Raw genomic sequence first — 102,574 nt, forward strand, 5'->3', positions numbered from 1 at the left:
TTCCACCTGACTGGAGCCATGAATATTTTAATAGGGGGCATTATTATTTCCAGCCAGCTCCACTAGCTTGGCAATAACAAGCAGTTTAGGTAGTGCTATCAGCGTTGCCGGTTAAGTGATTGAACATGGAGAGAGGATGTTATTTTACCTTGCTGGCATCTTATACTTTTGTGGGTTTGTAAGTATCTGGTTGAATGAGTGCTGAAGCGTTATTTTTCATCGATACACTCGGTTCACATGTTGCATGGTTGTCTGCAGGTCTTGGACTGTAAGTTAACACACCTGTGTAAAACATCTGGGTGACGAGAATAACACAATATTATACAAATCAGGTCATATTATGTGACATGCAGAGATTAACAAGAAAATCCCATGAGGACTTTTTTTTTTTAATATATATATAAAGCACATTATAAAAACATTCTTCTTATATTTTTATTGTGTGATTTTGTTTTGTTTTGTTTGGTTTCACCTCACACCAGTGCCTCTATTTTCCCTGTGACGAAACTTTAGTCAAGTGGAGTGTTCAAAGTATGCTGAAAGCAGCAGGTGGGCAGGTAGTTGCTTTATTCTCTGTATTGTCAAAGTGAATCTGTGAAGATCAATGAACGCAGAACACATTCTGCTTGCACTGTGTGAGCGTAGCTGTTATCTGTTTTCCCACTCAGACCTCCCGCTGGCTCTGAGCGGCCACTCACCTACACTTGCAGATAGACTGCGGACAGATTTCATCACCAGTGGGACGCAGCAGCAATGGGGAAGGGTTATTTGAAATACAGTGAGATAGCCAGAAACTGCACAATCAAGTTGTAAAACTTCCATTGCTATTGTGAAAACTCATCATTGTGTAAAGATTTTCTTCCTTAAGGAAAGGCACTTTTTATTAATTTATATTGTTGACTGCAGCCTTGTGTTCTCTTCTGCCCCCTGCCACCCCTACAGCTGAGAAATGAAGTTTTACCCCTCCAGCGTTTGGACAGCGTTTGTCTTCTAGAGGACAACAGCAGAGCTCTGCCACTCAGCCCAGACACCCTGAGCCACCAGAGGCTGCAGCAGAAGTTACTGGTGAGTTCTCTGTGTGAAAGGGAGATAAAGGCTTGTTGATGCTGGGCTTGGCACGGCCCATTAAGGGCAGTTGAAGACTGCAGCGGAGGCATTTGCTGTCAGCAGTTTCAGGCTTCCATGTTCGTCTCCCTGCTATGGATTGTGAACTTGTGAACCATGAGTAATATTTCCTCCAGTTGTTGGTTTAATTTTGAAATGAGCTCTGCTGACTTGTGCTTGTGTTCGTTTAGAATTGTTATTGAAGCTAATTGGGGTCAAAGTGGCTCCTTTCTTGGTGTTTCATGACCACTGACCACCCGTGTTGGGGAAGAGTCAGGAGACAATGCTTCTTTACTTAGACCTGTGCATTCACCTCCTCCCTGTCCAAAGAAAAGATCAAGCCTGCAGGATGCTGTTGGCATATTGGCCTGTTGAATTCTTCTCATGAATAATTAGCTTGAGAGGTCATTTCTATCTGTTTTATTTATTGTCAGTGATAATGAGCATTTGAACATCAGTTATGTGTTGGAGATTGCAGGAAAGATGTTTCTAGAGGAAGTGAGGATAGTAATAAGAGCTATACTGTAATTACAGTGAAATCACGGCAAGGCAAATAGATTGTCCTACATTAGTACTCATCAAGGTCTCAGGTTCACTGTGTTTCAGCGGTGGTAGTTTTAATGATTACACATTTGTTTACTGATATTCACCACTAAGATACAATGTAAAGTAAAATGATAAGGATCCTGTAGGTGCTGCTTTTCACTACAGTGTATTGACACCTTGTCTTGTTTTACTTCTTTTATAATATTAGCAAATGCCATTTTTGCATGAATCATATTCGAAATCAGACAATGACAAATGAGGCGAGAACGTGAGGTTTATCCCACGGCTGATTTTTGCCCCAAGGCCCACTTCTGATTTAATTTGGCCCTGCTGCTTATCTGATAAAGCATATCAGTTGTTCTCAGTTAATAATTTATTGTTTATTCAAAAACATTTGAATACAATAAAATGTGAATTTCAGAGAATTGATATCAAAGTTCTGGTTTGGTGCCTTCTGTCATCACAGTGTATACTGGTGCTACTACAGAGTATCAGAAACATCTACTGGGATTTACAATCTTTAAATGACAATGTTTAAATGGCATATCGTTATGTAACCATCTGGTTTAAGTACTGTCGTACCTGTTGACTGATTTCTCCTGTATCGAAGAGACCCAGCAACCATGTTGTTGAAAATGCTGTGGACAGTAAACAGCAGGTTTTCCAGAGCGAAGCTGGCTTCATCTTCCTCAAGCTTCCTTCAGGCTGCGATCTCACAGCGGAGGCTGCTTGTAATTCCCCCGGCTTCCCCTGACAACTGTGGTTCAATATGAATGAGCTCCATCGATTAGACCTCAGTGTGGTGCTTGCGCAAAGGGAATGAGTCGTGTGTGTGTGTGTGTGTGTGTGTGTGTGTGTGTGTGTGTGTGTGTGTGTGTGTGTGTGTGTGTGTGTGTGTGTGTGTGTGTGTGTGTGTGTGTGTGTGCGTGCGTGTGCGTGTGCATGCATGGGGCTGCTGGCTTCCTCTACTGTGTCTCCTCAGCACTTACCAGACTGTTTTCGCGGAGGGCGATGTTATGGGTGACATCTTTTGGCTGAACTGAAGCTTTGTTATTAACAGCTTCTTCCTGCGTGTTGATGAACAATGTCACTGATATTTCCTTGTGATATGACGGGGTTCAGGAATCATACTGACAGTAATAGTAACATAAGAAACTAACGAATGTGTTGTCTATATCAAATTTCTCCTGCCATTTTTCCTGATTTTGGTTTGGTGGGTACAAACACAAATAAACACAGATATATTCTCAGACAGCTTTCACAACCCTCAAACCGTCCTGTCTCACACACGGAGAGTGTGGCCTTCTTGTGTTTAAGTCCGCCAGCTGTAATCTATAGAGGTGCGAGGTTAGCACTATGGACTGATTGTTTACATAATGAGGGTGGTGTGAACTTTATTTTTAAACTCTCTGCCTGCTTGTGACAGGGCTACTTGATAATTAGCTTGTCAACATTTCTTAAGGGCTCGCCTGCCATTTCAGTCATGTGCATCATAATGTTTAAAGCAACCAAATGTGAACAATGACATTTAAAATGGTTTTTTTTTATATAAAATATATTTGTAAAAATCATTAAAGATATTCCAACACTTATGTGTAAAGGACATCTATTGTGCATTTCCCTGCATGCATGTACATACCAGACAGATTGTTTAATGTGAAATATGGAGGTTTCTTTTGGAATTACTTGGCTTTCTTCTGAACCCGAATTCATTCTATCTTGTGATAATTATCTATGAGCAAGGTCTGGTGACACAAAAGTCCTTCCCTTGTTCCTGCGGTGGTTGCTTTTGAAGTCAACATGAATCCTATCATGTCATTAGTTGGTGTTTTGCACCGCTCAGTCAACAGAGAAATGGACTGGGAGGGACAGGGGTATTGGTGAAGGGGTGGGTGGGTTGGAGGCGGTGTTGTTAGTTCCCTCAAGTGGAAAAAGAGCCGATTATGAGTCCTGAAAGATTTCCGTAGCATCAGTAATTACCAATACTGCATGGTCCTGTGTAAGACTGAGTGTAGTGATAATGAAAAACTGACAGAGCATGAGGCACTTCTTCAACAAGCTCCATTAGCCTGCAGCTCTGTTATCTTATGATGGAGATGCAATCAACAAACCGCAGATGCATCCTGGTAAAGGTATCTTCCTGGGAAACACAGCTGTCTGCAGTCATTACATCTTTCTGTCTTACATCTTTCAGTCTTACAGCATGTGTGTTTTCTTCAGAGAAAACTTGATGAAAGTGTCATTTTTTTCCCATTGCCCTAGAGATTTTTCTACCCTTTTTTTGTGGCTTTGTTGCTAGTCCTCTTTTAGGCTTGCAGATTTGTGCTGAAGAGGGAATTTCACAGACACTGAGTTATCGTTATTATTCTGCAAGTGTTGACAATAATAAAACGTTTTCCTCTGTTATAGCACTTTATAGTGTGCAGAAGTTTTTGAGATCAATGTAAGTGGCAGAAGAAATAAGCCATTCTCTGTCTTTACTCACTTTCCTTCCTATAAAATATGCATCTACAGTTTTGGAAATTGCAGTCATAGAAATATAATGCAGTTGAGGTGTTGTCTACTGTTTCAATTACATGTAGATAAGATACAGCACAGTACTTCATATTTTGAGTAGGAGCCTTCTCAAACTGTGTGGATTTGTTAATACAGAACAGTCATTTTCAACCAGTGAGCTAGTTTTGTACCCTTTTTAAAATGAACTATTGTGAAATTTTCTGACAGCTGTTGTCAAGAATGCAAAAGCAGCAGGCAACAAAGCATAGATGTAGCCCAGCCATAATACTGCACCTATTTTCCTCCAAACCCTGTCTTTGAAAAACACAGTTTCATATAATCTTGACTGAACAGTGGCGTCTGGGGCTAAAAGTGACGGTTATCTAATAATGTAAAATTTTGTCTCAGTGTAGAACATGCACAGAAGAGTCATTACATGAGTTATATGACACAGTAATGTCTTTTATACAGCTATATCTGGCTAAATTAACCATAAAAAGTGACCGGTCATACCAGACCAAGCAATGTTTTATCTGCCAAACCTCTGACTGTAATAAACTGAGCTAAGATGCTTTTTATTGCACAAATAGTCACCTTTTTGTTTGGTAGAAGAAGAGCGTGTTATTTGTTTTTTTTCTAAGTAACAGAGTGTTGCTTGAAATTGTCTTTAGAAACCAGTGGGAATGGCCTCAGAGGTCAGATGCCTGTCTACTTGATAAGTCAGTCCTCACCCATGCTTTCCTCCTGCTCTGTTGCAGGGTAAACTTGTGAGATAATTGACAGGCTTTGCAGGGTGTTAGAAAACAAACATGTGCATACATCAAAAGCTGATCGAAGCGAGCATTTAACGCTGTTTAAAGTGGAGAAAATTCACAGATTTACTGCCTGATGCAGCAGTGTGATGTTTTGGAAAGCACTAAGGCAAAATGTGCCACTTGCATATTGATAAGTGATCTGCCTCTGGGAGTATCTCATTGTCTGAGCTGAGATGAAAAGGGGCAAGATTTATTGGAATGTGAACAGTTTCCTCTTGTTTAACTCCTGCCCTCATAACCATTGTTGAGTGTGAAGAGGCCTGCAGTCAGACCTGCGGGTTTATTTGAGCTGTGCTTTGTTTGATGGTCAAGTGAATCATAAGGCCAGGGCACATTAAGATGATGATCAAAATCATGTGCCACATAGACTGGAAATAAACAATGACTTTGCAGTATAGATGTAATCTAAAAAACAAAACAAAAACAAAAATATTCTGTCGTGCCAACTTAATGCCTCGTGTAGTCTCTTCGCACCAACGTTAATGCCAGATTTATCATTTATTCATACATATTGATATTCAGAGAACATAAACATCTCACAGAAAGTGCTGAGAATCAATTCTCCTCTTGCTATGAGATGACAATACTTACCACTGAGACACTGTGCTGCACCAAATTTAATGAATACTATACCATGAAAAGCTGATGCTGCTCAAACTCCATGCTTCTGTATTTCTTTATTTCTTGTGCCACACAATCTGCATTTATTACCTCACAACTCTCACAAACACAGGCTGAGGTTCCTGTAGGAGAGGATGTTACATGGAACAAACAGGTGTATGTGGTTTTGTCATTTATTTTCATATGTGAGCATCATAGATGTTTGTGAATGTATGGTTGTGTATGTATTGATGTGGGAGGCCCCTGCGCTGGGGGCCAACCTCATGTTTACATCACTTGTAATGAAATTAGAGCCGCGTGGCGCCCACACTACAGGCCTCCACTGATCCTCTAATTCAATTACTCCCCTTATTAACGCTCAGATGCTGCTGGCTGACCCAGGACCGCACGCTGCTTTTGCTACACACCATTTACTCAGCAGCCCTTTCTGCTTCTCCAGTGGACTGACTAGTTATCATTGTCTTACTGATGCACAGGGGTCATCCAGATTTCTCCCTCATATACCAGTTTGTTTATTCATGAAGTCTCTTCTTCAGTGATAGCAAATACAGCAAAAGAGGGAGTAGTTTGCAATCTGCAACATTTATAGGAAACTACAGTAGGATTAGAGCATCAGGATCTTTTTTTTCTGTTGCTTCTACGTTGCCATGTTTCTTTCACATCTATTCTTGTTACATCTGCAAAGATTATTTATATTATCAACAACTATAATTTAGTGATTGTTTATTTCTGATATGTCAATAAGAAAGAGATAGCTAATGCTGAGAAGTGCAGGACTAGGATATGGGCTAAATTTGATCTTTAATACCGTTTTACAAGTCTTCACCTGATTTGTTGGGTGGTGCAGGATATCGTTTGACTAATGTTACACTGGTGTGATTTTTGCCTCATGATCCAATACTGAGGTCTGGCAAATGATAACTTGAAAATGATGGTCATTATTTAATGAATACAAAAAAATAGTTCTTTATTTTTACCCCTCCAAGGAATCAATAACTAAACAATTCTATTTATCTCAAATTCAAAAGTAAATTCAAAAGTGTTGATGAATGTGTCGTGCTTCTTTTGCTTTAGAAATGATTTCAAACTGTTATTAATACATTTTTGTTTGATAATCAAATATATTTTTAGCTCTAATCAGTGCAGAGAAATTTACTGTCATTTATAAGCAGTAAACATGGCTCTTAATCCTGTGTTATTTCTTGATTGAGATACAAGCCTCGAATGTAAGACAGTGTTGCTATTGGAACAGGGCCCATTGCTTCTCTGCTGTAACAGGTCTGTGAGGAGCTGACGGCATGACTTAACACACAGGGTGTCGGGTGCCAGCGTGACAAGTGCACACACACACACAAACATACATACGCAGCACTGCATGTAGTCAGTGGTTTTTACCCTATCAGATAACAGTACACTTATGATGCTGAGATAATGTTTATCACGGCCTGATCAGCAATAGTAGAAAGTCCTTCCCAGTCTCCTCCAGGGTCAGCTGTTTCTGAGCCTGCTGACACCAGCCACCTTCATCTACTGCCTGGCCTGTCATGATAGCCCTGAGCATTACCATCCCACTACTCTTTTTATTCATTCAGCAGCGGTGTATTACCACGAAGGAAAAAAAACAAACAACCATACAGATTTGTGATAACATGCCGGTACAGCAATGTTAAATAAAGCCTGTGGAATAAAAATACATGTAGATCTGATAGTATGTCATTACGCTGAACTAAAAGGGTGTATGTTAAAAATAGCAGCAGAAACATTGCTTCATATCACAGATTAAACGTTGGGGGAAGTATCTGAAGTTAAGCCAGTTAATGGGTTTATCACAGGTTTGCAGAATCCCCTGTCTTTTGACCCGCTTGAGTGCATGCATGATACAATGAGGGTAAATCATCTCGTGGCCATATTCAGGATTTCAAAGCTAAATCTCTGCCAAGTTTCTCAATCTCCAGCCACTGCATTGAGCTTATTAAATTTTCAATCTCCTACAGGCTATCTTTCTCGCCTCGCAGGATGAATGTGCCCTTTTAATAATGTAACCGGTTTTAACAAGATAGTAAAATGTTCATCTAACTTTCATAAACTCTGTTAGCAAAGTGACAAATTCATATGATGGCAGGAATCACTTTGGCAGTCCCTCAGTTTTAGCACTGAGAACACAGTCATTTTGATGGAGTTCTGTGTAGGCTGGAGTGTTGTTCCAAAGTCTACAGCCGCCTGCGGGGAAAGGCTGAGGTTCTTGCTGTGTCACCCCTGTGGCTCTGAAGTAGAGGTTAGTCATGATATAGGAGATTTAGATTGGCCTTCTGGTAACTGATAGTGCTCCATTGAACACTCCCCTTCTCCTCTGCCTCATCTATAATGTACAAGACTTACACAGGGCTAAACCCTGGAAACGCAGACTTTCAGACGCAGCATTTGCCACATGATGGCTTTTGTAAATCTATTTAATGCTGATGAGCTCTGTTTGTTTTTACACTCTTCAGTACAGTATGTGGTTCAGTGACATCAGTTGTACTGGGATAGGGTCGGGCGGCGTGAATGCAAAATCTGCTAGCTCCTTTAGTTTAGTGTCTGTGTGTGCTTCACCCTCTCAGGCGTTGTTGAAGTAATTTGACCTTCATAGGGAGATTAAAATATGTAACAGGCGAGCATTGATTTTTGGATTGGCCGCTGGTATTTATGGACTCAGTCAGTGCATAAATATTGATACTTGCTCTCCTAAAGAAAGATTTGACTTTGTGTATTGGTGTGTTTGTTCACTCATGCGCCAATTGAGATAAAGGAAAAGGTATGAAAAGATAGTGCTTGATTAAAAAAAAAATACTTAATTGGTAGCACATGTGTTTTGGTAACCTAAATCTGCTTGTGACCCAGCAGCAGCTTAATAAGGTCATTCCTATTATGTGGTGGCTAATTACAATGCCTGTTATTGAAATCCCCAAGCTGCACTGTCAAGTAACAGAGCAGTTTAAAGGGACAGTTCATACCTAAACACAATGACAACTTGTATTTTCCTTTAACCCACAGTACTTAATTTAGATGCTTTTGGGCATCCTTTGTCATGTTAATCGTCTGGCTCCATGTCCCTTAGTTGGTCCATTCTTTATATAAATATCTCCACAACTGTTGGATGTAGATGGCATTTGGTAGAGCTATTCTCGGTCTGCAGATGGCGAATTCTCATGACTTTGAAGACATCCTGACTTATTCTTGAGCACCACCATAATGTGTCTTTAGGAGAGTGTCTAAATAAGTATTGGATGGATAATCATGGAATCTGCACAGACATTCAGGCTTCCCTTAGTTTGCAGGGTAATAACTTGGGTGATCGGTCATCTAGACCATTAACAGGACAAGCTACAGAAAACTTTAAAGCCAGTAAACCTCAGCGTGTTAGCATTGCCTTTAAGATCATATTAACAGTTTAAGATTGTTATGCTTAAAGCAGTACTGTTGTTTTGTACAGCTTCATATCGTTGCCTAGGGAGATACAAATGCTTAAATCCAATATTTCTCACAGATTGTTTGTTGTTTTTTCAGCAACAGCACAACAAACATGACCTCGTTGTTCTCTTCTTTGCTGCGCAAGCTGTATGCTGAGTCCATTTGACCCAAACTGTTTTCATTTATCCATTCTGGTCTTTATTTGATTTCTTTGACATTTTCTGCCATTATTAGAGAGTTGACAGTAGTGACTGTAAATTATAACTTGAGAGAAGAGATACGACAGGATTCCCCCTCCAGAATTAAACAGAGCTGGTCATATATGTTATATATAGATTAAGTATACATAATGGTAGAAACTCAAAAAATATAAGTATAGTACGTGCTGTTGCATTTGTCTTGTCCTCAGTGCTTTTATTATTCTATTCTCTTTAATTATTTGACTCTTTTTTTTTTCTTTTTTTTTCAAAGGTATGCCTATTGGTTGACCATGTTAGGTCCTTTGTTTTGAAATCTTTGTAAGTCATCAGTAAGTGGGTGACTGTGCTCAGTCTAGTGCCCCTTAATTAGATTGGTGCTGGGGTGAAATTAAAGGCCAACGATGGCCACCAGCATTTCTCGTATGATAAGCCGGCCAGTCACAGTGTCAGAGGAGTTGCGATGAGCTGTGTCTGGAGTGTTGTTATTGTATCCCTCTATAACCCTCCCCTGCTCCCTCGAATTGCTCCATTGTCTCAGTCGGGAGTGCTTGTTCATCAGAGCATTCAGTGGTCAGGCGTCTTTTTCTCTGAGCTGGTTGTTGACTGTAAAGTTCAGACTCCTGCCTCTTGCTGCATTTGAGATACTGTCCCTTTTGAGGTTTCATTGTTAGTAGGTACTTTGGGATAAATGTGAGGGGCAAGTGGTCCTGACAGGCCAACTTGGGCTGACTCATATTACTGACATGACTTTTTGTCCAATGAGTTCAAATGAAAAAGGTTGTTTTCTGGGTCTTTTACTTAGATTGCATCTCTCTCCTTCTTCTTCTCCTTCTCTTTTTTTTTTCTTCCACTTGATGTCTTGGATATCACACAGCTTTCCAGTGAAATGAGAACCAGCTTGGGAAAGCCCTGTCAGATTGGCGATTAGAGCAAAATCAGAGTGAATAAACAGCCTGTATTTTCTATTTTATTGGCATCCAAAAAGATAGCAAGGAGCCATTTTCACACCCCTAAAACTGCATATAACCGTATTCTGCAAGCTTAGAGTCTGACTGAGGTTTCACAGGGCAAAATATGGGATTGAGCCAATTACTAGGGACTAAATATTCAACTATTTGCACTCTCTTAGAGAAGAAGAGCTAACCAAAGTGTCAGGGAGCTAAACACTTTTTCTTTACCACATGTAAAAAAATTTCCCCTCGGGGATTAATAAAGTATATAAAGTATATACCTACCTACCTACCTAGTTGTTATGCTGGCCTTGAGTTCATATTAATTTACCGTTAAACTCTTTGCTTATCAGTTAGAGTCTGTGATGGTGTGTTATTGGGCGGCTGTATCTCTGGCAGGCAGTAATTTAATCAGCAGGGTTGGATAGCAGCATGGACTTCAGCTGAACTTCAGGATCGGGTTGCAGACTTATGCTGCGGTTTCAGAAGTCTGTGAAGAGAGGTCCGTCTACCTCGGCAGCTACGCGACTGTCCAGAGAGACTTGTGGAGCCCAAAAGCTATCGCTGATTACCTGCTCGTGGTTTGGATATGAGGGAACTAGTCTTTAAGGCTTGTACCGTCTCTGTGTGGGAGAAGGTAAGGCCAGGCTACAGAGATCGAATCATCTTTTTACAGAATGGGTGAGAACATTTAGGAGGTAAGGTGACGGTTCAGGCAGCTGTCTGTTTGATATGTTTACATTGGAACAAGGAGCCTGTCTGTGTCAGTCATCTGACATGTTCAAGTGCCGCTTTACCTAATTTCCTCTTTTCAGATCTGGATTTGGTAATCAAGTTGGTTTTATCTGTTTGCTGTGAAAAATAGTCAATTCGTATTCAGTTGTAATCTTTACACAGAGCCTTCGAGAAATGGTGTAAGATAGCTCCAACTCCTTCCAGTCCGTTAGGAATTTTCTTAACATCTCTGGAAGTGTGTTTAAACAAGCATCATCAGTTTATTACATTATGAAACAAGTCACAATGGGGCAGATTTTTCCAGCAGACACTGGATTTATTGTTGAACTTTCAGGGGGCATGATGATGTCACTTTGCTGGCTTTGAGGATAAATGTTTTGTATTTTATTCACTTTGGTTTCAATCATTATATTATCTATTTTGTATGACCGTTAAATGTAAAGAAATCGATATTAGACAAAGAATAACATCAAATCCTTACATTAGAGATGCTAGGACCAGACTAAATTTACGTGTTTGCTTAATTGACTTGAACAATTTTGTTGAAATTGTTTGCAATTATTCTCTGTCAATCAACTGCTCCGCTAATCGTTTTGGCTCTAAGTATGAACATTTAAGATTTTTTTTTTTTACTGAATTTGTATTGAAGAATATTCTTTGTTTACCCAACACTCTACACCATTTTAAAACCGAGTGAGCCGCAGCAGTGTGTCTTCATTACAGTAACATGATCACAATGGAAAGTCACTCATTGTTATTCAAACATTTAGGCTTTGGCCCAACCCAACAGTGTCTGATGCTCTGATCATTCAGTGGGCTACATTTGGGCTGCTGTGCTGACCTGGTGTTGTGTAACACAGTGTTCCTATGCTGGGATGACTATGCTATCATGGGAGTCCTTTACCGGTGTTTGTTTATTTTCTGTGGTGGATTTTTATCCCTGGTATAGTGCTGGGTGTCTGGTGTTTCCTTGCTGCATTGCTGCCATAAGCACTGTCTTCGACTTAAAGAATGCCTCTCCCCTCTTTCTCTCTCTGCAATGATGATGACTCACACTCCAACACGCCCTGCAGAAATCTTCTCTCATGCACCCGACAGAGAGAGAGAGAGACACACACACAGAGAAAGAGAGACACAGAGAGAGAGAGAGAGAGACACACACACAGTTAAGTGTGGCTCTAACACACACAATACCTGTTCTTCTTTTCATGTGTCCAGATCTACCTGCTCCATCTGTGTGTTTACAAAGATACCTGGACTCATCAGTATTCCCTTTGGTTTCCTGCAGGGTGGAAATGCAGCTGGAGTTTTTGCCCTGCTAAACCCTTGAATGCATTTATTTGGGCAACTTATTCTGCAACCAATGTGCTTCAGTAGTGCATTTACATTCATCAGATGCATTTAGTAGCTTTAAAAGGGGGAAGTAAAACCTTTAAATAAAGCAGCCTTTATTTTAGCAGTTGAGTGTCCAGTCAAAGCATTAGCAAACTTTGCATTCATAAAGAGATGGGTGAAAAGGTGCCATTTATAGGTTGTCCTCGTGATCCTCTCACCGTAGGCTGCCCTCCAGTGTGCGAGTTAACATTGTGTGACATTTGCAGTGATGCTGAAGTCCAGCCTGCACGTGCTGCAGTGCCGTAGGTCCGCTGCCCTCAGGCTTCTGCTACTCTGGAAATAGAAAAAGAGCAAAGAGACCGAGCGTGATTAATGACCATATATGTGCAGCAGAAAACACAACAGGCCCGTCTGCCGCCATTTCCTATCACATGGCCCCACAGGCTGAGAATTACATAACAGATCTGCAAAGTTGCTCATGCTGATTCTTAATTGCTTCAGTTCATTTATTGTATGTGAATGTGGCTGCATGGCCTTGTGCGATGCCCGCGTGTCAGGTGGGATCACAGTCATAGTGAGATGTGAGTGGTTTACCCGACAACGGGTCGCTCTCCTCTTATTTACCATGCCCTCTAGTTCAGCTCTCAGGACTGTCTTTGAAAGAAATGTTTTATCTCCCCACCCCCCCCTCATGCCAGTCTGGATTTGCATGGCACTCTGTTTTTTCTATTAAGAATGCGCTATTTTTAGCGCACTGTGTCAAAACACGGCTGTCTCATCCTGTGTATGTATGTGTTCACTGAAATAACTTCCCTTCCCCAGAAGGCTTGAGTGGTCTCTTCAGCTACATGTGCTGAAGTCCCGTTTGCTGTGCTTCACATTGCATGCAGAACCATTACGCAACTGTGTGCATCAGCCGCGGGGCCACCGGGCCAGAATGGCAGCCAGCTACCAATCACTCTGCCTCTCATCTTACCTTTCTCTAATGTTTTCATCTCTTTCTCTGTCGCTCTGTTTTTGGTCCTTTCTCAGTCCATATTTTTCAAGGTAAAGAATGCACGGTGCACTGATTTGTTTGCACGTACAATATTGCAGCAGTGTATGTTTTAGGGAGTTGGTTAAAGCTGTGTATTGCAACTGGCACACAGCATTTTTCTCTCTCTTGGTGTATGGGAGTGTGAAGGCGGGTCAGTCGGGGCCAGTGAAAGGAGAAAGGATGATCTGTCCTTTGTTGTCAGTGGGGTTCCTGTGTGCTCTGGCTCATCTTAATGCAAAGTAGAAGCTTGTATTTTAAGACCCCTGAACGGACATAGTTGGCAATACTGCACAAATTGTTTGATCTGCCGTATTGCACAGTGCTCTTGGCAGGTTTAACAGGGCCTTGAATGTGCCTTGAATTCCTAATTTGGCAAACTACTGATATTCATATAGTGTAACATGCTGATCATTATACTTATCAAAGACACACTGTGACCGGAAATTCCCAGTTAGATTGCATTTGTATGTCTTTTGTGTGACTAAGGAATTAGGAGAGTTGTGTTTAAGAAGTCTGTTCTCTAGGCTCATAGTTGTACATTATTGTAGTAAGATTCTTGAATTGGTTTGAATAATACAAATACTGAAAAAGCAAATCCATTGTGGAAGAAGTGAAAGTACACAAATGTTAGCCGTATAACGTTGTGTCAGAAGTATGGAGATATCATAAGAATATTTGCTTTCAAAAATTATTAAATGATTGCTTAAAGGAGCTGTGTGTAGGATTTAGCCAGTGTTTAGTTTGTCCATTCTGGGCTATTATAAAAAAAAATGTAGCTTGTGAACATGTAAGGCTACACTAGGCAGCAGTTTAAGAGCAAGTTCTGGTTTTCTGGGTACAGCCAGACTAGATATTTGCCCCTGTTTCCGGTCGTTGTGCTAATCGAAGCTAATGGGTTGTAACTTTATATTTAATGGACAGATATGATTGTGGTGTCCATCTTCTCATCTCAATGTCAGCAAGAAAGCAAAAAGGCGTATTTTCTGATGATGTTGAGAAATTCCTGTAAGTTGTAAGAGCAGTAATTTAGTGAAAGTAGTAAATATCAACTTACACCATGTTCTATGCAATTTCCTGCAAATTGACCAACACGCATTGAAGTTGCAGAAAATAATCTTCCACAAATTAAAATCACATTATGTTACGTTCAAATCCTCTCAGTGTATTGAGAGTGTCTAATGTGACATCTGAACCGCAGATATCATCATTTAGCTGAAGACTATTAAGGTGGTAAATGAGCCTTTTAAAGACATTTGAAGTGGTTCAGAGTATTAATTGAATGAATAGGGATATCAGAGAAGTTGTGTTGACCTTCTCGCTCTCTGTCACACAAAAACGCACACACACACACACACACACACACACACACACACACACACACACACACACACACACACACACGCACGCAGAAAGTCTTATGCTATTCCGTCTGTGGCTTTATTTTCAAAGAAAGATTTTTTTTTTTTAAAGGAGACATTCTTTAAGACACTTTTGATGTGACATAATATTCCCTGTGGAGAGACGAGAATCACATTGAAGTTTTGCACCAACTTGTAGCTCTAAAACCTTTTGCAAAGCAGCGTTACATCAGTTTCAGATAAAAACTCTTGCCTTGCCAGCACAAATGTCATGGTGACTGTCGAAAGCAGTGCGACATTTACTCAAGTGTTCTCCGTGGTCCTGCGTCACAGAAATGATACAACATGGCTTATTTTGCAGTGTGTAATTACCACCTGTACTGGACTTTACTGAAATAGAAGTGACCATCAAACGCTGTACATTGGGATATTTGTTACTGTATCCTATCAAACCAGTAAATACACGCGGTAGTGAGTAGTGAGTTCCAGTGAGCCTTCAACTCTTGGATGAGTTCTAATGTTGGCTCTGATCCCTCCAAACAGCCATCACACATCCCCCTGCTGATTGGAGGCAGCAAACATTGATGGCTTTATAGTGGTGTCCTTTCCAATAACCGCATACACAGACACACACAGCTACTGGTGCAAACACACACACACACACACACACACACACACACACACACACACACACACACACACACACACACACACACACACACACACACACACACACACACACACACACACACACACACACACACACACACACACACACACACACACACACACACACACACACGCGATGCCCGCAGTCATGTTCACTCTGTCCAGCGATCTGGAGGTGTGTGGTGTCACATGTTGTGGCTATTGGTACAGTTTCACATTGAACTGAGATGACCTGGATTTTTTTCTTATGCTGTTTGTTGAACAGAACAATAACTTCTCATATTAACTTCCCGTCATATGAAAAATAATTGCAGTGGAGTGAATTAGACTTGGGAAAACAGAAACACTTGTTAGGGCCATTATTATGGCAGTAAAACTATTCGAGACTCTCTCTGTCTTCTACCCACCGGTCTGTTTTGAACCCATCTGAGTCCAATTTTCCAACACAAAAAGCCAAATTAGAGTTTTATTTTGTCTCGCCGTATTCTTAAATTGGAGTTTACAGTGAACGAAATGGAGAGTCCAGTGATTGACATGTTGGAGTGTTGTTTTTCTGATGTTTATCCACTCCCCTGTGTGAAGGAATCAAAGCCCTGACAGCCCCGCTCTGATTCCTGGATGAGGACCAGCGAACGTATTGACAATTGAGCTTCGTGCAGCAGCAACCATCTACTCCAAGCTCTTGTTTATATGCTAATGCTGGACTCACTCCTGCATAACAGACGTGTTTTCTGTTATCCTGTTGGTCGTGCACAGCAAGCTTTATATAAATCTGACCTCCTAGTCAGTTTGACAAAAATGTCCCCTGTGATGATCTTTTTTGTCGAGAGCCTGTGTGAGATCAGGATACCTTGTACAATTTAGTTTAGCAGCAAAGGTCTGCTGATTACAAAATGTATCCTCTCTGTGGGGCCACAGGCCGAAACAAAATTAGTTTCAGATTTGCAGTCCTCATTTACCCCAGAGTTTCAGGGCTCTCTGCTGTAGAAATTAATAATTTGTTTTCAATTGAGCCTCAGCAGGGCCACCAACTAATTTGTTCCAGGCTACTTGGCTGTGTGACCACAGTGTCTGTGCATGTAAATTTGTGTGTATTTTTTCTGATATACTTCCATGTATGTTTCGCTCGATTCATTAAATTCCTAGAGCTTTAATGTTGCTGTCAAATAAATTCAAGGTATGAACGTTCACATCACCTCAGAATGAATTGCAATAACCTGGCTGTAGTGTGTGGGGGTATAGATTTTCTTTTAAGGTGCAGTTTTTGTCACCAACTATAAATTAGACTATAAATTTAACTTTACTCTGCATAGCTCACCAGTTACATTGATGTTGTTAAAAAAAAAAAAAATTATTTGACATATTTTGGAAAACAATATTGTCCTGTAATTTGGACAGTTTGACAATTAGAATAAAAATAATTAAGAATCAATAAAAAAATAAATAAAAAAAAAAAAAAACTGGAACCGGGCTGATATATCCGCTGGTGGATGTTAGTGGGCAACATTGGCCTATCACAAAAAAAAAATCCGTATCAGCGTTTACGTTGTCTGATATGAAAATCTTTTTTACAGAGGATAATACAGAAAAAAAATGCTTGGGGTATTTTATTTTATTTATTTTTTTTATGTGTGATTATGTATAAAGTTTATACACAATTAGATATACAGTTTATTAAAAAATAATATTTGTGTCGATATCAGAAGATTTTTACCCCTAATATCTGCATCAGCCCCAAAAATGCAGTATCAGTCGGGCTCTAAAGAAACATAACAAAAACTATGTTTGTTTATTTGGCACCAAATCCAAATATACCACCCTTCTATGTAAACAAATTTGAAATAATAGGGGAACTCTCTCCCTAACCCCGAAAAAGAGAAAACTGGTAAACAGTAATCCAAAAGAGTAAATTGTCAAAATTGGAACCAGACACCTCATTCTATCAAACACAAGACAGTTCTCATTTCAGAATGTAATTTATTTTAAACAGTGTGATAAAAAACGTTTGTGACCACTAGTGAAGATACTTCTATGATGCATTTGTTTCAATTTAATACCCTTTTTTAAAATTTATTTACAAATGATAATATCGGCCTAAATTAGAATAAAAGGTTTCATCTTTGAAAAATGTACTTGAACTTCTTCTGTTTGTTGTTTGCCTCCCTTTTGCTTTAATAATAGCAGAACTCGAGCTGCATGCAAGTTTGTGCAAAACCTATAATCTCAGCGTGATCTGCCTCTATTCCAAATAGCTTCTTGTGATTTGAGGAATGTTTGTTTGGCTTTTTCAGTCTTGAAGTGCCCCTTAAATGTTCAGTAGGGTTGAGTTCATGTGACTGTGACGGAAAATCCATGACAGTCAGCACGCCTTAGTCTTCTTTGGTCTCCTTCTGGTGTGTTTGGGATCATTATCGTGTTTCAGTATAAAACCAAAGACGCAAACAGCATGCTAGTATGATGTCTCTGAAAAATACACGGCTTCTTGGTCAGGGTGGGGCCGACTCATTACAGATGTCCAACTCCAGAGGAGCAAAACAACCCCAGACTTCAATATTCTCATCAATATGAGTTTCATACACTGCATTATCATCCTCTCTCCCATCTGTCTCCTGACATACACACTTCTGTTACTCATCATCAGATCACATTTTTGTTTGTACTTAGTTCGTGATCACACATCTGCAGAAGTAATGACATTCATGACATTCCCAGCCTCACCTGTACTTGCCAATCAGTGTCAATTAGAAAATGCTTGCAGGCTAGCACACAAAAATGAGATGAAGAGTTCAAAGTGTTTGGCACCACTCAAGGCTGTGGGCTCTTCTTCCCAGATCTACAGTTAACCTACAAATTGTACTGCAAACATGAAGGTAATAATAGAGCTGAATTGAATTAGTGCCTATCCATTGCTGACATTATTTTGTTTTTCCATCTGACCACTTGTATGATTTGGCATTTGAATCCAGTGGGCAGCAGGTCCTCTGTTCACTGCTCAGGTTTGACCAGTAATTGGCAGTGATGGTTAGAGATTGTCTGTCTCTGCTGCGATTGTGCCAGACTCCTGTGGGGTGAGAAGCTCACTCTTTATTTCCTCCTGGGCACCACCTGTCTCCCATTACTGGACACAGGAGCTCCTCATCCGCAACCTAATGTGAAAACTCTGCACATCACAGTCTGTCTGGTTCTGCTAAGGCCAAAAGCCAAGTCTGACATCTCCCAATAATCGATTCATAGACAGGCAGTCTTTCTAACTTGCATGTTTACAAGCAAATGATCCTCTCGACTCTTAACACGTACGACTTTATTCCTCTCTTTTCTCCCCTTTCCCCTTGCATTAAAGACCCATTCATGGACATCATGGTGGGTCCAGACTCACAGCAGCTTTTGGCAGACATTGACGATTGTGGTGAGGGCAGGGAGGTTAGAGCCTGGTGCTGTTAGTAAGAGCAAGGATCTGCTCAGCCAAGTGAATTTAATAGAAACCAGTGTCAAAGCGTGTATGCCAGCTCTTGGCTGTTTAATGGCAGCATTGTACAAACTACATTTTGCCAACATGAAGTTTGTCTCCCTTTGACAAAGCATATAAAAGTTAAGTTGTACTCATTATATTGTTTTCACAACTCGGAGAGCAAACTAATTGGTCACCAGCTGCTGCGATGTAGTTAATGAATAGAAAGGCAATGGAGAGCTTTTCCCTGCATCCAGTATAGCTCCTCCCTGCAGGATGGAGCAGCATATGTCTGTGGCTCTGGCACAGGATCAAAGCGGGAGACGAGCCACCTCAGCTGGTGACATCACCTTTGCCCATAACAGCCATAGCGTTCACTGTATGGGGCAGGAAGATGGTTAAATTAGCAGAAGCCGGTGTAGAATTAACATTTAATAGCTTATCATTACATTCTGTTGAACTGAGCTTTAAAGAAAGGGGATGTACCGTCCAAGGCTGTGCTGGTCAGTGCAGACTGTCGTTCAACGTCTGCTGCACTAATGCTATGAATCACAACATCAACACTGAAGTGTTATTGCTGTCTGATACAGCAGAGCAGAGGTGGTAATGGTAGTGGGTGGAAGAGGGAGTCCCTTTGGTCCTGTGGCTCCTCAATCATTTCACACATTTCAGGTGTAGATGAAATTATTGGCCATAATTGTCAGAGCTGATGATAAACAGTCCTATTTGTTCCAAAAGCAGCAGCAGTTTGGATCTGAAGGATCATTGTACATACCTTGTAATTATCCATCTTAGTCTACCTTGACATTTCATAGGTCAGTGATTTTGTATTAGCAGGGACATCGGGATAACAGTGGATCAGAACAAATAGGACAGCATGTAATATTTTGTGTTGTAATCAGCTTATCTGGTTGGGGCCCAAGTGTGCAGACAAACAGGCAGCCTGGTTCGATGTGAATTAATTTGATCATGGCAGGTTCGCGAGAATCTCGTTCTCTGTTGGCTTCTGTCTGAGAGGGGCGCAGATGTGAGAGCACAACTCCCCGTAGAAAGGCTGTGAGTGAATCTGACATAGCCACGAGAGCATGAAGAGAAAGATGCTTGCCTCTTTTTGCTTCTTTTATTTAGAGACAAATCAGTTTTCTGAAATGTTTGGTTGATATTGTCTGATTGTTTGTTTGTGTGTTAACTCTCAAGTAATTTGTTGTGCTTTTATAATGACATTGAAAAATGTATACTGCAGAATTACAGAATATGTAGACCAGACACATCTGGCCAGATCAGCTGTATGGCAAAGCAAATTTCTTTTGTGCTTTATTTATATGACATTTTTAGCCAGCGGCTTTCATCTTTTCAGATGAGGACTGCAAATTATAACCCAGAAATACTGAAGAGCAATGTATTTTTTTTAATTTTTTTTTAAAGCTTTTAAGCATGAGGTTTGTATTATTTTTTCACTGATTTGATTATTTGTTAGCATTACAGACAATGGGAGGGTCGGAAAGTTATTTTAATTTTGACAGAAAGGAGCCGGAACTTCACATTTATAGAAGTATACAGTAGATGCTAAAATTTACACATTCTTGTCATTTCCCCTTATACAATCTGTTACTGACAATTTATGCTCTCCATTACTATTTCTGTGTCTCACTGACTGGTAAAAAGAATAAACAGAGGCCTCTGCTGTTGTTAATGTGTTAGCTGTGCCCCACAAATACTTTGATTTTCTGTGTTTATATTTACATTGTATTAGTGTGTCTTGATTGGTGGTTCCTTTGTAGCCCAGTGTTTGCTCCTCTGTTCAGTTTCCAGTGTTGCCACTGCCTCCTGAGGGTTGAACACTCTGTCTGGACCACTCAGAGAACAGTCCATCATCTCAGCAGCTAATCCACCTGCATGTCTACTGGCTACTCTAATGTAAAGCCAGCCGTGACCCTGTTCAGGTCTCAGTGTTTGTATTCACACATACTGGACACTTCATCTTTTCTTGTATTGGTTTTTCGGGATGCTAATTCAGGTTTATGTATATTTTAGTGAATGTTTCATCTTCTAACAGTAAAATGTTGCAACAAACATTTGACCCTGAATTAAGGCTGACAGCAGCAGTGGCAACACTGAAGAACTAACGTAAAAGCAAGATGAGTCGAGGTTTATAAGTATCCAGAAGCACTATGTATATTTTACAGGGAAAGCTGGCCTTCCATCCTTTGGCCATCACACAGGATTCATTTCTGTAAATGTCTTGCTGGGTCATTTATATTTTGAAGTATTAGTCTCAACAGGAAATCACAGCATGTACTGTGAATCTGTCCAAAAATGATCAGAAAAAATGTGATGCAATTTGGAGCTTTTTGGTCAGAAAGAAATTGCAAATCCTGGGAGTAAACACTGTCTGAAAAGGCATGTTGTACCCACACAGGCAAGTTTGACCGTTGAGTTTTGACTTTGGTTCACCTGAAATCATTATCCTGGCTGTACAGTAGATTTTTATTATATAGAAATTGAAAGTGGTTGCAAAAATTTGGGAAATTGGAAAAAAAAATCATTCAGTCAGGGATAAGCCAAATTTGTGTGCAAAACTAGAAAAATGATGTTTGGTTGTGGAGTCAAAAGGTACAGGAGCATGTCATCGAGGCATTATTTGGTTCTTGTTTCAGAGCATTTAGCTTGTGTGTATTTATGTGACTAAGCCAGCTGTGAGCTTTTGCATGTCCACGGACCTCTGCAGTGTGTAGTGGAGTCTTATAAAAAAAAATTAAAAAAAAATAGAACAATAACACGCTACCCTGTTTTTGTGGTACAGGGAGTCAATCTCCGAAGTTTACAGTCCATATAAATAAAATAACTTCTTGCCCACACACATATTACTCTGTATTTTGTGCTGATGTGTTGGTCTATAGTCTTCCCTAGACAATAGTCACAATAAAAGATGCATGTTTACGAGAACTGTCGCTTGTTACAAGGTGCTTACCGCTTTGCCGTTGGATATGAAGGTTACCATGTGAACTGAATGACAGTCTGCAGAATCTTGGCCAGCAAATCCAGCTGGGGATGAGTAAGCCTCTGTGTCTGAGTGGGCAACAGCTATGGGCTTGTAGCATTTGCTTGGTTGCAGCAGTAATCATCAGATGTTCTCAGTGGCCCTTTAGTCAGCGAAATGGTTTCAGCTGCCAAAACAAGAAAATAAAACCTGTTCATTTTCTGAGAATACTCTTTCTCTATATAACACTGCATTATTTATTCCTGCATTGTCATAATGAAATGAATAGATATCACAGCACTACAACGCTCCCTCCTTTATCTCCGTAGGAATCTGTTGTGGATGCATGAGTCATTGTTTAGTTTCCATTAAGGTAAAAGTCTCCTCTGACATCTTTTGGTTCATGCAGTGGGATTATCAGATTTACAGTCCTCTCTCGGGAGCCTCTCATACACAATGAGCCTGCTACTTCAAATTAGCCTTTTGTTCCAGTTACCTTACATTTGATTATAGATCTTAGTTCATTTTTTTTGTTCTGCACACATCACTCCCCTTATATCAATCCTTCGATTATAGAACCCTGTGATGTAGTTCCCCCTGTTTTTTTTAATTTATTATCATTCCTTCTCTGCTCCTTGGCCTTAGTTACATTATTTCACTTTCTTTTCTCCTCTTTCTCCCTTTGTGCCCTTCAGTAGTAGTGTGTTAGACATCAGCAGGCAGGTAGTATAGTGCTCGGTGGCTCAGAGAGGTCAGACCTCGGCGAGAGTGGCAGCTTCATTTCTGATTCTGCAGGACGCTGAGAGTTGTGTTTCATGATGGGGAGACAGAGAGAGTATGAGGAAAAAAGAGAGCGAAGGAAGAGGAAAAAGTAGAATCCAGACTACTCCTTTTGCCACTGCTGCATGGTGTTTAATATGCCTCACAGTAGATTCCTCGCTGAGGTGTTATACCAGGAACAGTGAATGCTGCATACCTGAGGAGCTTAGACGGTGAATCCTGCCTCCATCCCATTTTTAGTTTTACCCACCTTCCCTTCTTTTTCATTTGCATTCACATGTAGGCCTTTATATATCTCGTCCATGATCACATGTTAATTCAGTGTCACTTTTTTTTTCTCTCTCACTTAACTTTTCCCTCCTCCCTGTTCTGGGTGTCATTTAATTTGTCGTGTGTGTGTGTGTGTGTGTGTGTGTGTGTGTGTGTGTGTGTGTGTGTGTGTGTGTGTGTGTGTGTGTGTGTGTGTGTGTGTGTGTGTGTGTGTGTGTGTGTGTGTGTGTGTGTGTGTGAGTGAAGGGATATGCTTGTTGACCTCTGGCAGTTACACGTTTGTCCAGAAAATCTGTGATTGAGCAGTCAGTCTGCATTTTCCTGTGCATACATACGCATGCACACACACAAACATGCACGCTGATACAGATTTGCAGGCGGCAGACAAGTACAGTATTAGTGGAGCGCAAGCATCTGTGCCTGCGCACACAGACTTAAGCTGTGGGGGTTATGTAACTTACTCTGCCATTTCAAATGATTTGAAATCACGAGCTCTTCCTGTGCTGCACTAGATTACTGTGTGTCTGGGCCAGCAGTACGTGCAGTATAGTCATACACTATATGATGCTAAGTGGAACTGCTGCTTAGGTTCAGGGTAAAAGATGGGAATCCTCTTTTATCAAGGCAATGAGACTCTGCTTTGCTAGTCTTTCTGACTGCTTCTTTAATAGCCTTTTTTTTGACTGCGGCTTGCCAGAGAAAAGAAACAAACATAATAACAAGAAAGTGTCTTTGGACAATATATATATATATATATATATAGGGAGTACCACTAACATTTTTGAGAGGTAACAAATTAGCTATTAAGCTACACTATGTGCCTCAGTTTGAGGTGATGTACTGTTTGTCTGAGCGTAACTACTCCCAGTAAAAAGTCAAGTGCCTTTTGTCTTCTGTGGCCATCAGTTTTATTATAATGTGCCTTAGTTGAGTTGTAGCATGCTGTATGCCTGCAATTTTCTGAGGATTAGCATTCATTCTTGTTCCTAATTAGATGTGAAGTTAACCTAAAAGATTTTGAAAGAAGAGCAGGGTCGGCTTTAAACACATCCTGGAGCAAGTTTTGCTCCTGTGCATGCCTGTCAGAATTCGATATCTCCATAAGATAACTGCTTTTTGCATAAAATTACCCCATGGTAGAAAAGTTCAGCAGTTTTTTTTTGTTCAGCCATAAGCAGGATTATTACTGTATCCATTATTACCCATCATGCATATTCAACACAACAAAAAATGAAAGAGAGTGAGGGAGAGAGAAAGAGAGAGAGAGTAATGAGGTTACCCCTGTTCACTGGAGATTAAACACAGCTTTCTCAACTCCAAAGGATCAGAAGACTGAACACTGAGAATAGGTTGGGGAAAGCCTCCTGTGTTAATTAGTCATTGCAGAAATAATACTGTAGTATGTAAACCTCATTTCATCAAGATGTTGCTGTGCAGTTAACTCACAGTAGGGACAGGAGCAACAGACATACTGTATGCTGCTCTGAACACACCACATGCTACTGTTATGGTGTCCCAGGGGAGCTCTCCATGGTGCTGAACACCCAGACAGCTGTGTACAGGGCTCACAGTGGAAGCTCGGCAGCTTTCAGGTCACGCTTTATTTTGCGGAACATATGATAATCTCCACAGCTTGAGTATGTGTTGGTGTAGTAAATGATAATTAGTAGTCAAGCCAGATTTGAGGTGTTTTGTGAATTTGTTTTTAAAAGAAAAACGAGTGATGCGTAAAAAGTAACTACTATAGTTATGAATAGCCGCTGTAAAGCAACATGTTGGTAGTTTATCAGCCATATATACTTTTTCTTTGTCAAAGTTAACATCAGCATGGCAAACATCGATATTTACCGACAGAAACTAACAAGTCTACAGTCAAGCTTGCAGCTTTGTGAGGCTGTACTTAGTCATGTAGTGTTTGGAGCTAAATGCTGACAAAAGCATGCTAAGATGCTCCCAATATGCTGTGCTAATGTTAACATTGTCATGTTCACCATGATCACCATCCTAATTTCGCATGTTAGCATTATATCATAAGCTAATTCGCGAAAAGCACAAAGTACGGCAGACACTGATGTAACGTCATTAGTTTGGCAGGTCCAACTAATGACTAGGTATTTGGTAATAATATTATTATACTTTGCCTTATAACAAAGACTGACCTGAGGGAATTAGTAAACCTAATATGAATAATTTGAGGGAAACATCAATATCTTTACCAAATGTTATGGCAACCCATCCAATATAAGCCCTTATTATTTATTGTCTGTGAACATTGAGTGCTGTACAGATTTTCGTGAGGGTCATTCAGTACTGTAGATGTTAAACAATTTAATAGGAAAAGAGAAAAGTTGGTGAAGAAGTAACCAGTTCATCCTTTGGTGACCACCATCCAGCTAGCATGGCTGAAAACCCTGTAAATTAATACATGATCGAAAATGCAATGGTTTTGGTGAGGTGGTGAAAGTTAGATTGTTGGGCTGCAAGCAGTGATTATTTTCAATATTGATTATTGTATCAGTGATTTCTTTTAGACTTTACAAAAAAATGTGCACTACATGTTCCCTCAGCCTTGTTTTTTGTGATTTTAACCAACATGCTGACTGAAAAAAGTCTGAGAAAAGCAGTTAATTATTATACTTGAGAAGCTGGAAACTGAGATGAATTTTTAAAACTGAGGCTCATTCATTTTCTGTGGATCGGCTCATCAATTGATTACTAAATCTTTTCGAGTAAGGTAAAAAGTCTAAGTCGACAGCATTTACACAAACTTCGAATAGATTGATTTTTATATCGCAGTAAATTTGCACTTAAGCTCTCTGAAGTGTAACCTAAAACCAAACCAGAACCTTTTTTTGGAGACCCTTTCTTGACCTGCAAAAATATAGTGATTTTTAATTTATTTGAGCATAAAACCAAATGTGAAATCTCTGCTGCATATAGTACATGAGAGACATAAATGTAGAGCAGTATAGATCGCTGTGGAAGCACCTCTCTCATGCATACGTTTGCATTAGTGCCACTGAGGCACAAATGCTAGACACAGCCTAAGGGTACGGTCTTTCTCATCTATCTTCATCTGCTGTGCAGTAAACGCCTCTTCACTTATACAGGAGCTCATTACTCACAATGGCAGCCATTTGAATCTTTTATCAGAGGGATTTTTAATTGAACATGGGCAAATGTGCTCCAAACAAATGGGCCTCAGCAAGCTGTGTGTTTGTATGTGTGCACGAGAGAGCGCGCGTATGTGTGTGTCTGTGAGTGTGTGAGTGAAATATTCATCGTGGAAGTTAGCGCAGTGTTGTAGCTGTCTGGTTCTGAAAACTGTACACATTAGATACCAGCCCACATGGGAGATGGCAAGCTGTCTGCGGAGGCTCTGCGTGATTCACTCACAGGAAATCGTTGAGAGTCAACATGGTAGTGTATATAGTGTATACTTTACAGTTCATCTCCAATCTTTTACACTCCTCTCATTTCAAAAAAATATTTCATTCATATTTGCATGTATTTGTTTTGGGTGTAAGGAAGAACTGTGGAGTTGTATGGGTTAGAAATCCTAGCACAAACATCCCTCTTTTTTTTTGCAGCTTTTGATTTAATTAAATTTTATATCCAATGTAAAGTTATCACAGCTTAACTTCCCTATTATCACTTTCAGGCTCAACCCCTGTTACCCAAACTTTAAACACATCCCAAACTAAAAACAACAACATTTAAATAATCAATTTTAGATCATAACCCCAACTGCACCCTAATCTTAACTCACCATCCTAATTTAATTCACTTCAGATGACATTTATTTTCCTCGTCATCTCACATGTGACAGTTTAATCCTTAAAGGGACAGTAATACAAGAGCACACGCATGTAAAGTACATCCGGTTGAGCTGGATCACTAGTGGACCAGCTACCCCAGATAAGGGGTCTAAGATTTAATCATGCCAACTGTCACTTGCCTGGGGTGAGAAGCCACAAGGTTATAGATCACAATCGGGTCAAAGCTTGTTCCTCCTCGTTCCGCTTATCCTGCTCTCTGACCTTATAGCTCACTGTCTTATTCAATATTGTCAGCACTTACAGGTCAAAAGGGAAAACAGCAGATGTAGCAAAGTAAAATATCTTCCATTTGAGTGGGTTTCAATATATATATATTCAAAGTCAAAGCAAGCTGTTAGCATTGCTGTGATGAAGTGCACATTCATGCATTCTCACATGCTGCATGTATTGTGCGCTGTGGGGTTCTGGTGGCTCCGCTGGTATTTATTTTAGTCTAGCTCAGGGACATGTGCTGCTGCTGCCAGTGTGTGTGTGTGTGTGTGCGTGCGTGCGTGTGTGTGTGTGTGTGTGTGTGTGTGTGTGTGTGTGTGTGTGTGTGTGTGTGTGTGTGTGTGTGTGTGTGTGTGTGTGTGTGTGTGTGTGTGTGTGTGTGTGTGTGTGTGTGTGTGTGTGTGTGAGAGAGAGCACACACTGACACAGATTATATCCTGTTCAATTCTATACACTGATCTTGGGACATCCAGCCACACTTTCACCCCCCCATCCATAGCAAGCATGTTCCTCACACGCTGATAGAAAGCTCAGTCTGCTGATGAACAGAGGATCTGGATGGTTATGTAACACCTTCATAATGTTTTTGCTGTAAAAGCATGGCAATCTTTGGCTATGCAATGAATGAATATCCATCGGGAAGCTGTGTATTCTCTGTGTAAATGGGTATACCCTCAGCTACCAAATGCATCCAAGCTTGTCAGAAATTTGACCTCCATATTAGAGTGGAGTCCCAAAAAAATGAAACAAGAACAGGACTGAATACACTGGTTGTGTTCATGGGGATATCCTGTTTCTCTTTCTGCCCCTACCGAGATAGAATGAGCAAGACATCCCCAGACGTGGTGACTGTGGCAGACTTTAGTCATGTTTTGGCTCTAATCACATGTTGTGAAGAGAGCTGAACTTCCTTTCTTTGTAATTCCAGCTACTGCAGCATTCAGCTGTCAGATCAGTTAAATGACTGATATGGCAGAAACATTTGAGGCATTCAGAAACCTCGAGGAAATGTTAGGTGTCCATATTTATTTAGATGGGACACATGTTACACCTTCTGCCATATTTCAGCAGAGAATGCACAGGTGGAATTAATAACATAATGAAGGCTGCATTTAGAAGCATCAGTGCCTGCTGACTCACAGAGGCTCTTAAATAGAACACAGCCATCATTAGTTATTAGATGCACCTGTGATTTTCCTGCCATGGTAAGTTAACACCTCTGCTGTCAAAATGCTCTCAAAAAATATGTGAAAAATGTAGAAAAAGATAGACAAAAGGCTTGTTAAAGATTGTGGGAGACAAATCATTACAGTCAAAGATGTCCTGTGAGCATTTCTTGTAAAGAAACAAAATGATGTTCACTTTGAGTGTTACTTACCAAAACAGATGTATCACACACGCAAGTGTACATCCTCAATGTCTAACTAAAGTACTGAATACAATTCCTTCCTTATGAAACATTTCCAAAACCAATTTTTTTAAAGATTAAATTTTAAATCCTGCCTTGTTTTCATCAATGTTTACTAGCTTTGTATTTTTGCTTTCCTTTGCTTTGCAGGGGCATTGCTCTTTCTGGGCACTGCATGCCTGCATACGTGTCCTTGTTCACGTGACACAAATGTGAAACATATTTCAGACTCATCTGTATGTAAAAAATGGTGAAATGAAACGCTGCCTTGAAATGTAACTTATTTTTTGTAACCTTGTGGTTGAAATATGTGCAGTCATGTGCACGGTATGTTTGGATATGACAACATGGACGGTATCAAGTAGACATAGAGGCTAACAAATAGCAAGCTAGCAGGCGGGAAACATAAAGAGGGAAAAGAAGAGGCTGTTTGGGACATCAACATTTTCCTCAGACATATTGTTAACTCTACGGATAAAATTACAATATATTACCTTAGCTAAAAATTTTAACTTTCATATAGACTCTTTAATATTGATTCACTTCGTTAACACAGTAAACACGACCTGATTTGAAGGTAGCACAAGTTACTTTTGAACAGATTTCTGCTTGATCTTTCTCAGAACATTATTTTACATCCTCAACATCTGACCCTTTCAGTTTGAAGCGTTCCTGTCTGTTTTCCCAACAAGAGGAACATTTTGTAATATCTAGTGGATAATATCTGAAAGTCTCTCTGTTGCGCACATGCATTCATATACAGTACACACAAACCCACACACATACCCTCACATACCTAAATACAGAAATCCTCCAGCTCCCTTTCTCCCTGCCTAGTTTCACTGAGTTCTCTCAGGAAGCTTCTGTTTCTGACAAACCACAGCAGCTGTCCTCTGCTTTTTTTTTTTCTCTCCCCAGGAGACTGAGATCAGCACCAGAAGGAAGGAGTGTGAAGCACTTGAAACAGAGGTGAAGAAAAAGAATCAAACATGTCAGACTTTGGTAAGTGCTCTAAAAATATACTCTGGCCTCTAAATGAAAGGATGGAGGCTAAAATTGATTTGTACCTGAGAGCCTTGCCTGCTATCATCACACACAAACATCCCTTGAGAAAATGAGTGGCAGTGATAGCTTGGTCTCAGGCAATGACTGAAATTAGGAAAGCAGAGTAGATACGGTCATGTCAGGGTGCAGTTTCTGTGGGCTGGATTTTGTTACATTTAAAAATGAGATTATTTTTTTGCTGTACTAATTATTTGTTGTGTGTACCTGTGCACAAACAAAGGAAACACAGTATATAGTGCTATGCTGTTTATAAACATGTTGTATATTGCAGGTATGACCCTTTAGGCAGCGGCTATATTGGTTTCCTTTGTACACACGAAAGCTCATGAAGCTCTGTGCAACACTGCTGTGATTTAAACACACAGAAGTACACAACACTATTTGTGCTTGATCACCACTGTAAAAGGTCAGACATGTTACACAACCCCAGCGTTTTCACTTGGTGTTTCTTGAAGGACATTTTCTCACAATGCCCCAGAAATGTCATTCTGCCTGCTGGTGTGGCCTTGACTCAGGGCAAAAGGTAAAGAAATAGAAAAAAATAAAATAAACAGAGGGATCCTGCTAAGAGGAAGAAAACTCTGCTGTAGGTCTCGTCTTGGCATTTTAGCTTTGAGTTATTTAAATAAAGGCTTTATATCCGTTAATCGTTTTTGCTCATCATACGACAACATAATCCAAATCAGTGCTTAGTTTATGTTGTATGTACAGTTGTTTCTGTTGAAACAAATACACTGCCATGGGAATGACTCAGTGATCAGCAATGTCACCATGTAGATGTGATAAAGTGAAGAGCTGAAGACGAAATATTTACTCTGGTGTGGCTACCAGTATCAGTCCTCTGTTGTGGGCCACAGTGGCTGTGGAGAGTGAATTTGATATGCCTGATAGGATGAGGCAGTTCGTGTAAAAAAACAACAACTTCATTTTATGGTTATACTGTACTGGGAAGTGCAGGATTTACAGTTGAAGCCAGGTTTAATACCACGGACATTGAAGTAACCGGTGAACAGCAGTGACATATTACCCTGCTATGTTGTCTTTATTTGAGCAAGGACCTGAGACAAGAGGAGTCATCTGTCAGTCTTTCAGAAAGAGGACGTGGACAGTTCTGTTCAAAGGGGCTTTTGTCCCACTAAGCAGAATGACGAGTCACTTTAAATCACAGTGTACTGAGCTGTTCTGCTTAACTTCTGTTAAAACTTTAGTCTGAGAGACAACAACATCTTGCTGCTATGATGTTCCAGTCGTCTGTGTTAAATGGGATCCCCACGTGCTCTGCAGCAAAATCCTTATTTTTTTTGTTTGTTCACTAGAATGTTAGAGAATACATAAATGTAGATATTTATACTACACTTATAGTCTGTGGTTTGGGAGCTGAAAAAAAAAAATCTATTCGGGGTGTTGTATGACTGACATAAAAGCCTCCTCATGAAAGTTGACGTTTAACACTACATAAAAATTATTCATGTTTGAAACAGAAGTGGGCACAGAGTAGTGCAGATGGCTCGAAATGAGATTTTTTCCTATGAAAAGGAGGAGCTGGAGGGATTCAGCAGTAATTTAAATGGCACTGTTTGGTCCTAGACCATTTGAATTCATTTCCTCGTGCCCCCAAGCCCTCCTCTTTAGATGAGCTGTGTGTGGCTCTGTGCCCCAAATAAACACTCCATTAGGACTGTTTTCCTTGCTGCCCTCCTCTCACGTTCCCTGCCCACAGCAGCACTTCCCTCCTTACCCATTGTCAGCCCGCTCAGTCCAGGAGAAGCTACCCAAAGGACAAACTGTCCCCAAATGACGAGCAGAAATGGCAGGCTGGTCTCCACAGACTGCAGCACGGCTCTGAGCTCCTCCCGCACCAAGCTTCGAGAACAGAGACGCGAACACAGACAAGACCAATGAACGCTGTTGTGAGGGGATGGCAAGTTGACAGTAATGTCACTCCCTGTTTGGTCTAAGCTGACTTACCTCTCTCCCACTCCCTGTCTCTCCTCGGATTTTTCCTTCTCTGTCCTCTCCTTGTCAGGTTAAAATACAGAATTAGCTGCAGCTGTTAGCGACTCTGCACCTGCTCTGCTGGTGGATGTAGGTCTGTTTAGCAAACTCTGACCGTCTATACAGGAATGTACATTGATTTTTCTTTCAGCGTTGAAATTCCAGGTTTCATTAACGTCTCCTAATAGTGAGTTCAGCTGCCGTGTATATAAACACATCGTCTGACTGAGTGTGTGAGTGACAGTAAACACTGTCACAGCCATCTGGCACCTCCACCTTCCTGGGTATCGGGTATATAACTACAGACCATCAGCACAGAATGCCTCTGCTAGCATTTAAAGCCTGTTACCATGGTGACAAGCATTAGCTGTGCCAGGCATCGCTCGAATATGTATCAGTGCTAATCGAAGATCAATAGTGAGGCAGACAGCAGGCAGATGCAACAGGTTGAAGAACTGGTCTGAGGAGCTTTGCCCTCAGATTCATCTCAGTAGCAGCTGGAGTGAAATGCTGCCTTCGCTGTCATTATCAGCTGTTTGTAAACATAAACACCTTCTGTCAAAGGTGTGATTGGCATCTGTCATTGCTTGGGACACATGGCATGCATTGTATGTGCAAAAAGCAAAAATGAATTTCTCATTGTTTTGTTTTTTTCCATTATTTTTCTGCAAATTACTCAGATATGCATTAGCCATTGAAATGTTTTGCATCCAGGCATCACACTTAATGCCAGTGATTTGTTTGTATTAGTGGTACACCACAGTGCAATGCTGAAGAGGAGTTCTGATATGTGGTGTTAAAGCGGAGTGCCAAGAGAAAGGGGTAAAGGGGAAGTGTGTCAAGGGAATTGCAGTATGTGCAAATGGACTACACAGTGAAGCCAAAGTCAGCTGCACAGTTGAATAACTTTGAATCATATTTTAGGCATCTTTCTGGCTCCAAGAGTTTCTAAAATGTGTACAACTGTGTACCCACTGTCACATTTTAGTGATATTTATTTATAAAAGATCACCATTTTCATGCAAAACCAGTTTTCAGGAGCAAATACATGTTTACATCTTTGATGCAGATAGTTTGGTTAAAAAACAACAAGGGAAAGAACCAGGCAGGCGGCTGTCATCTGTACTGAGAACCAATTCTGCTTTCACCCACACTGAACAGTCTTCTGAACAGAGATTAAGTGGGTGAATTGTTTGCATTCCTCACGAGTTAAATGGCAGAGTTGATTCATCTGTCTGGCGTGTCAAAATTAAACACGCTGCTGTGGCACACCAAGCTGAGTCAGACCATGTCTGGATGAAATGCACTTTAGGAGTGGGAGTAGCCAGCAACTCGCCCACTGAGGCATCAGGCCTAATTACTTTGTTCAATAGTTCATCATTCCTGGAACTGTTCTGGCTATCCTGCCCAAAAAAAAAATAGAATACACTTAAAGCGACCCTCCTGTTTGTGCCTTTGTCTACTTTTTTGTAATACTTTTTTCCTGTCAAATTTTTTGTGTACTATACACTTTATGTGTAGACTGTAGTATTCAAGCAAATCTCACTTCAGCAAAAAATTACAGCTGAGTAATTCTGGAGGCAGCTTGGGATAGGCCACACAGTTTTTTCTGCATGGGATTCTTTCCATCACTGGGCTCACAAGCTTTCCGTAAAAAAATGTGTCTTGCCAAGGGATTATGACGTATACTGATCTGTTTAAAGCGTTAACACGTCAACAATACGGGACAAAGACACAGCTGATTCTCTGTGTTCAAGACAATTTGGTTTGCATCATTATGTGTGTGCTATCACATCCCAATTCCAAAAAGGATTTCAAATGAGGATGGCATTCATGTTGAAATGCTTAAATCAACAACAAGCTTGAATTTCTAAAGTACTCGGGTCTATTGTTCTGTCAGTGTATGCACAGTAAAATGTGAGACTTTTTCTTTTTGCAGTCGCTGTTTGTCCTTCACAACGAACACCCGGAGGCTTAAGCCAGCCCATATTAGCTCCGAATTGAAGGATCAATGGATATGAATAGGAATGCCAATGCAATCTACTGCTTGTACGGGAAGCATTAAAATTGACTGGACACAATTGATGCAGGTTGAAATGCCAATAATTGTATTTCTTTTGTGACAGAAATGAAATTAATGGAAAAGCAGCAGATCTCAGATGTGACTTTAGTACTGTCTTCAGGCTGTTGTTTACTTGGCAGTGCTTGTCCTTGACATCATGTGCACTGTGTTTATACAGTTAATGCGCACATCAAAACCTATCACTATCATTAGTAACTGTAGTAAGCAGCTGTAGGGTTAGTTGTATTAGCACTGGTATTTGATCTAGTATGGATATATGATGTGCATTATAATTAGATGATAATACACATTATTAAGCATGTTTTGGGGCATTTCCCAGTCAGGGTATGTTGTATTATATGAGTAGTTAATCATTTTTTTACTATTCCTGGCTTGCATGTAGCAGAAAAGCTCTGCAGATTTTTAACGCTTTATAAGCATCACTCCCAAAACACCACAGCAAAGGAAATTGCTACACATTTTTTTTAGTCCTTTAACATATGTATCCTTGCATGAATGTTAGTGTCTTTATCTCCAGTTGTCCTCTGAAACATCCTTCATAAGTAAACCATAAGGGAGCATGAGCAGGCGCACTATCACGGGCCATTAAGAAGCACTGCATTTACTGTAAATGTATCCTGCATGAGCCCAGTAGGTTTCTCAGCTCTTGACAACCTTTGGCCTACTTGCTGCTGGAGTGGCAATCAATTGCACATCTCAGAGAACTCTCCAGTTGACACTGCAAATTGCATCCACGGCACGCCTCACGACTGTTGCTTGAATGTAATTACGTTTTCCTCCTCTGCAATGAAGATTTAATTTTTTTTTACTCCCAGCTCGACATACAGTACTCAATAGGAATAAGTGTTGTCTGCATGTGTGTGGTATTTGAATACATGTTTCGTTTACGTCCACACACAACAATGAAGTTGAAAGTTTTCAGGGGTTCTTATTACATCTGCACGTTTAAAGCACACTATTATGACATTATTATTGTTCCGCTGTAGAGGCTGAAATGGCAGCTTCTTTTAGTCATGCTTTCTAGAGCATACCAGAGAACCTCGAGCAGTCTCCTCAGATGAATAATGCATAGGCTATTGCTAACAACACACTGGGTTTGAGTGCTGTGCTCCGGTCTAATCATGGTGACTTCTTGGGTTCTAAACACTGTTTTCTTTCTGCCTCTTTTGCTTAGGAGAATGAGCTCCAAGATTTCCTCCAGGAGAACAAGCACTTGAATCTCCAGTTGTTCAACAACAGCCACAAGGCATCGGAGTATGAGAAGGTAAGAGGCGAAGAAGCCTTGTACAAAGCTTTGCTGTGTGTAAGTGCAGCCTAACGGCGGCTAACCTGGCACTTAACTCTCAGTATTGTTGTTTCTCTGTCACTACTTTAACACAGTCTGAAGACTTTGGGGGTCACGCTGTAACTTAACCTGAACTGACCTTTATGCTGGATATTTGGAGCATATCAATGAAAGCAACAAGGCCTCCGATTCTATTAAAACACCCTCACCTTACCATTAGCCCCAAGACCTCGAAGGTCTTTGGAAGTGATAACATGAAGTCAAAGTAGATCAACAAACAAAGAGCCGCAGGCCTCTGTATGAATGGGGAGGCAATTTCCTGAAGCGGCTGACTGGCAGGTATTTGCTGTTGGGGTTGAAGAAGGGCGAGATGCTGGTTTTTGATGTCTTATCAGGACATGGGTGGCTCTCGGAGCAGCAATCTCGGACTGTTATCAGACCGGCGGATATGAGAGCAGCACTCTGCAGGGCAGTGCGGATATTAGCCCTCGCTTAAAACCCCTGTGTTCGGATACCTGTCGTCTCTGACTGAACTAAGAGGGGCTACAGAGGGCACCTCCCTCTACCCATAATAGACTATTGAGCTGCTTCTGCTGAATCCAATACAGTGTTGTTCGATCTGTCTACATTAGGTTTGACGGTCGCTCCTATCCATGCGGACAGTTTTTACAGTGTGGAGGCGGGTGGTTCAGAGGCAGACTCGCTGATCTCTGTTTGTGTTTTGCTTTGCTGGTGTTTGCTGAAACGCCCTCCTTGAGGAATCATTAGTCATTCATGGCTGCTCCGAGGAAGGGGTTTTACCACATTACGGCTGCAGGAACCAGTCATCTCACTGTCGATTAGGGGACCTTTAAAAAGCTGATTGAAAAATACTGCTTCTTTAGTAACAATGCAACTGATTTGTGGGAGACCGATTATGAAAAATATGCAGAAATAGAAATTGTCACATTTTCCAGATGTTGTTCTTAATGGCCATAGAGACCTCACTGCTGTTGAATTGGTGTAAAGTGTAAATATAATGTGCAATTGCTTGGTTCAATTGAATGCTTAGTGCTTGGTTAACAATGACGCATGAATAATGTATTAATGTTTTGGTCCATAGCAATGGGAGTGAGTGAATTATGTTACTCCAGCATTATAATAATAATTATGGGTTCTATCACTGAAACCAGGCAGCTCCCACGCCTCAGTTTCTGCCTATTTTAAATGCTTGTAATACTTTGTGCTTAACATTAACACTGAACATAAGAAGTATAACAACAGCAAAGCCTCTGCCTTTATGAGCACATTATGCGCAGTTTTAGTTGTAATTGTAGCAATGAGGCAATGATTTAGGGCGAAGGCAGGTTACACACTGGATAGATCACTTGACTTATCCCGGTTTCACACGGTTTCATCTAAATGCTCAATTGAGATGATGTTGTGTTATTGGAATATATTACTGAATAATATTTCTGACATTTTGACCACCCTGGAATAAAAGAAGCAAGCAAATGCCAACTGTTAATTGGGCTATTGCTGCAAATGCCTGGCTACCGTTGTGCCAAACAGAACCTGGATTATTTTATTTAAAATCACACAGCGAGTTTTGTGGCAATGATAACTTGTGAAACGTTCTTCTACATTGACTTTTGTGTGTGATTATGCACATAATGTAAAGTTTTTGAAATATGGCAGGTTTATTATTGCCAAAATGGTATGGTGGCACGGATTGTTACCACCGTGACACCAGGGTGTCCTGTGGTATTCTTCTCCAATTAGTAGCAATGTTTAGATTTGTTTGTATCTCATGCAAACGTATTGATTTTCAGGAGGCAGTAATACACCAATAAATAGCACAAAAAAAAAAAAATGCATGAAAGAAGCACTTTGCAAGTTAACATGGATGTAAACAATGCAGATTTCCATTTTGTCTTATAAGCCTACCTTTGCAAGTGTTTTAAGATGAAGGAAATTCATTTGAAGAGTTGTATGGCCTTGAGGATGCATGCCATGAGTTTTAATGAGAAACACTGAATTTAGTCCACAGAGTCCCTTTAATTTCTTTGTGCAGCAAAAACCTGGGCAGGAAACCTGCATTAAAGCAAAAACAACAGCAAAAAGTAAGAGCTTGTTATCGTGAAAAAAAGAGGGCCACAAATGTGTCTAATATAGATGCATTTATCTATTTTCTATGTCTACAATTCTTATCCCTGTGAAAAACTAAAGCTATCTATCCACTGAACAAAGAGGGTGGAGTTTTTGGCCAGTTTTGGTTCATTAAACTTTAGAGAGACATAAGAAGATGGGCAGACCAGAAATTTAAGGGTGACCTGTTGTATTGGGGAGCTAGACCTAACCACATATCTTCAGCAAAAGACATGAACCTGACAGTATCACAGAAAAGGCTCGAAATTAGTAAATAAGATCGCAACTTGTTTGAGCTTTAACTGCCTAGTTTGACTTTAGGAAAAAGAAACTGTGGCACAGTTGGACTTTCAAACTCTCAGTCTCTTTGCTCCTTGCTTGTCCTGTCTGCATAGGTGAAGTCTGAGTATGCCCAGCTCAAAGAGACCGTTGGTGCTGTGACACTGGAGAGAGATTTAGCCCTGTGGGAGAGGAACCAGCTCCAAGGCAAACTGGAGAACCTAGAGCAGGTGCTCAAGGTGAGGAAGCTGGCTCCTAGGGCGGACGCTATCTGTCAACCCTCTGTGCATTTTTTAGTTCCAGTAGTCCATCTATCCTGGGGTTATAATTCAGGTATTTTAATGGAGCCTAACCCTTTACCAGTACCCTTTCTCCTACCTGTGCTACACTGCCTCCATCTGGTTATGTTCCGCTATACTGTCTAATGTCCTCGACATGTCTGTTGCCTTCCAGTGTCGTGTTGGGAGGTCTGACCAGGAGCTGTGAAAGAGTAGAAGCTTGGAGCAGTCTGCCCTCTTCCCTTTCCTATTTCACCATTTCATGTTGTCCTACTCTACCCGATCTGTCCCCTCCTTCCTTCCTTCCTTCTTACCTTCCTTCCTTCCCCCCCTGTCCCCTCTCCCCCAGCTAGATTTATAAGGTATCACTGCTATGTCCATCTGTTGGGGAGCAGTCCTTATTCAGTCCCATTCTGAATGCTTCCTGTCCACTTCAGTGGCTGTGCTTATCTCTCCCTTTATCTGTGGGCTGCTTACCAGACATACAAATGGTCACGTGGCTATACGACCACAGCACTGTGGAATGTGATTTATGCATGAGGCAGGACAAAGAGTTTGGCTTAATGATGACAGGATGGGGAGAAAGAGGAGATGGGGACACTGGGTCACCCTTCATGATGATAATGTCACCCACAAGCTTGATGGCATTACCTATCTTAGACCTTAATTTTTACTGGCATGAAAATGTCATTTGCTTCTTTCACCTTACAGTGTTGCAAATTTTCACACATAGTGGGAGCAGTGATGTGACTGGATGACACAGGCATACTGTATTATGAAGAGTCTAGCATTCAGTCCCTTGTATTGTATGGCTTCTTTTGTTGTTATGGATGACCACAGACAAGTGAGCACGCTACGGAGTTTGCTCACCCTTTTCATGTAACATAAAACCTTGTATTGATCATGCAATGACAACATCGCTGAGGGCAGCTTTTCAAACAGTCCTAGTAATCAGACTTCGAACAGGTATTGTGTTACCTAAAGGGGGCAGCAAACGTGACTGTTTATTGAAGTTTTTTTGTTCACACAGCAAAGCATCTCTGGTCCTCATCCATTAAGCACCTTTTGTGCTAATTTTGATCAGATCTTTCCCTGCGGATCATTCGACATAAACATGTTCTCACATGGCAGTTTTGCTGTGGCATAGTTTATGTCATTCTTGTATTTTAAGGGGTTAAAGGTCAGTACACTGTTACTCAGCCTCTGTACGTGGGATGTGTGCACATGTAACACCTGTGTTGTTTCTGAGTGTGGGATTGAAGACTGGAGATGCATTTTGTGTTGGCTCAGTGCCGTTGGATTTTAGTTCCACTAACAGCAGCCCTCTCTATGCCTCCCCTCCACAATCTTCCCCTCCGGCTCTCCATCCCTACACCCCTTGCGGACAGCATATGCGCGAGGCTGCGGAGCGGAGGCAGCAACTAGAGTTGGAGCATGAGCAGGCCTTGGCTGTACTCAATGCAAAGCAGCAGGAGATTGACCTTCTTCAGAAGGTAAGAAAACTCACCAGAGAGCTGGGCTTTCTTGTTTGGCCAGCCTTTGGCCGGTGTCATGGGTCAAAGAGCAATTTGTCGAACACCATTGCGATACATACAGTACAACAAAGGTGAAAGTCAACTGAAAGACTATTATTATAGAGAGCATAGTGTTATCCACTGACTACAGAACTCACCTCTCAATATTTTCATCACTGGCACTACTCTAAGCTCTCTCATTTCATCCTCCAAACCCCATCCTTCAGTTGTCTATCACTCTCCAAACCCTGAGTGTTCAACATTTCAGGAGCACTTCTCTTGTTTGTTACAAGCGAGCAAATCAGACATTCAAAACCCAAAGTAGATATGACACTTTTTAGAGGCTTGGTTTAAAAAAAAAAAAAAAAAAAAAATGCTGGGCCAGGCCATTTGATGGTCGGGCTTCCTTTTCTGTACACTGGAGCTGACTGTAATGTCAAAGCAAACCCAGCAATGGCTGAGATTGCTGATAGTGTGAACGTGATAGGAATTGTCACCAGTGTCTTCTCTAGAAACTGTGTGTGTACCCCAGTGTTGCTGTTGCTGCAGTGTTCTGACTTCACAGTCAGCCTTTCACAGGCAGTGGTTCTCAGCTTTTTTCTCTCATTAACAGAAGCTCATTACTGCCTTATCTTCCCTCAGACACTGGCTGCTCTCTGTATTCTTCTAAATTAATTGCCTGCAAAGTAGATTTATGAAACTGTAAAGTCCACAGATGCTGTCATATTCATGTGGAACACTTGTTTTTCTCTACAGATGTTTGTAGTTCCCAGAAGAAAAATGATGTGTATTATGCTTTTTCTAAACAGTCCCATTCTTCTGTAATATGTAAACCTCATTCCTCTTGAATGTACCAGCTGCCCTTAGTTTCTTATTGAAACATAATTTTAAATGTTTGCTTGCGTAGAGCCTTCGTCTAGGCTACTCTTCTTAGAACCTAAACCGCATAACATGTCAACAAAACACAACATGTCATATGTAAATCAAGCACCACTTTGTAGCTGGTGTGGCAGCTGGTGAAAGAGCCTCTTTAGAAAAATTTTTTATTTCTCTATTGGGGAAAACCAAAATGGTAAAAATAAAGAAATTCTTCTCTGTCTGCAACTGACCTCAGGCTTGTAGTTTAACACCCAGGATTTAGAGAGTCTCAGGCAATTGTTTTTAAACCTATAAATGCCTCCTTCATTTTATGAATTTTCTTGCATGCTCGTAATTGTTTCATGTTGCCGACACTGTTATGACAACTAGTTTAAAAACACATAAAATATAAAAGGTGAAAATCGTAAAAGAAAAGCTACAATGTGTTGAGCTGCTTTTGGTTAAAAAAAAACTATTGATTTCTGTCAGTAAAAATAAAATGTGAGTAAATAAACTGCTGATAAGTGTCAGGTTTTAGTGTAGTCTCACGTCGTGCACAGAGATGGGCGATTTTCTTTTTAACCATTTTCACCATTGGCACCACTGACACAAAAGGTCTCTCCATTTTGCTTGTTACGGCCTTTCAGTGGTGCTTCAAACTGAAACTAAACTGCACTATAAACTGCAATATAAGTGAACTGCACCCTGTGTTTCCCAGGCTCAGGTTGAGGCTAAAAAGGAACATGAAGGCGCTGTCCATCTGTTAGAGGTGAGCGTCTGGACTGTGGGAGGGGTTGGGGGTGTTGAATGTGTGTTTTGGTGGTTGCTGCTCGATAAAGGACCAATCAGCCCTGATTTAGGCATGTGTATACCTCACTTCCTCGAATCTTTATGCTTTTTTTTCTTCTTTTTTTTTATCCTCTTATTTTTAAATCTGAATCTTGGTTGAGAATGTAGATTTTTTTTTTCTTCTTGAATTTGTTTTGAAATGCACATTTAAACTTCAGAGCTCTGTAAATAGCTTTTTTCAGGTGAATACATCCTTAACAAAATGTCACAATGTGTTATTTCATCTTTAGATTAGCATGGTAATGAGGTGTGTGTGTGTGTGTGTGTGTGTGTGTGTGTGTGTGTGTGTGTGTGTGTGTGTGTGTGTGTGTGTGTGTGTGTGTGTGTGTGTGTGTGTGTGTGTGTGTGTGTGTGTGTGTGTGTAAAAGATTGTAATTTCAAGAGTGCTGTACTTTCAAGATGTGTATGAGTGATCACGTGTAATTGTGCTTTATTTCTTTCCTACATCTCTTGTCATTGAATGGATGTGTGTTTATGCTTATACAGAACCACTTGGACAGCATGCAGGTATTTCAGAATTGCTTTTATTTATTTACTTGATATTTGTTACGCTGCTGCCAGTAGAGTCAATCGCATACACACACCCCCATATTTACTTTTGGCCCAGGAGGTGATATAACGCTCTGCAAACCAATAATTCCGCATGATATCATCCTTGAATTGACGCTAAACATGATGATATATCTGGCCAAATGGAAACACAAAGCATACATCAGTTATGAGCTAATTTAATGTGTGGTCATCGCTTTTTAGTTTTCAGAACAATTCAGACCTGCTTCAGAGCCCTGTCTTTGTCTGGCTCTACTACCAACTAAGCTCAGTTTCACAATTCCCATCAAAGCAGGCTCACAAGCAGAGGACTTTTTGAAAGGCTGGAACATGACTGACAGCATAAGCTAGAGGTCTTTCAGACTTGATCATAAAGAAAAATTCAGCAACTCTCACTTAACAATTGATGAAAGGACTCATCAAGTTACAGAATATGGATCCACTTTAATTAAATATGAATTCCTGGGGCCTCACGCGGCAACCTCAATTCAACAAAATCAAAGCCCATCAACACTTTTGAGGTGTGCAAATTTCACTTTACGAGACCAAACATGGGTTAAAAGCATGTTCGAACAAAAACATCAGACTGCAATAAATGAAAGCAGAAGATATATTGAATTAGTAAAATATTACAATAAAAAGTCTTTGGAAAGCTTCATGTATTTGAGATCTTTTTCAGTTTTTTAGTACGTAAATATTAGAAATTACATTGAAACATACAGTAAGTATTAGCTTTCTGAGTGTTAAGGACTGCATTGTTATCGAAGGATACATTACCACTCAGTGATGAATGTGATCCTTTTACTTTGCAGCATTGCATGTATGTTATCCAGCATGTGTTTTAAAAACTTGCCATGCAGCTGAGACCTGTGTGACGCCATTCAAACTAATATGTTTTAATTTACCAATTCTAATGCAGGAATTCCTTTGTCGTCAGTTTGCTAGCAGCATGTTATATTCAGCAGCAACCTGTCTGCATGAAATGGACTCGGTGTTTAAACAAAACAGCACACAAAGTAGTGAAGCGGCAGGCGTTGCTGCGTGTTGGGCAGTGCTATAAAATTCCACGGGAGCTTCAGTGTCTTTCAGAACATCTCTGCTTCAGATTGTTCCCACTGAGTGGTGATTGCTGAGGCATTGCATCATTCAACTTGCGAAATCATGCTCTAGCACCTGGAATTTCCATTATACCTGCCCAAACAATTATGTTCAGTTTGTAAGTGTGAGTTTGTGCAATGACGTTACCTGCTCTTAAAGTGTGTGGATGCCGTTATTTGTTAATATTTTTGTTATTGTTAACATCCCATGAAAAGACCCGTGCCAGCAATGTAACACACCTTGTCTGTGGCTCTCAGCCCCAAGTCCATTCATTCACAGTGATGTTTCAAAACAACTGTGAAGTCACGCATTTACATTTGCATTTGCAGCAAACATGTCTCAAACAGAAGAAAATCAGTGACTTGCTGGGGACTATTTTCAGCTGCAGGTTTATACAGAATTGGGGCTCCAGTGAGTATTTTCAGCAGCAGGATGGTGTACAGTGTGTGGGATTGACTTAAAATAAACTACACTGCACATGTTGTAAGAAACATGTTACCCTCTGCAGAAATGTGCTTATACTATTTTTTTTAGTTTAATATTTTAGGATCTATGTCAGGCTTTCACTACACAGACAGGACTCATTTGTAGCGTTAAATTATTGTTGGTTTTGGTTTTTTCAAGGTATTACTTGACAATAAGGAAAAATATAGAGTGTCAGCTACCTACATTTTATAAAATTTCACTATCAGTTTTAACTGTACTGTATTTGTGCATGTGATTTGTTCAGTAGAAGTTTAAAAAAAGTCATTTTAAGGGAGTTTTTCTCCGTAATGACTGATCCATGTTATTAGTCTCCCTGTTAATGTCATTCTATTTTTTATTTGTGTCGACGTATAGCGTCATATACGTACCTACTGTACATGTGTGGACTCTACTGTTTCTGTAAGTTTATCCTGTGGTGTCTTTATTTTTCTTCTGTTGCTTCTCTCTTTGTCCCGCCCTGTCCCTCCCTTTCCCATTCTGCCCATCTGTTTATCTTTCTGTTTGTCCTTCTCTTTCTCTCTCTCACTCCTCTCTCGATGACTCTCCTCCCGCACCGTTATCAGGCCAAAGTGCGTGAGCTGGAGGAAAAATGCCGGAGTCAGAGTGAGCAGTTCAACCTCCTGTCAAAAGAGCTGGAGAAGTTCCGGCTCCAGGCTGGGAAGTTTGACATCCTCAGCACTGAACCTCTAACTGTATGTGAATCTCCGGGGTCTCCCAACAAATCCCTGTCACAGCTCCTTAATGGACTGGCTGCCCCCATAGGGAAAGGTATGTATTTACTCATGTCTTGCAGGTCACATATTAGCATTTAGGCACAAAATAATTTTAGCAAAGGAAATAGCTATGATGATACGTCCCAAGTGTTTAAAAGACTGAGCTTTCACTTACGCCTAAAAGTAATGAATAAGAAGCCACCACATTAATTTGGCTTGATGCAGCTTCCTGTTACTGAAGCGCTGTACACTTGATCATTTCGTTCATGTGAGAGCTGCTGGTAGGAACTTCACATTGTACATATTCAGAGAGGACTCAGTCTCTCACGATGAGGTTGAAAGAATTACATCTGAAACATGAAGTCCGAGAGGCTTCTGACTTAATCGGCTGTAAACGCTGTTAATTATGTATTCAATAACAGTGAGAAATATCCTTCAGCTTGCAAACCTTGTTCGGTTTGTATTTGACTTATGTTGATGAATACGCGAACAACTCACTAATTACAGTACTACGTATTGTTCAACTCTTGCTATTTAACTATATTAAAGTGACTGGAAAAAGAAAAATATATTACAGTGAAATATCCATGTAAATTATATCTGATTAACAAAAAGATAGTAAAATCATATTTTTTCAAATAGTACAATCTTTTAAATGACAGTAAGCTGATAAAAAAAAAACTACCATATTTGCAGTATTGTGCAGCATGTGGTTAGGCATGAAAATATGAATGCAATATGAGGATATGAATACTATTTATGGTTTGCACTTTGATAATAGTTCTACTGTTTTGTGATGTGAGGATCTAATGAGAGACATTATTTTTGCTCCACAGGCAATGAGGCTCCGACAAGCAGATCTTTGATATCCGAGTTCATTCGACCTCTCCAGATCAGTGGAGACAAGCCCGAGCTTCTCTCCGTCAAGCCAACATTCCTCACTCGCAGTCGAGCCAGCAGCCCAGCACGGGGTTTCCTCTCTGAGGTATCTGAGTGTTTGTGTCTCATGTAGCTCCTGGATCGGATCAAAATCTGATCCATCTCGTACATCTCAAACAAATGGCATCTAATCAACTTCATGCTGCACAAGGCAAAACTTTCAAAACATCTTAAATGACAGCCTAGGAATATCAACAGAGACGAATCCTCAGTAATTTAGATGCCTTGTTCCACCCTGTTTACGCAGATGAATTTCTCTTTGGCAGGTGTGTGGACTTCCACCAACAGCAAGTGACAAAACCAAACTTAAAGCAACAATATTTACTTTTGTTGAGCTACAGAAACAGTGGCTTCTGAGGGCACAAGGGGCTGTCACACGAAATCATAATTTCAGTACAAACCAGAAATCGTCCTGGTTATCACTGTACACTCATATCAAGTCAGAATTAATATCAAGTCAGAATACAGAGGATGCTAACGGACAAAGAACAGCTAGTAAACTGAATTCATCTTAGAAAAGTTGGCTTTCCACACCTGAAGCAATGCAAACGTGGCAAGCTAACCAACGCAGCTGGACAGCAACTGATGCAAGAGCACTTATTACCTGTACCTACGTCTGGGTTGGGTTATCTAACAAGTTTGCCAGCGTCACCTCGAGATGTCTAGGTAGCTCTGTCGAAATGGGCTGACCTGGCTTATGATCAAAAACTTGAGTCAACAACTTTGCTAACAAAGACAAACACCAAGCAAGTGCAACAACAGAAGAAATAGCAAGCCAGATGATATTATTTACTAGAACAGCAAGAAGGCCAGCTCGGCATCTGTCTTGCAGCCTTTTATTTGGCAAAAGCACTCACCAACTACCAAACGCCCGTCTGGGATTTACCCTCTGGTTTCTCCATCTCTGCCACGATGTCCGTATGAAGAACAGCCAGCACCATGTAGACATGGCTCTCAGTGCCACGCTAACGTGTGACGTAGCTTTTTACATAGTGCCAGAACAGGCGTTTGGGGCATTGAGATGGAATGAAAGAGGTGCCGTTCTCAATAAGTTACATATTGTTGCTTTAAGAGTGTTTGTGAAACATCATTAGATGAGCTGAACTCATTAACATTAAACCCATTGCATCACTGTTATCCTTTACTATAGACAGCATGTTGTAACAATTTTGGGAAAATGCTGTCTCATTTTAATCTGAATAATGTGTTTGGGCTGAACAAGAGAAAAGCCACACAGCAGGGATCCGGGAGGCTCCCAGTTTACTCAGGCAACCAGACAAAAATATATTTGGGGCACACGAGGTTAAACATTTAACCAAAAAGAATATCATGTTTATTCCTTTGAGAAATATAATTATTTGGCGGATAACAGATTCAAAGAAACGGATTCAAAGAAATTACGGAGCACAGGCAACGGGATAGAAAGAGCCAGTAGTTTTGTCACTGAACCTCCTGGTATTTTCATGTGAAATGTTCAAATGGGTTTGCTTGTTTCTTCTAATGTGAAATGATTTCAACTTTAAAAGCTTGCCACTCTGGTTTTCTCAATATGAGATGAAAAAGGAGCATTTGACGTTAAAAACAGGATTACTTGTGTGTTTTCCCTCTGCAGATGGACAAAGAGCTCAGATCAACTACCAGGTCCAAACCACGGTTCACAGGGAAGGTTCGTCTGTGTATTGCTCGTTATAGGTATGTATACACAACACACACTTACTTATTCACCTGCTATTTAGAATTGTTATTGTTTTAGTGCCAAATTAAACTGTTAAGTTCTTCCGAGTCCAAATAGCATTTTAACTTTGGTAACATTTTTCTTGGTTTCAGTGCTTTTGCAGTGTTCAGTCAGCGGTAACAGCTTTGTGCTTTTTATTAGAGAAACCTTCAAACCCAAAGTGAAATACTTGGAAAGCGTGATAATTATAAAAAGAGGTGGTCAAAAATCCTTTACAGTGAACCGAACTGTTTGCTCAGTGTAGACAAGTGGTGGACAAATATCACTGAGATTATTTGCTGAGAAAATTTGCTTTCTCTTGCAGAGCTTTAGGCTGTGGTCCTAAAGATGATTCAGTGTTTCTATCGCTACAGAAAATTACCTGTCAGCACAAAAAATAATTGGAATCCTCAGCACACAGATGTGTGAAAAAGGGCCGGAGCCTCCAACCAACACTGCCCACTGCTCTTTCATATTTGTAAAAAGCAAAATAAAAAATAGAATAAAAACAAACTTCATATTTTCAAAGCAGCAAATTGTTTTTCCTTGAAATACATTAGATTTGCAGCAGAGTTTGACAGAACAGGTGCAGAGTTATTGTAAAAAAAAAAAAAAAAACTATGTGTACTGCAATACTTTGGCAGTTAACTGTTCATTTGTTTTTCACTGTAGTTACAATCCTTATGATGGGCCCAATGAGCATCCTGAGGCAGAGCTCCCCCTGGTGTCAGGGAAGTACCTCTATGTTTACGGAACAATGGATGAGGATGGCTTTTACGAAGGTCCGGCCTATTTTTATTTACATTGTTTAATCTTTTGTATTTCATGACATCATCACAGTACCAGCTATCTCCTTTTTGTCTCTCAGGAGAGCTGCTGGATGGACAGCGGGGACTCGTCCCTTCCAATTTTGTGGATTTTGTTCAAGATGAGGAGACACCCTCTGTCCAGCACAGGGACACAGTGGCTAAAGAACCTGGCTACCTCAACCACAGTAGCCTGGGGCCTAAGAGACTGGGGGTCGGCACAGGAACGGGAACGGGCATAAGCAGCCTGCTGTCTGACAGCAAACTAGACTGTTTAAGCACCAGCAGCTTGGGCATGGACCTTCTGGGCTCCTCCAGCAACGGGACAGGAACCTTGGATGTCAACATTGACGAAGTCGGTGAAGACATTGTGCCTTATCCCCGCCGCATCAACCTGATTAAACAACTGGCCAAGAGTGTGATTATCGGCTGGGATCCTCCTGTAGTCCCACCGGGCTGGGGCTCCATCAGTGGCTACAATGTCTTGGTGGATAAGGAGGTTCGCATGAGTGTCCCCTACGGGGGCAGGACAAAGTCTCTTATTGAAAAGCTCAATCTAGCCACAAACACCTACCGTATCTCTGTGCAGAGCATCACTGAACGGGGCCCGTCGGACGAACTCCGCTGCACTCTTCTGGTGGGGAAGGATGTGGTGGTGGCACCTTACTACCTGCGGGTGGACGGCATCACGCAGGTCTCTGCTGAGCTCTCTTGGATGCCCAGTAACAGCAACTATAGTCACACCATCTTCCTCAACGGTGCAGAGTATGACATGGTCAAGGCTGGGGGCTACAAGTACAAGTTTTTCAACTTGAAGCCGATGACAGTTTACAAGGTGAAGGTTGTCGCGCAGCCACATCAGGTGCCTTGGCAGCTTCCGATGGATCAAAGGGACAAGAGGGAAATCTCTGTGGAGTTCTGCACTCAGCATGCAGGTTAGCCTCTAAACCATTACTCGCATTAGCACATTCATCGGATCTGTAAACCACAGTTAATGCAGGGACTCTCTTCTCCATGTGTATGGTTGTTTGGCCATGGTTGTACCTACTGGGATGTTTTAAGTAATTCTAGCATGGCTCGAGGGATGGCAGCGTTGGTTGGTTGGTAAGTCCGCCCTACTGAAAAAAAACAAAAAACAGCCTCACAAAGTCCTTGGTGGTGTGACTTTGAACCTAAAGTCCTGTTCCTGCTGTAGTAAAGTTCAGCTGTGCTAAATATACAAGTTTTGGCCACTTGGGCACGGTTGAGAGTTGTTGAGGTGGATGTTGACTATTTCCACACCCAGCAGACACACAGCAACATTAGCTTTCATTTGGCAGCGTGTTTGCCCACCTGGCAAATGAAAGTCTGATATTCACTCCCTTTTAAGCTCCTGTTTACTGTTTTTAATGCCCTGAGAAAAGCATCCAGCTTTTTTTAGCAGCAAAATGCTTCAATTTCTGTTTACTGTCTAGTCGCTACTTTTTTCTGCTGATAGGTGCTGGGCAGTTATAGTGTATAGTAGGTTTATAAGAGCTTTATACAACTGCCTGCCTTGTCTGGAAACAAAGTTGAAAAGGAAACACTCAGACTGAACCTGAGTCTTAGTTCTATTAGTGTTTGCAATCGCAATCATTTTTGTGAGTTTTGTTTGAAACATGTATTTAGGATAAATGGGAAATTTCGCTTTCCTTTCCCTCCCCAATGGAATTTTCAGTTGTTGTCGTCTCTGTGCTGCTTCAAAGTCATCTATTTCACAATGAAAGCTGATGATTTACATCCAACACAGCAGTCTATATTTATTTACTCAGCCACACGCTTTAAGCCCATTACATTTACCAACTTGACAAACATCTTAGCCCTTTTCATTTCTCCCCAGCCACTTTTAGATTGCCCTCAAGGATCTGTGTGTGTGCTACTGCGATAAGACACATGCTTGGTAGAAAAAAAAAAAAAACATTCAAGAAGCATTCTGTGAAAAAAGCTGCCAAACACTGGAAACAAGAGTTTCTCGCAGCCAAATTAGTGTAAATAGTGAGCACAGATCTCTGGGATTTCTGCTCCCAGGAGGCTCGCTGTTGCTTCGCTGTTGCCAGCACTAACTTGGGTCTCGCAGCCTGACTGTCTGGCCACGGGAAGTCTTTTAAAGTGAGAACGCAATAAGAGGGATTTTTCTCCAAGGTTAACTACATTTATGCCACTGTTTTGTGAGAGTAAATGTAGAGGCACAGTGTGGTTAGCCAATTGTAGGCACAGATTAAATGTGGCTCAGACATGTTGCCATGTATTTCACGAAGCACTCAGGAGATGGGATTGTGATTATTTAACATGGAAAAGAAGAAGAGCACCCTCATTATATAGATAGTAGTTCAGAAGTTAGTGGCAAACAAGAAATAATAAAGAAATTAGGAAGTCAGGAAAAAGAAAGAGGGGAGGACAGAGAGAGAATGAGACTAAAGTTTGGATTGACATTTCCTGTTGGCAGCTGAAGAGCCCGCATGCTGAGAGTTCATTAAATGATCTATATATTGGACATGTTAATGAGAGGCGTCTGAAATAGTCTCAGTACTGGTGGCAGACAGCTGTTGTCAATATGGAGGACAGTGTCTGGAAGCACTATATTAGGCTTTCGCACTCAGCACGTGGTCCTCAAACAAGTGACTTCATTAGTCCTCAGCGATACAACATTTTTATTAATATTAGTCACACAGAGCAGCCACCAATTCACTGCCTGGAAATCAGTCTCTGCTGTTTTTGTCCAGTATTAATGAAAGTGGCTCAACTAAATTATTAATTTAAACTCTCATTTCAGCTCTCAGAGGAGCTTGTTGTTTATGTCAGATGTAGTTTAAAAATGACAAGAGGAAATGAAATCTCTGAACAGCCACTGCTGCTGTTCCACGACTGCGTGTTGTCTGCTGACAGTCAGCGTAGAAATGTGATTTAGATTGCACTGATGTGGATTCTCTGACGGTCACACCGCTTCGCGTCGTGACTCGGACATATTGCTGACCGCATCTGCACACTCGCTCACCATGTGACCACAGGTGAGCAGCAGCACTGGACAGATGGTCATGTTGTTTAGTATGCAGGCGTAGCCGACAGATTGTGGCAATAGCAAACTGTGTTTTTCTGATGCTCCATAGAAAATTGTCAGCAAGAATCTGGCAACAGGATATTGCTGCACACACGCTGATGGGTGTATTTTGGCAAACTTCAGATTTTTCAACCGACGTAGCACCTGACCCTCGATGTGCATATGAATGAACCATGGGATACATATCATGAACCTACACAGGGATGAACATAAATATAACATCATCCTACAAACTACTACATTGAGGTGTAATAGATGCTAATATTAGGCTGTCTATAATTCTAGCACATACCAGCTGTTCAGTTTGGTCAATTTAAAAATGCTTTCAGAATAATTTGAATTTACATTATTTTTAATACAGTTCTTGTTAGGCAATCTTTAGAGTTGACACATATTCTACAGTTCCCCTAGAATGAATATATCCTTATTTCATACCTCAGTGAAATGGATATTGAATGCAAGAAGTCCACCGTACTGAGGTCAGCACATTCATTGTTGATGGAATAGGTAGGAGTGGTTCAGCCGCTGCTGAGGTGTCTCTGTTTTCTCTCCTTATCCAGTGTGTGTGTTATGCTCCCCAGGGCCCCCTCTCCCTCCCCAGGAGGTGCAGGTCCAGTGTAGTCAGACTCCCGGGGTCCTGCAGATCAAATGGAAGCCGCCGCCCCTGACACCTTCAGGAACCTCCAACGGGGCCAGTGTGATTGGTTATGCCGTGTGCACAAAGGGACAAAAGGTACCAAACGTGACAAACTTCTTTTTTTTTCTTTTTTTTTTTGTCTTACGTGCAGATCTTAGAGGAGGTAGCCTTTGCCTTCTTCAACACAGGTTACCTCTGTGAGTGGTGCTCTATTGCCATCTCCTGGAGAAATGATTAAATGCTGGTATCCTGCGCCTAGGGACAAGAAATAAGACACAAAATTTACCCCAACAAATTCTGTCTCATAAGCATGAAATTAGAAACAAAAGCAAATGTGCTGGCAAGAGCTACAAACAAGTATTGTAGTGCAGGTGTGAAGTATGTGCTATAGTTAAGAATGGTCAGCCATCAGAGCCAGAGCTACAAGAATACAAGTCTGTCTGCCCTGACGGGTATAAAGTGACTTTAAATGTTGAATAAAACAGGTATTTTCCTGCAGCCAGGGTATCGGAGACATGTATGTTTGTATGAATGCAGAGTGAGTGCTTGTGTATGCTGACATTTTGCCCTTTGTTAAGAACTCTGTGGTTCCTTTCTGAATGCAGATAGCAGAGGTCTTGTACCCCACAGCAGACTATGTGACCGTGGAGTTAAACAGGATTCAGTGTCTGGAGGCCCGGGAAGTCATTGTAAGGACGTTATCAACACAAGGCGAGTCACAGGACTCACCTGTGGCCGTCATCCCACACAACCTCTTGGGCTCTCCACACCTCTCCCACAGAACCACGGCACCTCCCCACTCTATGCCACACCCGCAGTCCCATCCGGTGCATTCACAAACCCACCCTCCTTACCCATCAACATACCCCCCGAATCACCCTCAGCCCCAGGTGCAGCCTCTGTCTCAAGCCCAGCCCCACACGCTGCCCCACGCACAGCCGCACTCGCAGCCCATCCACCCCCCTCCTCCTCATTCTCAGACTCATTTTCAGCGCCACTCCATGCCCAAGTCCAAACCATTAGTAAGTGCCAGAGAGCCAGAAACCAAAGAGCATGAGGTGGGCATTCGGCCAGCCCAGCCATGGGAGCGCTCCCCCTCTCCGCTGCCTCCCATGCGCGGACCCAACCTGGAGCCGCCGCACTTCCAGCCACGCCGATCGCCCTCTCCTCAGAGGATCCTGCCGCAGCCTCAGGGAGTCCCCATCACCAACACTATCGCCAAGGCCATGGCCAGGGAAGCTGCCCAGAGAGTGTTTGCTGAGGGCAACCGGGTGAGTGAGGATTTAAATACGAAGCATTATCTGAGCATGTAATAGAATTTAGGACTGAGTCAAGGAATTTGATTTTTTTTTTTATTGGGAATATCTGATGTCGTAACATGAGTTGTTTCTGAAAATCAGGTTGCAAGATAGCACTGTTTAAAATTGGCTCTTAAAACTACAGAATTAAAATCATGTAGGACTATATTATGACAAAAGTAAAAAAGTAAATATCTCACCCATTGTGATCACTTTGTTTCATTCTTCTTGGTTGTTCGTGTCTATTTTTTCCAGGTTGAGAAGAGGAATATCTTCAGTGAGCGAGGTAATGCCTTGCATCCACTCAACTCTGATGAAGAGGAGGATGGCTACGACTCTCCTCATGCGAGGAGGAGAGGAGCCTCGGTAGATGAATTCCTCAGGGGCTCAGAGTTGGGCAGACAGGTACGTTACAGGGAACCCGAGCTGTGCTCAGCCTGTCAGTGCGTGTGCATTAGTTACCTACATGTAGGCAAATCAAATCACGTTGTCAAACTATTAAAAATGAAGCCCTTCTTTATCTTTGTCTCTATTGTTTTTATTTAGTAGAATCTTGTATACCTCATTTTCGAAAACAACCAGTTGTAAAATGAATTTTAGCTAAACGTACATGATTTTAGTGATGATGTAGCTACAGAGGAGTTTTCACCAATGTGCTCAACATTGTGAGCACCACATTTCGGCTTTGATTGGATTCAGCCAATAGCGGGACCTCGTGGCCAGTAGACTTGTTAAATATCATGTTGATAACTAAAGGAGATTCTGCGTGCTAGGCAGTTAACTGGAGGTTATAGCTGCTTCTGGACTTGTCTTTAGGTGACATCATTGTCTGCAGTCAGACAGGGCTGTCGTATTCTCTCTGTAGAGCGTAGAAACACTTTCCTTTGTCTATTTCCACATAATCATACCAAAATGTCACCAAAATCAAAATATCTAAATATAAAACTTTATGAGCTTTCTGATCTCTTGGTAATAATTTTTTTCATCGTTCTGTCCCTTGTTTCCTTTAGCACCATCATCACCACTACAGCCACAGCGAGGAGTACCACACAGAGAGCAGCCGGGGGTCCGACCTGTCCGACATCATGGAGGAGGACGAGGAAGATCTTTACTCCGAGATGCAGCTGGAGGAGGGTCGCAGGCGCAGCATCAACTCTCACAACACTCTTAAGGTAAACACTTCACTGCGCACCTTCAGTCTGTGGTGAATAGGGGGGAGGACGCGGGACGGTGGGGAGAGACAGGGGGTTTAGGGAGGGAGGGTCCCGACACCTCTCTGGAGCTGTACAACCAGGCCTTTCATGGCTTTGCCCGGCTGAACTCCCGTGCCTCTCGTTAGCTGAGCCAGCCTCCCCACCCCAGCCTGCTCCTCCAACCCGCCCCACCAGCGCTGCTTTACTCATTCTAGGCTGAGCTCTCGGGTACGGCTGCGTGTACAAGATGCATGAGAGACTGGAAGGCTGTGAAATGTTTTTTTTAATGGTGTGCATTGCATTTTAACTGCACCGGAGTAGTTTTACAAAGTGTTACAGTTAAATGTTGAAATTGAAGTGTAAATATTAATATACTGTACTGTATCAAAGGGTCATGGCATATCAAGTGCATATGGGAATCTCATTTAAGTGAGTACTTAAATGGACATATTCACTTTTGTTTATGTCCGTCATGTCTTGTATGTAAGTAATGTTGTTGGTACATGATCCTGTCTTCATGTGGTCCATCAGTGGGGGAGTGTGGATGTAAAGCCATCATGATAAAAGAAAGTATGAGAGTAAGAGCTACTGTAGTGGTTGATTTGTCCTCTTATTATAGCAGACTTGCTCTCAGAAGTCAGTAGAAAATCCCTGCAGGTTTGGTGAGGTTCTTCCTGTGTTTGTCCAGTTTAAACTTGTATAGTAATGCGTTGCTCATGAGGGGTACATTGGTGTATGTACTCTTTATATGCACCAATACTGCGTCTCCTTTTGGTCATCACCATCTATTTGTAAATCACTGTTGCACATTTTCCATCCTCCTTATATGTCTGTAAAAACATTATTATTATTATTCAAATATGTACAGTCATGATAGAGAATTAATTAGACCAGTTAGATATTGCTAATTAAAGATGAACTGTCAACTTTGCTTCTGCTACTGATTTCTGTGAACAGACAGCATGTTCTTAGTGGCTGATTTTTCTTCTCACTCGGCTTCACATTGTTGATTTTTGTCTTTTAAAAAAAATATTTATCTGTTCATTTCATCCACATTGATGTTTTCATTTCTCCTCACCTGTGACACTAACTCAGCCTCTCACCTACTTTTTGTTTGGATATTTCCACGTATAACCTCTGTGCCCAGTTTAAAAGATATCGCTCCATCTTTGAGCCTTGACAGATTCCTGTTCAGAGCATGCCATTTCCTCCTCACGGAATGACACTGCATGTCTTACTACATTGCCACAAATAACTAATTCTGTCTTTATTTTGTCTTTCCCCCCCATTTGTTCTATTCACATACTGTGTTGTTTCCTGCCTGTTCTAAAACCTTCGAAAAAACTTTTCAAACCCCCTCACAAAAATCTAAACTGAACCTTTTGACTTGAACTGACTCTGAATGAACTGTAAAAACTGTGTCCACCTGCTCATGACTGAAGGCTTATTACAAGCGTCAGGACTTAGCTGAGGAAAGAGACTGCTGGGATCTCCAGAGGGAGGTGGTGAAGCAGAAGTCGCTCCGCAGCAAGCGTCTCCACAGCATCCCCGAGGTGGCCGAGGAAGAGTCGGACTGCGTGGACGGCATGGGCCAGCGCCTGTGCTTTGAAGACGGCGGCCGGCCGGGAACGCCGCACACTCAGCGGAGGATGTACCCCCAGGACTCTCACATGCGCAACCATTTTAACCCCGGCAAGAACTCGCGCCTGCAGCGCCAGCGCTCCTCCCCTCGCTTCACCGACAGCCGCTACGGCTACAACGCAGACGACCGCAGCTTTGGACGACCCAACCGCCAGAACACCAAGAGTCCTGACAGCGGCCTGGACTGCGGCAGTGAGGAAGAAGGCTCTTTAGGACGGGGTCATCGAGGGTACTATGCTCACGGGAGCCCCATGCGGGGTCCTGTGCGCATCATCCACTGTGAAGGCCCGGTAGAAAGGCGGGCGCTGGCCATGGGTCGTAAAAGAACTCTGACCCGCCAGTGCAGCGTGGAGGAGGAGTTCTCTGACGTCCAACTGACAGCAGCCAAGTCGATACACTCGGGTGACTTTAGGAACAGGGAACACTTTGGGCCGGGTCGGGAGGCCGGGCCACGAAACTACACCCGGGAAGGGGCCCTGAGCGAGGGCAGGCTGAACGAGCTGGACAGGGTCTATTACAGCCCCCACAGGGAGGCTAGGGCCCAGTCTTTGTCCAGGCTCAACCGGGACCAGGTGCTGGTGTGTGATTCAGACTTTCTGCTGTACTTTCCATCAGCAAGCTGCCGCCATTCTGTTTTCTTAATGTTGTCTGTTTTTTTTTCTTTCGGTTTATGATGAACCTCCCCCCCACCCCCTTCCCTTTCATCTGGCATTTGTTTCCCATTCTTGACATGTTCATAGTTGGTCTGAGTTTTATTTTGTGTGAATTACTTTGCTTGTACTGAGAGTGTTAGGTGGATTTTTACAGTAAAGCTTTCAATTACCTAAAGGCCATTTAACTCCGTTTTGACTTCTCATGTCTTGAGGGGAAAGGCTCCATTTAGAGGACAGTGTCCGTGCAGTGCATGGAGACGTGCTGCCCCCGTCTTCTCTTCCTCTGCCTGTTGCCTCCTCTCTGCCCAGCTGCCGGCCTCATATGTTGCTCTCCATGTGTCGCCCTGTAGAGCTGCAGCTGTAGTGCTCCACCTTGTGCTTGGAGCTTTTATTTCTGCTGCCTCTCATTGCTTTACATACGATCAAGACTTTCGCTGCCTGCAGGGATTCATTTAGCCTTCAACCCATACGCATCATCTCTTGCTCGTCTCTTTCAATCTTTTGTTCATCATATCTTTACATATCAAATGTTTTGATTGGTATAATCCAAAGCCTCAGGCTGAAGCTCAAATGGCTTTGCTCATCCAAACACATCTTTTAACCATTTTGGACCACACTCGCCCTCCACCTCTGCTCTTCTTCTCATCCTTTCATTCTCTCTGATCTTCATTCATCATGTTTCGTATGCCGTCATCTGCTTCCTTTTCTCACCAAGGAGCTGACATGCACAGAACAAAACAAACCAAACAAATGGTCTTTAGCGAAACATCTGACCCTTCCTGTACCCCAGTCCATGTTGTTGTGTTGGGGTTGATTTGATTTACTTGTTTTGATGGTTTGTTGGGTTTCCTTATTCTATTTTTTTTTTTACTATTATTTTGCCTCCCTAAGGACAAATGGAAGCTACATCATTTGCTCTTACGGTTTTTCAGTTGTTTTAACAGGATTGTGGGATTCTTTTAAATGATTTTAAGTGTGTACTTGTCATCCACATTGCAGGTGGTTTGTCGTCCTAACCTCGTCTCTGTTCTTTTTTACCCTAAAGATCATTGGGAACTCATCGTCACATGGCAGCGGCAATCGTCTGGACCACTCAGGGAGGAGGCCGGTTCACATCGGCACCCCCCCTCAGCGACGAGCCATCCCATCCATTGGTTAGTGAGGTCACCACATGAGGATCTCCACCTGCAGGGCCACTGATGTTTGTGCTGTTTATACCATGTGTTTCCCTTCCCCATATGAGCCGAGCTGTACATCTCTCACATAGAGCTTTAACAACCACGTAGACCCTCTTTGTGGGGTGTTTGCTCACCCTGTAGCTGTCCATCCTCATGAACTGGGTTGCCCAAATGTTCACACGCAGTTTTTGCAGGAAATTTACCTCAGACACCCCCCCTCCCACACCCCTCGACCATGCCTGTGTTCACTGTGGGTTTACATGTTTACCTGACCACCCAATCTGACCCGCCCGCAACAGTGCAAGCATTGCTGTTTTACACCCAGTGACTCCAGAGTGAAACCTGTTGCCTTGTACACCTCCCCCCCCACACACACTTCAGGGCAACCTCATCATCCTACTGTCTCGGCATGAGTGAATGGGCCATGGGGTAGAGCAGAGTGTGTGTGCGGGGGATCTCTGACTGTAACGCTGTGATTGGTGTCTTCTGTAGAGATCACCATGGACAGTAACAGTGAGGGGAGTGAGGGGAACCTCTCACCCGACAAGGCGGATGTTTACTATGGCAGGGTAGCTCGGCGCAGGAAATGGCGATCTATGTCCTCAGAGGATCAATATGGTATGTGGTGCAGCTTCTCTCCAAGATGACAATTCACCTTGACAATGCCAGAAAAGGCCAAGAACCGTTCTTGAACACATGCAGTGATATGATGGTGGTCTGTGTTCTGTGCTGGACAGCTAGCTGCTTTGTTTAGTTTAGCCCAGCTTAGCTGAATAAAGCTGACGGGGGAAGACAAGACTGGCCACTTTTTTCCGTTGCTGGAGAATGAAAAATCCCTTTCCTGTATGTACTCCTACACCTTCAACCCCAAGAAACCCCAACCCACCCACTCTTCCCATTCACCATCCATGTCCAGACCACTCCTCACCCCACCACCCACCACCCTCCTCCTCCTCCTCCTCCCCTCCTCTTTTCCTTCTCCTCCTTGCCTTTATGAGACAGTAGCCAGTCTCCTTTGTTGATTTTGCATGACCCGTGTGCAGTGCAGTGAGAAGGAAAGATACATTATTGGATGAATTAGTGCATTCTTGCCTTGTTGGTATCACTCAGTTGCACATTCATTAACTCTGCTGCCATCCAAAACAAACATGTTTTACACCGTTGACGCACATTTTACATCTTCCAGAAGGCACATTCCTCAGTTCGCAGCTGTTGTAACTTCTCCGAGCCATTATTCAGACTTACAATCTGCCATTTAAACATTTAACATGGTGATCCATGAGAAGCATGGGGAGTTGATATCAGGTTCATCCCTTCCCCCTCACTGTCCCTGATATCTGCGTTGCCAGGAGCTGTCGGGGTATTCGATGTGTTGCCTCCCATGGGAACGCGCCTCCTTTGCCCCTTTTTTTTTTCTTCTGCACATTGTTTCCAGATGTGGCCGTAAAAGCATGACATTACACCTGCATTCGATGTAGGAATGATCTCTTTTGTCATGTTTAATCCTGGGAAAAGCATGCATGTTAATCAGCCTCTGTGAGATAAGGCAGTGAAACAGCAATGAACAGTAGTGCAGTGTTATTTGTGTCCTCCTGGTGTGCACAGTCATTCAGTTTCCCTTTGCACCCCAAACGCTGCTTGACTTGTGTTTCCCGTGTGTGCTGTTGTACTGTGTTCTGTGATATTTGGTAACTGACACGCCAGCCAGGCGAGATGTGTGAACAAAGAACCCTGCTGTGCTACGATTCGATTGTAAAAACGTATTTTTGCTTTTCGTGGAGCATAATTTTGAAACGGATTAAAACTATAATTTATGGCATTCGACCCCTGGCTCTTTTTTCACACATGCATCTCATCGCCCTCTCCCCTGTCAGCTCTAACAGAGAGACATCTTCTGCTCTCATTGCCTCTACAGCCAGCGTGGCTGTATAAGGCTGGTAGTAGCAGCAGAGGCCTCCTCTATGTTTCAGACGGCTATGGCGGGCGCAGACAAGGGCGTGGGCGGCGCTCCCCGGAGTACTATGAGGAGTCGGAGCTGGAGGAGCTGACCCGAGTGTTTGTGGCTCTGTTCGACTACGACCCGCTGTCCATGTCCCCCAATCCTGATGCCGCTGACGAGGAGCTGCCATTCAAGGAGGGCCAGATCATCAAGGTGGTGGACTCATTCTCGACAATACCAAGTCCTACAGATCGATGTGTTTCATAGCTAACTTAAAAAGGCAAATACAAGGTGTTAATAAAAGCTCATGCTTTGCAGGTTCGATGGCATCTGTCCTTTTGTTTCTGGCCGAGCGCCCTCCTCTGACAATTTGTCGTCCTTTTAGGTGTTCGGGAATAAAGACACGGATGGTTTCTACAGGGCGCAGATCCGAGACAGAGTGGGTCTGATTCCCTGTAACATGGTCTCCGAGATCCAAACGGAGGACGACGACATGATGGACCAGCTCCTGAAACAGGGCTTCCTCCCCCTCAACACTCCTGTGGAGAAGTTAGGTGAGACACGATTTTCCCTAAAGGACGCCTCACTGTTTCTTTTCTTTTGCCCTTTTAACCTCCGTGTCTTTGCGGCCAGCTTAATGCTGCTCTGAACTGCCTGGTACTGACTCGCTTCTCCTTACCTCTACTCTCCCCACTTAATTATGTTTTTCTGCTTTCCTGTGAAGTGAACTGCGACCGTTTCAAAGATGGCCGCTCAATAAACCGCAGGTCCAGAAAGTCCAAGAGAGGTCTGTGTCCGCTGAGAAGTTCTTCTGCTCTCTGCTTTTTTCACTCCCCATCATCCCTCATCTGTGTCTGTAGCTAATTCCTTCTGTACTTGCTGTCGCTAAGATTTCCCCTAATCTGTTAATCATATTTCTAGTTAAGTTATTTTACATTATCATCACAGATTAATCTTCTGTTTCTGTGGTTTTTTTTGCTTCTACTCTTCGCAGAAAGAAACCGGCGGAGCGGGCGTCAGCATCCGATGTCAACACGGAGGATGGTGGCTCTGTACGACTACGACCCCCGAGAGAGCTCCCCTAACGTTGACGTTGAGGTACTGTCCCCTTACAGTTGCAGCTCTCCACCTCGTCTTGACCATTCTCTGTCACAACCATCATGTTAGCAAAAGCATTGACGCTGTAAAAGCACAGAAGCATTTTGAGCTGCACGGGTGCTGAGATTTTTTTTTTTCCAGGTTCAGAAGTTAAAGGAATAGTTTGACATTTTGGGAAATGCGCCCAGTCGCACTGTTGCCGAGAACCACGAGAGGATTGATACCGCTGTCATCTTTGTGTGTTGAAAATCAACAGATACAAGAATCCAGGGGAGGAGAGCTTCTCTGTTAACAACCTCCCCCGGCTCATTGCTTCGTTGCTGAAGATTTTCTGAAACATTTCAAGGGTCTCCGTTACAGATTTTCTGGAGTGTGACACAAAATTGAATGGAATGCTCTCTGCTTAAGTCCAGGGTGAAATCCCAGATGCACACGTACCAGTGGTCACAAAAACACGTGCAACAGTTGCTGATGTTGATCAGTCACCATAACTTCAAATATTCAGACACAAAAGTTACAGCGTCGCCCTGCCTCATGCATATTACTGTCCTGCGCTCCGTTCGTGCACAACAGGAAAAGTCTCAGAACTTTTTGATCGCACTTACGAGAGTGGTATCAATCCTCTTGTCGGACTCTTGACAAAATAATGTCCATGTATTCCTTTAAATCCGATTAAGGGCAGCAGGTGATGCTGAATGAGGAGTTACAGTTAGCGTTGTGTTAGCTGGAGGATTGAAAGTACTTTCCAGTGCTGTTTATTTTTTTTGTTGGCCCGTCCCCCCCGCCCGGTTTCACTTACTCTCACCTTTCTATTGGCACTGCCACCGACACAGTATGAAGGCAACAGACTGAATGAGGAGGTGAGTGAGGGCGAGGAGGGTAACTCTACTGTCTGCTCTGTGTGTGTTTCCTCCCCCGTTTGTTGGAGTGCAGAGGAGGAGGTGGGCTTCGGACGACAGGCCTCTGTCCTCAGTGGTCATGAATATAGCCCCCCCCCCCCCCGCCCCGCCTTCCCTCCCATGCATTGCCTGAGTCAGCATCCCCCCCTCCTCGGTTTGGTCTTTTGTGTTGACCTCTCTCCTACGTACTGTACATACGCTGTGTTTGGTTTGTGTGTTCTCGAGAACCCCATCGGAGAGATGTGCCCGGTGTGTTGCAATCCTATCTTCAAAGCTACAACATTTGATGCATTTACAGTTGCAACAGTCCGTCTGCCGAGACTGAATTGACACTCGTGTTTAAGATGCATCACATTGATTTGGAGAAGGAAGCACAACATTTCAAACTCATCAAATCCCACTATATTTGATGTTTTGGAAGGTTTTCGGCAAAATGCTGTAAACAAGAGTCAAAGTCCAGCAGAGCAAACGCATCTCAAAGCTGTTTTTTGTTCAACAGGCCGAACTGACTTTCTGCGCCGGTGATGTCATCAATGTTTTTGGTGAAATAGATGAAGACGGCTTTTACTATGTAAGTACACAACGTTTGTGTTTTCCTGTTGCAGGACGAAGCAGCTTTTAAAACTCTTCAGAAGTTTCAGACACTCACAGTAAAGTAAGGATGCTTTCAGAAATCTCTCCACGTATGTTTTTTTATTTATCAGCGAACTCGGCAGTAAACCAGTTGACCCACTTTTGCCTTTGACACAGAACCAGTTGGCACCTCCACAGTTTTAGGTCTGGATTTAGGTCTCCGTCAGTTCTGGCTCCTCATGTGATCCCAGACTGACTCCATGATGTTGAGATCAGAGATCTGTGGGAGTCACACCGCCTGTAGCAGGACTCCTTCTTCTTGTAGCTCAACGCAACTCTTAATGAGTCTGCTCGCATGTTTGTCCTGTTGCAAAATGAATTTTGGAGTGATCTGATCAATCAGGCAATATACAGTAGGATGGATACAAATGAAAAGTTCTTTTGCGCTCTGCTGGATATTTTAGAACCAAAGCAGAAGCAATTAAAACTAGTGGCAATCTCTTAAACAGGTATAAATAATGAATATAAACCTATTTAAAATGTCTTGTTAAATTATCCACCAGTTTTCTATGTGGATGACTTTCATTTAGAGAAAATGCTCTGCAGGATAGTGTCATATTTCAGTTCTGTTGTAAAGTTAGAAACATTCTGTTTAGAGTACTAATAACAGTCTGATCTGATCTTTTCTAATAATATAAGTTTGACCCGACGCTGTAACACTATAACAACACTGCATCTTTATTGAAACATCTCCTACATGCTGTGAGGACGGTGAGTTATCAAGTGCAGTATGCAGCTTTAGCTTCAGTCTTTTAGCTCAATATTATTTAATTCACACGCCTTTAAAAAGTTTATTACAGGAAAACATAGTTTGAGTGTTCCCGCTGCGGTTACATACAGAGTGATGGGCAAATATTTGAACCCCCTCGGCGGCCTGCAGGTGATGCTGGGACTGAAAGAAGCGACAGCAGAGTTGCTGACAGGCAAAGGGAAAAGATGGAAACGTTTTACCGCTCAAAAAGACCAACTGACTGGTTGGATGTGTATGTGTTGCATGTGGAAGTCACATAAGCAGAACAGGGCAGCTGGAGTTCACTGCCTGAATAAGTTGGCAAGCATCGCTACATGCATGTAGCATCAAGTGCACATTGAAGATAGAAAATAGGTAACCAGCACAGGACGAAACGGTTGAGAGAAATCATGGGCCCAAAAAAAGCTGTTCTGTTTTTATTTGACAGTGACAGACGGGAAACGTGGGGAAAGTTACTGAATGGCTTGCGGTAGAGGCGCGGCAGGCCAGGAATCAAACCGGAGACTCGCTGCTCAGAGCATATGCAGCCTCGTCACTCTGCTATCAGCTCGACCGGTTCAATAGTTTGTAAAAACGATGAGTTTGAATAAGCCGCCTGATCCTCCGTGAGAATGGAAACCTTAACAGTCATGGAAACACCATCAAAGACGGGGCGGGGCTTAGCAACTGGCCAATCAGCAGAGGAGAAATATAACTGTGGTATCAGTTGTTTCATTTCTCAGCTCTGCTGCAGCCTTATTTTAAATTCCTGTGAAGAAGCGTTTAAAGTGAAACGGAGCAGAGGGAGTCTCACTGTGTTTGTGTGCTCCGCAGGGCGAGCTCAACGGACACAAGGGTCTCGTTCCCTCCAACTTTCTAGAAGAAGTGCCTGATGATGTAGAGGTTTTTCTCACTGACTCACCATCTCGATACCCCCAGGACACTCCAGCACGGATAAAGACCAAAAGGGTACATGCTCCTTCGCAGTACTAGCCCTCTGTCATCCATTTACTCTTTTCAGTTCCCTCTATCTCCTTCAGTTTTGTGTCTGTGCGTGTGTGTCTCATTGATCCAATGGGATTTTTCTGACTTTTAGAGCATTACACTGTAAATAAATAGATGTCTATGGAAAAAAAAAGAAAAGAAAAGAAAAGAAACTTTAAGACTAATACTTGACAGAGGAACTTTTATTTTTCATGTTTACTGCTGTGAAGGGTGGGGGAGGGGGGGGGGGGGGTTCTGCATTGTATAATACATGGATCTATTGTATTCATAAAGCATTCTCAATGAGAGTAACATGGAAGAGGCGAAGTTCCTGTGACTTTTTACCCGTCATGTCCTGAACAGCAGCAGTTAACTCTTTTTTGCACATGCATATTTAGCATTGGAACAGATGCTTTATGAATATATTCTGTGTTTGATTAATTTCTAATAGAGTAAATAGTTTTGTTGTACTGAAAGATGAACTATGTAGTCTGTAGCTCAGCATGGTATATAGTCCAGATGCATGACTTCTTGACCATTTTATATAAAGATAAGTCTAGTGTAACTTTTGTATCTGCTCCTCAACGCCTTGTTTTGTAAATTGCTTTCTTGTAAAGTAGCACGCAGAGGTCACTTAGCCTATGTTGCCATCAGAGAAGAGTAATTTCAGAAGTAATCATTTACTAAATGTAAATATGTGATGTTATTTTTGTTGTTAAACAAATAATGCAACTGTTGAACTATTACTAGGTGTCATCAGATATTGATTTCCTTGTGTTCTGATTTACCATTGTCATAGTGCAAACTATTGAAATGCCATCACCATATTTTTTTTTTATTTCTTTTCCTCACCCGCTTGGCAAAACAGAAGAAGAGTGTTCATTTCACACCTTAAAGGCTCTGTTTCCGTCACGTAAGTGAGCAACTGAGGATACCAAGATTACGCTCCCCTCGTCTAATGCAGATGTCACGGGTACCTTAGTTTCTGGTATGCAACATGTATACTCTGTATGACATTTCCTTTAGCTCTGCCTCTAGTTAGCTTCAGGAATCAACACTCAGTGCTGTCTGTTGGTAGGACGTAGTGACCCTAGCCAATGCATTAGACAAGAAGTATGGTATCTTCAGTTGTTTCTCTGAGTGTTGTACATGACAATGTCCGTCTCCTGCAATAAGTCTCCTGCTGTAACTCATGGGAAGCTAAAAGGCCACTGTTGCACAACCACGCTCGATGATTAAAAAGTAAACAGAACTGCTAACGACATCAGTGCAGTGTGACGCGCTGCATCCAGGAAAGAAATGTGGAAGACTTTCTAAATCTATGCAAAAGACCCCAAGAATGCAATTCAGTTTTGTTTTTTCTGAAGCCAAATTTAAAACCACTTCTCTTGTAGAATCAGTAAATAGAACAATTCATGGATGGAATATATATATATTTTTAATTCATTTTAGTTAGCAAATGTCTTGGTTTTCAAATCAGTGCTACTTCTTTGAACCAAGATTAATTGTCTGATTATTGATTTAAAGTGAGACTACGCAACTTGAAATGGTGAAGAATCAGTGAGTGTCTGTTATACAGCAATATTTAACCACCGTGTTCCTGCTCACACCAGCACAAGTGAGGCTGCAGCTACAAACCCTGAAGCTGCGCTGCATTTAGTTTTTTTAAGATGAAGAATTATTTTGCTCTCTCACAAGTTACCTAGTCTTGCTTTAAAGTCACATGTTCTGGTGTGTAGATGACACTAAAACGAGCCGTAGACAATATTCAAATTGAATCTTTACTCCTCTGTCTTCCCAAAGTGCAATTTAAAGCAGCCTTTTAGCTCATGATTACAGAAAAGGACTAGTGACTAGTAGTTTCTCTGTAACCCAGAAAGTGAATGTGATATCAATATGTCCCCAAAATGCAAAATGTATGTTAATGTGAGAGGAACTGCCCTACCTTTGTTAGTCAATGTTGGGAAATACCTTCACCTTTACACTGGTGTGGAAGTTAGTCGATGTCATGATGTGTTGTTGTAGCTTATTCATAGCGTCTTCATAAAAAAAGAGGGAAAAAAGACATTTGTTTGTATGTGGCAGGAGAGAGGTGGGGGTGGGGGTGAGAGAGGGGGTGGGGGGGGTGTATCTATGTCTGAGTGCACAGGACAACATCCAGGGAGGTAGACTTCAGAGCCCTGCAGAGACAGAAAGGACTTACAGAGAAGGAGGGGAGTAGTGGCTGAGGTGTGAGACAGACAGACGGCTGGCTTTTTAACACCCTCAACTGTCCCTTACGGGTCTCCCATTAGGTTCCATCGGACAAATCGGGTGCGCCCAGAAGAGCAGCCTCTCCCACAGTGCGTCCACACATCCTTGGCTCTGGCCCCGCCACCGTGGGGCCCGGCAGTCCCATCAGGGCCCCAATGGACATGTACTCCTCCAAAAAGAAAAAGGGACTGCTCTCCAAAGGGAAGAAACTATTGCAAAGACTCGGCTCTGTAAAATAATCTCATCCACGTCCTTGAAGTGTTTTAAAAATATGATACAGTGGACAGGTGGCATTTGTGAGCTTAGCAGATGCTTTATTCTTGTACATCTGTTGTATACTAGAACATTTGTATTTTGTTAACAGTATCAACGACATATTTTCAATAACACATTTCATATTTTGGTCCCAGGACCTCGTGGTGTTGGACGATGTAGTATTGAGTATTTTACCTCCAAGTCTGCGGCTGGTGAAGTTTTGCTGAGACATGAAGTGTGACTCGTGTCTCTGGATACGGACACCAGAATGTCATTCATAAACCGAAGGCTCAGATAAACCTTGGAGTCCATTTAGAATCGGACTTTGGAGTGTCCCGACTCGAGCTTGGTCAAAAAACAGAGGTTTGCATGCTTTACTTCAGCACATCCCCCCCACACACACACCACCACCACAACCCCCTCCCCTCCTCCCCTCTTAAGAGCACGTGCAATGTGACGGGCTCGGTGTAAAGCCTGGAGCATGCAGTACTGTAATACTGTGCCGTGTACTGGGACGACTGTTCTGCCCAGCTGTGATAGAGGCATGTGTCCCCCTCCCACCCGCCCACACACACACACACACACACTTACAAAACAAGCACATACTGTATCTACTACAGGGTCTCTGCAGTAAAATCAGCCTGAGTGGAAATGCCTAGTAGATCAAACCTCCATGTATTTGCCTTATAATCGCACAATGGTTCGTACTCTGTCCGGTAAGAGCATACAGTTTCATGCCGACTATTCGTTTCTGTCTGCAGACGTTAATCCTGACTTGTGACGTGCAGGGTGTTGTTGTGTGACCGCGGTGTTTTCCTCTGGACCAGAGTGACCCATGTTGACGACGTCTGTCGTCCATTGAGCCCCGGAAAATCAGAAAACGTCGTTAGAGTGCAGAAAAGGTCCAAAGTTCTCCCTCAATGCCAAATTTTGGAGCAACGGAGGAAAAGGGCGGGACTTTATTTTTGTGTTTGATGCCACTGATGCTCGTCTGATTTAGACCTGAATGCTCTACCAACATTACAGATGGTGTAGACCCGAGTCAATAGAAGTTGTTGATCTGTGTGATATAGCGTCAGCAAATTGAAGTCCTGTTTATGTACAGACACTTTAGAGCTTCACTAAAAGACTACAGGTTGGAGGATTTCACAGTAGTGAACAGAGAGACACAAGGCTACCTCTACGCTGCCGCCCCCCCGTCCGCCCATCATTCCCCCCCCCCAAAAAAAAAAAAAAAAAAATCGACCAGATCTGAAGTATATTTATTCAAGCCAATCTGTCATAGATGCCTGTTCAGTGTCCCACGTTATGTTGGTGCAGGATACAAGTACTGTATATCAATATATATATCTACACCTTAATGTAGAGTAGTGAATGTACAATGAATTGAAAGCCAATGTATTTTTAAAGCTGCCCAAAAGGATTGTGCAGATGTCCGTGTTTGTGCGTGAAATGAAAAACAGTCCACCTCTTCCTCCTCTTCCTCGCACCACTCTGTTCTCCACATCATCCTCCTCCCATCTATTTTAAAATCTATTTTTTCTATAATGCAAGAGTTAAACTGAAACTGCCAAAAAAACAACAACAAAAAAAGGAATGTATGCAAAACATTCTGTGAAACTTTGTGTACAATTGTCGGCCGGACAGCCATGTTTAACCTCCAGTAAACTGACGACCATCTTTTCCTATTTCCGGACCACGTCCTCAGACATTGCTTCTGTTCATTTTGAGTGACTGTTGCTCTTTTTGTACTTTGTCCATTTGTAAAATTGTTTTTAAATGTTTATACTTGATTTTCAAACTGCCTTTTTTGTACATTTTAAATTTATAATCAAACAGTGCAAGCTTTCCCCATGGTGTCTTGAAGACCATATTGTTTAAAAAAAAAAAGAAAAAAAAGTCTGCAATTGTGTGCTAGCTTTATGATAACAATTATCAGCCTATATTGATGGTTACAAATTATTGTGTGGGTGTGCATGTGCAATCTATATATATATAAAAAAAAATCTAAATAAATTTGATATTTTGTAATGTTTGTACGTCTGATTTACCTTGGAATGACCACGAGTGGCGTACAACACAAAGAAAAGTTTATTAGAACCATTTGTGACGTAACTTAAATGTTTGATTCACGAGCCTTAATAACGACAAAAAAAACTTTTCAGCAGGTTTTTAACGCTGCTTCTGCAGTATGGAGGACAAACCATCTCCGACCACCAGGCTGTTGGATAACAAAAAAAACAGGTAAAATATTTTGACTTGCATTGTGGGGAAAAAAAAAACAACCTCATTTGAGAAGCGTACGCTGAGCGTCCGTTTAAAGGTAGAAGAGGTAGTCGTCCAGCCCGACGTTGGGCTCTCGGTGGATGCTCTGACCCACCAGGAAAGCCAGCTTGTGGGCGTACTGGCAGGGAGCCGGTACTCGGATGATCCCCTGAAGCAGATGGGAAAATAATATGAACAATATTTAACACTGGTCCAAAACCACGTTGACCTTTTCAATTTCCCCGGGGGGGAAATGATATCGGTCAACAATAGTTCAGTTACCAACACTTCTGTGTGACAACGGGAAAAACATCTTCAAGACCTGTGGAGGAACTTCATTGTCAGAAAATGAAATCAACTATTTTGATAATCCATTATTTGTTTTTGATCTTTATTCAATGAAAGAAATACTAAAAAAGTATCTTCAGCTTCTGAAATCAAACACTGGTCGACATTTTTTTTTTTTTTTTTACAATTTTCTAAATTTGAAAGACTTTACAGTTTATCGATTAATGGAGAACATAATCAACAGCAGAGGTGAACGCATTATTTTTCTATGCGGGGACAAAACTTAATCTGGACTGAGGGCAGCAGGTCAAATATTAATGTTATCGTTTTGTGGAATTACAAATCATTCCAATATATTTGACATAAGATCAACATTCTAAATCTGAAATTAAATTCCATAATAATTACAACTTTTTCAATTTGTTTAATAATCATTTATTATTTTTGCAGAAATGATTGTAAAAAAAACAGCCGTCTTTCCAATTTTTTCTAGATGTTCTCCACTGCCTCGATTTCTCAGTGTTGAAGGACACTGACAGCACACGGGCATCAGCAGGAGACAGACAATACTAATAATTCTTTGTAGATAAAATAAAGGCCAATGCAATTTATTAGGGAATCTTAACAGCACTATGCTAAACTCATTATGTACTTTTAGCCTGAACAAACGTTATTGTTTGCAGTCATTCTGTTTTAGGTTTTTACAGCACTTCAGAATAAACTAAAAGCACCACCCGGTCCAATTGTGTGGTGGGCCAAAACAAAGACGCTGCGGGCCACACTTTGCCCACGGGCCCTAAATTGGGCTTCTTTGATCTACAGACTAATTGATGATGAAAGTCCCTAACATGATAAATCTATGGTGAATCCTCAGTGCTGCCTCTCTAAGGTTCCAGATGCTAAATATTTTACGACACAATCACACGAGCAAAGTGAATGAAAAAGTGAATTTGCTTAAAGTGTGTTTAAACATTTATGAAAATAATTATTCAAGATTTTCTCAAAACTTTTTCAGGCCCCCACAAAAAAAACAACAACAAAAAAAAAATCGTCACATTAAAACAACTTTTCCAGTGGTTTCAAACGGTTACCTGCCAGTTGTAGTACATGTGGCACAGCTTGTAGGTGAGCCGCTGCATGTGATCCGGCTTCAGGCCGCTGGTGTCGTACACCACGTTGTAGTGAGTTGGCGAGACGCTTCCGGAGCGAACAGCCTGGCTCACGATGTAGAAGTCGTACCTGGCAAACAAACGTTGCAACGGTTAACCAACTCCGACTGAATGAACGGAGGAACCACACGAAGACCAAAAACAAAAACAAAAACAAAAACAAAAACAAAAACAAACCACTCTGGGCGGGTGACCTCGGAGTCGACGACGGTTCCCGGGGGAGCGTTGATCACCTTGCCGGCGTATTGGCCGAAAAACCTGCTGCCGACGCGCTTCTTCACCACCACCACACTCAGCTTGGGCCTACGCCGATCAGATTGAGACGCCATTAGAAAAACGTTTTCAAAGGTGACCCTTTATTCTCGTCAGGGTTCCCACCATAAAGTCAAATTCCCTCATTCACTCACCAAAAAGTTGAATTTCAATGACTAAAAAACTAAAAACACCCCATCTAAGTGCTGATCAGACAAAATCCAGCCACATTATTGTATTTCCAGCAATCTGTGAGTTTTTTTTAGTTACTAGTTCACAGGCATTTGATTTTTTTTTTTAACTGCTTCAAAAAAAATTGACAAAATATTCATTCATAATCAGGAACAAAATGAATGAATTAACTCGGGCTGCTCCTGAATTAAGATTCTCCTCCACTGGGCTGCAGCAGAGCGCTGATGATCTCCCCCTTCCTCCTTTCCATGTCTGAACACCTGTTTTATAATTCCGATATTCCAGAAATTCCATAACCGGTGGGACTCGTGTCTCCTTATTTTGATGTACGAGTTCCACAAGTCAGAAATGAATATGAAAGAAGTTCAAAGAGGATCACACTCAAACCAGAGTCTGGTTCGAGTTGATCAGTTTTTGTCATTACTTTTCAATGTAATTCACAAGTCGGAAGCACACAGGATTTTTAATTCGGGTCACGATTGTATGTTGAGGAGACACGGCGTGCAGACGCTTTATAAAAGGTTGGACTTGGCTCACGTGTAGTCGTGTCCCATGGACTTGATGGAGTCGAGGATCTGTGCAACCTCGTAGTTGACCACGCTGTGCAGCTGGCCGTCCCCCACTCCATCTCGGTACACGATGATGCGTGACGGCAGGGAGCTGTTGAACTTCACGTAGTCTTTCAATGCACCTGGAAAATAAAGTTATGACAGTTAAGCGGTATGTTGTTAATGGGTATAATCAAATTATATTTGTTGAACTGAGGAAATCAACTTGCCATTCAAGGCCATCTTCAGCCCGTCCATGATTTCCTGCCCTTTGTGCTGAAATACACACTTGGAGTACCACCTTGAAAAGAAATTGCAGGTACGATGCAACTTATTTATTAAAACGTATTCAAAAGACAGAGGCCGACTTGTGCGCGCGTGAAAAACAATCAAATTCTGATTGGAGACAAAAGGCAAATGCCGGTGGAGCGACGTTCGGTTGCCCGTCTGCTGTAGCTCCTCACCTGCTCATGGTCGGGTTGAGGCTGGCCACCAGAGCTCCGATGGACCTTTTCCCAGCAGTGATGTCGTGGTAGCAGTCGATGCCCACAATCATCAGCTGTTTGAGCTGCACGAACAGGTGAGCAGTGCGGTACAGTACGGTTAATATCCACAATATACATGAAAGATAAAAACAGGGAATCTCTTTTATTTATTTTTTTTGGTCTCAAATATTTGATATGACCAAGCACAAACATCATTAGAGTAAAAAAAAAAAGTCCATACCCATTATGGGCACAGATGGGGCTTTGAGTGTTTAATAAAGCTCTTGGGAAACCTGCCCCAAATCTTCCAATAAACAAAATGATCAGGGTTTAAATGTTACACTGTGATACAAATGTGGGAGACGGTTTCACATCTGATACGGTTTTGACCATTTGACTTAATTCTTACTTTCCTATTAGGAATGGGACATAAGATTTGAATATTTATCAAAATATATACACACATATATATATATATATATATTTTTTAATTGATTAGTAAATGCGACTATTGTTATTTCCCATTTTTACCAGTGCCTGGATGTAATATTTAGCTCCCGTCAGTAGGTGGCTGTAAAGTACCCAACAGCTGTTTGTCAGCCACCATTAATCAACATAAAAAGGAGAACATGTTGCTATCAGACTCCGGAGCTTTGCCAAGTAACACCGTGTCTCCGAGATCAGGTTCTGCAGTACGAATAGTTCAGAGCAATTTTCGAATCGTATTTTTTGCTTGAAATGCCCATTCCTGTTTACTGAAAGACAAATTAAGGTTTCATTTCTTCAATGTATGAATCAGTTAGAAAGCACGGGACTTGCAGGGATCTCCACGCTCCACAGCTCCCCTCCCATCTTGCAGGCCATCTGCAGGGCAAGCTTGGTAGCCACAGTCATGAGAGTCTGAGGTCTGCTGAGCGTGCGTGACACAACACACTGGCTGGGAACGGGACAGTCCACACAGAGGTACTTCTTCACACTGTCGTACTTGTCCTTCCTGTTGCTGGGGAGGACTACCACCACCTAACACATGGAAAACACTCGGGTCTCATTCGGCTTTGTAAATCACCGTAACATCTCTCGATGCCTTAAAGCACAACACAGCTCACCCAGCTGTTTATTGACATGACGATGTACTCCATCTCAAGTTATTGTTGATGTTGCAAACTAAGCTACAATTCATCTATGGTTAACGTCACAGAACTGACTAGTCAAATGTTATGAATGTGAACTGGTCTTCTGTCTCTCAGACTGATTATTTCATCACTGACCATCTGTGTTTGGGGTCCAACATTTTGCTGCAGGGTTCTGAGGAGAGACTCTTGATGATCCTGATACTCAATCCTGCAAAAAAAAAAGGAGAGCATTGATTATGAAATGACAACAGAAAAGAAAAAAAAATTAGGTTGGGCAACAATAATACAAAAAAAAATATAAAAAAATCTAACCTTTAATATGACATAAAAGAAAAAGCTGATTCAAAGTGTGAACGTGAAACTTCCATACGTATTCCATAAAGAATAGCCCAGCGACTACAGTGAACTCACATGACAGCTCTCTGCATGCGGATGCCCAGAGGACCTGAGACTCTGCCGAGGGTCTGCAGGAGGCTCTGAGCTTCGTTGGTGTTGCGACGGGTGTAACACATAATCCAGGTGTTCAGCGGAGGAGCGTTCATCAGAGGCACTCCACGCATCTCTCTGGACCAGTCACCTGCCGACGGGTTGTACGTGTACTAGGTGGCACAAATGATTTTAATTTCTCAATTAAGATCACAAAAACCCAATAAATTTAGTCAGAAGAACACATTTATGTAGCTACAAGCATATCACACCGATCGTTGTCCCTGTAACATCCTCTCCCCTGGGAGCACTCTGCCACTCAGATGTAGAAGCTTCTTATCAAAGCAGATTCCCCATTTATCCAACTCTGCCTGTGCGTCAGCATCCCTGAGAAATAATTTTCAGAATTTAAATCAAAACCAGGGATTATACTGCCAGGAGATATTGAAGGGACAATTGCCATTTTAACATCTGTGCATATGAACAGACTGATTACACAAGCTGTTGCGATGAGAACAACTAGTAGCGGAGAACCTGAATCTTCACGGTTGATTAAATGATGAATATCAATATTACAATAAGTTTAATTTCTAGTAGGCAAAGTTAACATCTGACAATTTGCCTTTTGTAATGTTTGTAACTTCTCACTTCTGTTTTTTTTTTTTTAGAAGTAAAAGACAAAAGACACAACTTGAATGTTTTATGTTCAGTGTATGATTCATGGAGCTGCTAAATTTAAGCTAAAAACAAAAGAATTCCCATTCTGCTTTCCAGAGTGCAAGTGCTGGTTTTAACCTACTTCTGTATGTTGGCCACAAATCTGTTGAGGCGTCCCTCCCTCTCCTCTGGCTCCAGTCTGGTGTGGCAGTTCAAGTCCTTCATTATTATGTAGTCAGCTCGCATCTTAGCAGTCAAGCCTGTCAAACACAACCAGTTTCACTTTTGAATTTGAACAGATTTCACTGAATGGTTTCTCCATGGATGAAACCTTACAGACTGTAACCACACAACGATGTCAGAGTCAGTCAACACTGAACAGATGAGTGTTCCTGTCAAAAGTCTCAAACAACAGATTCTTATATTTTTCTAATAACTTTCTTTGTTTATATTACAATGGTTTCCTTAGAATATACTAAAATGATAACTTTGCTATAGTATAGCTGATGCTGTAAATGCACAAAATGATCATATGCTTAGTTTAAATTAGGAGTTAAACACTGCAGAATAAAGGTGAACCTGTGAGGTAGCACAGCTCTGGGACGAGCATGGCTGGACCGGGAGGAGGACCACCAGTAGGACCCATCCTCTTCACATGGCTGACCAGCAGCACTTGGTTCCCATCAGTGATCGTCAGCCCGTATTGCTGAGAACAGAAAGTATAAGCAGGACAGAGGCATGAGTGACGCTATTTAACACTCGTATGTAATCACTTGCCTGTAAAATTTCAGTAGTGGACTCTGCACTTAAAAAGCTCAACAGCTTTAGTACAATTTGAGTCCTTTAAATGTAGCATCTGCTTTGTTTCTTATATCCATGTGTTGTCATCGTTGATGTGGTAAGGCAGGAAGGTTTGTGTCAAATATTTCTCAGTTATAGCAATACTTGTGTTAACACTTACAGACTTGTAGTAGTCCTTGAAGGAAATTTCTTTGTCTCCCTTCGTGAACGTGTTGTTGGGAGTGTGATCCCATGCAATATCATCAATCCTGTAGGTTTTATTGTTGTACCTAAAAATGAAAAAGTGAAGAGTTCAGTTCAGCACAAATATTAGGCAGGGGTGGGGCAATATGGCCCTAAAGTTATATGATATTTCAGGACAACAATATTCTTGAAGAGGACATACAATTGCAAAAAAAAAAAAAGTATCATTGGTTTTATGTCAGTTTTATGAATATAACCCTCTGCCTTCAAATATTGAGGACAAACACAAAAATCATCTCTAACTTGTTTAGTTTGTAAACAACAATAACTAAGAATGAGATTCCCATTCTGTGTAAAATAGCTATGTTTATAGTTGCTGTGTACAAGTTACACTCATAATGACATCTTACAAACACCTCTACGAGTCGGAATAAAGCCATAAACCACCATATTCTTTTTTTGTAAACCGTATTAGAAATTAGTATAATATTGAGAACGATACAATATGGCACACCCCTGATGTAGGGTCATATAGGTACGGTCAAGTTAAACAGTAGCACTTTACAAATGACGTTCAGTATTTGTTGGGATGATGCAACTTCCCCTCCAGGTCCACTGTAAGTAGTTCAGTGTGAAACGTGGATCTTACTTGGTGAGGACTATCAGACCGATGAGCTCCTTGGTGCAGATGTCAGTGAAGCGCTGACTTCCAACCTGCTGCCTCAGGTTGACCATAAAGTCGAGGACTGTCTCGCTTCGCAGCACTTTGTGGCTCACATCAGTGCACATCATGACAGATGACTCGTACTGCAGGATGGTGGTGGTGTAGCCCGGCCAGATGGTTAGCCTAAAATCAAAAAAAATTAAAAAGAAAAAAAAAAAGGGACAGGATCACTCTTTTACATACTAAATCTAATTTTAAGAAATAAGTATATTTAGCTGATTTATTGTTTCCATATTACAACTTTGAATCAAAACTTATGTATGGTTGTATCGGGACAAAGAAAAGCTGTAAATCGCTGGAATCAGGATTTTTTTTTTTTGCTTTAAAAACTACTGGGAGAAAAAAAAAATCATGAAAGTAGTTGCAGAAACTTTTTGTTGATTGATGAATACAGGCCTGGTAGAACCCGTCCGATTTTATAGACTGCATTTATTACGCAGCACACAATTACAAAAGCAGGAGTTAAGTTCATTACACCCATTGAGAAGAAAAAGTACTTTTTGAAGAAAGTCTTGGCTTTCAGTGGAGAACATTTAAATTGTTGGAACCAAGACTGAATTACTGTAATGCAGAGTTTAATTAAAGGTGCCCTGAGAAAAATGACATTAAATTGTTTTGTTCACTTGTGTTGTTATATAAAACCTGGACTACTTGGCTTGTTTGAGAAAAAAAAAAAAAAAAAAAGCTCATTGCATTTTACAATATTATATTACAACCACTAAACACTGCATGTGATATCCAAAATAATGACAAACAATAAGTAATGGCTGACATACTTGTGTTGTGGCACATCGAGGGAATCTTTAGGGTTGTAGTAGTTGCGTCCAATCTGCTGCATGTCGAGAATCCTCAAGATCCTGTAGACATAAAAAAAACAACACCATGAATGGCACATTTACTAGTTTTCACTGATACAAAATACTGTGGTGAATTGTACTGCCATCTAGGTTTTTGTTATCGGATGAAATAATGAATGTATTGTTTAAAGAAAATTCAATTATTAGAGGAAGATCCGTTTACCTTTGCTGATGCATCACATATTTGATTCCTTGCTGTGCATTAAGTATTTTCAAAACAGGAAAACTTACCGTCTGAATATGATGTTGTAAAACTGAATGCACACTGGAGATGTGGGTGGCAGTTCATTTGTCAAGGTGACCGTTATCTGAACCTTCTCTCCATTCCTGGTCTCGCTATGGAGCACGGTCTCCTGAACACAAAGTCGGATTCATGACAAGGAAGGAGACTCAAATTTCTCCGAAGGGGGAAAAGAAAACCTATCAATGAAACTTTCCTCCAAAAGGAGGTTTTAATAAATCCTTCAGGTCACGTTACAAGTCTCTCTGAATGGAACAGACTGAGCAAAATAAAGCACTCCAGCTTCCCAAGTTATTTTCTCAGGTTTACCTGCCCTGTCTGACAATGTGTTACAACGTGACAATTGGTGATTTGAAAGATATACAGGAACTCACTGTACAGCAATTACTTTATCTTTAAAGGGACAGTAACAGGCTCTAAGGAAAGCAATCTCTTAACTTCTCAACTCCAACTCTCTTCCTGTCTTTTCTCTTAACATGTTGTTAGGAACAGCTGTATGTATATATATATATATATATATATATTCCTCGAAATATTCTATGCCTCTTAATGTACCTTGTTGTGCAATCTAACAGAGAGAAAAAGCAGAGCTCCATCAAAGCTTCGTCCTGAGCCAAGTATCTCCTCGTGCTGAAAGAGGAGGGCAGATCTCAGGCGTCGAGACTCCATTGGTGGATTGAAGTCCACGTGGTACTGATACAGGACCCACTCAGGGCGGGACAGGATGCGAAAGTAGTTCGCTGTCAACGGAATGACAGCACCGCTTGTTCCTGAAGAAGAACACACACACACACATTTTTTTTATCTTCTCCACTGAGCACAAAAATTGACATTATGAAAATGTGAATACATGTTAGTTCAAAATGACAGACCACACTTTGATTCCTTGACATGCTCCATCGCCTGTCTGGTGTTAACCCCAACATCATGAAAATCCCGGCGGCGTCCTCCTCTTTCTCCGAGCTTCACCTGCTGAAATCCGGCTGAAATCTGCAGAGAAGCTAATACAAAAAAAAAAAAAAAATGTTCTTTCTCTTTTCCCATGATTTGAAATGCCAATTTCCTCACACCGCAGTGCTTGCCACGGTCAACTTTGCTCTCGGTATGGGGACAGTGTAGACAATGATGAAACCCTTCTTGAAGACCTTTCTGTCAATTTACATTTTAAACTCAAATTTCCACATACGCTTAAAAAGCAAGAACAGCCGAGATCATTCGACAAAGAAACAAAATACACGAAGCCTTTGGATTTAACTACCTTCTTCAGAAAAGGGTCCTGGAACACCTTTCTGCCTCCCTCTTCCACCGAGGTCTCCCTCTGTGGGAGGGACGGGTGACGGGGCAGGCTCTCCAATCTGTCTCTTCAACAGGGAAGAAAAGTTAGACATGAGGCATGTTAAAGACATCCTTTCTTTCCCAAAGAAGAAAGTCCGTTTTTTTTTTTTTTTTTAGACGTAATATACTACTATTATGAACTTGAGACTTTGGTTTACCCATTTGAGGCACCAGAACAATTAATGCACACGAGTAATGGGATGTTGTTGTTTTTTTACTAAAGACTTGAAAAATGAGTTAGGGTAAAATGATCTCTTTACAAGTGCTCTGGGTCAAATAGGTGTTTTTATTTTTATTTTATATAGTTATAGCTGAGGGGTGGAGGGGGGGGGGGGAAGGTTAATTGACATGTGACTTTGGGGCTGCTCTTACCGCTCCAGGTGTAGCGGTCTCCTGACCACGTGCTCTGCCTCTCGACCTTGCTCGTGCGCGGCCAGACATTGTCGGGACAGTCTCGAGCTTCGACCCTGATGCAAAAACAACAAGCAATATTTAATGCAAAATTAGGAGCGACGTAGCAACAGGCATGATTTGAGGGGGAAAAAAAAACAATAACCGACTGTTTAAACGGGTGAAAGTTGAGGAAAACTATTACTGTGGCAATATTATTACATGCGTGTTCCTCTTGCGGACAAAATGGCGCCGAATAATTACGTTAAGTCACGCTAACAGCCACATGCCTATAAAACAAACTTTTAACAGGATAAAGCATCACATTTTAAAAGTATGTTCGTTAAATATATTGCTAACCATAAGTTAAGGCAATTTCTCAATATTTGCAAGCCAATGATCACATAAAGACCTTGAACTGACTCGCTTAAAGTAATATTATTTCAATTAAATCTTCCAACTTCCTGAAGAAATCAGATTACAGTATTTAAAGTCGTTGTGAACATGCACTGTATGCATTTGAATAAATATACTCACTTTTGAAGACTTACGATTGAAACTACTTGGGGAACTTATTCCATTACAAGTGCATCCGAGATGGAAAGAGCGAAGAGAAATGCGTCAAATCAGTTATAGGCCTTTTCACTGATAAAATTAATACGCTCGTAAATTTTCCTTTACTTTCTTCAACAATTTACAGTTTCTATGATGCGTGATTATCTTTTACAAGTTTAACGATTCAAAGTTAACCACTCAAAAGTGGCATTTAAGGGTTGCTGGAAAAAAAATGAAGTCATGAAAAGCCTAAGTACTATATTTTTAAGTGCAAGGATCCATTTTACCTGGTGCTGTGGTGGGTAAAAATAATTTACACTGCGACTTCAATAGAGGCCACTAGATGGCAGCAAAGGTGCACAGTAAATGTATACAGGCTCTGGCTGCGTTACAAACACTTTTACTTTACTGAGCCTCTGATGAAACTCAGTGCTCAAACATATTGTTGATGATTTATTAAATTAGCATCATAACTGACAGATGCCCTGCTGAGCTTTCAACCCACAGCTCAAAGATAGAAAGTACATTTCCTAATACGTCCCTTGAACTCGGCTATAACTTCCAGATTGTGAACATTGTAAAACATGTTAGGTAGGCTATAAAACACACATATACTGAATGATAGGTTATCTTCTTGAAAGGGCATGCTTATGTTTTGTGATTCCAAACTCAATAATGGTGAATTTTACTTTTTACTTTTTACTCTATAAATGCTGAATGCTGAATAAATGAGGCCTGGAGACAGCAGTAAAAATAAAGTGTGACCAGAATCTTTGCCAGAATTTTTGAGTGATATTGACTGGACCTTTTGTGATTATGTAGGCTAGTTAATTATTTCATGAGGTTCTGCTCCAGGACTAAAAAGGCTTGGTGTCATTTCCTTTCTAGACAAGTTTAACTTTCAATTAAAAAGTCAGAAATGCGTGAAGAATGCTTTCACAAAGTAAAAAAATGTATCTTATGGCCTTCTTTTGAGAAGTACCTATGATCGTGAGCTATTATTTCCTCCCAAGCTTGTCCTCTCTTCTCAACATCCTACCATTTAAAACATAATTTAGCACCTCAGAGGGCATTTTTCAGAAGATGTACACAAGTCTTTCATGTCTGAGATCTAAGTGTGATTACATATTCAGACCTGAGGGACCAGTCTGGGAGGACCTGTTTTAGTCACTGTTTACCTGCTGGAAGAAGACTGAAGGGAGCTGAAGCAAAAGGCAGGGACATCAGTGTCATCAATCCTGACTGTTGGGCAAAAAGGGAAAGATGCAACCCAACGCTACACGGGTCACAAACAAACACGACGATGCGTGTGTCTGAGCTTGTGAACAGTTACAGGTGCAATTCAACTATACAAACATAATAATAATTTTGTGTTGTCAAAATGCTGAACAATATGCAGCTTACATAAAAGGTCCAGTACTGTAAATTATTTGATGTGAAAGAAAAAAAAGTTCTACTATCTCTTAAAAAACAACAAAGGCCATTGGAAAAAAAAAAAAAAAAAAAAATGAAAGAAAAAGAAGAAACGGGTCCAGGGAGAGGACTGCAAGCTGAGTGGTGTGAGGCTGAGAAAGGTGCACCCTGCCAGGGACGTTGATGAATGCGCTTCAGGCTTCAAACTCGCCCTGCAGCCCCCAGCGGTGTGGATTCCACGCTTACGCTAATCATGCTCTGTGAGATACTACGGCCTAGAGCTGATGAAAGGAAACATGGAACACAGTTAATATATCAAACTGGCAAGCACACTTTTCATTTTTACATTGTGATCAACACATGGACATCATCATCATTTCTATATTGATACACAGTATTGCATGATATCCATAGCTTTCAATCTCATTTCCGGGTTCAGTGACTAAAAACAAAACTGGATCAAAGCTTTTGTTCCACGTACACATCACAGAGCCTCTCCCTTAAGCTTGAACCCCTGATTGCAAAACCAGAAGAGGAGGGGATTTTGAATAATAAGGATCTACCATGCCATGATATCAGTAAGCTGGTTTGGAAAATTAGATTATTCTCTTCCCTGCCATGGAACCTAATCTGCTCTGCATCAGTGTGTTTCCCCCCTTAAAAAGACGCAGGCATTGCATCAGACAAACAAACACACACTTGCACCAGCGGTTTCTGAAACCCTTGCAGAATGAGCAGTCAAAGCAAGCATAGAGTATGTAAAAATATAAAACAAACTGGGGTGTTCTATTTATAATGAAGACAGAAAACACCATGGCAGTTCTAGCTTTGTTAGTGATTTGTGCACAGTTGGTATTGTCAGAATCACTGAAGTTCATCTACAGCAGCGGTCCTCCATCAGTGGGTGTGGGGATCATTTCCAAGCAAATTCTGAATGAAAAATACCAGAAGAAATTATTTTCTTTCCCAAAACATGTGAGTTCCTGCAACATTTATAGATTGAAATGTGCTTCCCTCAATAAGCCATAAATCGTGCTCTATCAACCTTATGTTTAAAAGAGAGCAGAGAGAAGGGAAATATTTAAAAATGCAACCCCTTATTGGAAACACATTTTAAAGAAGTGTAATAGCATGAGACATAGTCCAACCCTATTTGTGACCTTTAAATGTCTCATAACCTTCACTGGAGGTCTTCTGACTAATAGGAAATGATCATTATCAGAAGATAACTTTAAGTTAAGAGAAGCCGTTGTTGTTGCAATATAATAATACTGAACTTTGCATTTTAACACCCTATTGTATATTTGTATTTACTATGCAGGAAAATTCAATATAGTAAATGATTTAGGTAGCTGAGTAATGTTGTTTTATTTTTGGTTAAGTATTTATATTTCTCATGTTTTCCATGTGCAAGCTTAAATTTGGGGCAACAATGTATCTAAAAAAGGAGAGATGACAGTAGCTTGTGCATCAAACTGAACCTAAACAGTGGCTAGACTTTAGAGGTCAAGGATTTACGTCTGATGTTTGATCATTTTCACGTATGATTCATCCTTTTTCTTCCATGTGCAACCCTCTCTTATAAACCGGACAAAACCTATCCTTCAAAAACCAAAAGCTACGGCTGAATTCCTGAACCAATAAAACCAAAACATTAGCTGGGTTCAAACAAATGATTATTATGGCTTTCAAAATACAGAACTGCTTTTTCATAATTGATTCAACCCTTTATCCACACTTCCTGCTCTCATGGGCACCAAGGACACATCTCATTCAAGCTCCATTTTGTTCATACAGAACTTGGCAAATAAACTGTTTCCTGTTCATTTGATAACAAAAACCTCCGGCTGGTGGCCTTGACTTATTAAAGAATATTTATGTCTACAGAAACAGGAAATCTGGGTAGAAAAACATTTGCTTCAATGGGCATGGATTTCTTCATTGAATACTATAAAAGTGGAAAGCAAACATTGTCAGTCACTTAATTGTCAGTTTGCTCAGAGGAAGAGAGAAATTGAATGACTTCTTTCAATGTTGTGTCTCTGAATGTGCTTGATTCGTTCAAACACTAGCATGCCCAACCTTTTTTTGGAGAGGCAGGGGGTGAAGGCAGTGGGAGAAGGAGGAGGCCGGCACTGACCATAGCAGAGTCCTACAGAGGCAGAACCCCTTTCAGAGCCGACCTCAGTGAGGATGCCATGTGATCTTTGAAAAGTCAACAAGGGTTGGTCCACAGCTGGGCTGCAGGAAAACAGAGAGAGAGCAGACACGTAGCAACACCCTCCTACTGGGAGCAGCCGAGGAGGCGGCGGACTCACAGCCTGCATGGGAATCTACTGTATTCATCGCCCATGAAATGTGAGCGGAGAGCGAGGACGAATCCTCCACAATTCAGTTTTCACAGAAGCAATTGTTATTTCTAGCACCCGTTTCAGTTCACGTCCATGTATCCTATCCTGCATTTTCATTCTTCAATGATAAATATCACACCATCTCTTCCAGCAAACTCCTTCCTGTGCTGGAGAGCCACTGCATAATGGGAGCGCTGCAGATTTGATTTCCAGAAAAGATTAAGTTGCCCTTCTGCATCACTAAAAATTTCAGGGGGTTTGAAGTTAAAATCTCAGTGGTTATGCCTCTCTTTGTCAAAAGCGTTGGTTTGAACAAAGGTGCAGTGAAGCATCAGCAGCAAAGAATCTAATAAGCACAATGTGGGAATAAAGCAGAGGGGAGTGAGCATCAAAGGCAGCCAGGCACAGCATGACTGGCATCAGTCTGAACTCCCAACCTAGGACACTCAGCATGCTCTTCAGCAATCACCCCCTTTAGACCAGTCCTGGGCAGTAATTAAAACCATCATTCCCACTGCCTCTGTATCTCATTAGCCACAAGACCTTAGGCTTTCATCCCTACTTGTCCAAAAATATCACAACTCCACACCAGCAAAGATGAGTCCTACAAACCAAAACAGAATTCTCTAAACTGAACAGAGCATTAGCCAACTATCATCCAACTCCAAAAGAACTGCGGGTGATCACACAAGCCTGTCTATTCATGTCCAGTGCAATTATTGTTGCACCTACCAGAGATGATTTGGAGGGAAACTGTCAGCCGGCTGGTGGTTGATTAAATCTACCTGTGAAGCAAACAAAGAATAAATACAGATATGAAAGAGGAACCAAAATGTAGCATTGACACGTTTGCTATGCAGAGAAAATGCTTTTTGTTGTATGATTTTTTTTTTTTGCTGCAAACATCAACCGGTGTTTTTTTTCGAATGAAACGCGAAAAAATGAGGACAAACTGATACATTTGAAGCTCCTACGCTTTCACTATCAAAGGGAGGATTTGAAGTGAGTGAGTATCGGTTGCAGTGGTCAGATTTAGGACTTTGGCTGTAGATAAAAAGAAACTCTTCTTCCCATGTTTAATTCAGTATGAGCCATGACTAACTCATGTAATATACTGGGCCTCTGAAGTCAATCGAAGGCTGCTTCGCTTGCTTTGTGTTCTGAAGACAGAAACAAACTTGTCACTGTATTTTGACGATGATGTACCTCAGCACAGGCCCGCGAGTCAGAAGAATGTAGTATGTCGTGATAGATTTATTTTATTCCCTGGTAAATCAGTTCTTTATTGCAGCATTGCAGAGCTATACTAAAACCTTAATCCACTGCATGTTATTAACCTACTTGGCATCACTGCTAGGCTGTTTTAGTGCATTCAAATGACTTGAAGAGAGCTAATGGAAAAGAAAGGATGTCAGCATGATTGTGTTTCTTTCAGGTAAGTACTACCCTTCAATAGCCAGTTCTAAGTAGTCATAGGTGGTGGTGTGTTGCGAACCCTGACAGCAAGATCTGCAGAAACACTGGAAGCACTTATCAAATGGTTTGATAAAGAAATTCCAACTCATTGCGCATGCATTTTCAAAACTCCTCTCTGATCCTCCATTGAAGAGTTGGTGAATAGTTGCAAGATGCCCCACCCAAACACAAAGCAAGATCAGTGTTTTCCTAAAGACTGCTGTTACATAGCCTTCACAAACAAGCCAACCACTCCTCCTCCTGCTGCACAATGTGTGTGTGTCAGATATGTATTTGAAATGGACTCTCCCCATTCTTTGGCCATGAGAAGATCTTTCAGTGACACAAAGGACTCGCGCACAATGAGGATTCAGATGGGATGTTGCACCTTTGTCAACATCTAGTGCTCTTTTGAGAACAGCAGCACTTTGTTTGTGCGTGTGTTTGTGCAAAAAATAAAGCGTCGATGCCACAAAAACCATTATTTCCTCTTCAGTGCCATTATGAGTGGGTCGAAATTAAAAACCCAACCAGAAGCTGGTTCTCAGCCAAATTCAGCTAACTGACTCTCTCCCACTCTGTTTCTTTGAGAAGCCTTTGATGTTAGCAGGGGGCTTTTGCACTCGCAGTGATGGTAACGAATGATACTTTAAGCGATTCTTTTTTATCCGGCAAGCTTAATGAAAGATTAATGGGTTTGATATTTTCCCTTGTTTATATTTTATTTAAAAAGTAAGTCGTGGTCCTTGGAACCTGTTAAAAGCTTCTTGGTAATGATTTTATGGATCAATGGAAGTCATATTATGGTCTTGGCTCTAAACACAAGTGTTGATTGTCTTCTTAGCAACACTATCTTTACATGAAAAGCGGTGACCTTGAGAGCTGTGCTTACATCTTTGACTGATATGGATGCAGCTGCACCCGAGATACTGTATGTTAATTTCCATATGTCCTAATTCAGCTGGCTGCAGACTCTCCATTTCACTCTATTTCACAGTTCAAAGGATGGAATGATTCAGACTCTTTTTTCCGCATAAGACATTGCTTGTTAGACAGAGGTGATGTATGATTTGATTGTACAGACAAAATGTGCAGTTGACTGAAGATCAGAAAAAGTTATATTTCGGCTTCTCAGTGTTATTTATCAGCTGACTTCATATTGTGTTTGCAAATATTCAGAAAGCTCTACATGAACTCATGCTGCATATCAAGGTTAAGTTGAGGTTAGTATTTACTAGTTCTTTAAGAAGAAATAACATTTGTAGCTTTTTAAAAGAACTTTTCCCAAATGGAAAGTATAAAGTGATAAAAAATAAAATAATTCCAGTAAACATTATTTTTAAAGAACTTTATTTAACTTATAAACATGATTTTTGCTTTTATGGGATGTATGCAGAGGAGTTTGTTTTTTAAAATTTGTGAATACAATGAAGATCATCTTTATCTTTACTACATACAATATATATGCAAGTTTTTTATTTTAGTTTTTTTAATCTTTGCTTCATTTCATTTAAGGGGACACTCCACTGATTTCACACATGAAGTTCAGTTTACATGTCGCGTCAGTGTTTCAGAAAATGCCTCAAAACAACACATACTTTGAGTGACAAAACCCTCTCAAAGCCATAGAAATTGTGATTTTTGGAAGAAGGAGTGTGATGCTTTTTGTTTCCTACCGACAGTCAGTGTTTGTTTTTTTATTTTTTTTTATAATCCCCCAACCTTAATTAAGCAGTCATTTTAATCCCAACCACAATGAAAGAGAATGTGATGTTGTCCTCAGCATGTTTTGTTTTGGTCATGCCAGTGAGTGGAACGAGTTGTGATGATGCCAGTGTCTAATGAATGATGCTATCAAGTGACATTGCGGGAGATATAATATCCAGCTTGTTGCTTGATTTGTAATACGGCCTAAAAATCTGGATTTACACTTTATGCTGCTTTGATTTTGACCGTTCCCTTTATTCTGTCACTCACAAGTCCCTCAATTTTATGGAAGTGTTGGAGTGCCTCATTACCTTGTTGAGACTTTTGGAGCCAATCAGACATGCATATACTGCAGGTTGTTTGTTCCTGCCCTCAAATCAGTATCACAACAAAGCATGTAATACACAGTCCACTAGAGGGTTACGCATCTTTGTGACAGTTTGCGTCACTTTAGTGTGAAAGTAGATGCACGTAACATGAGACGGGTAATATGATGGAGGTCATTTGACCAAGTTGAAAAGCAGATGTAGTATAATGTAAGCAAGAGGGACACACAAACTTACTTTGTTCGGGTTAGGGAAAATAATTGTTGAGGTTAAACTGATGTAAAGCATTAAAGGTGCTACTTTCTTAAAGTTATGTCATGGCAACAGTAAGCGTGGTTTTAAAAAACTGTCCCAACTCGAAACAGAAAGCAAACAGGCATCTCCCGCACCCATGCACTGTACGCTGTTGTATCAAAAGGCTGTATTCATTTCACATAGGGTCAAAGGTCACTTGTTGACAAGACACCAGATTGTCATCATTTACAGTATATAACCATAGAAGTCGCTTAGCTTTAAAATGTAACTGTGGGTCATAATAAACTGCTTGCACAAAAGACCTAAGGGGCTGTGTTTGGAGGAGGACAGTCTCTTTAATGCACATCAATAGACATGATTCTTTTTTTTGCCACATTATTTGTCAAATGCCCCAAAATCATATTAAAAAAGAACTGAATGTGATCTTGCTGCTAAATTCAAATTAGAAAGTATGATTGGCAAATAGTGTAATTTTGTTAAAGTAAGTTTTTGTATTCGAAAATTATCTGACTGTTAACTAATCACATTGACTACTCTTTGTACTTACAGCTTACAACACCAGTGGTATACAGCTGGACTGGACATCTACAGACGGCACTTTCCACCGGGCTGACAGGATTTAGATAATAATTTCTGGTTAATAAAACAGTTAAAGACTTCTTTGTTGACATGTCTTTAAATTATGAGTTAACTAGCTATTTATAACATCCATGTTTCCATAGAAATGTCATGATAGCTAGTTAACCCATTGTTGGGTGCTGGCTAAGACAGTTGATAAATATTTGCTCACGAGTAGCAAACTCTCATATTTTTCCTGGTGAGCTAAAATATCTTTTAACGTGGCTCTGATATGTTGTATTATCAGAATAACATAGTTATTTTGTTCATCAACCATTCATCAACATTAGCAGTGATCAGCTAGCAGCGTTTCTTGTTTTGTTCATTTATTTATTAGGCTATAGGGTGAATAGTGCTCTTTTGGGAGCTGAAAAAAAAAACATATTTGGGAGCCAACTTTTGTGTGAGTTTACAGTTTATGTACGGTAATGCTACTTTTATGTGGAAGACACTGATAAATTGATCAATTACTTATCATATTTGTTTCTCTCTCACAAACACAGGATGCCCTTTTAAGGATTCATCCAATAAGTTCACCGGCATGCTTTTGACTTTGTGAGTTTACAATTTATTCAATGTGACCTGGTCTGGAAAACACCGATCATCTAATCAGTCATTTATCATGTCTATTTTCTTCCTTCACACACAAGATGGCATCTCTTGTTTTGGGATTCATTAAAGGTATTTATCACATTTCCCGTTTCTTAATCTTCCTTGACTGCGTCTTACTCATTACTACATGTCGCTAGTATTGTTAGCGAGTGGCACAGTCGGCATTCATATTCACAAGTACAAAGATACGTTGTGTGTGATCAATCGTGTTTAGATAATACATAAGACGTGTTGTTTGTGAAGACCATGTAAAGACACCTGCCTGCCAAAAATATGAGAGGAATATTTTCTGCAAATTAAATGTGGTTTGTTGTTTTTGCTACGATGCTGGATGTGACACTTTTTGCAGAGGATCTAAAATTTCCCTGCAGTTGGAGGAGAAAACATGACATGACATGAGTCCACATCAGCAGTCACAACCATTATTTCCTGAGGTTTGGTGTTTACTGCTTTAAAGTGTACCCACAGGACCAGTAAAACACCCATGATGGTCCAATTGCGGGAAGGAGGTGGAGCCCAGACTGCGAGTGTGTTTGTGTTTAACCTTGTGGCAGCACTGAGATGGAGGGGAAAAAAAAATTGAAAGAAAGAAAATGGAGGGGCTAAGGAGAGTGTTTAGGAGGGAACAGTGTGTTTCTGAGCATCAGGGCCTCCACCGGCCCGAGGCTACTAGTCTGTCTCTCTCTCTACTTTCTCCATCGCCCCCACCCTGACTCTCTCTCTCCCTCTCCCACCTCTTGCCTTGTGATTTATGTCTAACCTCGGTAATTACAGCGTCAACCGCAGCAGCCGTCAGGTTCAGATGGGGTGAGGCACAGACATGCCCCATCACCTGAGAGCAGTGACTCGCCAGCTCTACTGCTGTATACAGCTGCAATTTTCCCTTCAGTCTAATCTCCTTGACATTGGCTCTTGGAACATATTTGTGTGGCAACAAGACACTGCAAAGGCCTCCTGCCAAACATTAGTCAATTGTTTTCCATTAGGAGACGCAGAGACAGCACGTTCAGCGAGCCAAATTAACTTCTGTTAAATGATTTTTGCTTTTATCAGTGAGCTGTGGTCCAAACTACAGTCAGGATACAATATTAGCTCAAAGTTTTGCACATGACACCAGCTCGCTTGTCGTGAGGTCTAACTTGTGCAACAGACCTTCACTCCAGCAGTGGGATAAAATATGATTGGCAGTTGTTTAGACCTCCGGCACAGATTCGCCACCTGACCCGACACGTTCTCGGATATAAAAGTCTCACTCAGAACCCACAACAGAGGGGAAATATACTGTATCTGTTGCCATGCGTTTTGGGAAAAGCAACCCTCGGATTTTCAGTGCTTGGTCTTCTTTGCACTGCATATGTATGTGGATGTCCATGACACACCAGGCTTTGTCAGCGTACAGAAAGCTCTCTTTGGCAGCCCCCTCAGTGAAACAGCATGATAGAAAGTCAGAGAAAGAAAAGACAGAGAAGAAGAAAGAGAGAATGTGCCCACATGAGTGTGACATAGTGCTGCTGGACTGATTTGCTCACCATGACAACCGTGCAGAGGGGGGCGGAGGGCTGGGGGACCCCCTGGCTTTGCGGCCGGGTACAATACGGAGAGGCACGGCTGTGTTAACCTCTGTGACATCCCTGTTGTCGGCGGGTCAAATGCTTGAATATCAATGAACTGACTCAGTGCCCCTAGCAGTGGCCCTCAAAACTGTTCAGCTCAAATAAGAAGGTCTCGCTGTCTTCTCTGACCTCTCCTGACCTGCTTCCAGCCTCTTGCTGCATTCAGACCAGAAAGACTGATTCCATGGGGTTAAACAACACTTAATCAGCACACATGAATTCCTGCTTCCTGCTTCCAGTCTACTCAGTTAAGTTCTTGTTGGCTACAGCAGTGACTGTGAGTAGGAACTAAGTTTAAAATAAATAGACAGTATGGTTAAATGCAAAAAATGACTTACATATTTGTGTTAAAGAGAGTAATAGTATTAAGACTCGGTGTGATAACGTTTGTTTATTGTCATAATAATGAGTATGCTTGCTGCAACAGATTGCTCACACAGGACTTGATTTGATGTGTAGCGGGTTCGCCACAGATGCATTGAAGCTATATGCTAACAGCAAGAGTGCATGAAAACTAGTTAGTAAGGGAGACAAAATGTTAAGATAGTTTGCTAAAAGTATTCAGACTTGTTTATTGAGTGGTTTTAATAGTTTTAGCTCAAGGTATTTAATATATCAATTGACAGAAAAACGGCTGACATTATCAACCACAAGTATATAAATAAGTCCCTAAAAAAACGTTGCTAAAAGTACATCAACAGTCGTAGAATTGAGCTAAAAGTTTGGATAAACCTTTGAAACAATTACACAAAGTGAATGGATATGAAAAGGTGATCTTTTACTTCGAGGAATTTCACGAGCTAATAACAGAAAAAACAAAATTGAAATGCTTAAATTCTTTTGCTAAAAGTAATCAATGCTGTCAATATAAAAACTGTAAATAAGTAAAGCATAAATTCTTGTAGTAGTTGATTTAAATTAGATACGATGTTGAAGTAATTAGCTCAAATTAATGGATAAAGAGATGAAAAGATGAAAAGGCTAAAAGTAAATGATGAAAATGACATAGCCAAGAACAGTAAAAAAAATATTGATACTGAATCTTAGGAATTGTTCGCTAAAAGTGATGGACAAACAGATGAAAAATAAAGCTGCAAGTCATGTATAGCTTACTTTTGGTTGAAAGTGATACATGATTGAAAGTTGCAGTTGAATGCAAGCCAATCTAAACATCAACTGTCCCACTGTAAGAAAAAAACTGTGTCATGAGATGTCGTATTTCTTAAGACCAAGTAGGAATTATTATTACAGTGAACGTTAAAACATGATGAGTGGAATCAGTGAAGGGTTATTGAGCTCATCTTACTGCTATGAGTCGGATGGTCAGATAAAAAAAAGGTTGAGCGCCACGGTAAGAGAGGACATGTTTTACACATAACAAAATTCATGGTAGGTTCTGCAACCAGAGCGGCATTCCTGCAGCGGCACTGCCCATCATTTCAATCCCAATCCACATCACGTCACGTGTTTCCTGCTTAATAGAACATTTTGTTATCTGCAGTGCGGCTCCTTTCGGTCCTTTGAAGAACAGAGACTTGTCTTTATGTTGTTTCGTGAATCTAGCCATGTCGGTTCAAAGTGGTGTCCATGACCCGAGGCAGTGATCAAAGAGAGGGCTAAATTTAGTCCTTCATTTCCATGTTGGGCATTGTGGCTGATGGTACACTGTATTGTGAACATTCCTAAACATGCTGTGCAACTGTGAATATGTAGACGCATGGTTTGCATGCTTTTGTGGAACCCTCCTTTACCTCAGCATGTGATGCCTCCGATTTGACCCTGTCTTACTGTATAACAGCTGTTTTATGGACTACAATCAGTTTTGTGTTTGTCCATGTAAATCCTGACTATGCTCATATCTGTTCTTAAAGACTCTGACATGCAGAATGTAATAAATCTGTTCGGAAACTCTTCCTAAAACCATCGTACCCAAAAATACGAGTGCATTTCATTCAAGTTTTGACAAGTGTATAAATGTAAACAAACCTTGATCAGCCTCAAGTCTCACATCAAAAGCTCAGAAAATACATTTTGGTGTGAAAAAAATGTCTCACTATATGTAAACGAAGACAGCAGTGGGGCAACAGTGTTTCAACTGTGTTGTCTTACTGTAACTCACAGCTTGGCTCTTTAAGTGGGCCGTTATTTTCCACTCAGGCCAGATAAGTGGGTCCTGACCCCTTCTCGGAGTAGATTAGCGGCTGCTGCCATCACTCCCATTAATATTATCAGGACCAGACAATCTGGCCCACCACCAGTGTCCAGGAAACCAAGATTCCTTTGCCATGCTATAGCTTGATTACTCAAAGGAACACATGTACTGGTATCAGATATAGCCACACAACCCAACAATAAAGTATTTTATCATCTCAACTGTTCCTCAGTGCTTAGTCCAAACTGCTTCCAGTCCTGTCACTGCATAAAGCAAGCTGGAAGTCAAACGGGACATTATCTTGGGCTGCTGTAGACCAACACATGTTATGTGTTGTGCGGGCCCACAGAAAAAAGAAAAGAAAAGAAAAGAAAAGAAAAGAAAAGAAAAGAAAAGAAAAGAAAAGAAAAGAAAAGAAAAGAAAAGAAAAGAAAAGAAAAGAAAAGAAAAGAAAAGAAAAGAAAAGAAAAGAAAAGAAAAGAAAAGAAAAGAAAAGAAAAGAAAAGAAAAGAAAAGAAAAGAAAAGAAAAGAAAAGCTTTCCAAGGATTTTGGCCAGAGCAAAGGAAATGTGGCCAAAACCTGAACAGAAACAACACAAGCATGCTGACAAACACTGAAGTCATGTTACCTTGTATTTTCCAACTATTTGAAGTATGACTTAGAGGGCACAAAATCACAGCAGATACAAAGTAACTGAACACCACAGCTGACAAACACTGTTTTTGTTTGTTTCTTCCATCTGTTGTTTGTTCATAGACTGAATTTAAGATCTCTTATGCAGTTTCTCTTGTGTACAGTATGTGTGTCTTTCATTGGTGGAGTGTAATTAAGGTCGCCTACATTTACTTAAGTAGAGTTCAGTTTTATATACTTAATCATGGTATACAATTTTTTTTTAAACTTTTGGACAGACCCTAGCTACATGTTTTATGTCTTGATGCTAAGCTAAGCTAACTGACTTCAGGCTCCAGCTACATATTTACTGTACAGACACAATGGTGATAATGATCTCCTCTCTAACGCAAATGGTTAAAATCATTCCAATAATATATAACAATATACACTTCATATAGGCTTTTTCTCTGTGTGATAAGTACTTTTACATTTGACATTGATTATCATTCTCTACCTTCTTTAATATTTTGAATCCAGGACTACTTGCAATGGAGTATTTTTCCATTGTTGTATTGCAAAGCATCTAAATAGCTACTGCGTTTACCACTTGCTAATTTCCAAATGTTATCTTTTATCTGGTTTCAAATCACCATGTCTACTGTCTTTAACAGGCTGTTCACGTTTGCGTGATGTTTTTACAGGAGTTCAGCTAAAAGTACAGGTGTGAACACACCAGGACGCATTTGATCCGATCTGCTCAGATCACATTCAGAGAAGGTCTAGGACGGATATGACCACGTTATTTTAGAAGTATGAATGCAAATGTGTCCTGGGCCACAGTAAAGGACCACCTGCTCAACTGACATCTAATGAATAAGAAATAAAAATACTGAATGCAGCTCTCAGTGCCCCATTCTTGTGTTTGTGTCTGACCTGGTGATTCCACATGTTACTGCCCACATTACAGCAAATTTGTTTGTTTTTCTCCATTCAAACAGTTCTTACATCTGAAGATCTCTGACTGCTCTTTGATGTATTTTTTGTTGTCACGAGAAATATCCTGTGATTCTGTTGAATGCATTCATTAATCCACCGCAACACAACCGATTCTCTCAAACCTGGTGGAATATTTGAATAATCTGAACCAAAGCTGATATTATCAGGTCCTGAACCTGACATTTCAGATTGTGAATTACAACCTTGACAGTTTAGACATTTATAAACATGAATTATTCCGTAAATTTCGAATAGACTAAAGCTCCAGTGAACAAAGATGTTTCCTTTAATTAAATACCTGCTTAATCAACAAACAGCAATAAGCAATTACAATACACAGACATTTTTGAAACCACATCATTGAGTGGAAAGTGTTAACATAGGCTGTGTTATGGTTTGATTCATTCACACAGATTTGTGATGAAATTACAGTAGCACCTTAAATTTTGTGAGTTAGTCATAAGCTAAAGGAGAGATGGTCCGATGTTTTATCTGCAAATATATTATCCAGTGTCTTGCTTTTTCCATTGCATGCAGTTAATATTAAAATAGCCAACTGACTGCATACAGTATATTCTGCCAGCAGGGCCAAGATATTTTCCCCCAGTTTATGTGACAGTTGATTGTGTGTATCCTTTCATGTTCTCCCCCTCTGTGCCATCTTTTTTTGTTAAGTTTGCTGAGAGTGTCTTTGAACCACAGGCATTTTCTCTCAGCAGTGTTCATGAGCCCTGCCAGATCCATCATCATCCCTCTCCCTCTGTCTATCCCTCTATAGCTCCTATATACTGTATGTAAACTCTCTCTCACACACACACACACACACACACACACACACACACACACACACACACACACACACACACACACACACACACACACACACACACACACACACACACACACACACACACACACACACACACACACACACACACACACACACACACACACACACACAGTATTTACACATCTAGACAATCTCCTGTTGTGCTTGCTCTCTCTACTCCTCCATCAATCCTGTCGCTGCCTTCATAACATCTCTGAAAAACACCACTAACATATGACAAGCACGGTTATGTACACATGTGCTCACACAGTTACAAAGAAGTATGAGAATGTCCTCGCACAAAGGGATGACGTCCCCACTCCTGATATTCTGCTGTGTTTTAAAATGATCAGGGCTCTTAGCAGTGTGGATTAGGAAGGTGGCAGATTAGAGTCTGCTGCTAAATCACCATGGCAAAAAACCTTGCTTCTAGCTGACACCAGACTTTTCACTTCCCTCAAACCACGCAATCACTTGCCTTCTCAGTCACGTTGCAGCCCATGGGTGCCACCACCGCACGTAATACAGCCGCCTCACATCTGCCTTACATCTGCCAGTTTTGTGTTGAATGTTGCATATCTGTCACTGTGACAGTAGAGAACATGTGTGCTATGTCCTACTTGCCAAATTAGACAGATAAGACTGATCACATTGTTAAAGCAATAGTTAGACTACAACTGAGCAGATTGATACTGAAAAAGTGCACCTGTTATCCCATTACCAAATGTTTCACACTGCACTACTTTCACCTTAAAATAGCTTCAGATAAATGTGTCACTTGAGCTGTGAATGTGGTTCTGAGGTAATTTCTAGAATGAATTCTTAGAAAATATCTTTAATGAATTGCTGCAAGTTATTGGATTTCCCATCCATTACATTGTTTGCCAGCTTTCAATCGGCATGTTTTCACATGCCACAAGCAGACAAGCCAAAACCTATGAAAAAAAAATAGTCAGGTCTAAGAGTGCACGTTGGCATACAAAGAATTGTGTCTGAAACAGAGCAGGAGTTGCCATACTCTGGTCCGCAGAGGAAGTGCGCCACTGGCCTGCTTGTATGCAGGGGGAGTGTCTGTTTGCACAGGTCTCTGTCAGTTAACACTAATCTGCCTGATCTCCACCTCAAAGTCACTCGCTTCTCCACATGCAAATAAACATATTCAGGCCTCTTTCAAACCAAAGCCACTATCAAACACTTGTTTGATCAGCAGAGGCCCTGAGAGGCAGATCATTATGCATTTGAAATAAAAGGGCCCTGCCCCCGGCTCGCAAGGAGAGAACTCATTGTTGCTAGGTTTTTATGTAATTACTCTCACCTTCAGTGGCAGCTGGGAACAACTGCCTCCACAACAGACTGAAGTGTGACTGTGTGTGTGTGTGTGTGTGTGTGTGTGTGTGTGTGTGTGTGTGTGTGTGTGTGTGTGTGTGTGTGTGTGTGTGTGTGTGTGTGTGTGTGTGTGTGTGTGTGTGTGTGTGTCATTGAACTATTACTGGTGCTTGTTGCTGCAGATTGGGTATATATACTGTACTCTTACATTGCCCTACTTTCTTTGCTGTACAGATCAATTCAGAACATGAAGCCCACCCACACTTCTTTAACCATAATAACTCTGGATTTATGTACCACAAGAACTTGAGGGATGAGAGAGTGCTTTCATTGCATTCTATGATAACACTTTGGTCTGTGAAACTTGCAGCTCTGTCTTTCTGTAAAGGTTTTTTTTTTTCTTCAGTAACACTCATACTCAGATATACGTCTTCAAGAGGAAAACAAAGCTGTTTCGTTTGTTATGATACATCAACTATTTTTTTTCTCTGGTGCAGCCAAAGGAATCAGAAGTCTCCAAAAGGCGACAAATTTACATGTAGAGCAGCTGCCTAATAAGAAACAAGTGCCAAGAATCAGCGTGGGTCTAGCACATTAGGAGGATGCATGTTGGAGGAAACCCACCCGCCCCTGAGCACCAGCCAAATTCCTTTGTGTGTATGTTGCGTGTGCATGCGTCATGTATGAATCTATGACATTGAGAGACTAAGCGCTGCTTTCCAAACAGACAGGCCTGGACTGGTAAACAGGTGCTGCTGGAGCAGCTGAGGATGAGGACATGGGGCGTCTCCACAAAGCCTGATCAAAGAGAAGTTGCCTCAGCCGCCAGTCATCCCAGCCACTTGATTTATGCCACTGTGTCAGAGAAGTTTATGACTGCTCGCAAAAGCAGAAGACAAAGTAAAGATACACAAGTCCCTCCACACCCAGGCACACAACAGTGTGTCGTCGAGAGGAAGGTATAGTCATCTATTGATAGAAGCAGACTTTTCTACTGGTGAGGTTTCCTTGCCACTTTCCCTCTGAAGCTGAAGCTGCCTTTAACATGCAGAGGAGGCTTAATTGTTCTGTCATTTCAACTTCATGTTGGTAAAACTGCTCTGTACCGCAAAGACACTTAACATCAGCTCAATTACGGAGTGTGAAAAGCTGCAAATCCTGGCTTGCTGGCAAACCAGTCAGATTAAATTAAATCATGTAATTATCACAGGTTTGATGCTGTTTCAACAACGCTGATCACAAGCAAAAGCAATTTTTTTTTGTCCAACACATCATAAGCAAACACTGACTGCTATCTTCTGCGTGGCACAGCAGAAAGAACGAGAGGCAGGACGTGGATGAGTATGTGGGTGACGGCATTCATCCTGGTGGAATTTCAAGATATGTGGGTTTCATGAGCCTTGGTCACATGTCTGTGGTGGGATTCCCCACATGGTCAAATAAAATGTGTGCATTTGATAGTCAACATGAAGCATCAGCTGTTTGACTCTCCTGCTTGATAACCTGTGATCTGATGCGATAAGATCTATATTTTTTTAAAGCCGAAGTAAAGTTGAGTGTGATTTTCCCCCCAAAAATCTTGCCGGCAATACTTTGCCCTTGCTATGAGCAGGATTTTTCACTTTGAAGAGAGGAGAAGAGAAGTGAAGCCTGCTTGGCTGAAGAAGCCCTGGAGGGGGGTGGTAACTGTCATTTATATTTACAGCCTTCCCAGACACCTTGGGGGCTGTTATCCAGGTGGCCTCTGTTGAAGCTCTCAGAAGCACTCACCTTTTTCACAACTCAGAGTATCAATAGACACTGTCTGACTTTGATTCAGCCACATAGAGTTTGTGAGTCATGTGCTTTTGACTGTTAAAACGGGTTGGGTTGACGCTGGAACTTGAATGCCCTTGGGGATAAAGCATTACTACACTTCTGAAACTTTATTAGACCAGAGAGGACTTTCTACCTTAGGTTTTAAACACTAATATTTTTCTTATTTGATACAGCCAAAAGAGGCAGAACCTACCAACCTCAAAAAAAGACTTGAAAATGAGGCAGATAAAGGTTGAAAATGGTCCAGCACTCAAAAACGGCATCACTTACCCAAAAGGATAACGTTATGCTCACTTGTTATATTTAAAGTTCACTTATGACAATTTGTCAATATCTCTACATGTGTTTGACTCGAATCATTGACATTGCATCCATGTTTTCCCATCGCTCCAACAGCAATGTGAAGACAAAAGTCAATTGCCGTTACTTGTATTCAAGACTAGACTTGTGGCCCCTCTGTGCAAGCACCTTAACATTTTGACAGTGTACGGATCGTTTAACACCAAACATCTCGGATACCAAACAATGTATTCAGTCTGCTCGTACTTTCAAAAAAAATAAAAATCACTTCAGTCAATATGTAGCTACTTCAAATCCAGGCCAGATGTGTCTTTAGAAATGTCACTATGCCCCGCTGATAAGAAGAGAAGAGATGACAGATATTCTGTATTTTGGTTTCCAGCGATCCTCTTTTCAAAGTCAAACCCTTCAAACAGTTTAATCCGGTCCTGAATGAGAGCTGGATTATTGTATAACCCCTTCATTGATACGCACCGACACATGCAACACAGCGAGGGGGAGAGAGAGAAAGACAGACTGGAGGGGAAGATAGAGGACTAAAATAAAGTTGTATATTCACTTCAGCTAAGGTGCAGAACTATAGAAAAGCTTATATAAACACCCAGAAGTTAGGAATATGAAAAAAATAAATTATTAAGAGGTTATCAAAACTGATACAAACCAGAGAACACAGTGATATTTGGTCAAATAAACAAAATATTAAAATGTTAATATCTTCTCTTCATGACTTCACCACTTTCACTTCTCATGTTTACTCAAATTGACAAAAATGTCCACTAATGACATTAATTATAATCACCTTTTCAATCAAATAGGATGAATCCTGACTGGAACATTTAAATCGACAGCAAAAATCTGAGAATTAAATATTAATGATCTCTTTGGGAAGAACTGTTTTTGTTTTAGATGGGGCAAACATATCAAAATTAAAGACTTTACATGTAATTTCATAGAATAGGCTGAACAGTATGTAAAATGTTGCACTAAAGTTACCATGTTGCCTTCTATACAAATAGCAAACAAAAGGCCACGGACAATAATTTTATGACAAACATTTTTTGCCATTAGTTGTCTTTGAAGTCACCACAGTGGAACAAACATAAAAGTTCAACTGTTTCCTTATGAACATTTAAAAACAAGAATTGAAATGCCACTATTTATGTTTCTTGTTGAGTTAAGTACCAACATGTCCTGTTTTCTACAAGACATGGTAAGATATTCATAATTGTTTTAGATGTACAAATGCATTTTTTTCCAGATATAGTGTGCATGTTCAATATTTATGAAGTGATCTGAACTGCTCTTTAAACCATTTATGTCTTCCTGCAGAAAAATATGTCTCTATTTGTCGACTGTTAATTATTCTTAAAACTATAATTGATGAAAAGCGTATATATTTTAAAACCCAGCTCTGACATACCATCATACTTACAAATTAAGGTTAATGTTTTAGATTTTCATGTTGCATTAAAATGACTGCTACACCCTGTGTGCATAGCGAGGGTGTCAAACACAATGTGCTGTAAATGCAAAAAAACCACAAAAAAAACCACAAGCTTTGTGAGGCTGTATGAAGACGGAGACTCACTCCAGCAGAGAGGATAACAACACATACAATACAATACATATTTCCGGCTTTAAAACCTTTTAAAACTAGAACGTTTTATTAATTTGTCTATAAAATCTCAACTTTTTTAGAAATATATACAAATGTTCCCTTGTGCTATAAAACAGCAAAGAAAAAAAAAAAAAAACAGGAAAACTGCATGTACAAATAACTCTTCCATATCGAGTGCTTGATTAATTTATGGCATGAATTTGCCTCACAATGGGCAGTTAGTAAGGTCTTGAGCGCCTTTCAACAGCTGCTCTCAGTCCAGTTCAAACGTCTATGACACTGCCTCGATTCCCATTAAAAAGTCTCCCAACACAACACGCATCTCTCTTGACCATTTGCCTCCATTATCGAGGGGGAGAAGGGGTTCCTTTTATTGTCTGTAATCTGTCACTAACAGTACAAGTGTCTTTTTGACTGTAAGGAAAACATCTATTGCACATTATTCAAGTAACCCCATGTCACATCCAAATGGTTTATTCCACTCTTTCTGTCTTGGGAACAATACGATTTTTTTCTCTACCAAGTTCCTCAATAGGATAAGTGAATCCAGGAGTAGCAGATTTTTTTCCCAAACAAAGGCAGCTCTTGTTGTGTGACATGGCTCAAGATACAATAAAAACCTTAGGTTGTATTATCTTCAATGCATTTTGCATAAATAAAACATGAACCTTGATTCTTTTGATGGCACTCTGATTATTATAAGTCTTGTTTAGGGCGTTAAAAGTATTTTTGGGGTTTGTACAAAATGAGCGCCAGCTCATACACAGGTTGGAGGAGGCCGTGTAGGCTCGTACTTAGTGTTGTGCCCTTTGAGAGATGGGTGAGGTTTGATGTAAGGCCTGCTGCTAGTGAAAACACTGGCAGCCTTCCTCTGCGTCCTCTTCTTTAGCTTCCTGCTGAAAACATTCTGCCACGATTGCAGTGTCTTTGAGGTCCAGATCCACATACCGCTAGTGATGCCCACCACCAGCAGCATGAAGATCTTCACCATGAAGATCTCAACCGCGGGGATGGAGGTCTTCATGACGCACTCGTCTGATTCCGGCCTGCTGCTGTCCACGCACTTCTGCTCCCCTGCCAGGATGCGCCAGTAGTCCATGTTGAGCCTCTCGTAGAAATAGCAGGCGATGACACAGGTGGCCGGGACAGTGTAGAGCACAGAGAAGACCCCGATACGGACCATCAGCTTCTCAAGCTTGTCCGTGTTCTCTCCCTCTGTTTTCATAATCTTGCGGATGTGGAAGAGAGCCACAAAGCCAGACAGCAGGAACGAAGTGCCAATAATAAGATAGCAGGAGAGAGGAATGAGCACAAAGCCTGTCAGAGCTTTGACATCCATGCTGCCCACATAGCAGACACCCGTCAGCTCGTCCCCCGCCACCTTCCTCATCACAAGGATCATGATGGTCTTTACGGCTGGGATGGCCCACGCTGCCAGGTGGAAGTAACTGCTGTTGGCCTCGATGGCCTCGTGACCCCACTTCTTCCCTGCGGCCAAAAACCATGTGAGGGTCAGGATAACCCACCAAAGGGAGCTGGCCATGCCAAAATAATACAGGATGAGGAACACAATAGTGCAGCCGGTGCTCTCCAGACCCTCCTGGATAATATACTGGACCCCATTGTCTCTGTCGCAGGCGATTCTGTCTGCTCCCACAAACAATCGAATGAGGTAGCCCACAGAGTAAACACAGTAGGACATGGAGAGGAAAATGATCGGCCTCTCGGGGTATTTGAATCGCTGCGGGTCAATGAGGAAAGTGAGCACAGTGAAGGCGCTGGAAACAAAGCAGAGGATGGACCAGATGGCCATCCACACCAGAGAGAACTGCTTGTCTCCCTGGCTCCAGTATACATCCACTTTTGGGTAGCATTTGGGGGCACAGGACTCACTCTTCTCCACAAAGTGGAACTTGCCCGGGTTACTGCACGTCTGCTTGCTGCCGCTGTCCTTCAGGTGCAGGTCCTGTCCACTCAGAGGCCGCTGTGGCCTGAAGTCTGGAGGTTGGGTGTGGGAGACTTTGGGAGGCTCATCCGAGCCGTTGTTGGGCGCCTCCATGCAGAGGTTGTTTGGGTCGTTTTTGGTCGGCAGGCGGGAGCAGTCCAGGGAGTCGGGCCAGGGGAAGTCGAACTGCTTCATGATGGGTGAGCATTTTAGCTTGACCTGCTCACACATAACTCTGCATGCTGGGATGGGGTTTGACACCTGCTCTGTGCACATTGGAGCATAAAGTGAGCACAGGAAAAATTTGAGGTGACTGTGGCATCCGAACTGTATCAGCGTCGCAAACTCCTGCAGCTTTATCGCAGCCTCTTTTTGGTCATCGTGGCCCATGAGGTTTGGCATGCGGGTCATGTTGTAGCCGATGTCTTTACACTGGGGGATGTTGATGTATTGACATCTCCCCTCTCCTGACCAGTCAGGGTCTATAGAGCTAATGGCTGAACCCCCACTGCTCCACAGCACCAGCAGCACAGAGAAGAGGCTCAGCTTTACAGTTGAACACATTCTCCTCTCTTAATTTAAAGAAAAATACGGAGAAATGTTCACTACAACCTCCACTCACAAGTTTCTTTCATTAAAAAGTCAGTGATTAAGCTGGTGTCGGCGGGTAGGATCAATGGGGAAAAACTTACTCAACTATCTGCAGCAAGATCATTATTTCCTCACTTTAGAATTAGTGAGTTTGACAAAAACACAAATCCCGCGATGGTCCGAAAATGTTGTCTGGCTGGAAGTGTGCCGTCTGGTCCATGCTTTAAGCGCTCAGTTTGTGGGTGAAGTGCTGGAGCTACTTGTTCAGTCTCTTGCACCGCACATTTCACTCTACTGTGAGTGAAAGAGATTTGCTTTACGTGTCTCGATTTGTTTCTTTCTTGTTTCCAAAAGACTCACCGGTCCGTTTTCACATTTCATGACACTTTTCGGGAGGCTCTCTTGTGGAGCGGTGCGATCTCAGTCCTTGCGCGACAACTTGAGAAAAACAACAAAAATAGATTTGCTCCAGCGTTTTAGTTGGTGAGGATGCGTCCTCGGAAGGCAGCAGAAACAATTAACCAGTCAGAAAAAGTAAGGTAAATAAATATCCACGGTGATAATAATAAATGTGTCCCAGAAACGCAGAATTATGCTCCTCCCGTCTGAGAAGGCAGTTGATGCGTTTGGTGGCGGTGCTCGTCTGAGCTGGTCGGAGCCTCCGTCCCAGTCTAACCTGCCAAAAGATCCGCCTTCAAAGACAGCTACTTTGCATAAGAAAGATGACACTGACACGCGGATTATTTTCAAATCGTGCGGAACAGCTTGTTCATTACAGCAGTTTCAAAGGCTCACAGCGAACTTCCTTCTCTCTATTTGTTTGTACTCAGACACAAACTTCGACTACATCAGGACAGAGACACATTTTTATGAGAATCCCAGTATGTTGCGCAACATGGCTCCTCAGGTTCAGAGGCGCACCAAAAACCAGAGCTTTGGTCACAAAGATATTTTATCCACAATACACATGTAAAAATAAATAAATAATGGACAATGCATTTTCTTTTCCTTTTTCCCTTTCCTTGTTTTTTCTTTGTAAATTAAGTTTCCCTATGCATCTCCTTTTTGTTAAAACCATGACTATTTACAATTTTGAGTTGACTTTTCAACATTTTCTCAGAATTTTTATTTTTTCAAACAATGTTTTTAAATCAGTGCAACTTTTTGTTCTCATAGAATAGTGGTCCTTAATGTAAATTAGCCTAAGGATACTGTAAATAATAGGGTAGTGCATAGGACAACTCGTTTATTATATTGTTGAAGAGATGATGGTGTTCTCCAGAGACATTCACTGGCTCAGTGACCAGTGATGGATGAAGCAGCCTACTCAGAGCCTTTGGTCAAGTAAGGGGAGTAATACCACTGTGGAAAAACACAAGTAAAAGTACTGCATTCAAGAGTAGGAATAGCCTATGAAGTATCAACAACTAAATATGCATCAAAGTAGTAGTCAGTCTTATATTGTTTTATTCTTAGAGTTCTTACTCTTTATATCTCAGCAGACTTTTGTTATTGCTGGTCCAAGTGGACATAATACTAAATATACTGTTGTGTAGTATATTCTGTTAAACAGCCTCATGTTTTGTTTATTGATATGTGTGAATGTAAAAATCATAGCCTGTAGCATTCACATAAAGTAATAGTAAAAAAGTACAATATTTCCCCCTGACATGTAGGAGTGCAGAGCAGCGTAAAATTTAAACATTTATTTAAAGTACTGGTATTTCAAAATGGTGATTGAGCACAGTATACTTAAGTAAAAGTAGTTACTTTCCATCACTGTCATTGACAACTTTATGCAGACTGACTGGATTTACTGTAGTAAAAAAACTGAACTGAAATATGATAATTATGGACCAGACCCTTTGGCATTATGCCAGCAAAATAAATACAAAACATGCATGAGTTATGTTTAGCAAAATATATATTGTACATTCATAAAGTCCCCATATATGTAAAAGGGACAGACAGACCTACTGTTTTTTTTTTTTTTTTTTTGTAAAACATACATTTTATGACATGTTATAATTCAATTCAGCCCAGTTGAATATACTTCATTCATTCCTTAGGGCAGTACGCAGTTCAAGCAACAACCAGAAAAAACAGAAAAAAATGGCAACAAAAAGTTATATGGCTATATTCTGTTGGCAGAGAGATTTATCTGTCTGAAACTTGTC

The 102,574-nt window shown here is 41.3% G+C and overlaps 3 protein-coding genes across 14 annotated transcripts; 1 reads left to right on the top strand and 2 right to left on the bottom strand.

Annotated features, from left to right (window-relative positions):
• The first annotated feature begins 946 nt into the window (after nucleotides 1-946).
• Nucleotides 947-67,390, top strand: rimbp2b (RIMS binding protein 2b). Of its 12 annotated transcripts, none has more exons than XM_069706736.1 (27): nucleotides 947-1,065; nucleotides 29,169-29,252; nucleotides 34,568-34,657; nucleotides 37,201-37,323; nucleotides 38,751-38,855; nucleotides 40,453-40,503; nucleotides 41,070-41,090; nucleotides 43,280-43,484; nucleotides 44,266-44,414; nucleotides 45,981-46,060; nucleotides 46,755-46,864; nucleotides 46,951-47,823; nucleotides 50,546-50,697; nucleotides 51,207-51,872; nucleotides 52,155-52,304; nucleotides 52,910-53,071; nucleotides 54,535-55,311; nucleotides 56,432-56,540; nucleotides 57,057-57,182; nucleotides 58,535-58,716; nucleotides 58,889-59,057; nucleotides 59,228-59,290; nucleotides 59,498-59,601; nucleotides 60,435-60,461; nucleotides 61,000-61,071; nucleotides 62,698-62,832; nucleotides 65,142-67,390. In XM_069706736.1, the coding sequence occupies exons 5-27, from the start codon at nucleotides 38,754-38,756 to the stop codon at nucleotides 65,337-65,339; spliced, it is 4,683 nt and encodes a 1,560-aa protein (XP_069562837.1). In that variant the 5' UTR covers nucleotides 947-1,065; nucleotides 29,169-29,252; nucleotides 34,568-34,657; nucleotides 37,201-37,323; nucleotides 38,751-38,753; the 3' UTR covers nucleotides 65,340-67,390. The 12 variants fall into 12 exon arrangements, with proteins under 12 accessions (XP_069562837.1, XP_069562833.1, XP_069562832.1 ...); XM_069706732.1 differs by lacking the exon at nucleotides 65,142-67,390 and adding an exon at nucleotides 63,716-64,943; XM_069706731.1 differs by lacking the exons at nucleotides 947-1,065; nucleotides 29,169-29,252; nucleotides 37,201-37,323; nucleotides 65,142-67,390 and adding an exon at nucleotides 63,716-64,943 and having other exon boundaries at nucleotides 34,575-34,657; nucleotides 50,525-50,697.
• Nucleotides 67,391-67,672: 282 nt separating this feature from the next.
• On the bottom strand, nucleotides 67,673-79,090 carry piwil1 (piwi-like RNA-mediated gene silencing 1). Its single transcript, XM_069706780.1, has 21 exons — nucleotides 79,035-79,090; nucleotides 77,260-77,378; nucleotides 76,835-76,922; nucleotides 76,449-76,577; nucleotides 76,132-76,346; nucleotides 75,567-75,688; nucleotides 75,255-75,335; nucleotides 74,404-74,601; nucleotides 73,732-73,840; nucleotides 73,350-73,476; nucleotides 72,913-73,030; nucleotides 72,386-72,500; nucleotides 72,099-72,286; nucleotides 71,823-71,895; nucleotides 71,374-71,574; nucleotides 70,534-70,637; nucleotides 70,300-70,370; nucleotides 70,059-70,212; nucleotides 69,255-69,380; nucleotides 69,000-69,147; nucleotides 67,673-67,789 (listed from the first exon to the last, which is right to left on the bottom strand). The coding sequence occupies exons 1-21, from the start codon at nucleotides 79,087-79,089 to the stop codon at nucleotides 67,673-67,675; spliced, it is 2,658 nt and encodes an 885-aa protein (XP_069562881.1). The 5' UTR covers nucleotide 79,090.
• An 18,703-nt stretch (nucleotides 79,091-97,793) lies between these two features.
• On the bottom strand, nucleotides 97,794-101,044 carry fzd10 (frizzled class receptor 10). Its single transcript, XM_069706738.1, has one exon. It carries the CDS (start codon nucleotides 100,368-100,370, stop codon nucleotides 98,619-98,621), a length of 1,752 nt encoding a protein of 583 aa, XP_069562839.1. The 5' UTR covers nucleotides 100,371-101,044; the 3' UTR covers nucleotides 97,794-98,618.
• Between the last annotated feature and the right edge of the window lie 1,530 nt (nucleotides 101,045-102,574).

The sequence above is a fragment of the Brachyistius frenatus genome, unplaced genomic scaffold (genome assembly GCF_029030835.1).
Source record: "Brachyistius frenatus isolate BFR_SWC_R1_liver_20210118 unplaced genomic scaffold, ASM2903083v1 Contig_64, whole genome shotgun sequence".
In the NCBI taxonomy this organism is placed as follows: Eukaryota; Metazoa; Chordata; class Actinopteri; family Embiotocidae; genus Brachyistius; species Brachyistius frenatus.

What these genes read in the sequence shown, in the direction of transcription:
- fzd10 (XM_069706738.1), bottom strand. Translation starts at nt 100,370, where the DNA reads ATGTGTTCAACTGTAAAGCTGAGCCTCTTCTCTGTGCTGCTGGTGCTG.
- piwil1 (XM_069706780.1), bottom strand. Translation starts at nt 79,089, where the DNA reads ATGACACTGATGTCCCTGCCTTTTGCTTCAGCTCCCTTCAGTCTTCTT. An exon ending in CGCATGCAGAGAGCTGTCAT is followed by an intron (nt 71,896 to 72,098) that starts GTGAGTTCACTG and finishes TTTTTTTTGCAG; the next exon opens with GATTGAGTATCAGGATCATC. An exon ending in CTCAACCCGACCATGAGCAG is followed by an intron (nt 70,371 to 70,533) that starts GTGAGGAGCTAC and finishes TTTCTTTTCAAG; the next exon opens with GTGGTACTCCAAGTGTGTAT.
- rimbp2b (XM_069706727.1), top strand. Translation starts at nt 38,577, where the DNA reads ATGTGTGCACATGTAACACCTGTGTTGTTTCTGAGTGTGGGATTGAAG. An exon ending in CCCCTAACGTTGACGTTGAG is followed by an intron (nt 59,602 to 60,434) that starts GTACTGTCCCCT and finishes CCACCGACACAG; the next exon opens with TATGAAGGCAACAGACTGAA. An exon ending in CACGGATAAAGACCAAAAGG is followed by an intron (nt 62,833 to 63,715) that starts GTACATGCTCCT and finishes TTGGCAAAACAG; the next exon opens with AAGAAGAGTGTTCATTTCAC.